Raw genomic sequence first — 101,810 nt, forward strand, 5'->3', positions numbered from 1 at the left:
TTGGACCCTTTTTGTTTTCAGACATATCGTAAGTCATCATAACAGAGATTCAATATTGGGGTTGCTGCTTACACGAAACTTTGACCCTACCATCTGGATGTTGCAGCAGTAGCTGAAGCTCATCAGGCCAAGCAATATTTTTCCACTCTTCTGTTGTCCAGTTTGGAAGCTTGTGTGAACTGTAGCCTCAGATCCCCAGTGTGGTCTTCCACTGCTGTAGCCCATCTGTTTCAAGGTTCAGTATGCTGTGCATCCAGAGATACTCTTCTACAGTATTCTAACCTACTGCATATTTTGTTTGTGCTTATTTGAAATCATCAAGGCATTTTCCCCCAGAGAACTGCCGGTCACTGAATAGTTCCTTGTTCAACCCTAGAGACGGTTGTGTTTTCATAAATACTCAACCTACCACACTCAAGTCACTTAAATCAGCTTCCTTCCTCATTTTGATGTTTGAGTTTCAGCAGGTTGTCATGACATGAGCACTCTCCAGTAGCTGCTTTTAAGCTTTTCCTAATATCACACAGTCCATTTCAGCTTATGGAGATTGGCCTGTTCACATAAAACATACAGACTAACATATAGCTTTGATTTATAAATGGAATTACAAGTATAAAAAAAATCTGCACTGCAGTACAGTACCTGAGTACATGTACTTTTTTTCTAGCTACATTCAACCACTCTGCACAGCTAGTAAGTTAGTAGTTATGTCACCACATATTAAAAGCATTTAACGTCATGCAAAAGCATAATGTAGGAGGAGAGATAAAAGGATGCAGCGTTTGAATCTGAAATCTTTGTTTTGTTTATTGTTTTCTGTGTGATCAAGCAACACTAAGTCGGTACAGAAACCAAATTTCACATGTTGGGCACTCAAATTCTTTTGTGTCTGTATGTACTGTACAGTGGGTGGGAAAAAACTGGCAGTAAGAAAATATGATGTGGGCGTTTGTTCCTAAAAGTAGACTTGCTGAGTGCAGGGTGTGAAGGCAACCATTTGATTCCTACAGCTGGCTGACAGTGAATGCATCACTGTACACAAACACACACACAGATATATAACCAAATATATCGAATCCTTATATGTAGACTTTGTGTTATGCACCGAATACATTAACAAGTAGACATGCCAAAACCTTAGCATCCAGTTTGGAAGACAGCAGAGGGTGGAAGCTCACACAGCAGACCGGCCATCATACACAGACCTGTCCATCACATACTTGGTCGTCATGGAAACAACCTAGTTCCAAAGTAGCGCAAGGCGGGTGCTGCAACATAACGGAAGACCATACAGAGCAGTGCCTGCCAGAGGATGTGTCTCTTTAAAAGCGACCACCCTCATCCTTGTCTTTTCCAGTTAGACAGAATGGAACTGGGGGAGCGAGAGAGAGAGAGTATGACACAGTATCTGCCTGTGTACCCAAAATATACACAACTAGAAAACAAGCTGATGGATGCTCAGCTGCAAAAACACTGTAGCTCTGTATGTGGCTGTTTGTTTTTTTCTTTTTTAATTACTGAAATTCATACTTAGGCCAAAGGCACCTGACCGTTTCTCTGGAGAAGGCTTAGAAAGGATTACACAATCATTTCATAAAGCTCAAGAAGACTTATCATATCAACAATATCTTAATAACAGCAGCAACAACAACAACATGTGATAATGACAATTACACCCAGCTTATGCGAGTCAAATAACAGATTGCAAGCAGAGCCAGGAGAATCAGATGTAGGACAGGAGAAAAAGTAAGAAAGTCAGAGACAGAAATAGCGGCTGTTAAAAATGTTTAGGATGTCATGGGATGATGGCGGAGCTTGTGAGGAATTGCAGGGATGTGACATCAAACTAAAATCTCATCAGCAAAGAGATGAGTGCGAGCTCTCCCCTGTAAGACGTGCAAAAAGACGACTAATTGCTATTTCCAAATGTGTGAAGCCTGTGCAGGAAATACTGTGAGGAAGAAATAAATAGCAGAACACGGTCCTGAAGCCCCGGAGACACAAAGAGTATTAAAAGTGACAAAAGGTGAAGTGAAGCAGTCTGCTATTGCCTTATGCTTAGGCTGTGGGAGCAGGGCTGACATCTCCAAGGAAGTGACAGGTACAGTGTGAAGAGATCTCAGAGAAGCCTCATGGGGACCAACAGTACTGTGAAAACAGCAGTGCAAATGAATATAGCAGCAAGTGAGAGGAAGTGGGAAGATCCAAATACTCTGTGGATCCACTGCAATAAAAACATAGGTTTACAGGCAGAGTTGTTGCCATCACACTGGCATGTTTAAATCTCTGTGGAAAAGTCAAGCAACTTTGAAAATGACATTTAAATGATGGGTGTCCATATTTTCAGGCACCACCTGTAAGGATCTATACCAGTATGGAAACATGTGAACAACAGAAAACATCTGCTTAACTGAAGCGATCAATTAGAAAACATAAATCTTGCTAATTGCTTAATGTTTCATGACACACGGGGGAAAAACTTTACTGGCATTAGATTCTTTCTTCTGCTTGTCTCTTTTGCACTATTTCTCAGCACCACAGCTTTAAAGACTGAAAATGAATTCTCGACGTGAGCAGTCTCTGGTAGCTGCTCCTAAGCTTTTTTTCATCACATGGTCCCTTTCAGCTGATGGAGTTTGGCCTGCTCACATGCAATTACAGATGGTTATACTGCTATTTTCAGACCACCTTAAGAACATCTTGGCCATGTGTGGTTAACAGCTGTCTGCCAGACTCAACAGGCGTGTCAGGTTGTTCTCTCCTGTTTTGTCCTGATAACCTGTGCTGTACGAGGAAAGTTTGCAATAATGCCTGCGTTGTGGGAAGTGCTGTCTTTTCACGCAAACATCCTTTTTCTCTGAAAGCTTCTTTTTTTTCTTGGAGTAAAAATACAGAACTTTACCAGGAAGTGCCAAAAAAAGTGCTTTGTTTTTTCAAATGTAGACCTGTTTGCATAAATGTGCTCTGAGGTGACAACCAAAAGTATTTTCACCCCTCCTGCTTTCTAAGGTTTTTGCATACCTATTACAATCCTTTTGTTACACTTACATGTTTCAGGTCATGAAACAAATTTTAATAATGGACAGAAGCAGGGGTGTAATATCCAGTGGGGTTAGGGGGGTTATGGACCCCCCACTCGCCCCGCTCCAACCCTACAAATACAACCCCTCATTTCAGGTATTACCAGCAAAATAGTGGCATGTTTAATCATCTGGGAATTTACCCATATTTATTTATTTATTAAGACAGAGATCTTTGCACGGTTTTCTCCTCGAACTCTCCCATGAATGCCATTTTTCCCCAGTCTGTTTCTTATTGTTGAATCATGAACTCTGACCTTAACTGAGTCAAGTGAGGCCTCCACGTCTTTAAATGTTGTTCTGGGTTTTTTTGTGACCTCCTGATGAGTCATTGATTCACTGTTGGAGTAATTTTGGTAGGCCGCCCAATCCTGGGAAGGTTCACCACTGACTAGATTGATTCACAATCATGTGATCAGCCATTTAGGAAGCTGTTCGCACTTTGTCCTCTCAGCCATGGGGTGCTGAAAATGTGAGTGTGAAGTGTGTTACTGGGGCAAATGTGATGAAGAGAGCAGACTTCAATTGATGTGTCATAAAGTACAAAAGCAACTGCCAAGCTGACTCTAAAGGCGCCTGGATATAAAGTATAATTATGAAAGCCTGTTGCGACTTATCATTACTTTGCAGCACTTTCTCAGGTGTGCAGTAAGACAGTGGCTTGAGGATATCATCATACTCCAGTCCAGCATTTTGGAAATGTTCCTTAGTTTTAACTTGAAAACTCAGAGTTTGTTTTAGTGTGGCTGGGCAGAGACTGAGCCTATTACTCACATGCTTCCTGACTGGGCTGAGTCAGTCTCTATTCAGCCTTCCCAGCATCTCCACGTCTTACATGACCCTTTTCCAGAAAAGCCCCACACTACAGCAACTCCCAGTCTATTTTCTACCAACACCTCATATGAACACCTCATCTCATATTTTATGATTAAAGTCCCAACTTGTGTTTGTCAGAGCAAATACATTACGTCTTCTATTTTTTGCCAGTGCTGTTTTGTTTTTTTGCAGCATGTGCATTCCCAGTGTACATGACCGGTTGCACGATATGCTCCAATCACCACCTTAAATGCCTCTCTTGGGCCAGTGGGATTAAGATAATGGTTTGCTGGAGTCCCAAAGCCCTAGAAATGGCTTTGTAAGCCTTTCCAGGCTGATACATGTTAGTGACTCTTTCTCATCTGTTCTTGAGTTTCTTTAGATCATGGCATGAGGTGCTGCTTTTTGAGATCTTTTCACTTTGTCAGAAAGGTTCTGTTTAAGTGATTTCTTGATTAAGTAGGTCTAGCAGTAATCAGGCCTGAGTGTGGCAAGTGAAATTGAGCTTTTGAAAATAAATGTGATTAATCACATCTAATTAATGTTTTAACCAGTGACATGGAGGTAAGTACTTTTTTTACATAACACCAAGTAGGTTTGGCTAGATATTTTTCTATCTAAAACACGGTTATACTTTAAGCATTGCATCCCAGCACCTCTCTGATTTGTTAAAATGTGTTATATTAGTGTTATTTCTGCTCATGCTTTCACACAATAAACTATTGTAAGGCGAAGTAAAAGTGTGAAAATAGCCATTACCACAACTTTTATTGTGATGTAGTCACATAACTGAGAGGAACTACATAGTCACAACAAGCCACAAACCAATTTACACACAATAAAAAGACAAGAAGTAAAAAGTATCAACTAATAAAATACAGCGTAAATGTAAACGTGAAGGTTACCTGAGAGACTTGTTGTTTTTCGTCAACTGATGATGAAAAAAATGTTTTTACTATTTCAGTATCATAGTGCTGGTGTAGAGGACTGTGTATACTGAAGGACACATTGGATGTCTGTCTTCCTCCACAGATGGAGGTCACGAAGACATCAACGGTTTCTGTTACGATGAGGTGCTGTTTCTACATTTCCCCGTCTTCGGTTGTTGAGTTCATGCTGTAGATGTTGAGCACTGGAGAAAATGTGGAAAAAAACAGGTGGAACTATTACCACACATCCATCATCTGCTAGTCTCCCTAATGCACATGTAATATTTAGGTGGAACAAAGTAGATGGGGGAATGAAGCAAGCTAAAGGAAGAAAAGAGGGGCAGAAAGCTACTTGCAAACCTCACCTTTGGTTTGAACTATTTCAAAAAAAAAATGCAGTTTGTCTTTGTTTGCTCCTGCATGTTTGTTAGTGGCAAGAGCTTTAGCACATAACTGTACTCCTACAGTGACATGTTAGGTTAATCTTCTGTGAAAAATTTCTGAAAATAGAAAATAAAAGGAGAATGCAATCATAAACTGCAGCAAATGACAGATTTTCTTTTGTTGGTTTTTCGACTTTTTGGGGGTAATTTAGTGCAGTGTCTTTCAGCTATGCTTGGCTCCTCATGGATTTTTCAGCCCTAGGATTTTGCTTACTTCATTTTCCAACACTGTTGAATGTCTTTGTGGAGTTTGGGGCACTTTAAGTGGTTCCTGTGGACTCGTTTGACCGTTATATCCCTCTGTTTTGTGATTCTTTGATTCACCATCTACAGTGCTTCTGCAGCTCAGCTTTCTTTTCTGTTTGTCTTGAGCAATAGTTTTGGAAAGAGATCAAAAAATCAAATCAAATCAAATCACTTTTATTGTCACATCACATGTGCAGGTACATTGGTACAGCACATGTGAGTGAAATTCTTGTGTGCGAGCTTCACAAGCAACAGAGTTGTGCAAAATACAATAATGTAAACAAGCAAAATACAAGAATGGCTACATCTGAAACTAATAAATATATGTACAATATATAATAGTATATGCATTTCTGGATGTGTATACTAAATATTTTTCTACGTGTGTGTGTGTGTGTGTGTGTGCGTGTGTGTGTGTGTGTGTGTGTGTGTGTGTGTGTGTGTGTGTGTGTGTGTGTGTGTGTGTGTACACATATTTTACAAATTAAATAGAGTCAACAATAAATAAAATATATAAAAATATACAGAGTTGAGACATGTGCAGAACAGTGGCATTACTGTACAGTATGGAGTGCATAATGTTAAAGTTCCAGTAGTGGAGGTGAGGTGTCTATGACGTGTTCAGCAGTCTGATGGCCTGATGGAAAAAGCTGTCTCTCAGTCTGCTGGTACGGGACCGGATGCTGCAGAACCTCCTTCCTGATGGAAGCAGTCTGAACAGTTTATGGCTGGGGTGACTGGAGTCCTTGATGATCCTCCCCGCTTTCCTCAGGCAGCGCTTCCTGTAGATGTCTTGGAGGGAGGGAAGCTCACATCCATATATCCGTTCAGAGCACCGCACTACTCGCTGGAGAGCTTTGCAGTTGTAGGCGGTGCTGTTGCCATACCAGGTGGTGATGCATCCAGTGAGGATGCTCTCAATGGCACAGTGATAGAAGGTCCTGAGGATGCGGGGGCTCATGCCGAATCTTTTCAGTCTCCTGAGAAAGAAGAGGCGCTGCTGCGCCTTCTTCACTGTTTTGTTTGTGTGTACTGACCACGTAAGATCCTCAGCCAGATGTACACCAAGGAACCGGAAGCTGCTCACTCTCTCCACAGCAGCGCCGTTGATGGTGATGGGGGTGTGTACTTCTCTGCACCTCCGGAAGTCCACTATCAACTCCTTTGTCTTTACGACGTTGAGGGTGAGATGGTTGTCTTGACACCAGTGGGTCAGGGCGCTGACCTCCTCCCTGTAAGCCGTCTCATCACCGTTGGTGATAAGACCCACCACTGTAGTGTCGTCCGCAAACTTCACAATGATGTTGGAGCTGTTAGTGGCTGTGCAGTCGTAGGTGTAGAGTGAGTACAGGAGAGGGCTCAGTACACACCCCTGTGGAGCACCAGTGTTCAGTGTGATGGGGGATGAGATGATGCTGCCCAGTCTGACCACTTGGCGTCTGTCAGACAGGAAGCTAAGGATCCAGCTGCAGAGGGAGCTGCTCAGTCCTAGATCCTGCAGTTTCCTGTCCAGCTTCGAGGGAACGATGGTATTGAATGCTGAGCTGTAATCTACAAACAGCATTCTCACATACGTGTCTCTCTTCTCCAGGTGTGACAGGGCAGTGTGTAGTGTCAGGGCTATGGCATCATCAGTGGACCTGTTGTGGCGGTATGCGAACTGTAGAGGGTCCAGTGAGTCGGGTAGTGCAGAGCAGATGAAGTCCCTGACCAGCTTCTCGAAGCATTTGCTTACGATGGGGGTCAGGGCTACAGGTCGCCAGTCGTTCAATGAGGAGATGGTGGAGGATTTGGGTACAGGGATGATGGTGGCCATTTTGAAGCAGGCTGGGACTACAGACAGAGAGAGGGAAAGGTTGAAGATGTGCGCGCATGACTTGAGGACGCGGCCGGGAATCCCGTCCGGACCAGTAAAAAGGAGCTACTGTAAAATATCACTTGTGTTATTTTGCACTTGCTCTAGAAAGGCGTGCCCTTGTTCACAAAGATCTTTCCAAGCTTTGTGTTCATGAAACTTAAATTTGTAAGCCCATTCCAGTAGCTTGTAATTATGACTCTTACACCAATATAATGTCATTTTACAAATTCAGATTAAAATAAATAAAAATTAAATAAAATAATTTTGCAATTTACAGTTGTTTTTAAAGTAGTAAAATTTCTGGTGATCTTATAATCCCTCTTTCTCAAATAGGGCTTGTACCAGTCATATGTTTGGTGGTGTTGGTGGTCTTCTGTAAAATGGATAGCCTTAATGGAGTTGGGCAGAAATAAAATAAAAAAATAAAAGCAAATAAATAAAAATGTGTGTGGGGAATGATCAAAGGGGGATAAAAAAATATCTCCCCTTTATGGCCCAAATTTGTTTCTAGTTTTCTAAGCTAATTACACAAGAAAACAGCAAAAAAAAGGTCTAAATTGATTCTCTGGGCAAATGCTGAACTATCAGCAAACTCGTCCCACTAACTAAATGCATTTTATGACTAGACTAATTACACAGAGTTCACTATTCCCCAAACGATGGAAGCAAATGAGAGAATTAATAATAAAAACCCATCACATTACTTGTTGTCACTACTGTCTGACAGTTTATTATTCAAAAGTTCTAAGAAGAAGTCTTTTGCTAAATAAATAATTCCATACTTGTGTTATGTAACACTGATAACTCTCCACTCCCGGTTTAACTTTTACAGCCTCATATGCTGGAGAAACATTTGCTATTCTGGCTGTGCGTCCACCTATAACTACACGACCTGTTAAATGAGAGCTTCTACACGTTTCTTTCTATCTTTCTTGTCACCATCAGATTAGAAATGGGAGTTATAAATTAGTTCCAGATTCCAGATTAGCTCTAATTGATTTTAAAATTGCCCCCTCCACCAGAAGCTGCAGTATTGTGCAAAAGTCTTGAGTCACCCCTCATGTATTGACTGTATGAATCAGTCATTAATTCATAATAATTTATTCATTCCAGTGTGGTACCATGATAGGATGCTACCTGTGCAACGAGTCCAGTAATGAAATTTCATCGTACCTAAATATTCCACTGTTAGTGGTATTATAACAAAGTGGGAAAAGAGAGCTTCACAGAATGCATTTCCAATGGTGAGCAGCTATATCCAAGTCTTGCATCAGCAAGCATGATGCAAAATGTTGGATGCTGTGGTGTATCCGTAGGATTATGGTGTGGGGTTGTTTGTCAGGAGTTGGGCTTAGCCCCTTAGCCACAGTAAAAGAGATTCTTACTAAGACAATATGACAAATTTCATGCTCCCAACTATAGGAACAACAAGAGCACTATACAGGAACAGTTTGGAGATGGCCCATTCCTGTTCATCTGCAAGGTCCATAAAGACATAGATGAGCAAAGTTAGTGTGGAAGAGTTCGACTGGCCTGCACAGAGTCATGACCTCAACCAGACAGACCATGTTTGGGATGAATTAGACTCAGGACTGTGAGCCAGGCCTTTTTGTTCAACATCAGTGTCTGAGCTCACAGATGGGCTTCGAATGATTAAAAATGTCCATAAACACCCCTAAACCTGTGGAGTGTGCCGCATTAGTTGCAGTAATGCAGTAGCTATTCTTTCTGTGGTCACAGGAAGTAAGGATTAAGAAAAGGATGTCACTCCAGTGCATTCTCTGTTAGGACTGATAGGTTCTCCTCTAACACTGCTGCCCTGACCTGTGGTGTCCCACAGGGCTCAGTTTTAGGTCCATTACTATTTTCTTTTTATATGCTTCCTTTAGCTGGTATCATTCAATCTTTTAGCAACCTGTCTTATCATTTTTATGCTGATGACATTCAGCTCCATATGTCCTTTAAGCCTCATCAGCTGGATAGGCTGTCCACCCTAGTCCAGTGCTTAACCCAGGTTTCTGATTGGCTTTCAAGCAACTACCTTGTTCTAAATACTAACAAGACCGAGACCATGATCATAGCTCCTCCTGAGCTACATTCTAAAATCAGTCAGGTTCTTGCCTCTTTCTGTCCGTCTGTCAAGTCAAATATTCAAAATCTTGGAGTAATATTTTACTCTTTCCTGGGCCTTGACTCTCATGTAAAATCTTTGTGTCGTTCCTGTTTCTATCATTTAAGAAACATATCTAAACTGCGACATATGGTTTCTTCAGCTGAACTGGAAAAACTCATTCATGCATTTGTGTCATCACGCTTAGATTACTGTAATTCCTTGTTTACTAGCTTGGATAAATCATCTCTCTCTCGCCTCCAGACAATACAAAACGCAGCAGCCAGACTACTAACTCGCCCTACCAAGCGTGTTCACATCACTCCCATCTTATATTCTTTACATTGGCTCCCAATAGAGTTTAGAATTCGCTTTAAAATTCTTGTTTTAACATACAGAGCACTAAATGGCCAGGCTCCAGATTACTTATCCAAGCTTCTTTTAAAATACACTGCTGCTCGTCATCTCCGCTCACAGACTCAGAGTCTCTTAGTTGTTCCCTGTACACGATTGAAGACAAAAGGGGACAGAGCCTTTCAGTCTGTTGCACCAAGGCTGTGGAACAGTTTACCACTACAATTACGTTTGCTTGACTCTGTGGATTCTTTTAAAAAACAGTTAAAAACTCTTCTGTTCAAACAAGCCTTTTGTTGATCTACATATTTTATATATTTTTTACATTATTTACATTTGATCTTTTACATTGTATATAATGTCTATTGATTTTATTGTTTATTTTAATATTTGTGTACAGCGCTTTGTGATTGCCTGTCTGTGAAAAGCGCTTAATAAATAAAGTTTACTTACTTACTTACTATATGCGTGTGAAGGCAGATGAGCAAATACATTTGGCAATATAGTTCACATGGAAACACAGAATATTAGGTAAAACAGAGTTTGCACAATTCTAACAACCCTTAAAGTTAATATTTGGTGAGGTCATACCAAATATTAACTTTAAGGGTGTGTTTAAGGGTGTTTGTTCTTCAACAAATCCTGAACTCTCAAGTAAGCCGTCTTGTAATTTATTCAAGGAGTGGAGTGTTCGGGAATAGTTCTCCAGGGATCTTCAAGGACATTCAAAGCTCTTCTTTGGATGTTGGCTGCTTTTTGTTCTGTTTCTGTCAAGATGATCCCACACGGCTTCAATAATTGCAATACCAGTTTTAATGTTGAAGTCCAATCACTATCAGTCCATTGTGTTTTTTTCTATCCATGTATGCTTTTACTGCATTGGCTGTGTGCTTGGGCTTGAAAAATGATGCCAATCAGAAATTTACCAGATGGTATTGCATGGTTAATCTGATGTTCATAATTCCATCAAATTTGACAAGATTCCTCACACCACAGGCTGAAATGCAGAACCTTTGCCATGTTTTACAGATGGCTGTAGGCACTGTTGTAATTCTCTCCTGCATGACCTGTTCCACATATATTGACGAGAATCCAAAAAGCTCACATTTGGATTCATCACTCCATAAGACCTGTTGCCATTGATTTGTAGTCCAGGTTTTGTGTAATTTGGCATATACGGCCATTTCTCCCAGTTTCCCTTCCTTAGGAATAGCTTCTTGACAGCCACACTCTCACTGAGACCATTTCTGACGAGGCTTCAGAGAACAGCAGATGGATCAACTGAGGCACAGATGCGCCTTTTAGGACCTGTGTCAGGTGTTTGCTTGACTCATTCCATGTTTCTTAAGTGGATGACTTTCAGATACCATCCATGGTCTGTACATACATACATTATGGGAATCATCTTTTTGGTTCAAAAATGTGATTTTCTGCATGTCAAATAGTGTTGTCTTTGGCATTTTTCATAGATTGAACAAAAGAAATGAGAACAAAGTGGCCATAGAAACCATTTAAAATTGGTTCTTTGATAAGATGTAGACACAACACTGGTTAATCTCTTAAGTTAAGCGTCTTTTTATGTATGAGTAATTCATAGGCCAGTGTTAGGTTGCTTCACAAACAAACAAAGAGAACATTTCTCTGAAAATGCTCAGGTACAAGGCCTATAGTGAAAACTGAACAAAAGAACACAAATGTCCAAAGCACGACTTTGATAGGTATCGAGAAAGTCTGGAACACTATTGCTCAAGTCTGCCTCTTTGGAAAGTGAAACTTTTCCACAGTATGCCTTGGGCTGATCAATTCATTTCATGAGTTCTGAAATGTTTTTCTAAAATTTCTGCAATACAGTGACATCAGACTCAGTGGAGCTCTTGAACACCGGAATAACAAACAACTTTTTTTCTGCTGAGTCTACATAGTGGTCAGACCACAGACTGCATATAAAATATGGATGTACCCATCTTGAGTTCACCCACCAGCTTGTGGACTCCTGCTTCAAAGCTTCAACTCTGGCAATTTTCCCCACTTCGCTATATTTGTAACACTGAGTAGCATGAGGACTTATCAGGTAAGCATAGCGTGGCAAGCTATTTTATTTGGAAAGGTGAAACTGTATTTTAGGAATTGCAGCTTTGGCATTTTGTTCTTATGGACAAAGATGATCAGAAATTAACAAGGGAATCAATACAGCCTTTCTCTACTGACTGTTAAGCAGCAAGACATCGACACGTTTGAACCTCTCATCAAACACTAACAGGCAGCAGTTCGTCGATTCAAGCGAGCCCATAAAGGCTTTCATGATTTTGTGACGCACATAATTTCCAAATCAGTTGAGATATTTCGATCAGGAGAAACAGATGGCATGAAATGACCAGGATATGGCAGGCTTGAAACACCCTAGCACATCAGTGTATCACCATGGAAACCGTCACGCTCTTGCAGGTTCCTAATGTCCATAATTAGTTGAAAGGGACCACAAAGTGCGTTAGATTAGAGAGATGGGCAGATGTTCAGATATGAATTTAGCAGTGGCAGGAAGCTTTGACTGCACTCTGATTCATCTTAATCACAGTTATGAGTCTCGGCGATGATTACGCAGGTAGCGAAGATAAGCCTGGTGCTGGTGGCAAATGCATGCACAGAGACGAAAGCTGAAGAGATGGCAGTGCTCACTCTACCCGACTTCATGCATGTATTTTAGTGTTTTAACCTGAAACATTAGATTGAAGAGATAATACCATGTCTTTGTTAGTCTGTTGATTGTCCTTTTAAACACAATCAACAGTATAATGAATTAAAGGACTGTTTATCTAGTATTAAAATAAGCTTCGATTAACTAGATTGCAACTTACAATACTAACCTTGAAGAATCTTAGTAGCTCTTTTCCTTAATTTGGCGGTTTAGTGGTTATGTCAAAAGATCATCAGTTGTAACTCATATGCTGCAAAGGTGATTATAACCAGCATCAATGGACTGCAAACATATTCAGTGCATCACATTAGCTTTAGATAAGCATCTTGGAAAGAAGCTTTTTAAGTTTCATGAAGACTTTTCATGCCTTTTCATGCGAGGGTGGAAAGTCCCAGGTATTTAAACCTTAGTGGGGGTTTTGGTAAATACCTCGGACTCTCCACCATTTGGTTTCAGACCTGAAGAACCCTCTTGGGTGAGAGGTGAAAAGTCTCCACAAACCTAAACATGTACAGCTTCTTTATTTCCAAGCTCCTTAGACTATAATGACCTGGATGACTATAGGAACCTATACAGACATTACATTTAAACTACTGCCCCGCTACTAACAATCTGTTAAACTTTATCAGAATTTTATATTTAGTCAAAGTTTGCTAACTAGCACTAGTATTGCATTGACAATCCAGAAGTACATCCAGTCTGTGGGCTACTTTTGCAATGATTCAGGGTGTTGATCATGGTGTAATGCTGTCGAGGAAATTTGTTTGAGATAATCTGATTTGTTTAAGATAATCTGATTTGTTTGAGATAATCTCAAATTATCTCAAACTGGTTTCTTGAACAGTGCACTCAAATGGTTTTCACTGTGAACAGATCTCAGTTTAGTAGAGCACCTTTCCAATGCGGTGGAATGGGAAATTTGCATCATGAATGTACAGCCAGTATTTTGCATCAGCTGTCAGATGTTATCATGTCAATATGGACTAAAGTTTATGAGGAGTGTTTCTAGCACCTTGGTGAAGACAAGTATTATGAACTTGGGAAGTTGCTGGTAAGTGTATAATAAAGTATTTCAGGTGTGAACCTCTACCAGGAATTTCAGTTTTCACCCCTGAGAAAATTAGCTATAGAGGCCACAACCATGTTTTGTAGTAGACTGCATAGAGAATTGTTTCTGATGCCATGTTAGCAGTTTTAACAGGAGGGAATCTGTGTTTTCAGCACTTCTGGGTTGGCTTTATTTATTTATCTATTTTTAGCCCCTGAGGCTGATGATTGGCTGTTAAGTAAGGTTCTCCTTTAAACTTATAATCTTAACTTTTTGTTTTCACACTGTGGCAGACTGGGTACTTTTTCTAGTCCCAGTTATTTACACAAATTCTACAGAACTTTTCAACTAGTGGTGATGCTGACTTTGCAGCTGTGCAGAAAATAAACTAAATAAACAGTCATGCTTCTTCGGTCATGACGCAAATACCATCCCAGCTGGTTACTCGCATCCCTCACTCATTCCTCTCTGGTTCGCCACTACAAAGACTGTGGTGTTATGAACTGTTGCTGACTGACACACACCTGGAGGAACATGATAAGCACCTGAGTCAGGTTTCCAACAAAGAGCTGCTTACTGGCTGCGGAACTGTTGAGATGACTGTAAGGCAAGGCAAGGCAATTTCAACACTATAAAAGTAAAATAAAAGAAAGCATTTACAATAAAACAAGAATCAAGACAATAATTTCTATGAAAAAATTAAAACAAACAGGTAGCCATAATAGGATCAGTTACACATAAGCAAGTCTAAATAAGTAAGTTTTAATTTTAGACTTAAAAGAGTTCAGTGTCTCTGCAGCTTTGCATTCTCCCGATAGTGTGTTCCAGATGTGAGGAGCATAGAAACTAAAAGCTGCTTCTCCATGTTTAGTTCTGGTTCTAGGGACGGTCAATAAACGAGAGCTGGAGGACCTGACTGATCTAGATGGTTTGTACCTTGATAGCAGATCCCTAATGTACTCTGGTGCTAACCCATTCAAAGATTTATAAACTAATAACAGCACTTTAAAGTCTATTCTCTGAGCTACAGGGAGCCAGTGTAATGACTTTAGAACTGGAGTAATGTGCTCTATTTTCTTGGTTCTAGTGAGAACACGAGCAGCAGCGCTCTGAATCAGCTGCAGTTGTCTAATTGATTTTTTGGGGTAAACCTGTGAAGATACTGTTACAGTAATCAAGAGATAAATGCATGGATGAGTTTTTCTAGGTCTCCTTGTGTCATCAGTCCTTTAATCCTAGAAATGTTCCTCAGGTGATAGAAGGCTGACTTTGTTATAACTTTTATGTGGCCCTGGAGGTTCAGGTCTGAGTCCATTAATACACCTAAATTTCTTTTTTTGGGTCCAAAGATAAGTACTTCAGTTTTGTTATTGTTCAGTTGAAGGAAATTATGAGACATCCAATTATTAATTTGCTCAATGCATTTATTAAGAGTTTGGATTGGTTCAACATCACCTGGTGACATTGAGATATAAAGTTGAGTATCGTCTGTATAATTGTGGTAGTTAATATTATTGGTGGTTATTGTCACGGCTGCAGGACCATGACAGTTATAATCTGGCTTAACGGGAGCATGTAAATGCTAAATAAGAGGGGCCCTAGGATGGAACCCTGGGGGACCCCGCATGTGATTTCTATATTTTGTGATGAAAATTGGCTAATTGACACATAGAAGTTCCTGTTCTTAAGGTAGGACTTGAACCAGTCGAGTGCTGTACCAGAGAGTCCGGCCCAGCTCTCTAGACGTTCCAGTAATATGATCAACGGTGTCAAACGTCCCGCTAAGGTCCAATAGTACCAATACTGTGAATTTCCCATGGTCAGTATTTATACGGATGTCATTAAACACTTTGACAAGGACTGTCTCGGTGCTGTGGTGCCTACGAAAACCAGACTGATAAATATCAAAGCGGTTGCTCATTGTGAGAAAGCTGTTTAACTGCTGGAAAACAGCTTTTTCAATAATTTTACCGATAAATGGAAGATTAGAGATTTTTCTTTTTCTTTAATATTGGTTTGATAACTGCTGTTTTTAAGGCTTTGGGAAAGACACCTGATAGGAGGAATGTGTTAACTATTTGGATCAGATCCTCCCTGATGGCTGGGAGGACCTTTTTAAGAAAACCTGTCGGTAATATATCCAAGCAGCAGGTGGCAGAGCTTAGATTCTCAATAATTTTATCGAGGCTTGATTGATTTATTGTTTGAAATTGAGTCATTTTCTCTGCATAAGTGCTAATTGGGCTTAACGTTCGTATTGGGGTTGAAACTAATGTGCCAATCGATCTTCTGATTTTCAAGATCTTTTCAATAAAGAAGCTGGCAAGTTCATTGCAGGCCCTGGTGGAGCTTAGTTCAGGGGCTATTGCCATTGGAGGAGTAGTTAATCTCTCCACTGTAGCAAATAATGTCCTAGCATTATTGTTGTTTCTATGAATAATCTCAGAAAAAAATGACTCCCTTGCATCCTTCAGGGCTAGTTGATACTTATTCAGCCTCTCTTTATATATCAGTGAACCTGCAGTCGAGTTTTCCGCCATTTTCTCTCAGCACGCCGGCACTCTCTTTTTTCATTACATACCAGTGGATCACTTCTCCACGGAGACTTCTTTTTACTAGAGACAGTTTTAACCTTGAATGGTGCAATCTTATCCATCATGTCTAAGATTTTGGATAGAAAATCATCTGTCAGTTTTTTTACTGAATGTGTGTTGGTGGATGTTGGTGATTTAAACAAGGTGGAAGTGTACATCAGTTTAAAATATTCAGCTGAGTTTTCTTTAAGGAATCGTTTTTTAACAGTGATCTTACTCTGATTAGGTATATTGGCTAAGATGTTGCTATCAAATGAAATGCAGAAATGATCAGGTAATGCAATATCTGTAACGGCAATGTTAGAGATATATAGATCTTTGCTAATACGTAGGTCCAGAGTGTGTCCTCGATTATGCGTTGGCTCACTAATGTGCTGGATTAGATCAAAGTTGTGGAGGACATCATTTAATGCTTTTGTTCCGCTATCTTGAGGCTTGTCAGTATGAATGTTAAAATCTCCCACAATTGCTATCTGGTCATAGTCTAGACCATAGGTGTCAAACTCTGGCCCTCGGGCCAAATTTGGCGAAGCCATACCAAATTATTATTAGAGCTGGCCTACTGGTATTACACAGCTAATATATATATTGTTTAGTATTAAGCTTTGCTTGTTCCATATTCAGTTTTTCAGCAAAACTCGTTTGAGTCCTTAAGAAAAGATTCATTCTTAAATCTGGAGGAAGATTTTTTTTTTCAATAAATATTAATGTTTGCCCGCGACCTTGTTCCAGCTTTGAATTTTGGCCCACTGTGTATTTGAGTTTGACACCCCTGGTCTAGACATATTGCAGAGCAAAGGTCATTGAAATCATTAAAAAAGTTTGTATTAGATTTTGGTGGTCTATATATGTTTAGAAATAAAACTTTGTTTGGTTCATTTATTTCAGTAGCTAAATATTCAAAGGTGCTGAACTCACCTAGCGATACCTTTTTAAAGTTTAGTGATTGGTCAAAGATTACAGCAAGACCACCACCTCTTTTGTTTTTTTCTGGTCTCACTAATGAAGTGATAATCAGTTGGGCAAGTCTCTATTAATACAGCTTGTTCTCAATTTCCATCTAACCAAGTTTCTGAAAGAAAGAGAACATGTATATCATGTGAAATGATGTAATCATTGATTAGGAGAGACTTCCCTGATAGACATCTAATATTTAGTGCAGCTGCTTTAATATTTCTTTCAGTGATTGAGAGATTATTTTTGCACAGTATTATATTCAGATTCTGTACTGTTCGATTATAAGTACTTTTAGTGTGTAAGGATCTGTTGCCTATAATAAGTGGTATTTTGCTTTCAGTATATGAATGAGAGTGACCGGACACATTTTGGTGGGAATGATGCAATCTGGTAACGGCGTCCGGTCGGTATCAGATATCAGACTCGGTTAGGTGGAGTGGAGAACCATATTGTTTATAATTAGTAGGTGGGTGTGGTCCCACTTTTGGTGTCAGATGAATCCCTCTGTTTATTTGGGTTTGAAGGGGTTTGGGAAACGACTGAAATGGTGATATGATCACTGATGAGGATGAGGATGATGAAGGTGTACAGGCATCAGCTGGTGAGTTTCTGCACAGAGTTGAACCTGCATATTTGGCTGGAGTCGCTGTAATCTCTGCTGGAAGTGAAGTTGTTGGGGGCTGGCATAGTAACTCAGCTGTTTGAGCTATGCCAACTGATGTGTTTCTGCACAGCGTTGCTGAAAGTCTGTGTTTCTTTTGAGAGTCGTCAGGTGCCGTTGTTTTTGGGTCGGCTGATACGTCTCTGGCAGGCTTATCACTGAAAGGTGCAAGTACGTCATGGTCTCTGTGTGATACAGCTGGTTGGCGTCCACTGTGTTCAGATTTTGGACAGAGAGGACAGATGGTTTGAAAGAGGAGTGAAAGAAGCCATCTATGTCCACTGTGAGCGACCATCTTTGAACAGAGGCGGGGGTTTACGACACCAACTCTCTGCCATCTATAATCCAGTTTTGAGATCCCTTCCCAGACGCCTTAACGCCCACTCACATCCTGGGCCATCTGACCTCAGGAATTCGCATGATAAGGTGGGGCCAGGTTTCACAATGAACACACCCGAAACTCTGGCTGATTGGGACCCACGCCCAGTTTCCCACCTTGGCTCAGGCGATTAGAGGATCCTCAGGGGGTCCTTTTGTCCCTCTGTGGGGGGGATACTCCCACTAGGTTTATATCTGGGACTCTCCACCATTTGACCTTAGAACTGAAGAAGCTTCTCGGATGAGAGGTGAAACGTCTTCAAGCAACTTAAAGAAGTCCAGACGCTTTTCTTTGCAAGCTCCTTTGACCCCTTTCTTATTAATGTTACGTTAATTTCTTGTAAACAGGCGCTTCCTTCCACAAAAAATCTTAAATTATTTAGATATCGAATTGACCTTTCAGCACAGACAGTTTTAACAAACCTGCTGGACGATTTCATCCTGCTATATTCTTCATCGTAGGGCGTTGCTGGAATCGGTCCAGATACGTGGAGTGGCACCTTGTGGTTGTCAAAGTTCTGAAGTAAATCCAAAAAGTCTTTCTTTAAAATTTCGGATTTTTTCAAAAGGATGTCAGCATCTCCAGCATGAACAACAACTGTCATTTGTGGACAATTAAAGACACTAGTATTGATGCATAGCTGTTCAATTCCTTTGATTGATCCGTCATGAATAATAGCAAGTGCTCTCGCTTGCTGTTCTCTGTTCTCTTTGCCCATTTCGTGCGGCTTGTTTTATCTTTATTTACATTCCGGTGACCTCGCTCTGCAGCTGACAGTCTTTGCGGGCTGGACGGTGATGAGCTGAGAGGCGCAAATCTAGTTTTTAGAGGAATAATCGAAGTTGTTTCTTGTTGGAGTGTCTTTCGATGTTCCTTTATCTTCTTGGGAGTCTCCCATCTAAGTGGGGGCAAAAGGTCTGATGAATGGGGAGTTCCTCCCGAAAAAAACGTCCTCCGCTTGGAGGGGTCTAACTCTGTGTTGATGTTATTGATCCACCCGGTTGTTGCTTGCCGTAAGCCACCGGCAGAGTTTTATTGCTTTTGCTTTTGGCGTTCTCCTCAAGGCGTCGGATTTTCATTTGCATGTCGTGGATTCTTTGTAATAGTTCCTGAAAAGCCTCGTCCGAGCAGAGGGCCATCCTCTGATCCTTGATTCCGTGCGCGGCCTCCTCGCTGTCTCCCACGCGCACCCATGAACGCCACAGCTATTCGTCAGTAGCGCCAGCAGCAGGGCCGGTGTTCTGGGAATCCATCCTACCTGACAAACCAGCCTACCTGTTGTTTCTGCGCATGCGCACAACACGAAATTAAGTGGCGAACCATCCTACCTTTGTGAATGTGACCTACAACCATACTTTAAAAGCTAAATTTAGTGGAAAATTGTCCTACCTTTGTTAATCTGAGCTAGAAGCATACTTCAACAGCTAAAATTCAATGGGGAACCATCCTACCTTTGTGAATATGAGCCAGAAGCATACTTTAACGGCTAAAATTAAGTGGCAAATCATCCTACCTTTGTTAATAATAAATTTGTGCTGGAATTACTCTGTGACTGCAGAAATGTCCATAAACTCCTACTACTAGGACGTTTTGCCAAAGTAGGATGGTTGGTCAGAACACCGGCTCCGCGGCCAAAAACGGAGACCGCAGGCAGCTGGACCGACCAGAACCGGGGGCCGTCCCGGTCCCGACAGGCGAAAGGACAAAGGGTCGTGGCACTCATAACCGGAGCGGCTAAACGACAGCGGTAAAATTGCTACCTTTTGTTGTTACCTCTTAGCCTCAGCCGGCCTCAGCAGATGACAGCCTGACAGCCTAAATCCTCCGTGGAGACTTATGGAAGCGTCACACAGTTCAGCCGATCTGTAGGAGCCATTTCAGCGCAGGGGTCTTAACATATTGCTCCGGGCCATAAACACACTTCCCACAACCCCCTCACATTCTCCGTGTTTTGCAGACTCTGAGTACACCAGTAAGTTCATGTGAGTCATCTGCCTCCAAATAGCCTGTTATTGAGCTTCACTTTGAACAGAACCGCACATGTGCAATGCGGCTATTACCTTTGGCTGAAAATTGTAAAGACATTTTGCATATCTGTGTTCATTCCCTGATGCATACGTAGGCATGTGTTTCTGATTCTTTGTGTACGTGTATTTGTCGTTGTTTGCAGGGAACATTTAACACCTTTTACACCACTTTATGTGTCCCTCCTCTATTTTACAAGAAGCCATCGCAGCACCCTTTCATTGTTAAGAGGATAGAGGAGCATAAACACCATCTACTACTGTGTTTACTTTCCAGTTAGTGTTACGGTTCACCGGCAGCTAGTTAGATTTCTTTGTGCTGTGATTTATTATTCATCGGCACATTTGGCCATGCAGCAATAATTGCAGCATGCAGCCGGAGCGCCTGCATCTGATGGGACACAAATGAATAAATAAATCTAGATGGTAGAGCCATTTGAACGTTTGACATTTACTGATGAGGCAATTAACAGAGCAGCACACAAAAGCACAACCTGCATTACACTAGCTCATCCCAGTGCTGCACAAGGGTGCCAAATACAAACTGTCTCTCTTTTTCTCACACACATACAACAGAAAATCATTCACACTTTGGCGAATATCTGTTAGACAGTTTCTCTGCTGAAGCCGAAGACCAATGAAGTGTTTAATCAAACAGTACAGAGTGGCAGCTCGTCAACAAAAGGCTACTCAAATGAGCTGCACTGTATCTAGCATATTTTGCCCTACCTTGTCTTACCGCTCAGTTGCACACACAAAGCTACAATTCACAAATATATTAAAGCCTCATCCATCTATTCACTTGCGCTTATCCTTTTCAGGGTCGCTGGATCCTATCCCAGCCCTCATAGGGTGAGAGGCAGGATCCACCCTGGACAGGTCACCAGTCTGTTGCAGGGCTAACATATAGACACAGACAACCATTCGCACTCACGGGCAATTTAGACTTTCCAATTGACTTAGCCACACTAACCTCATATCTTTGGACTGTGGGAAGAAAGTACTCACCCAAACACTGGGAGAACATGCAAACTCCACACAGAACGACTGATGGTGAAATTGAACTCAGGACCTTCTTGCTGTGAGGCAACAGTGCTAACCACCATGTTACCATAGTGCAATCTAAAAATATCAACAACAACAAGACTGCTCTCTCAAGAAGAGAGAGTCAGTGAGTGGCTTAAAACAATATATTGTGGAGGTAGGGGTGGATAGATGGGTGAAGAGAACGTCAGTATTTTGATCTCTTTTCTCTAAACTTTGTCATTTTGTCTTAAAGACCCACACCAATGATCTTTAGATGGGTTGATGCTAGTCCCCTTGAGTTCAGTTCAGTTCAGTTTAACTCAGTTTAGTTTTATTTATATAGCGCCAAATCACAACAACAGTCACCGCGAAGTGCTTTTTTATAAAGACCCTACAGTAATACAATATTGTAGGGTCAATACAATACCAAATAGTTAACAATATTAACACAGTCACACAAAGCTTTGCTAAACAAATGTTTCAGAGCTACTGAATTCACCTTGTTTAGTCAATTGTCATGAAATTTCTTGTGTTTCAATTTAAAATGTTCTGATCACAATAAAATAAATCCCTGACTTAAACACCTCAAAGTCAATTCACTCCTCTAATAAGCCTCTAAGACCAGTGTGAGAGGCCTTGTTTTGTCAGCTTCTATCTAGGGTATAAAAAAAGAGGTTGTAAAGGTTTGCTGCTGAAAATGTTTAGTTACGTTTTTCTAGGTTTGGTGTAAAATCACATTACTCAGTAGGATTAGTTATTAAAAACATAAGATGCTGTAGCTACAAAATAAGCTGCTCTTCAAAATAAATGCCCATTTGTAAATCATATTAGGGCATTTTTAGGAAATTGAGGCTATGCACACACATTATTCCATATGTCTAACTAATAAATGTTCTGGCTGATAAATAGTAGCTCAGCAGCGTAGTGGCTTACATGTTTGCCTAACAAGTGAAATGTTCACAGTTTGGTCCCAGGCCAAGATCCAATCTCTTTTGAGGTTGCATGAGGAACAATATGTAGTGTGAACGATCTGTAATCAAACATGTAGAGAACTGTACATGCTGAAGCAACCCTTTCTGAATAAGGGGGCAGGGGAAAGTATTTTTTTCTGGCAGATCATGTGGTTTAAAACAACATTTAACCACAGCACAGCCACCATATTACCTTGCTGTTCTCTCAGTTAGAGAGCCCACTATCAAAGAAATTTGCAGTTTTTCTGCTTTCATGTGACGCTGCAAGAGTCCTGAGATCCTCTGAAACTGGATCACTGTGTGGTGATGCATGGTTTGGTTTTAAACTAGATTCTGTGGAACTGTTATGCAATACACTCCATCTGTTTATTGTTCAGTGAAGTCATCTCACTGATGTCAGAAACAACACTAAAAACACATCTAGCACCAGATTTGTATTAATTTGGTTTAATTGCATTCATGTTGGGAGTGTGACAGTGGGTGTTTTGTGAGTAATGCTTCAGACTCTATTTTTGTTCATCAGTAGAGTCTGGGGAAGTAGTCATTGTTTAAAGCAAAAGCTCTTGCCAAAGAAGAAATAAAAGATTCCCTCAAAAGGATTACTGACTTTATTGTAAAACAACAGACTTTATATGCGTATTTATACACGTATAAACAAACATACAGGAAGAAATGTAATGATTTTGTCTTTGGTTCCTCCCCGGATACACCTAGCACTGAGTGAAATGGGAGAATCACTGTTTGAATTCAATTCAGTTCAATTCAGTTTCATCTATAAAGCGCAACAGTCAACTCAAGGTGGTTTATATCGTATCGTAGACCCTATGATAATTAGTGTTGGTCATGTTACTTGAAAAAAGTAATCAGTAACTAATTACTGATTACTTCCCCCCAAAAGTAATCCCATTACTTTACTGATGGCTTATTTTCAAAAGTAATTTGTTACTTACTTTTTAAAAAAAGGATTTACAACCTGAATAGGTTTTCAGCCCAATTCTATTTTTTCTGCCTAATCCATCATACAAAATGTAATCAAATGGAAAAGTCTCTTTTTGAAACTAGTTTTATTAGTTTTAATTTTTTAACTTTACGCATGAAACAAACATTAAATTATATGCAACATTCTCTGACTGGAAGAAATTTGTTTAACATTTAAACCTATTTTCTTCATATTCCAGCACATAAAATAAATTAGGTTTTTTGTGTTTACACTCACTCTTTCAAATAAATGCAAGTAAAACACAGCAGAAAATAAATAAAATCAAAGACTCAGCGGTCCTGTTGCTCTATTTTCACCTGTATAGCAGGAGTGGGGCAGGCAGAGGTTTGCCCTGGTGCAGGTGTGTCGTAGCGGTCAGTGGAAGGATTCCCGTGGCAGCGTACTGTCGGTGCTTGCTTAGAAGTTTATGGGTTTTTTCGCTGTAAAAAGAAGTTTTCTTCCCACGCAGTGAAAAGTGGACACTAATGTTTTTATCACTTTTTACGGAATCAAATTCAAAGTAAGGTCAGTACTTCCACTCTTTAAACGCTGCACGGTCATACTCTCTGCCGCACTCCTTATATTATCCATTGTTGATCTGCACACAGCTGTTCCCACGAAAGTCGCACTCGCTTACGTCATTGTCATGAGACACTCTCGCAAAAAAATCACCGTTTTAGTAACGCAGTAACGCAGCGTGCTTACGGGAAAGTAACGGTAATCTAATGACCTTTTTTGCAATACTAATCCCTTACTTTACTCGTTACTTGAAAAAAGGTAATTGGATTACAGTAACGCTCATCTCTGATGATAATACATACAGAGAAAATCCCAACAATCATATGACCCCCTATGAGGAAGCACTTTGGTGACAGTGGAAAGAAAAACTCCCTTTCAACAGGAAGAAACCTCCCCCTGAAGCAGCTGTGGTGAGAGGAGGAAGTTGGGACAAAGGACATGCTGTGTAAGAGAGCCAGAGATTAATAACAAGTGTGATTCAGTGCAGAGAGGTCTATTAACACATAGTGGTTGAGAAAGGTGACTGAAGAAGAAATACTCAATGCGTCACGGGTATCCCCCAGCAGCCCTACCTATTGCAGGGTGGATTCAGGGTCACATGATCCATTCCTAACTTAAAAAATCTTAAAAGTAGAGGGAGTGTCTAATCGAATCGAATTTGATGATCATATGGCCATAAACTCAATTATTGCTTTATTAGGTACATCTGTTCAATTTCTCTTTAACACAAATATCTAATTAGTCAATCATATGGCAGCCACATCCTACCCGAAGACAAAATCACACACTTCTTGGCCACATCAATAGGTATACCTGTTCATTTGCTGGTTACTGCAAATCACATGTGATCAGATCAATGCATTTAGGCATGTAGATATGGATTTTCTGAAATACAAGGTTCAAACATCAGAATTGGGGAAGAAAAATGTAATTTAGGTGACTTTGAATGTGGCATGGTTGTTGTGACAGATGGGCTGCTCTATGTATTTCAGAAACTACTGATCTGCTGGGATTTTCCCACACAACCAGCTTTCGGCTTTAACAGAGAATGGTGTGAAAAAGAGAAAATGTCCCGAAATGAGGAGGGCCAGAGATCAGAGGAGAATGGCCAGGTTGCTTCAAGGTGATAGGAAGACAAGTTGGCATGTTACAGCCAAGGTATACAGAAGAGCATCTCTGAGCACAAAGCCTGCTGATCCTTGAAAGAGAAAATCACACCTGGTGCCATTCCCATCAGGTGAAAACAGGAAACTCAGGCTACCATTCACACAGGATCACCAAAATCTTTACAACAATTCAGACTGGTGGGGGTGTATTGATGTGGGAGATATTTTCTTTGCATGTTGGGCCCCATAGTACTGTCTGTAGGATAGTTCCAGCTGAGCATTGTTTAAATGCCACAGCCTACATGAAGAAAAAACATACGCACTTGCCAGCCACATCATTAGGCATACCTCTTCAACTGCAGATTAATGCAAATCACAAGGCATCAAATCACATGGGAACAAATCAGTGCACTTAGGCACACGGATATGGCCAAGAAGGCCTGCTGAAGTTCAAACTGAGCATCAGACTGCAGCTGCAAACTAATGTGTGTGCCACTCCTGTGGGTTAAGAAACCAAGACTACAAGTTGTACTGGCTCACAAACGTTTGATAACAGAAGACTGGATAAATATTGCCTTGTCTCAAAAGTCTAGATTTCTGCTGTGACATTCTGATGATAAGGGTAGAATTTGGCATCATACGACCTCAAAGCATGGGCCCATCCTGCCTTTTATCAGTGGTTTAGGCTGGTGGTGGTGGTGGTAGGGGACAACTACTTCTTTTCTTGCCGCACTTTGGGCGCCATAGCACCAACTGACCCCACAGACACATTATTGCTGTTAACCATGCTCATCCTGTTGTGAGCACAGTCTACACATCTAATGATGTCAAACTGGTTTCTTGAACACGACATTGAGTTCTTTGTATTCATCTGGCTGACACAATCATTGGATCTCAATCCGGGGTTGAGAAAGTTGGGATATGGTGGAATGGGAGATTGGCATCATGGATGTGCAGCCGGTATTTTGTATCAACTCTGTGATGCTATCATGTCAATATGGACCAAAATCTCTGAGTAATATTTCCAGCACCACAAAGAATTAAGCCTTCTTCAGGCAATGAACTTGCAACATAACAATGAAAAGAACTTCATATTTTCCAGTAACAGTCTGTTGTTGAAATTTTGAAATTCCAAGTCTCAGTATGAAGGGCTAACCTGACTGCATAGGTTTGGAATCACTGTATCAATATTAGCCTTATTGCCTTATTGCCATTTTTGCACACCATGACCCCTCATCCAACTCACAGTCAAAATCAAACTTAATTTTAATATCAGTTTCCTTCCTTTATCCCTTCTTTCCTTCCTTCTGGCCAGCAAGCCTTATCCGTGGCGCACTAACAAAGGGAAGAAAAAAAAACCCAACTCGCTGGCCCCGCCCCCTTTAAAAACGCAAAAAAAAAAAGAAGGGGGAAAAAAAAGGGCCAGCAACAATGTGATAGACAACACAGCCGCTCTGCTCTCTCAGCGTAGTAGTGGATATCTTCACAGTGACCAGAGAGCAGAGGCGAGCCAAAGCGAGCCGCATGCTCGCTGTGCAACAAGGGGGACGGGAGCAAAATGAACCACCGGAAAGCCGCAGCAGCAGCAGCATCCATTGAGGACCCGTAACAGTATTTGGGTAAGGCTTTGTTTGCTCTCCCTAGGATTTCGATACAGTTCTGCATTTTCTGATTAAGAGCGCTTTGTGCACGAACGCGGAGCGGAACAAGGGGAGGATGTGTTCGCACGATGTTTGCTTAAAGCGCTGCAATACCGAGAATTTGAAATGGAAAAAAAAACCCCTAAATAAAAAGAAAAAACATGCGGATGAGAATGTAGCCGACAGCGCTTTGTCTTCGTTACTTCTCCGGAGCAGCATAACCATCACAGGAAGCTCATTTTAACAGCGGCTCATTTTTTCTAACCATTTTTATTGGTTAGATTGTTAAGTAAAAACAGAGGCATTGTTGACACAGGCAGCAGAGTTCACCGTTTCTGACGCGATCCTGTTACCCGGCGCTGTTTAGTGTTTTTCTTTTTTTTCTGCTTCGCCCCACAATGGATTGATTTCATTCACATCTCACTGTGAAGCCAGTGCCCCACTCCGCTCTACAACTTGGGAAGAACATGCGGAGGTTTCTCGCTGCCTTAGCGCTCAGTTATTGATGCACATGCTGGAGCAGCTCCATACAAAACAGCAAACCAAGGCCAACTAAGGAGCTCCAGGTTAAATTAAATTAAAAACAGTTGTATAGTATTACATTAATAGCGCTTTGACGCAAACAGAAATCAGTGCCACTTTAGTTAAGGTGGAAATAACCTGCTTTGTATACCAAAAGTTACATTTGCTGCTTCCCTTCAGACTCAACTCAGTTCACTTCAATTCAGTTTTATTTATGTAGCACCAAAACACAACAACAGTTGCCTCAAGGTTCGTTATTGTAAGGTAAAGAGCTTACAATAAAACAAAAAGAATTCCCATTAATCAGACAACCACCTATGAGGAAGCGCTTGGGGAAAGTGGGGAGGAAGAACTCCCTCGTAACAGGAAGAAACTGCAGAACAGGCTCAGAGAGGGGGGAGACATCTGCCAAGACCTACTGGGGGTGATGGGAGGAAAAGAGGACAGAATACACACTGTTGAAGAGAGCCAGAGATGAATAATGACTAATGATTAAATGCAAGTGGTGTTTAAACACATTGTGACACAGTTGTAGCCGTTTGTTTTTAAAATTAGAAGCTAACCTATTCTACTTTACATTCACTCCCAGACTAACACCAGGTGATTGAAAGCAGTGAAAACAACAACAACAGGACCAACAACACACAGACACACACTGGTGTCAAGAGCAATTAAGCCTTTTATTTTTTGTGCATGCGGAGGGTTTGGAACGTGATGCCTTTTGAAGTAGTGCGAGTTGTCTTGATATCAGCAACAGGAAGTCTTATCACTGAGCTGTCGCCACTTTTAGCTGAATGTCACCGTAACACATTAAACCTGCCAAAGAAACGCACACAGCCTTCAAGAACCGCGGTGGAGTTTGGGAGTCGACTGAAACTCATTACAGTGAGAACACGCGCACAACCGCACTGTTCTCCGTAGTCCACCGGAATCAAAGGCACCGGCCTGTTCTTTTGTATTTTCTTTCTCTGTGCATCATAAACAGCTCAGGGAAGGAAATTCAAAGCTCCTCTCCAGGTTATAGTGACATTGCATCAGAAAAGTGTTATTACGTGTGTGCGTGTGTAGAGCTGCTGAATATTTATGTGCGCTGTGGTTTTCAAGGCTTCACGGAGTTTACAAGGACAAGGACAAAAGTTGAATTTAATGGTCACTGTTTAAACTGTAGAGGTAAAGTTATTTTTGTTAAGTTATTCATTTATATGTGATAAAATAAACCAGAGCAAAAACGCAGGATCGCTTTGTGTTCTACTTCTCAAACCATAGATGTTCTTACCCCCTCTCACAGTGCATTATAAATGTGCAAATGAATGCTTGATACACACAGATTTACACCCGCGCTGTGTGAAAGCGTTGTGACTGTCACACAACTTCTGTATTACTGCTATTACACACAACTAGCTAATCGCATCCACACGTTGGCTGGCACCTCTTTGTGTCTGCAGCTGGATGTTTATTGTCTCCAATGGGGCTCCCTCCCTCTGTGTGTGCAGACAAGGCAAAGGTGTTAAGGAGAGCTCCTTTCTTTGCACACACTAACACTAACACACCACATTTATTTCACCACAGCAAATACATCAAGCCATTTTTACACACAGAGTCTTTATTTCTTTATCAAACTGATAGATATTGACCAGCATGTAGTTCTTTGACACGCTGAGTGCAGCTCAAAGTCGTCATTGGAAAAATGTGTGTAAATATAAATCAGCAAGTCGCTGAAACTGCAGCATAGTAAGCATGTGGGTCAGTATCGTGTGTTCACGATTCTCACGATCTCTTTCCTTTTCAACCTTTCTGGTCATGTGACCCAAAGTTGCATTCTGCCATGAAGGTAGTAAACATGTAAAATGATAAGGGTGTAGAGGTTCTGTAAAACTAGTGAGAATTTACACTGCAAAGAAACACATTAGGTTGAAAGGAAGGTTTGGGAGGTTAATTACACACACACGCGCACACACACACACGCACACATGTAAAAGAGAGGGAGTGTTGTGTGTGTGTGCATTCATGAATATGACTCTAAAAATACTAGGAGGTGAAAAAAATGCTAACAGATGAAATGCATAATTGAAGTCGGCTATGACCCAGTAACAGTGTTGGAGTCAAAGACTGACTGTTCTTATTAGCATCAGATGAGAGGACGTCTGAGAGGGGAAGTGATTCATACCAGCTTTAGTCTGGATTAGGCTGTAAAGAGATAGATGTGCAGGAGTCGATCTGTTCACGAGCAGGGCCGTGAAGTGGATATTGCACCGCTGCAGCCTCGAAGGTGCTCGGAATAGTTGCATTGATTAAAGTATAAGATGGTACTGCTGATATTGAGGTTTTCAGAATGCTTTTTTTTTCCAAAACCAGTTCATATTGATTTCATTTTTTTATTGCATTAAACCTGCAGTAGCATGTTTTTCATCACCTGAGGGCTGTGCTATGAACAAAGTTCAACAGAGCCAGGCTTTCTTTGCGTTAGCCTGAGTTGGAGGTAATGGGCATCATGACAGTGTTTATCAGTTTTTTCTGTCAAGTTGGGCTTTCTGCCTCAAGCTCTGCACACTCACATAAAAATGGGCATTTTTGTAGGTAATGTGACACTTCCTCCACCAAAAAATGATCCCTGTGAGTGCCACCTAGTCTAGCCAGAGACGTTATCAGATGGTGATAATAAATAGTGATTAAAATTCTCCAAAGAACAGAAAAAGTATCTGAGTAAAATGCAACACAGTTGCAAATAAGACAAAATTAATGCTGCAGAAAATTAATAATCTGGTGATTTAATGCGCCGAGCGGTAAAATAAATATATTAATTCAAGTTATGCTGAGTGTACTTTCTGTGCTCAGGTTTTTTTCTAAGGTAACAACTGCAGATTAGAAGCCCTGAAACTTTAAACCGGATTTATTGAACATTAAAGGTTTATTGGCAGATTAACTCAAATTAATGTTACTGAGTAAACAGGTGTTTCACATATAAAACATATTTTCCCAGCAGAGATTTTAAAAGATTAGCACTTTAAACGTGCTGTAAATGATAGATTTAAATCAGATTTTAGATTTTAAACCAAAACTTTAAATCTGTCCTCAGGTTATATGCTTAACATATAACCTGTTACCATGGGGATTTAGGGTACTTTAAGCTCAAAGAAGCTCACTAAGCCATTAATCTCGCTGAGCAGCACATGCCCCAAGTGAAAACAAGTAACCCAAACTTTTTAACTTGACATGCCAGCCTTTGTATGTATCTTTAATTTGCACTTGTGTTTCTATCTAGCTGTTAGATTTATCACAGTTTGTCAACAATGAAAGGAAGAAGTTAAGACTGTGCAACTAGTTGCACAGTCTTAAGTGTGTGAATGGGTGGATGACTGGATATGTAAAGCACTTTGGGGTCCTTAGGGACTAGTAAAGCGCTATATAAATACAGACCATTTACCATTACAACATGTAACTGTCAGAAAAGTTGATTTCGAAACTTGTTTGCTTTCACAGAATCTTTTAACGTGGACTCAAAAATTGCAGCACGTAAGAAATGTTAGGCTAATTTGTTTGTTTCATGTCTATGATAGAAAAAAACTATATGTCAGTGGAGTTTTAAAAAACCAAATATCAGTATCCGTCCTAAAAACAAAATCCGGCATTGATCAAGCTCTACTAGTGAATCTCTTGATGCATGCTTAATCATCCAGGTAAGTAAATGCTAAAAATTCTACATCCAGATGAACAGAATCAACCTGGTGAATGTTTCGATGCTTTCATCTGTGTGTGTACTAGATAGGGCTGCCACAAACGATTATTTTGATAGTCGACTAGTCACCGATTATTTTTGCGATTAGTCGACTAATCACATCATCATCCATTGGACATACAGCGTACAGCTTATTGCACCAGCAGCATCTGCTCTTATATAACTATCATTAGCTTACAGCTTTAAGTGTTTAAGTTAAGTGCTAATTAAAAATAAAGACAAGATGATAGTTTATTAAAGTTTAATGAAGTTTGCAGATTGTTTCGGTGAAGTTTAATAAACTCCTTGCTATCTAAAATATAACAGTACACCGGAGTAAATTCTCGAGCATCTCACACTTCTGATAATCAGCTGTCTGCTTGATGTTTATTCAGCTGTGTAAAAACTATAACTTTAATCTCAGCCAAACCGATTTACTCAGGAACAAATAAAATACTAAAAAAAAGCCAAACAATAACATTTTAAGCTAAGTGACGGCAGTGGGTTTGAAAACGATTTGCCGGGAGTCCGGTGTTCTCACGGCTCTAGTTAGCCTAGCCCCTGGCTAGCTATCGAGCTAGTGGGTAACAGACGTCTCCGAAAACGTCGGAGCGCTTTTGAAAATATGTGGTGTCCTGATAAACTGAGCAGATATTTGAGGTTTACACAGCTACATTCTCGCCTGAAAATATGTTAAACGTTTATTTTGTGACCCGGAAAGAATAATAAGAGTAATATAAAAACTAACTAGCTGCCGCCATTGTTGACAACAGAGCTGGGCTGCGCTATGAATTCTGGGACGGAGCTACTTCTTCTTCTTCGGGGTTTAACGGCAGCTGGCATCCTTGTACATGCAGTGCTGCCATCTTCTGTTTCAGTCCGTTATTACACTCTTAAATCCTGCTACTTATTCCTGCGTCTTTTGTGATCTTACAAAGCTTCAAACGACGCGTCGACTATTAAATCAGTCGTCGACGATTTTGATAGTCAACGTAATCGTGACTAGTCGACTAATCGTGGCAGCCCTAGTACTAGACTGTAAAAACAACTTTTGTAAGACTCATGTCACACAACGTGAGACAGGTCTCGGCTTCAGATTGTGTGATTAAAGAACATCATAAAGCTGATGAATATGAGGGCAGAGATAAATCATCTGCTTGCGTCATCTGGTTTGTGCTGCTCTTATCTGTGGAAATTACATAAAAGTACGCAAAACTTGTTTTGAAATATATATTTTTTCTTTTATGTTGCTTTCTGTTGCTTTTGCATGTGATGGTCCACTTATGGAGTCACCTCGAAGGGGAATCGGCATCATTTTTTGTTTTTTGTTTGGTTTTTTTGGATGTTGGTGGGAGCGTGAGTCACACAGTCAGAACCTGGTTATAAATTAGTGAAGGTGTGAATTTTGCCACAGGGCAGCTGTCTTTGATTGGTGCATTTGAGAGACGGCCACAGATTTTTGCCCTTTCCCAAAGGTGTCCAAAATGAAACAGTGTAAAGAGGCCTTTAGTCTCTGATTGTGTCCATCTGCTGTGCGGTGTTCAATAGGTTTTCGAAGGTGACTTTTGAAAGCTTTTTTTTCTTCTTTTTTGTGAGTAAAAGCAACCACAACAGTAATGTCACTGGCCGAAAAGCCCTGCAAAGCTGAGGGGAGCTGCAGAGTCAGGTAATAATTCTCCAAGCTTTGCTTTGAGTCGATACCCGAGCTCCTTTGTAATTATTCCTAACATGCTTGCAATTTTACTGTCGGCGATGGCTAGAGGTAGGGTTTCAATTTTATCCGCACCAGACTGTAAATGTTGAGATACAGTGCAAAGGAGTGGAGGGACTTGACGGGCAGGCCACTCCGGGAAGGTGGAGGTGTAATTTCAGATGCCCACTAACCGACCAGACCAGCAGTTATCTGAGCTCAGGCTTCAAAAGCAAGAGAGCTGGAGTCATCAAGCCCAGCTGTGTCCCTCACTCCTGGCTGTAGTGCGTGAGGACTCGGAGGATGACCCCTCTGAACACAGCGGCATCTTTGGTAATTAGCTGTCTTCACAGGATTGTAAAATTCCTGAGGAGGCGTTATTCAAACTTAGCTCGTGTGCATCTCAATGTGCGATGCTGTAGTCCTTATGGTGTGTCTTCTTAAAAAGGGACACAGGATATTCAAGCAGCTTATTATGGCGTCACATTCTTATTTTTACTCTTAAGTCTCTAATCTCAGTTCGTGAGGGGAGGCAAGTGTCCGGAGTTCAGACAGATTATAAAAAGGTTAGCTTTCTGTAAATGGTTCTTGAGCTGTAGTTTAGTGGGGTTGGTCTCTGCACAGTTAAGTAAATAATATTTATTTAGAACTTTTTAAGCAAAGAATCTATTACAAAGTACTTTACAGGGAATTTAAAAATATATCGCACAAAAACAACATAATACGAAAGAACATCATCCAAATATCTGTCTAAAAAAAGTAGTTTTCAGCTGGTTTTTAAAAGAAAAACAGTGATCGTGGAGGCGCGGTGACGTGGAGAATGCTTACGGCCTTGCTCAGCATTCCTCTTCTCCGATTCTAAAATGCAGTGTTTCACGCTACCTGTCAACATTGATTGACAGATTGATTGACAGGCAGAAAGTCAACCAACAATACCACCTTTCAGTCCCAAAACACAGTTGCACACTGCGTGCACTGTGCGTAAGCATTCTCCGTGACACAGCGCGTCCACACGTCGCCCTTAAAACTGTCGCTCTCTTTGGTTGGAACTTCATCTCCCAACCACCCTATAGTTTGAACTTTACACCCAGTGAGATAATCCATCCACAATACGAGGTTAGTCATTAATATACTGATGCATGGGCTGGGCTGTAGTTACATCGTACGGTTTTAAAAACTGATCCTTAAAATGATTAGCGGTAATAAAAACCGAAAGAGGCCGACAGTGATCAATGACTGTTTTTAGGGGCTTTTTGAGATTAAATAGAACAAGATACAAGGTTCAAGGTTCTTAGAGGAAGAACATATATATATATATATATATATATATATGTATATTAGGGGTGCAACGATACACAAAATTCACGGTTCGGTTCGATACTTTGGTGTCACAGTTCGATATTTTTTCGATACAAAAAAAATGTTCATGCCTTTTTAATTTGTCATTTATTAAAATTATAAATATATATTTTAACTCAAAAGTACAGTTTTTAAATTTAACCCTAACCCTTGTGCGTGTTTTTTATTTTGACAGCGAATGCGCACCTGCGGACCACTTATGTGCAGCCCTGGTTATTTAGCTCGTCATATTGCAGCCACAGAAATTCTTTTGTCCATGAAACCATAAAGCTGCACTTTCTTTTTGCCTTAGTCTGATTTGTCATAACTTCTCCGTTTTGTGGTAAGCTTTTCTTTGGCTGTCACTTCTTCACCCTGACCTGTCTTATTTGGCTCAGCAGAACTAAAATATATATCCTGCTGCTTTTACACACGCACTCACATAAGCTCAGGGATTCTCTGCGCGATCAGCCTCTCACATGTTTAAGCTGCGGGAGATTTCACTTGTCATGTTTGCATAGTAAGCTAACGATTAATAAGACGATGTCAGAGGAATTGGTGCACAAATTATCATCACTCACAGATCAGTGCTGTCGCTCTCTATACACAGTTCGCACGATTGCAAAGTGAAAGCAAAAAAACAAGCGCAAATTCAAACGCGATTTCAATATGTCACATATTGACAGTGGCTCACCGATGCCAATGACATAATTACCCAGCTACATTTCTGAAAGAATGCAAAAGCATTGACATATATTTTTCCTTCCTACAATAGCCCTACGGGCAGGGAAGAGATAGATTTTGGTAGCCCGACTGAAAAAATCGCTATCCCCAGGACGTCGGGCTAGCGATATTGCGAGCCCTGTATCTGATTGAGGAATCACTCATCTTTGGAAAAGAGAGTTTATTACAGAGAAATGTCTCTTTCCAAAATAAAAGCTATACTATCCGCTTCTTCTGGGCTATATTCTCAGCAGCATAAGGAGAATCATGTGCTAACAGCTGTCTAAATGACTCGGCTAAAGTTAGTAGCATGCTTGTTGTTTTTGTCTTTGCACTAGGATGATGTCGGAGTAAATGTGCAGTCATATTCGTTGTGTTCCCACTAGTGCTTTCAGGTTAATCTCGTTGAAATGACCTTAACGCCACAACACGGCAAATCTCCGTTAACGAGCTACCGCCGATCGCCCCGTGCATGGGGCTAGACGGCCAACACGTTAACGAGCTAACTGCGCTAACACACTAGTTCCCACCCATGTAATTGAGCATTGCATGGCACATCCAACATACTGTTTTACTTTAGTCCATGACTCGCTTACCTTCAGGGTCATACGTCACATGAAAACCAAAATAATTCCAAACGCCAGATCTGAATGAGGGTGGGGGAGGTCCATGTTGCAAGGAGAGCTTAACTTCTGTCTTGCTAGCTTGCCCTGCTCTCTTCCTTCTGACTATGCTGTCTGTGTTGAGCGCTCAGTGGATCTGCGCTCGACAGTGCAGCCTAGGCGGAGTAGTCGAACGCAGATTCACTGAGCGCTCAACACAGACAGCATCGTCAGAAGGAAAGTTGATAAAATAAATTACAAATGTTGTATTGTTCGATACATATGCGTACCGAACCGAAAGCACTGTATCGAACGGTTCAATATCGATACAAATATCGTTGCACCCCTAATATATATATACATTGTGCATGTGCAGTAGTAGCAGCAAGCAGCTGAATTCTGTACATTAATATGAATAGACATCTGACTATTTTACAGGATAGACAATATAAACATATTTAAAATTAAAGGAATTGAAATGTACATTGTGCCTTGGTTTAGTGTCTGGAAGAGTCCTGTCTCAGTCAATTATAGATGACGTGAGAGGACGTGTGTGTGTTTAGGGCCCGGATGGCTTGGGGATAGAAGCTCCTCTTGAGTCTCTCTGTCCTTGCCTGGATGATGCAGAACCTTCTACCAGATTGCAGAAGTTGGAACAGTTTGTTGCCAGGATGGGACGGGTCCTTCAGTATCTGCGCTGCTCTAGTCCGGCATCTCCTGGTGTAGGTGTCCTGAAGCGGGGGGAGAGCAATCCTGCAGCAGCGTTCTGCTGTACGGATCACTCTCTGGAGAGCTTTTTAGTCCTTCACACAGCTGTTCCCAAACCACGATGTCATGTTCTGTGTGAGGATGCTCTCCACAGCGCCTGTATAGAAAATCCTGAGGATCTTTGGAGAGACCCTGAACTTCCTCAGTTGTCATAGGTGATACAGGCGCTGCCTAGCCTTTTTGGTCTGGACCTGAATGTGGGCAGCCCATGTCAGGTCTGAGGAGATGTGGACACCAAGATACTTGAAGGACTGCACCCTCTCCACTGGAGCTCCATTGATGATAATGGGCTTGTAGTCTCTGTGCTGACCCCTTCTGAAGTCCACCACCAGCTCCTTGGTCTTGCTGACGTTCAGCTGGAGGTGATTGTCCTGGCACCATGATGCCAGATTCTTCACTTCATCCATGTAGGCCGTCTCATCGTTGTTGGAGATGGCACCCAACACCACTGTGTCGTCAGCAAACTTCACAATGGTGTTGGAGCCATGGGTGGCCACACAGTCTGAAGTATAGAGGGAGTAGAGCAGTGGCGAGAGGACACATCCCTGAGGTGCTCCTGTGTTGATGGTGATGCTGTTGGAGAAGCACCTGCCCACCCTCACCACCTGAGTTCTGCCAGTGAGGAAGTCCAACACCCATGCACACAGATGGCTGTTAAGTCCCAGATCCCTCAGCTTTGTGAACAGTCTGCAGGGCACTATTGTGTTAAACGCTGAACTGTAATCAACAAACAGCATTCGCACATAGTTACCCTGTTTCTTGTCCACATGGCTGAGAGTGGTGTGTAGGACGTGGGCGATGGCATCCTCTGTGGATCTGTTGGATCTGTAGGCGAACTGCAGCGGATCTGTGGTGTCTGGGATGGAGAAGGAGATGATGTTCTTCAGCAGCCTCTCAAACACCTTCATTACTACCGAGGTCAGTGCAACTGGCCGGTAATCGTTCAGGGATGAGGGTTTGCTGTTCTTGGGCACAGGGATGATGGTGGATCTTTTGAAGCATGTGGGGACAACAGACTTCGCCAGGGACTCGTTGAAGATGTAAGTGAACACACCTGCTAGCTGGTCAGCACAGCAGCGCAGCAGACGGCCGGTGATGCCGTCTGGCCCCGCCGCTTTCCTTGTGTTCACTCTCCTCAGTGCCGCTCGGACGTCATGCTCCGCGATGCTGGTCACCGGTCTCTCGCAAAGCATGTTAAAAACATAAAAGCCTTATTAAACGCAGGGTAGTTTGGGCCCGGAAGCAAGATTTGTCATGTCATCACTTAAAGACTGGATCCCTTTTCTGTGTGTGGACCAGAGAAATATCGATACTGGCAGCAGTTTTCTAAGCCTGTTTGTCTCGTTTCCTACTCACCGTCATCAGTAAGTGTGCGAGGTGACACGGTCTGGTACTACAAACATCGCCATGTACTTTCAGCCTACACAAGAAGGGCAACAGACAGCGAAAGAGGCTTTAAGTGGACTTTCTCTACTTTTTTTCCCCACGTCAAACGGCCGCCCGCTGTGGTCGTCAACACTCCCGGCTGTATTTATGGGCCATAATGTGAGGTGTGGAACTGCATTTCCTTCATAGGACCTTGCCGCTGGCAGACTGTATTCAAGCGAGCGCTATGCACCGTGAAAGCCTGTCATCAAGAAGCACTGCTCTGTGTGATTTATCAGAAGGGGATGTGGTTGGAAGGTCACAATGAGTCAACCCTTTCCAGCCATATAATTTCATCAGATTTGCCATTTTCTTCTGGTGAAGAGAACTTTGTAAACTAAGCACTAGTTTCATTTCCACTTTTTTGGAACCATGAATTGCCAAGTCCTCTAAGTATAGTGTCATTTTAGACTTTTTAAGTCTTCCACCTATTTAGACTCTAAACAGCCAGTGGGGTGGGTGATGAATAATAATTTTCTCTTGACCGATGTCTGCTTTGAATAAGTCACAGGTTTGTTTTTTCCCATTGGCTGTGTCAGTAGCACTAGTCTCAAATAAAACACGTCCTCTCCTCTGGTAATTACAAGGTGCACAAACAGCTCTCCCAGAGTTCTGATAGAAAGGGGCTAATTGGCAGTGCAGTGACCTTGTCCACATATGTGTGTGTCCAGGTGTTGTCTCACTATTATGGTTTTTTCTCTCCTTTCTGCAGAGTGAAGACTCTGTTGTTTCCTCTGTGCTAAAAATCAGTTGTGGGTTTTCTGTAACAGATGGACTGTGACAGGTGTGCTTGTGTCTGTGTGTGTGTTTTGTGTGTGAGAGACTTCCGCTCCCCTGCACCTCTTAGCCATTATTAGGTGTAGCTGCTTCTTCGAAGCAAGATTAATGAGTTTCTGAGCATGCCTTTGCAAAAATAGACATTTTTGCTCAAGTGATGTAATCAGCGCTGTAGTTGAAGGAGGATAGAAGGGGACAGGACAGACCTAATCTCCCTCAGTGGGATCGGTCTTTAATGGAGTTGGTGCTTTTTGCTCTGACCTTGCTGGACCTGATATTACAGCAGCATGAAGCCATCTCTCATGAGTCTGATCCTGTTACCACCAAGTGGGAATCCAGATGAACGACGTCTCTTTCTCGGTATTTCCTATAATTGATGAGCCTGTCTGTAACTTCTTTGTTCTGTGGGTTGTGTCATTGTATCAACACAAAAACGGACGCGTTTTTACACGTAACTCATGATTACGTTTTCTTTTTACAGGAAAGTGGTGGTGCCAGGCATCACAGGAAAACAAAACTAGACACACTGTTGTTCTGGTTAAACCAATAAGTCTATTAACTAGTCACATGGTGCTAACATTCACCCATAATTTAGATCTTGTCAGTGTTGTTTAGTAGGTGTGTGTTGCATCGTTCACTTTGCTGTTTTGTTTTTATGGAAATTAATTGTAGTGTTTTGGTTCATCCCTAAGCCACAGTTTAGTTTGAAGGCCTAGATGTTACAGACAGATATTTGTTTGCGTTGAGACAGATGTGTACTTCAGGAGGTGAATGGAAATGTTGAACAGTCTGTGAACTAATGATACAAAAGTCTGGTGGGACATTATCGTGAGAGGCCCTTTTATGATCCAGTAGTTTTTGGAACTTGCCTCAACTGACCAATTATTTGAAGATTTGCATGTTTTTAGGAAATTAAGTCTAAAAGTATTTAGAAACTGTCTTTTTTTTTTTTTTTTTTAACATGTGTTGACCAGTTTTGGGTCATAGTTTTTGAAAAGTTATTTGAGTTTTTTTAAATTAATTGTGTGCATTTAAAAAATAAAGACTACTAGGCGGGGGGCTGTCTGTGCTGTTTCACTATCGTTGTTCTTGCATAAACTAGCCCTCTGTATACATAAAGGGCTGAGCAATGCAATTCAAGTAGTGCACCATAACTAATAAGTAAGGATTAATGACTCTGGTGTTTACTTTCTTAATGAATGGCTGACATTAAAGCAGTGATTCTCAATTGGGGTCTCTTGATTTTTGTCAGTCCAAAATCCAAAGCTGTTCACTTTTTAATTACTAGGAAGAAAAAGAAGACCAAAAACCAATCAGCATTTGAGAATCTGAATTTCATTTGCTGTTTTATTATCGGTTATTGTGCTGACTAAAAAATACCAAGAAGAAATGGACACAACTCGGAGTGAAAACAAAGAGGACTTGGACTCTAGTGTCAAAACAATACTCTTGCTGATACTCTTGCAGTTACTCTTGTAGTTACTCTTGTAGTTAGCCTTCTGTGTATCTGTTTACATATTTTTTCCACCCTTTTTGTTGTAGAGTCCTTATTTAGCTTCTGAGATTTAAATAATTTCATTGTTTGTGTAGCTGTTGGAAATGTTTTTTTAAAACCGTGCTTAGCTGCAGTCATGTGATTATTAGCGTATGTGACTGGCAGGCAGTTGATTGGCTGGAACTAGCTGTATTGTGCATGTGAAAGGTGTCATTTGTGCGGAGCCGGTTTCTCTAATGCCAGTACAAATTCACATTTCCACAAAAAGACTGACAGTCAAAACAAGATTACAATAACTACAAGCAAGCAACGAGGAATATTCAGTCAGTTCTCTGTATGTGTACAGTACAATATTAAAATGACCGACGTCAGAGCAAAGCCACGCAGATGTGATCACAGCCAGCCAAGCGGTGTCTGCGCTTACATCTGCATGCACAGCACCACAACTGAATGTAGGTCACAGATGAAGGCAGTGGTAGTGGTGGTGGGGGTGGGCATTGGAAGTGGAAGTGAAGGGAAGAGGAAGCCCTTCATTATGTCATTGTGTTGGAGTTTCAGTGACAGGACTAGAATAGGATGTACAGGGAGGTTTTAAGAATTAAAGTAATAATTCTTCTACATGTCCGCAAAAACAAAGATGCAATATGTCAGCAGGCCCGTCTTGTTCCTCTCTGACAGGGTCAGAAAACAACTACCTGCATTAGATAAATGACTTCTGCTCACTTGTTTTGCTCTTTTTTTGGAGGTTTTTTTCCCAGCACAAGAAAACATTTCAGCTTTGACATTATCCTGTCTCCACTTTCTCATTTATGTGGGCTTCAGTCTATTTGCTATTCTTATCAGCTGCTCTTTGAAGTTGGAAGATGTGATGAACTGTAGCAGGCCCTTTGGAGAGCTCAGATACTGCCAGTGTAATTACACAGGATGAAGTGTTCTGTACCACATGGTAATAACTCCATCGCCTCCTGAGGCTAAAAGTACGCTGGACTTTGCAGCAGGGCACTTATGAAGCGAGGAAGGAGAGACTCTCCTCATTTAATCTTTGCATGCGCTTCGTCTTTATGTTCAATTTCTCACTTCAGCTCACGTATATCAAGTGACCTCTGATGTCTTGCTTCTCATTTTCGGTGTCTCATTTGTTCCTTGTCAGATCCAGAACCACCCAAGTTTCCCCAGATTAGATGAGAAAGTGCAGCATGTACAGTACAGTGAAATGTTATGCACTGGACGGGCTAAGTTTGAATGATATCCATTAACTTTGGACGATTGGACAAATGCACCGCCCAACCCTGTTATTTAAAAAAAAGAAAAAGAAAAAAGAAGCCGTTCCAGTGATGGCCCCGGCTCTGGAAGTGTGTCTGTCTCAATGACACTTACAGCTTGAATCATGTCTGCAGACCAAAAACGTTGGACGCATTGATTCTGATTTCCAGAGTCTGTATTTGGTATGTTGCTAACATGGGTAATTTCCATCTCTGTCTCATATAGAGCAGTTTAATTGGTGAGATCAAAGGCTGTGTAGTTGTTTCATCACTTTTACACTTTATTCTTTTGCCTTTTGGAGTAATTTATTTAATCTCTTCTTCTGGAAAAGTTCTGCTCATGTGAAGGGGAGTGAAGCGTGAAATCTGAAATGCAGATTAGTTGGTGGAATTGCACCAAAACAACATTCTCCTTGACTTTGAACTAGGTGATGTGAATAAGCAATGAATAGGAAAGGGCTCTGTTCCAACAAGCTCTGACTTTAGCCATAAACATATCAGAGCAGATTAACTCAGAGATGTTCAACTCGTAGCTTTTAGTTCCGTGAAGGCTGATCAGAATAAGTTCAGTCTGCTCTGAGTGCGTTCACCCCGAGTTAAGTGTGTGCATGAGTAGAGGGGGAAAAAGCGATCATCAGCAGAGCTTCGGGATGCACCATGGCAACCGGTAAATAAAGAGCAAAGTTTCCATTTGAGTCCAGTTGACCGAGGAATATGAATGTGTGTCACCGTGGACCATGAGGTTGATCTCAAAGAACAGAACAGAGTCAGTTTAGTTAGCTTGAACCACGCTATCGGCATAATAAACACTGTTACATTTTTAAAAAGAGGATATCATTTTTTTGTAGTGTCTTTTTTATCTTTTGCTATGTGCTAACATGGCTAATTTCTTTTACCTAGTTTGAATTTTCAACAGGTAGAATCCACATCCTCTGTCATGTGACTGATTCAGGTGGTTTACATACATACATACATACATATTGCTGTCAAGCTTAAAGGTTAATATTTATTCCAAAGTGAAGAGATAAGTTGGGTTGAAATATTTCTTTTCTGTCAGAAGCTTATAAAAATGTGTTTTAAATAAATAACAAAGGTGTAGAAAATCCTAAATCTAATCAGTCAAAAGCTACTAGTCCTACAGAATAACACAAACAAAATGGAAAAGTTAATTCATTAGTCAGTTCCAAATAAATAATGTCCACAATAATACAAAATATAATCTCAAATTATATCAGTTCTTCTGTATAGACTTAAAGTGTTAAACAACAAAAACATGTACAGTGGCGCAAAAAAGTATTTAGTCAGCCACCGATTGTGCAAGTTCCCCCACCGAAAATGATGACAGAGGTCAGTAATTTGCACAAGAGGTACACTTCAACTGTGAGAGACAGAATGTGAAAAAAAAAATCCATGAATCCACATGGTAGGATTTGTAAAGATCCTTTGTTGGCAATAACAGAGGTCAAACGTTTACTATAGGTCTTTACCAGGTTTGCACACACAGTAGCTGGTATTTTGGCCCATTCCTCCATGCAGATCTTCTCGAGAGCAGTGATGTTTTGGGGCTGTCGCCGAGCAACACGGACTTTCAACTCCCGCCACAGATTTTCTATGGGGTTGAGGTCTGGAGACTGGCTAGGCCACTCCAGGACTTTCAAATGCTTCTTACGGAGCCACTCCTTTGTTGCCCGGGCAGTGTGTTTTGGATCATTGTCATGTTGGAAGACAGGTGTTGTGTGTCTAAAGCTTTATGCAGATCAATTATATTTAAAAAGCAATTGCAATCATGTCAAAGCAGTCATGTTACTAAAAAAATGAACTAATGTCTAACTGTAATTTCAGTGTTTGTAGAAACATAAACTCCTGGAACCTAATTCGCTCCACTTTGTATGATTGAAGAAGTTAAATTGAGTGAAAGAAGAACTGATTTAGATGCTGTCAGAAGAAACGAGTTGGAGAGAAACTCAGAGTTTGCAGCATGAATTAAAACCTGGCTTCTGAAACGGGGTCTGGGGCACCGGCAGGGTCTTCACCAGTCTCTGTTTCGCCTCACGCTGCTGCACATTACGCAGCTATTAAGGCTTTATTGTGGTTGAGCGTCGTAGTAGCTGGATGTGTCTAAAGATGTTTGTACCCGTTAGAATAGTCTGAGCTGAAGGCAGATTAAAACACCCTCCGTTCTTGCACGCCACTTCATGCAGCTCTCATCTGCCTCCAGAAAGACATTCGGTCACATCCCAATAGACACAAATTCCTGGGATAAGACAAGCTGCCATTTATTATGAATAAACTCTATTTATTTATAATAAATGGCAGTTCCAAATGCACAGTTTTTGAACTCTGGAAAATGAGTATATGGGGCAGACTTTGGAAGCTCCCATGCACGCTGACAGGCACTTCAGTGTTAGGGGCCAGTGCGTAGTTTCTCTGAACTAGCTCTTCAGATATGCTGTCCAACCAAGTCAGACATCAAATGCGTTCATAGCCATCCCCATCGGCCACACTCGGATTGGAATGCATCCCATCATCTTACACAAGCTTGTGAATGTGAAACGGTCCACAGGAGAGGAGTACAATACCTCTCTGCTCGCTCACCTGCGGAGGGCCGGCCATTCACATGGTCAAGTGGGTGTGAATGTCAGATCTATTTTAAAAGATTATGGTTGGTGTTGGCATCAGATGTGGGGTGAGCAGCCTTGGGGCCAGCTAAAATAAATTTTGGATGGAGCATAAATCCAAAGCATGCTTGAGATCAAAATACAATTTGGGTGTGAAAACTTCTCCAAAAAACCCAAAATACACTCTTTAAGTTCAAGTTCATAAATAACTCTGGGTCCCAGCAGTGAGGGTGCATTCACCCATCCAGCAGCCCCTCCTGCTTCAGCCTATTTCTAACAGTCTCCCTCATGTAATACATCACTGGAAAATCTATTTCCCACACTATGTGGAGCACATACTGCATTTGCATTTTTACTACACTATGCTCTCTTCCCATAATCCTGGGAGACTTGGCTTGGAAAATTCTAACCTGTTCATAAATGAATTCGAGTATCTACAATAGCTGACCACACGGTTCACTCTTCGATTTGTTGGTCCACAAATTCTTAGTGAACCTCATCTTGTTGCCTTTTCCTTTTGTGATGTATTAGTTTACAGCTACTAGAGGCAGTTCGAACCATTGCGAGGCAAATATTAAAGAAATTCAGCGTTATTTATTTTTTAAAAACTCTTTCACATGGAAAAGAACTCCGCTCTTGAGTGCTCAATATTTTATTAGGAACAAGTCCTTTGGTTCGTGTAGTAGTTCAGAAAATGTGCAGCCGTCTATTGTAATGCCGTGCGGAAAAATTGGGACCGAAAGAAAGCACTGCTTCAGAGCAAGCCTGCGATAATTACTCTGTGTGCTTTCGGTTCAACCGTATCTTTTATAGGACTCTTTTATTGCTTGTCTTTTGTTTTCTGATGATGTGTTAAACATCGAATATTAATCTTTGTCGGCCCACTCACTGAATAACTCTTCTTAAATTCAGCGAGCCTCACAAACATGTTCCTATGATCCATCTTCAGAATTTCCATTTTTATTTTCTGTAAATGTTATGTGGCTCTTGCTTCATAAGCCAAAGCCAGAACCTCTTCAGAGACTTATGTTAACTTGCAGGAGAAATTTTTCAAGGCGTCCATGATAAAAGTATTCGTATCGTGGCTGCCCCTCACCAGTTCCTCAGCAGGGTGCTGTAAAGTGGATTCTCTGAGATGGTGTGCAGCTGGATCCCCCGAGGGCTCTTCTTACCTGGCAGCCAGATACTGGCTGGAGTTCAGCGTGCTGAGAATATTACAGCAGGGAGCTGCAAGGCATGCTCAAGGAATGTGGTTATGTAAAAGAAATGGAAAAGAAATGTAACTATAAATATATTCTCTATATTGTACTCTGTCTTGCCTCTCTTGTGGAGTCACATTGCAGTTTTATGGCTCGACTGTGGTTCAGTGTTGGTGCTATGCAGAGCTTTGCAGAGCTGTCTTTAACTACCCAGGTGACAGTTTTAATAATATGTATAACAACTGGACATGTCTGCTACTGTTGTTCATGCTTTGCCCCTGCCTTGGAAAAAATATGGTGCATGTGTAAGCAATGTGCTCCTGGCTTGCTGGAGGTATACATGCTACTATAGTCTCCCTGTAGGCAGAATTTCCATAATCATATCTAATTTGGCGAAGAGCTACACAAATCGACACCATCATCGGACCATATACAGACATTTAAACTGCTGTAGAGTCCCAGAGCAACTACATCATATTGATCTCAGCAGGTTTAAATGCAATTCATGCAGGAGGAAATGACGTCGGCCCCGCTGTTTGAAAAGTCATCCTGATTTTGTTTTTTTTTAACTAAGTGAAGATAAAAGATTGGTGTATGAAAAGCAGCCCAGTGATTCTTATCAGAGTTTCCACCTACGTGCACGAGACCACAAACCAGGAACTCTTTGTCAAGGGAGACGTTAGGGGGCCTAACAGTGCTGCATTATGCTAATCACACAGTTGTAGCATAGTCGTTTTTTTTAAGGCAATCAGTGTGAATTTAAAAAAAATAATTGTAAAACATAACCATGGGTGTGCGCAGCTTTTATAACACTATCAGCAAATTTCTGTCTCTTCAGGAACAATTACACCTATAACGCTTTGTCTGAACCACAACGTTAGTCATACAAGTGCCTTCTTGAACACTAATTTTCTCACAGTTCAGCTAATTTTAGGAGGGACCTCTTAAAAGTCTGTTAGTTTATGCAGGATTTGTGCACTTTGTTGCTTTTCAGTGTCATAGAGCATGTCATAAACTTTATAAACGTTATATAATAACGTGTAGTACAAATGAAACGTTAACCTTTTACATAATATCTTGAAGACAGCTGATATTAATGTTAAATGCCCAACTAAACACTATCACAACATAAGTGAATACTAAAAAAAATAACCTTCTTATCCTGATGTTATTATTTTATGGTATTTTGCCTCAAAAAACAAAACAAGGAAAGATGGCCCAAAGGTAACTATCTGGACACCCTGCTAAACGTCAGTTGCCATCTTCTTTTCCTTATCATAGATGATATACAGTTTATTTTGGTTTTGCAGTTTTTATATTGGTTGTTGAACCACTGTGTGCAGAGTAGTAGTTTTAATAAAAATGCTATATATATTTTTGTGATATTCTCTGTCAAGAAGACTAGAATGATAGACGTGGATGCTGGGCGTCTGAACGTGTACGGCATTCAGGAAAGCAGGTTCAGAATAAGTGACCTTTTGGAAAATAAAGCCTCACCTGGCATGCAAAGTAAAGAAGACTCTAGTGGAATACAGAATATTTAGAAAACGCCACATAAAATTTCAGAATAAGATCCAGGTCCTGGTCCTCATGTGTCCCCTATACCAGGATGCTCAGATGTACAAAAATGTGAGTTTGGATGGCAACGAAAAAGGCATTAAAAAAAAATCTATAACTAAGATTATAGAGCCAAGGTAGGTACAGCGACTTACTTCCATCATATTATTTTGATTTTAAAATGTTAAACAAAACATTGAAAAGATAAGAGAAGAAGATCGCACTGGTAATAAAGTGAAATATTCAGTTGTGATTTTTGTGAATAGTTGTCCATAGTTAGGTTATGAGTAAGAGAAGATGGAGTGTTTACTCTTGGTTGTTGTGGAAGTGTTGGGACTTGATACCAAAGTGTTGACATATGCATGTAATATCCTGTTGTTAGATGTCACAAATGTGAATGTTTCACGTGAATATGGCACTTACTTGTTCTTGTTCGGTCATTGTTTTTCACTCAAACTCTCTAACACAGGTAAATAATATTTTACTATAGCTATCAAGTCAACAGGCCAGTTTGACTGCAGTTATGTGATGGTGGTTACCTGCATTTACACTCACTGTTGCACATCTTAATCTGATAAGTAACTGAAGTTCAAGCTAATGGAAGATAAAGAGAGAAAGGATAAATGATTTTGTGAACTAAGGAGGAAGCAACACAAGGGCGTTCTCTGACTGCTTTAGGACAATCAATCACTCCTCCCAGAAAATTTAAACACGAACGCCTGGCAGAGGACCGGCAGACAAGCTACAAAAATACTTTTTTACTCCCTTATGAGGTACCTGCAAAAGCTGAGCACATCAGCTTTTGAGCTCATCTTTCATCCAGCCGTGCTTCAGAAAATCTCGGGGGGTACATGGGTAGAACAAAATAAAGTAAAAAAAATAAAAATAAGAAATGGTTGATTCGTTTTTGCGTTATTGCATTTAGAACTGTTTATAACTACAGGCGATATCTCTAACTGGGAAGCTATGTATAACACTGAAACTGAAAATAGGATGTGATGATTTGCAAATGTCATAAACTCATTTTGTATTCGCAGTAGAGCAAAGCACACAAATCAAATATTTAAATCAAGAAAACGTAACATTTTAAGAAGGGCAAAAATGTCATTCTGAGAGTGATGGCAGCAACACATTTTTAAAAAGTCAGGACAGGGTCATGCTTACCTCTGTGTGTCATCCCCTCTTCTTTAAATAAGAGTCTGTAAATATCTGGGAAATAAGGAGACCAGCTTTTGACAGCTACCTATAGGGTGGTGTGGACACGCAAGTTTTAAGAATGAGACAAAGTGGGATTTTAAAATTGGTACAACAGGTTGTCCACTAAATATCTTGGCACACGTTCAAATCTCAGTGACCTTGACTTCGAGCTTAAGGTCAGAATAAGTTAGAACAAAGCATTGTAAGACTTTTAGACTGATGCTATGTGGTTCTCAGGCCAAATGTCCAGTAATTCTGAAGGTTCAGTGGCCTTTCAGAGGAAATTAAAAACACATTGAGGAAAAGGCCATGGCTAAACAGAAACATCGCACATATCTGCAATAATATATAAACCACAGAATGCTAAATAAGTAAAAACATATTTTAGCTCATTCAATGGCTGTTTGACAGCAACGTGACTCGGTTAACTTAAGTCAAACTGTAGCAACAGTGACAAGCCCTTTTCAGCATCCCTTGGGAGAACTCTTATCTGCTGTTGTCTGTGTTGCTTGTTTGTTTGTTATTTTCATATTTGACTGTGTTAGATCTCTTAGAGACGTGCAGGTGTTTTCCCGTTTCTGAACATGTTTGCTTTGTTATTTGCATTCCATAACATTCAAGCAGCTAACCACTCTCCTCTTTCCTGCTGCACAAGCTTCAGCTGCTTCACTTTCATACACCCACTTTCGATTTCGGTCTTATTCTTTACAAGATCCGCGCTTTATATTCTGTTTGCCTCCTTTGTCCATCACAGCCTCCTGCCAAGTCATTTTGTCTTCTTTTGCTGTCTGGCAACGTCTCTCTTACATGTTTCCCGTTTTGTTGTTTCTTTGTGTATCCCTCAGAAGATAGCTCTCTACTCCGCCCCCGCCTCTCCATCTGTGCCACACACTTGTGTTGTTTCACAGTTACTGAAGCACACATCCTGATTGCTACCAGGTGAGGCAAACTACAAATGCACACACATGCTTGCATGACATGCATTGGAGCACACACATACAGTCTGCAGTGGTTCAGTGGTGCATTTAGATGACATTTGCTTGGTGATAACATTGCCACTGGCTAGGTTTGTGTTTTGCACTTTGTCTTTGCTTTTTGTGTGTCGGGCATACTGCAGCTGTTGTTTTCAGGTGTTAAATGGCGCATTTTCCATTTAGGAACATTTGACCTCCAGTGTGGTAGACATGTCAAAACTCCTAGAAGGAAAATCCCACCTGACTGTGGTTTTAAATGTTCTCAGAGGAATCAGATGTGTGTTTCCACAGTGTATTTTCTTTCTCTCATGCCGTTTCTGCTCCCTCTAGCCTAGTTTCTCCCTGCTGCTTTCCTCCTGCTTGACTGGGGTCAGCAGATGAGCTTTGACCTCCTGTGTGGCCCCTGAGCGAACAGCTTGGAAGCTGCGTGAACGCATAGGGGCGGAAGGCCACAGGGGCACCCGAGATCAGTTGTGCTGTACTCTGCAGGACCCAGCAGCTGCAGAGACAGGAAGCTGTAATTAGGACTAGAAGAGGCTTAATACTCAGAGCCATTTTTTTCCCTTCCTGCCAGTCTTCCATTCTTGCTCTCTTTCTCTCTCTAGAGAGAGAAATGCTTCCACATTAGGAGACCAAAACTCGCAATTACATGTGATTGTAATCCTCTGATGTGAGGCAATTTAATGCTTCATTTATTCACCTTCATTGCTGTATATTTCATGCCTTAATCCATCAGTGAGCCCAACGTTTTGTACACCAGAGTATTATCAAAGCTGTAGGGGGGGGCGTGCAAAAAAGTGAAGTAAACAAAGGTGTTATGTTGTCAGATTTGCAAAGTAATGTAACAACGAATGCTTTTGAATATTATTGTTGAATATTATCACACAGGAAAAACCCCCCAAAAAAACCAACTACAAGTAAAAGAATTACACCGTGATGCCTTTGCCTTTGTAAATGGAGGAACAGTAACTGCGTGTAATACCTGCCAGTCAGATTAACAGTATTTCGTCTCTATCTGCCATTCTGCAATTCATCTCATGTAAACAACGTGGCGCACAGCGTGACGTGAAAAAGGCACATCCCTTTGACATTGCGTGAGGAACTCTGTATTCCTCGTCCACAGGAAAATCCAAAAAAGGAGGTTTAAAAAAAATCACAGTTTTCGGTGATTCGAAACACCGTTTACGTGTAGAGGAAACAGCTGCGTTTTCAAAAATACCCGTGTAGGTGCAGACATAGCGTAAAAGAGTTGGTAGTTTATTTTCTTACTATCTGTAATTTATTGCAGATTACTTGTATTTGCTTAATTGTTTACTAAATGTTTGAGGTGTGAAATAAACCACAACAGAGCAAAGTATGGGTGTGTGTGGTTGGAGGATGTGTTTGTGCGTGTGCCTGTGCGCGTGCACGCACGGGGGGCGAACATTTTTCTTGTAAAACAAAGGGGGCCCAGCAAAAAAGTTTTGAACCACTGACTTAAGGTGTGTGTGTGTGTGTGTGTGTGTGGACAGACAATTTGCACGCCACTATAGTTGTGAGGACCAACAGTCACTTATAGGGGCAAATTGCCCGACCCCACGAGTTTGAAGGCATTTTTGCGGCTCAAAATGTGATTGTAGTATCAGGGTTAGGATGAGGTTATGGTTACGTTTTAGGCTGAGAGTTAGATATTCATTTGTGATTGTTGGGGTAAGTGGCTAGGGAAAGCATTATATCAATTAGATGTCCTCACTAAGAAAAAAAAAAAGTGTGTGGGTGTGTCATAAAAAAACAAGACTATACCGCAATTTTTCTTTTTTTGAAAAGTAAAAAAGAAGGAAATTAATCAAAATTTAACTATCATTTTGAGTAAATAGTAGGATAATGGCAGATTCTTGATTATAGGAACCATTGTTTCATCAATGTTCAGGTACAAGAACTGGACTTAATAAGGAATGAAAAAATAGCCAATGCACAAAGACAAATTTCAAAGAAATTCAAAAACCCTGCTCAAGACCACTTTAGAAAAAATGCAAAAGTCACTCAGGACTTGTGCACAATAAGGTATTAATCTATTCCACTTCTAAAAATGTGTCAGTAAGTTGCTACATGTTTCTTTATGAATACACATAAAGAGTAAAAGCCATCATAATATGAAACAGATGCAAACTTCTTTAGAGGCAGAGTCATAAACTTTTAATGTCCTCATGCCTCTTTATGGGTTATATCATCTCATGAATCAATTAAATGTTCATTTAGCAGCAGGTAGCAGTGATGTAAAGCATTACTAATTGATCAGCCATTTGGTTCATCACTGTGTACATCTTGGGGAAAGTACTTTAAAGACAAAATCACGATATTCAACTGCCGTTCTGTGACACAGCAACAGAAACCCCCCACAACATTGCGGTTGCCGTTAAAGTCATTTTGAAAGCTACTATTTAAACAAAGCTTCCACGTGAAAGGCTTCCTTTGAAGCTTTTGTGTGGAGGCTTAAAGTTTCCTTCAAAACCTTCAAACCTCACGTTAACAAGCTTCCATGGGAAAACTTGGGTTGTTTTTGTTTATTAAATTGGGGAATTCATCCAATGATCCAAATTGTATTTCATCTTTGTCTGATGTTGCGTTTAAACAGCCGGAGCAGCTTTAGTTTTAAAGTTGCGTCTGGAGCTTTCAGTCTTACATGAGGGAAGTTTGATTACAACTAATAAATGGGGCCAGTCTTTAAAAATTCTCTTTAGTTGCAAATGGAAAGCGGCCAAGTTCTTGTGCGCAGACAGTGGTTTCCTGTGTGAGCCGTATGGTTTCACGCTCACATCCCCTCATGCATGCATGTGCACGCTGCCTCAACTAATTAGTACCTCTCTTTTTCGCAGGGTCCTGTTATATCCTGGCAGACACATGGACAGGGAGAAATAAAACCGTCAGTTCAGGTGAGTATTTCAAACCTCTCACTGCCTCTTTTGGGCTTCCTATCGGTTTTTAACTGTACTTCCTTTACAGGCCCTCCACCTGACCTCTGGGGTAAGTCCTAGCTGTGGGACTTGATGTTGGTGGGCCCACAGAGCTGGCGTGCATGTGAGAAAGAGGCAATGAAGTCCAGTATGAGGCACTGGCGGAGGCTGATGCTGGTGGGAATACTGGCCTGGGCTCTCTTCTTTCTCGCCCTCCTGTCATATTTCCTGGATGCTCGTGTGGATGAGCCCCTTACTTCTGCTGGTGCTTTACTCTCCCAGCACCCAGACACACGCCGTCTGGCCTCCATACAGGCCTCCCATCAACAGCATGCCGTGGTAAAGCTGACTTTACCATTAACTACAACGTATCCCAGAGATAAACCGGAGCTGGAGCCTCTTGTCAAGTCCGGGACCCCAGAGACCAGCCTGGAGATGAGCCAGAACCCAAACAATCTTCCTTACGCTGTTTATGGCAGCCAGGAAGTAAGTCGCCAGGACTATCTTGACCCACAGAGCCTGGCAGCCTGGTCTTCCTTTGGTACAGAAAATGTGGGTTCTCACTCAGATCCTGTAGTCCAGAGTCGTGAGCGACAGTCACAGACTGCAGACTATCAGAACCACTTCAGCAACACTCAATACCAAGGTGGCAGGGAGGAAGGTGATGAAAAAGAAAATGAAGATCTGGGAAACAGAAGGAAGAACAGAGTACACAGTATGGCCGGCGATGACTTCTCTGATCTGGAGGAATTCTATTTCTCCAAATCCATCTCGCTAATAAAGCGGCTCTGGAAGGGTCGAGTGTCGGCAGGCATGCTGAGTCTTCGACTGCAGCGTGCCATGAAGGAATACGTCAACTCCAACAAACACCATGTTTCCTACAAGGGGAATCGCAAGCCCGCTCAGAGTGCCAAGGAGCTGCTTTGTGAATTGAAGAATCAGGCCCGGCTGAGGACAGTAGACGGGTTGGAGCAACCCTTCTCTTCACTTGGCTGGGCTCGTCTGGTGCCATCCCTTCCCCTGGAGCAGCTGTACAAAAAGGAGAACAGGAGAAGCTTCAAGACCTGTGCTGTGGTCACCTCTGCTGGGGCCATCCTTCGCTCACGATTAGGCAAAGAGATTGGTAAGCACCAAATAAGTCACTTTCTGGCATTTTCCAGAAAAAGTCTACTGCAAACGTGTATTCTGTTGAAACTTGTGCAATTACAGATACTTTTCCCCGAATGTCTTAAATACAGCACTATAATAATTATGTAATCTAAATAATTTCCATGAAATTCTTTATAACAAATTATGAGACAAAGTGGGGCCGGTGCTGCAATTAGAAGGCTTTGTGTGTCTCTGACAGTAAAGGCTAAAGTGGAATTCAATCCTATTCAACAGTAGTAAATTTCACAGAAATTAGTCTGTGAAGAAGTCTTAGTCTTAGTCTCAGTCTTGGTCTCAGTTGACTGCAGGTGAGTGCAGCTGACTGAAACTAGCATCAAGTCACAGGATGTAGAATTTCACTGAAGTGTTTTATGGAGAAACAGCAATACTCGGAATTAAGTAGGAACAATAACAGGTTGGACATGTTACTGCTGCCAAATAAAGGTGTCCCCTGTACCTAATAATAAATTACCATTAAATGATTCATTAGATTGTTTGATTGCTGCACAAAAGACTCGCCTGTTCTCTAAGTGTCCCACTCAGGAGTGGTAGTCTGAAGGTCAGCACATTTCCACTTTGTGCCTGCAGAGATTAGCATTTGCTCAGGTTTTTGTGTGGCTTTTGCTGATTAACTTGTCAAGCTGATTGTGCGCAGCGTTGAGTGCGTGCCTAGTAAGCTAGATATCTTTGCATTTGAATGTGTGCGTTCTTGGTTTAGAGACTTTTGGCAGCTCTCCGGTAAGTGGGGAGAGTGTGAATTCAGTGACAGATGGCTCCGCAGAAAAAACAGAACCCCCTCTGGTAACCAATCAGGCCTCTTCACATCACATATAGCTTCCTTGCATTTCTCTCTGAATTCAGCTGTTCAGGGCAAGCGCTAGAATTAATAAGAAGGTCTTCAGCTTTGTGGCTTGAATTTTTTTTTTTACATCTCTATAGACTGATACGGGTATACAGATGTCACTGCCACAGAACACGTTTTACAAGAAAGACAAGAAAGTACACCACACTAGGGCTGAACGATTATGGAAAATAATCTAATTGCGATTTTTTGCCCCAATATTGCGATTGCGATGCGATATGCGATTATTTTTTAAGGTCTTTGTCTTCTGTATTATTAAACAAAGACAAGCAATACATCATATAGTATGGCCAATACTATATTACATTAATTTTAAACTGTTCTTTCCTGGAAGACAGACCTCTGTTATGATGACATGAGGTGATGCATGAATTGATGACTGACATTTTTATTTAACTTCTTCAATCACAACAGTATATTTGAACATACACAATAGTTTATTTTTAGCTTACAAACATCTGAGCATAAAGTGCTGACAAGGAACCCTGGTGTAAACATTAAAATGAAAGTCAGTACAATGTGCAGATTGCAGAAATATACATAAAAAAAATCAGTGGCTTTACCACACTCAGTTTTTCGACATCTGTGAACTACTAGACAGTCATTCAATTAAAAAATAATATTAAATAAATAAAACTAATAAATAAAAAATACACACATCTTACTGATCTCTGCAGTCAGTAACATTACACATAAAGTGCAAACATAATAGCAATTGTATAAACACACACACAAACACGCCTTTAAAATTTAAAGGCGTGAAATTGGACGGTCTAGTTCTGATTAGCGTCACCGCTGTCTCGGTGGAGTTTAATAAACTCGGCCGTCTGCTTCTTGCTATCTAAAATATAACCAGACACTGGTGTAAATTCTCGACTGTCTCATACTTCTGTTTAATAAGTTTTCTGTTTGACGTTTAGTCAGCTGTGTGAAAACCAAGGAGGAACCCACCCGGGGGATTAATAAAGTTTTATTTTATCTAATCTAATAACTTTAATCTCAGCCAAACCGATTTACTCACGAACAAACAAAACACTGAAAAAAGCCCAACAATAACATTTTTAGGTTGTCTAAGTGACTTATATATTACGTTTAACCCGAGCAGCGAAACTCCGCGGTGATCTGAAAATGATGTGCCAGGAGTTGTGCCGTTCTCGGCCGCATCAGTAACCCTCGAGCTCCCGGCTAGCTGTCGAGCTGGTGGGTAGCAGACGCCTCTGAAAACGTCGAAGCACTTTTGCAAATATGGGATATCTTGATAAACCGAGCAGATATTTGATGTTTACACAACTACTTTCTCGCCTGAAAATATGTTAAAAGTTTATTTTGTGACCCAGAAAGATTAGTATGAGTAATTTTAAAACTTAGTAGCGGCCGCCATTGCTGGAAACTGGAGTTTGGCTGGGCCGCGCTATGAATTCTGGGATATGGTAGTAATTTGGACAGCCTTCGGCGCGTCGCTGTGACGTAATCGGTCTACAAATGCGGCCTCAGGAGGATGCAGCCCATGAATTGTATAATATAATCGCAGTATAATCGCAGCCTTTGCGGTTAGAAAATTGCACTTGATCATGTCGCGATATTATCGCAAATGCGATATATCGTTCAGCCCTACACCACACAGAGAAATGGGTACATGCGGGCAATGGAAACAGACTTCTGCAGGTGACCCTTTGGTTATCAGTGAAAACATCGATGCCACAAGCCTTCAGTCTTTAGCGCGCTACTCTGTTGTGTGCTACTTGGAAATCAGCAGCAACATCTTTTCCTACAATTTGAAAAACATACAAGCCACCTCCCATTGTTAGTGCATGAACACGTGACTTGGTATATGAGAAACAGGTGACTGAGATGGGAATGAGTTTTCAGTTTCAGGCACCAAATCTAAATCTTTCTGTATCATCATCTCCCGTGTTTGATTTTGATGCCTGGCCAGTCATGTGTCCCATATGCATGTGCTCGCATACAAAAAATAATAATAATAAATTCTACCAGTGTTATACGGTACTTTAGTCACGAATTAAATAAAGAGCTGTTCTAAACAGTATCCTGAGTTGGTATGATTACACACAAACCTTCTTATAGAAAGCTGCTGTTGATGATTTCTGAGGTCACCCACATCTCAGTGTAAAAACAGCTGCAGGATACCCATTCAGTGTGTAATCATCTACGTATTCAGTTAAGAGATGTTTAACTGATGTGCTGTAGTGTCTTGATAAATGGGACCGTTGTTATGAAGCTGATTATTTATTGAACAGCGTCACAGTGCTTTAAAAGAAACAGCATGTATTTGCTACATTAATTCTCAGGCTTAGCTTCAGCAGGAAATCAGATGGCATTGATCTCACTCTGTCTACTCATTCTCACCCTGTTGTACCCCCTGAAAGGCTTCTCTGTGCCAGAACCTGTATTTTGCAGGTATGAACAGTGAGTCATTCATTCATTCAGTTAACCTGTCCGGACTTGAATATGACGATCGCTCTAAATTTTGAGAATACCAGAGGCAGGTTGACTGACTTTTGGATTGTAATGTTCCTAAGTGTCTATACACCACTGAGGCCATGCTGTGAGAGTTTGTTGGTCAGGACTTGGTTCATAGTAAGTGTGGTGATGTGTGCCTGCCATCATGTGGTGAACACGGCAAACTGCATCCTCATTCCAAACACGGTATGGAGAAGATTCGTCTTTGGCAGGGTTATTCAGTTTGATGCTGCAGTAAAACACTCAATTCAGAGGTTTGTTTTATTTATCAGTGTTTAGACACAACTCTAGTGTTATTTATGTTTCAAATTTATCATGCGAGATAAGTAAATATGCTTGAATATCGGTGCTCTCTAGAAACTGTCTCATTTTCCTTGCAACTCTTAAGTATGGATTGTCTTGATGCATGCTCTATTATCCAGGTGAATTATGAGAGAGAAATAAGAGTTATGAGAATTTGCATATTAAGGATCAAGGAACTGACTCCAGCCCGTTGTTCTTTCAGTGGGGCTGGAGTCAGTCATTATGCAAATGGACTTTTTAAAAGATTGGGGAAACCTGCAGTCAGCTGCAACAGAAGAAGTCACTCCCACTGAAAACGCTACGTCCAGATGAACAGAATCAACTTTTGGGGAAGTCTGGATTGGTACCGTCCAATGGCAGTATTAAATATGTTACTGAAATGCAAGGCGTTTTTCCTGAACTTGTTTTTCCAGAATAATACAGACAGTTTTTTAAACTTGAACCAAGTCATATATACCTGTCCCTGTTTGTGTAAGGGGGATATTGGCCATGATAGTAACAAGAGACAAAATAATAAGCAGTTATTCATGTAACTCCATTTTACTTTAGTGAATAGTTATGGCAAAAAACTTCTTTTTCTTCTACTACTACAGTACTACTAGTACTTTAATCTCAGAATTCTGACTTTTTTCTCAGAAGAAGAAGATTTTTTCTAAGAATTCTGAGTGAGTCAGGAGTGAGCAATGAATTTTTTCCAGGAACCCCATGAGAAACTGGGCCGCACCACTCAGTTAGACTCAGTTCTGCTCTCATTAATTTTATTATTATGTGCTACGCCTTTACTAAATAATCCTTTTTTTTTATCCTTTCTTTCTTCTGAAGGTGTTAAATAGGCGTTTGGCCTCCATCAAGACAGAGGCTGATCGCTGCTTGAAGGACTCTTCTTTAAAGCCATCCTTCAGCTTGAGCTCTGTAGAGAATGGACATGTTTACTGTGTTTTATTAGAGCCTTGTTTGCTGTTGTGAAGCTGCTCTGAGTTGTAAACCTGCTGGTGGCAGTGATGAAGGGGTATCAGATCACAAGCTGAGGGATCATCCATTTTGGTGTTAGTTCAATGCAGGAGGAGGACGCCTGAAACTGACAGATCGATCAGCAGACAGGCAGGAATTAATTTGTAATTGTTACAGCAGCCATCCATCAAGGTGAGGATTTCAAGTTGTTGAGGACCGTGAAGGACATGTGAACAAAAAAAACCAGTAAACTCCTTATGTGAGCCATGGCTCTTTGTTTACCTGAGCCAACCACCGGTTACATCCCCGAGCCTGTCGGATATTGTTGTCAACAATTAGTGCAAGTGTGATTTTCATCCCTGTAGTCAGTGTGTCGTCACTGACTTTGGTTGAGGTGCTTGGTTATTGAGATGTTTGCCTGTGTTTTCTCCTCTAAATAAATTTGGACTAAGTAGAAATTCTGAAAGATGATGGTAATTGCTTTAAGACCTTGAAAACATGAGCTGGTAACATTTGGAAGAGACATCTGATATTTGTTTGTACATCTTCAAAGCCTGGCTTCACCCTTTAAGTTTTTTTTTATATCGCTATGAAGAAGACTTTTTATGGAGGGAAATTGTCTGTATATTTCCATGATAACAGATGCAACTCAAGGCCAGTTTGTTACCTTGCTTTGAAAGACTCCATGGTTTCCCTTTCAGACGCTCATGATGCAGTTTTACGTTTCAATGCTGCACCTACAGAAGGCTACGAGAGAGACGTGGGAAACAAAACCACTATCCGCATCATCAACTCGCAGGTGAGTTAGGATGAGGCCTTAAATGACAGTGAATCCTTAAAAGAAACAGATTTAAAAAAAATACAGTCATTTATATTTTCAACTCACTATTTATGTAGCAAAGTAATGCCTTTAGAAGTGTATAAATGGTCAAGTGTTTCATCCAAATGACGATGAGTTCATTGTACTTAAATAATCTGAACTCAATGGTATGAACTGTCATTAGCAGATAGATTAGTTCTTTGGAAAAAAACACCAACAGCTTCTTTAGTCTTTGTTTTGTGTAGTCTGTCTGGAGATGTTTAAACGTTTGCTTTGCCTGGCCAAAAAAACATATTTGTGTAATCATATTTACTGGACAGGCTTTATGTTGGTATCTGCCTCCTAGTCAAATTTATAGTAGGCACATAAAGAGGTTCTCTCTGTGTTTTTATTTGTATTTTGGCAAAATAGTGACCATGCATCTGAATGATTGTGCTTTACATTTGAAAGTAAGACTTACATTTCATGTGCTGTGTTACAGATTTTGGCAAATCCTAGGCATCGGTTCAATACGAGCTCTATCTACAAGAATATAACTCTGGTGGCCTGGGACCCCGCACCTTATGCTGTCAACTTACACAAGGTATATGTGTTTTCACTTTAGCAGTTTCAGCAGATCATTTTCAGGAGTATAGGAATATTAAAGCGGGTCGTCTTAGGAAAGTAAACACAGTTATTGTTGTGTATGTAGCCACAAACACATGTAGGAAAAGAAGCTTGTTGCCATGATGTCATCTCGTCTATCTCTGACTTCCACCTGCCCTTTAAAAGGTTTGGTTCATGTTAGCAAATGTGTCCAAAACAAGATTTTATTCCGAGGCTCCTTTCCCCTTATCCTCCTCTCCGTGCTTCCCGTTAATTGTTATTCGGTGAATGGCCTGATTGTTTGAGGTTAAATTATATTTGCATGCAGCCTCTGCTTTCAGTGATTTCATTTATCTGGTGAATTACATGAAATTTCTTTTTTTCATCATCATTATTATTATTATTATTATTTTTTTTTTTAACGCTTTAATTAATTTTCTGAAGGACATCACCAAAACAAACAAGATCATTTATATTCCTGCATTAACCTTTAATCCTTTTAATCAGTGTTGTGCTGCTAGATTAGGTCCTTACGTCAGAATATATCAGATTAAGTAAAGATTTAAAAAATGGCTGATTTGTTAGTTTATTACTATCCATGCAAATAGAGTTCAAGCGTGCGTGCAGTGCATTGTTATATAGCTACAGTATTTGTCATACTGCTCACCCAACTGCTCACATAGCCAGTAGACAGCACGGTAAAGAACAGGATTACTGGATGTGGACTGATGGGGTTTTAATAAAGAACACGATGCTCCACTGACACTTGACCTTTGTCTCTACATCCGTGTTTTCAATTCTATCCTCGCTCATTGTCAGTAGTTAACCTTTGGAAATACTGGAAGGTGTTGTTGCTGTTGTCCAGTTTCTTGTAGCTTTTAGCACCTCGCAGTGTGTCTGTCATGTAGCTTTCCTTCTCGTATATAAGTTTGTTCAGTTTATTTTTACTTTGTATCCCATGACACTCGCCAAATGATTAAATGTGTTACATTTCTTAACTTTATTTAACTTAGATATAAGTAAACTGCTTGTTAATGCAAATATCTAACCAGCCAATCACATGGCAGCAGGTCAGTGCATTTATGCATGTAGACATGATCAACACGACCTACTTGAAGTTCAAACATAGTGTAAAAATGAAGAAGAAAGCTGGGGTTTTGAATATGTGGTTGTTGGTGGCAGATGGTCTGGTCTGACTATTTCAGAAATTGCTGAGCTACTGGGATTTCCGACACAACCAACAACCATCTCTAGGGTTTGCAGAGAATGGTCAGGAAAAGAGCAAATATCCAGTTTGGCAGTTCTCTGGGTGAAAATGCCTTCAAATAGAGACTGTTTATAATCAAGGTATGCAGAAGAACACACAACATGTCAAGCCTTGCCCAGATGGATTACATCTGGTTTTGTGAATGTTACAGTGAGTTCATTAGGGGTGCTAGTGGTGATATATATTTTCAGTGATATAGCAGGAAATTAACTAGGCATATAATTATTTTCTTTCTCCTTTCCCCCTTATTTTTCAACTAACCTGCAGTTCACAAGAGCATAATAAACCTGGACATTCTGTTTTTGGTGTGCCACCCCGATATTTTAGTGGCCCCCATATGGCCACCCCTATGAAAAAAATCTGGAGGCTCCCCTGATAGTATACCAAAAAACAGCATGCATATATATATATATATATATATATATATATATATATATATATATATATATATATACACACACACATACATATTATAAGTGCAGTTACTAATTATTATCCAATGCATGGATGCAGTAACTTGCATTGTGTGTTATATAGTTTCTCAAAATATACATTCCCAGTAGTCGGGTCTTTATTTCAAAGCCCTTACACAGATTTACATTAAAAGCCATTAATTCATAATATTCAGCTCTCATGAATTAGTGGAACAACTGTTATTTAATTTGGCTTTTAATGATAAACTACAAATTATGAACAATGATTTCATGCTCTCCTTTATTTCTGCGGTCAAACTGGAGATGGTACAACTGATGAAAATGGACATGCACACTCCCACGAATCCATTATGAGTACTTGGCACACCGATTACATCAGTTTTCTTATGATTTCATTTGTCCAACTGTGATGTATCCCTACAGTGCACTTGCTGTCTTCAATCACAGTATTGTTCTCTACACAGCTGTGCTGCACCGTTCGTCTAAGACACTTAACATTTTCTGGGATGTTTTGACAGCTTAAAATTTCAGTCAAACCACCTGATTGACTCCAGAGCCCTTCAATTTCCTGACCGGAAATAGTCTCTTACATAGTTTCAATGACTCTAAAGTTTTTAGCATAACAGCCACGCTACTATAAGACAGCAGCTCACTGACTTTTCTGTTGAGAGGCTGACTTGTTGGTGGGAAATTATCAGTATGCACTAGGCTTATATCTGCAAAAGGTCCTCACCTAAACCAGGATTTGTTCTGCACATGCACACACTTCCTGTCTGAGCATTTAGTGCAGCTACATCGATTTGTTCCTCCGCTATGATGTTATTTCAGGAAATTACATTTAATATGCTTTAGTTCTATTTTGTTAAATGCATACCCTGTAAGCCATACATTATTTATGTCCCTGGGTAACAACACAAACCTCACATGAATAAAACATAATCATCTAAACTGTGAAAGAAAGCATAAATACAATTCAAATGTATTCCAGAGCCACTCAACATGATACAGCATAAAACAGCAGTGACGGACGTTTATCTGTATGGGCGTTTTGTGTTTTTTTTGCAATGTTCGCAGTCTGAAGATACATTTGACTAAACTTCAGCATCCATTCAGAGGAGTTTTTGTCCAAACGTTAGAGACTGACAGATGTTTGCAAAGGGCTGCACTCTATCTTTAAACATCTTTTCCTTCTTATCTTTTGCTTAAGGGGGGCTTTTTTAGCCTTTGAGATAGGGTGGTGGAAAGAAGACAGGAAACACACAGCCATGAGTCGATTCAAACTCAGGCCTCTGCAATAGCCTTATGGCATTTGGGCCACCTGCTCAACCCAGTGAGCGATACTACTGTTGCTATTTTTGTATTGACTGCAGTCTTCATTGTTTTGAATAGTAGAAAATCCTCTAAATATCAGAAACATTTTTAATTATTGGAAAAAAAAAATCACGTTGTCTTATTCTTATCTGACTCATGATTTGAGATTAAATCTGTCTGCTGTGTTATCTCTCGTCAGTGGTACACTAGTCCGGACTACAACCTGTTCGGTCCATACATGGAGCACCGCAAGCTGCATCCTGACCAGCCCTTCTACATCCTTCACCCTAGCTATGTGTGGCAGCTCTGGGACGTGATTCAGGGCAACACAGAGGAGGACATCCAACCCAACCCCCCATCATCTGGCTTCATAGGTGAGTGCACACTCACGCATGTCTTGCATGCGTGCAGTGGTTGCACATGTGATGCACGTCTGTCCCTTCAGCTGCTTCTTTGTTGTTATCTTTGCAGATTGTTGCCCGCTCCTATAGCAGATATATATGCACACAAACACACGCACGCTTGTTTGCTGATGGTGTCACTGAATGCACAGTGACACCATCAGCAAGTGGCAGGATTATGCAAAATACCAACACACTCGAAACCAATATATTTAAACAGACAGGAATGAAGATATGCACTTCACCTTCCTGTCCTGTTGCACTGTGCATTCTTATACATGATGCTAGGAAAACGGGAAATTGGTTCGGTTGTCTTATTCTTGAAAAGCTGCACACATCCTGAACTTGCTAGGGAAAACTTTCCTGAAATTTCTTTAAGTAGTCTTCATTGAATTGTTGTCCAGGCTTCTTGAAAGATTTTCAAAGCTCTTTTTTGGATGTTGTATTTTTTTAGGCCTGCCAATTCTTGTTTTGTCCTCCACCTATCAAGTTTCCTCAAATATCTCAAGGAAACACCGCACACCATGCTGAGATATGGCTATTTTTCAGCTAAAAGCTCTTTGAGAATCACCTTAGTGGGAAACATACTATATTATGCTTGTCAAACTGGCATTTTCCAGATTCGTCTGAAAAGATTCTGCTAGAGAAAAAAAACCCACATTTTTTGAAACAGGAAAGCAACAAAGACTCCACAAGAACACGAAATCTAAGTAGCATTCACGCTAGTGAGCAGATATTTGGTGTACAAAGGGAAAAACTTGCAAAAGCATAAATAAAGCATCAGCTATAAAATATCTAAACAGCATATTAAAAAAAATAAGTCAATTCAAATTCAGCGGACTGCAGAGGGTTGCACATGAGCGCAGAGGAGAAACTGGTCACTCTTTAATCTAATTACACTTTTCTTTTAGCTTAATCCAGCAGCTCTGCTGCATCACAACCCAGGAATCTGCGCTTTGGTTTGCCGTGCATCGGGCGACCCACGTTACAGCTGGTTTTCATTGTGACTGCACTTGATAATCTGTGAATCAGTCGCTGATTACACAGCTTAAATGGAAGGCAAAAGAGCTTTACACTGGAGAAACAAAACCCTGCTGAAGTGTTAGGCATGACTGCCTGTATTTAAAATGTCACAATGTTCCTTGGAGGACTCTGTTGTTTATATTTGTCATGTTACTTTAAATTAGACTGTTTTCCACTCAGCTGAGATTTTGACCTTCAGGGGAAAATGAAAAGCCGTCACCCATCTGTTGCTGTTACAGGATGTGTTTCCATTCTTTTTGGTTTTAGACATTGGCGTTTTGTCAAAAGTGATTAAGAAAAACGTATTATTTTCTGTTTTGTCCTCATTTGCACCTCTTTCATTTAGGAAATACAAGAAAAGGTTCCTTTTGCTTTTTATAATATTCACAATGTCACACCATCCTCCAACCTAATTTACGATGCATGATACGTTCCTTTTTCAGCAGCAGACATTTTTATTAAATCATTTGAATCCAGCAATAAAATACAATTAAACTGGTGACGATAATGTTATTTGTAATACCCAGCATTTCTGAACAGACTACTCTTAAAATTAATTTCATCCGAGTCACAATTACAAACACAATTTGACTTAACTAATAACACAGTGCTTTTCTTGTTTTTATTGAATACACTGAGCAGTCAGCTGCATCGCAGACTGGAAAGAGTAAGCAAAGCTTTTGTTGTGGCTTATTTTTTTGCTTGCAGCCTCTTGAAGAAGCACCAACCTCAATCACACATTTTCTGAAGGTCCTGAATGGCACCGCACAAAAGTGAGGAGGAAAATGACTCATCAATATTTTCTGCAACTCTATGTCAGTGGGTTGAGGTCTGAGCACTCTGACCTCACTTATAACTCCCTTAATCTTGAGCAGGTCCTGGTCCATTATAGTTCTAGATCTACAAAAGCAGTAAAATACTGATATCTGCTTTATGTCTTGCAGTTGTCATTTAAGTAAGGCCAGCTAAATGTAATCAGTTTCCCTAAATTTGTGCATTGTATTTCCCAGATATGCCCGTAATGTCCATCAGTCATCAGACTGGAATCCTTTTTCTGTGGCTGGCCGTACTGGATAATCATTTTGAAACACTGGCCCTTTTATTCCGGAAAGAAGATGAAATCATACCTGCAAAAACTCCTGCAAAGAAACAACTTTGTAAGACCAACTAAATCATAACCAAAGAAAGCACAGCACAAACACAAAAACGAACACAATTCAAATAAACGCCTTCATGCAGAACAAAACTGAAGTACACGCATGATAAAGGTTCTGGGGGCTTAACCTTTCGAATTCTTCAACATTTAAAGCCAAAGCAGCAGGAGGGAAAGAGGAAAAGCAGAGTTAAATGATGCTTTAAATGATCCTTGCTGATCAAATCACAAGTCTGCGCAGTGACCTCCCCATTTACAGTGACACAGCGACTGAAAAGCAGCAAGGAACAGGCGCTGTTTTACTGGGTTTTTTTTAAACTCTTTGTTTAAAATGTAAATTTAAAAAAAGATCCTGTAGTTCAAAAAATAAATTTGGCCTTTTTAAACTGTGGATGAAAACTAAGAATATGTAATATACTGAAATATATATAATATATACTGAAATGAATGTAATGCATACACATCAGTTCGGAAACAGACTAAAACCTTGAACCCACCACAGTGACGGTGCCCTTTATTAAAAAATACATATTTTTAATAGACGCAAAAACGTAGAAATAAGTTTGAATGAAGTTCTTACCTTGTTTTTTTTGCATGTACTGAACAGGAGAAGGTGCGTGGTGGATGATAAAACTGATTGATACCAACATGTCTGGTTGCATCACACATGGGTGTACATGTATGTGTGCATTTGCATACTTTACATGCATTTCTGTGGTCGTTTAGCACTTTTGTGTTATGTATAGTAAAAGAAAAAAAGGTTTAAAAGGGCACATTTATGGTCTACAAATACAAGTTTACACATAACACGAAAAAGCACATCTACTTTCTGAAAGCTCTTGTCCACAGTCCACCGGAGTTCACATTCTGGGTTATTCGTGCTTCATTGTGATGGCGGTGATTCCTGTCTGATTAATGCTCATGTTCAGGGGGTGACCTCTGGAGGGTTTGCGTGCTTGGTGTCTGCGGTGCTGTAGCACTGGTTGAGAGCTTCGGTGGAGATCTGGGCGGTGCAGGCCACCGTGTTGCTGTAGACGCGCCGGTTAAGGTGGATTACCGTAGTCTTGGACGGCATCGAGGTGTCGCCTTTCTCCGATGACCAGCGATCGCAGTGAAACAGAATCAGGAAACACCTGTAAAACTGAGAGGGAGAGGAAAATAGTGGAATCACTGCACACTCACAAGCAGGTGAAGGTGTTTTACAAACAGTAAACTGAACTGAAGCATTTCTCACATATAGTAAAGAAAAAATTATTTGCATAGGGAAATGGTGCTGTCTGGATAAGTATGCAGGGTAGTGTATACAAAAGTTCACTTGGTGGCTGTAAATTTATTGGCCACAGTATTCTGTCAGGGGTGAAATCGAACATCGGACTTTTTTCTGCTTTGCACTCTGGGTCAGTTTCAGGTTAAAGAGCATTCAGCGTTTGCTCTCAGTCTGTTAGATATCTGTGTTCTCCATTGTTTTAAGGTCTTGAACAGTTCAAGACTGGAGTGCATATGCAAATGAAAATGGCCTAATGGTGTGTTCAGACTCACCGAAACTGCTGGTTTGCTTTTTGGAAACCGCAAATATTTTTTAGCCAACACCAGAAGCAAAACTGCAAATAGAAGAAGGCACTTTTAGCTGCTCTCTTATTTCCCAAAGAATCTCCATGGCGACTGGATCTGCATATTTTGATTTGGCAAAGATTTTATATCCTTTCATACTCTTCCTGACAACAACCGCCTTATTTATCCAGGCTGGGGACTGACAGCAGGAGTACACTAGTTGTAACCCCCTTTGGACTTTTTCTAAAACACTATACCAGAGAGCCACTAGAAGGAGAACTTCAGTATGATTGAGAACTCATTTATGATGTTGCCAAATTTTCTCCAAGCATTCTCCTTCTTTTTTTGCTGCACAAATATGCCTTTACATAAACTCTATGTGTAATCTAACTGTAAATAATTCCTTTAATGTTCCCAAATTGAAAACGAAGTGATGCTTGGGAAAAGAAAAGGATCTGTTGTCGTGGTAAAGCAGGTTACCTCCAGCACTTGGCGCTTCATTTCTTTGGAGGTCTATAGCACAGAACTTGTTAGGGTCTTATGACATCCTTAGGATCTTGTGGAAGTGACTCATCCATCCAAATTACAAATCTGTCATCAGTAACTCGTGTTTTTCAGCTTTGCCTTCATATTAGTGGAATACAGTTGTTAGGGGGAATATAGAATTCTAATAATGCCACAGACCACGGAGTCAAACTTAGCCCTCAGTCATGGTGGCAGCTCATCTGTTGGTACCTTACTGTTGGAGGTCTTGCTGCAGCTCTCCCCACTTCAGGTTTTGCACAATGGGGGAGTGGAGAGGTCTCAGAACATATCATCAGCCATACCAACAAATATAATTACTGTGGAAGGGATAATTATTCTCTCTGACTGAAGAGTCCTTGTTAAAATATATGTGTGAGGTCACTGTTTTTTGTTTTAGTTGCATTTCACAGAAAAATCCAGAACTTGCTGAAGCAGGCAAAGTCGAAGTCTTCATATATTATTTACAGTGTTATAGTTTTCTCCTCCCCTCTTTCAGCACAGTTGAGCTTCACATTTAGTCTCTTTGCACATTTTCAGATCTAATAGAAATTTGTCAAGTTTGTGCTAAATTCCTTTTCCGAAGACGTATCGAATGCCCGAAAGGCTCGCACACCTTTGATAATCAGATGTTTCCCACCAGGCCGTGTATTTATTATCGGCCCACGCTGATAGCGACCTTTACGAAAACTGAAAGGATTTACCTTATCTCCCGGCTTTAAGAGTTCCCGTTTTGTGAATGTCACGACGGGTTTGTAACGTCTCTACTTTGATCCCCGGAACAGATAAAATAAAATGGATGTCATTAACTTCTCTTTGGCCATAAGTTTAGATTTTGGTTTTACCAGATTGCTTCCAGGTGTGAATGTGTGTTTTGACAGTGGTCCTGGGGGACTATTGCCTTGAAAAAAAAGAGAGAATAAAAGACAGGAACAGAAGGTTTTAGCGTTGTATTTTATAAGTATATGTGTTGTTTTTATGTTCTAATAATTTTGTAATGTTTGGACCTCAAATGTTTGGCTAAAAAGTTGAACTCTAATTTAGTTGGCAAGTGTTGTGTGAAAATATTTATTTTCTCCTGTATGCTGACATTGCAGGTATCCTCCTGATGATGGCGCTGTGCGAGCAGGTGCACGTGTACGAGTACATTCCCTCCATGAGGCAGACGGACCTGTGCCACTACCACGAGACCTACTATGACGCTGCGTGCACACTGGGTGCCTACCATCCTCTCCTCTATGAGAAAAGCCTGATCCAGCGAATCAACATGGGCCCCGTGAGTGACCTCGAGAGGAAAGGACGCGTCACTCTTCCAGGCTTCAGCACCGTGAACTGTGACATCTGATATATGAAGCCTGGCCTCATGAGCCCGGACGTCACACACACACTTCTGGCCTTTTCAGGCTGACCATGGGAGAGGTGCAATAATGCCCCTATGGACAAGGAGGTTGAAGCTTGCAAGTTTCAAATAAAACCCGTGAAGAGCATAAGCCATAGCCCTCCAGGGACGGATAAACATAGAGGTTTCTGAAAGACCTTGTCTTTATTACGATGGTATACTTGACCAGAGGCTGGAAATTAGAGTCTCCAGGGTGGAGCTGAAAAAAATAAAATATAATATCAAATTTCTCTCTGCTTTAGCTGAGCCACGTTAGCTGTGGAGCTGACTAGGGTAGCAACTGATCTTGTTTTAGGTAGGCAAGTGAGTTTTTAATAACTGGGTGTGTTTCCAGTGATGTAAAATCTGTGTTTCTCAGTACTATGGATGGTTTTCCACTTTAAGGAACTGTCACTCTTTATAACGGCGAATTGTATAATTATTTTTTTTATATATATATATATATATATATACTGGTCCAAAGGGTTGTGAATAAACAAATCATCCATGTTGAATGTCATAGGTACACAAACTCGACACAAAAGTACATGCAGAAGAATGCAAACTAAAAGAAAGATGAGAGGAGCTGTCAAAGCTATCACGTTACTGTACATATTCCTGCAAAATCATCATAATGAGGGGTTGATTTCATACTACTGAGCTTATTACTGAATTATTGTTCTGTGCACGCTGACTGATAACCACCAGTTTGTCACGTTTTGTTTGGGGGGGGCATTTGTGTACTTAAATCAGAGTAAACGGGGCCAAAACAGAACAAACAGGTACTCAGAACAGCCGTGACCCTGTGCCTAGCAGTCAGCTGAACACTTTCCTCGGGTTGCCTTGTGACTGTTCAGACACATGCAGTACACACTCTAGCAGGACTGCAGTACCAATCAGTTCGATGTGTGGAGCAGTAGACTTTCCGAAGTGATGAACATCAGGGGATCCTCCGCTCTGCCTCAGCAATCACCAGCCCCTGTTTGTGACGGTCAGTTCACTCTCTATTGAATGTAATTTTAACACTGCGTGTTGTGGCCAAACCCTTGCTGGAGCTCATCTCTGTGGGGTTATTTCTTTATTGCGTAACAGCATGAAGTGCATTCCCTACAACTATAAATGTCTCATATTTTCTGAATCCTCTGGTATTAGTCTGTGCCTACCCGCAGCTCAGAGTAGAGACAATTATGAAAAAGGAATTTGGACCTGTACTAACCTCGGATTTACTTTGTCTCCAAGGTAGGGAGGATTTTATGTTTACAGAGTGCCGTGTCTTCAGCGAGCTCGAGGTATTCGGTCTGTGGGAATGAGAGCATCTTTTTTTCTTTGTAACAGATTGATCTTGTGCCATTCGTTGTGGTTTGTTGAAAGATATGAAAACACAATAGAAATGTTGCTTTAAATAGAATGATGTCGCTCTTCAGTAGAAACACTAGAGCATAGTATCATTTAGATAATAGCTGGTGTTAACAGGAGCTGGATAATATCTGGAATTTGTCAGTATTTACCAAAGGACATAAGCTTTTTTTAACCCCCTCCTGAAAAAAACATTTACGACTTAGACAGCTAAAGACATGAACATGGATCCTTATTTTAACCATGTTTAAGACCAGTTACTACCACTGGTGTTTTTTTTTTAATTAAAGTATTTATGTACTGTAAATTTTGATATTATGCATTTATGTTTACCAGATTTAATAATCAGATGGCAATTCAGTAAATTACATGGATGACAAACGTACTGCTTCACATAAAGGGAAATCAGAAAATCAAGAATTTGCTCATTCTCACAAGAGCTTTTTCTTGCACTCGTGTAGCTGACTCAGTTGAAGTTTTATAAAAATATTTTGAAGTTTTGCTGTGGACACATTTCTTTTCCAAACCCCCATAAGTACTTGCTTTTTGTCCAGACAAGTCATTTGACTTTTCAATTAATTAAATTAGTAGCTGTAGCAGGTGTATGACAAATATTTGGATCATTTTGCAAAAATGTTATGTATTTTATTTTTTTCAAATCTCCCACTTTAATTTTGAGTTGATGCACAATATCCCCCTAATTTCTAGTTAACAATGTAACATAAAATCTTACGCCCACATACCTAACAACTACACGTGATTACTATATGGAGGACGTGATCTTTCTCTTAGAGCTCCGAAGCTGACAGAGTTGGTGAATATCAACCGAGCACAAATAAATGAGGCGCCAGTGATTGTTCTGTAGAAACAAGCAACATTTCTTTGTGCGATGCTACGAGTGTGTTCATCTGTGCCTGCTAGAAATCGAGTCTTAGTTGCTCCGTCCAGGTCGCCGTTTACACTCCGGAAGCACCGTTCACTGTTATCTTTGTGTTAGCATGTTTGCCTTTGCAGGTGCTTGTTGGGGTTTGATTCCGTGTTTGCAGCAGTGGATATCGGTCTCTAGCCTGGCCACAGTTTGCCCTTCACCATCACATCCATGTCCCTTTGTGCAATAATTTGGGAAATCTGCCCACACCTCTACACTCTGCCGTTTTTGTTCCCACACATGAGCACACGTGAAAAGGCATTTTTGTCGTTTTTGTTGGGTTTTTCCCCCTATTTGCTCAAAAAAATGAAGAACGTTTGTAATGTGATTAACAACTTGTTGTTTTATTTGTAATGTTATTACTGAATTAGCTCAGTAATGCCAAACATTACAGCAATAGTGACAAATGTAATGCGATTGCAGTAACGCATAACTTTGTACTCTGCAGTACACCCAATCTTGACTGTAACAGAGATTTTAATGTATAGAGGAGGTAGTTTAGATGCTTAATAAAGGACTTATGATTCATTTTAAACAATGCAGGTTTTTTCGCTCTGCTGTACGTCTTATAATTGCGATAAACGATAAAATGTGCTTGTGATTGTAGCACACTGAAGGTGTGAAAGCCCTGAACGTATTGTACGTGTGCATTGTAGTAACAGGTTACTTTCCAATGCACAGAGCATGCAATTCAGGAGCAGGGCTAGGTCTTAAACTGTCTGTGCTGTACTGTGATGCAAGTAGGCACCATTGTCTTTAATGTTGTGAAAGGCATTCGTGCTTGCAAGGTTTTCTTTTACTGAAGTGATGTTTTGCAGATTTTATTGCATGCTTGTGGATCACATTCATCTGCAGTGCGGCTATCAGCCGCTCCATGGAAGTGCTTGATCAGGTGCAATGCCTTCTGGCTACTTCATCTTTGCATCTTTAATATTGTGCCAAATCCCATCTTTAATTGTGTTCCAGTTTGGGTGGGTTATTCATGGGATGAGGACTCAGAGTAACAGTAGGACTTCTTAGGTGCTTCTTTCTGCAAAAGTCGAGCTTAACTGAATTTTGTATTATTTTTAAGATGGGACATTGTAGTCAAACTTGACATTAACGTTCTTTGGTTGTGAAGTAGTGAGTTGAAAAATATGTTTGAAGACATGCGTGTAACATTTACCACTTCGAGCCTCTTTCTGTCTGCTCTTTACTCTCGAGGCCTATTTTTCATGTCGAGTTTTTAACAAGTGTTGTGGGGATTTCTGTACCACACTGCCTCTGAAGAATTGTTTAACATTTGTTCTTTCTATAACTACCTTTTTGCAGTATTCTTTAGATGAGGAAGAGGAAAGGAGTGAGTAATGAGAGTGATTGTTCTGTTTCCCTTTTAAGAGCCTTAGGGCATTGTTCTTGATTTTTTTTTTATTTCTCTTTGGTCAGTGAAATCTCTTGATATTACACTTGAATTGATATTTAAATCAAGCAGTTCTATGATTTCAGCTGTTGTTTGTCTTTTTCTACTGTGTAAATAAAGCTGTTGTACATGTTCAAATCTGTTTTTCAGAATTATAACTCTTGATTTTAGGTAAGACACGCACATGCACATAATAGCGACTTACCTGTTTGTTCATAAGTATATAGATGAGGGGGTTGATGACGGTACTGCTCTTGGCGAGCAGTGAGGGAACTACACTGGCCACGGGGCTAATGATGTTGGGTGGGCCAAATGTTGCCATCATTGCCACGACACCATAAGGCATCCAGCACAGCAGGTAGCAGGCTGCAGTGGTCAGCACCATGAACAGAATGTGGTACTCTCTCCTCCGGGCTGCAGTCTTTCGGATCTTACCCACCTGCGAATAACGGAACAGGAGAGAGAGGAAAAAAAATATTTCTGGAAAATTTTGATTTGAATTTCCTGAAGTGTGTCTTATATCTAAGAAACGTTAAAATTACTTCTTTTTCACTGCTCTCATGTAGTAATCACAAACAAAATGCAGCAGTAGCTCACCTGGCTCATGAGTCATCACAAATCTTACACTGAAAAAAAGTGACTGGCCATCTCTTGGGTTTATGTAAACATCTTGCGTGTATTTAACACAATTGCCTCATGCTCGGTATACCGAAAAAAGTAAATTGGGTGGTTGTTACATTAATAAAGTCTACCTTGTAATTTGAACACAAAAATTTCATGTTTCTATCTTGAACGTAATTAAATCGTGGATCTGTATGAAATTCAACAACTTAATTTGTTCTTGTTGAGATGACATGATACAATCTAGTAAGAGTGGTTAGTTGCTGGACTCATGAAATTCACAAGATCGCAGGAGATTTCAAACTGCAGGAAAATCACTGGAGTTATAAGAGGCAGACAACTACACACACACCCACGTGTATGCTTTTGCTATTTATTGTGGTTTAACCTGTCATGGACAAAAACATACAAAAAATTCTGCATCAAGCCTTAGAAATCATAGCTTTCCTAGTTTTGTTAGCCTTGGATTGGTGGCATGGTGATTAGTGCTGTTACCTCACAGCAAGAAGGTCCTGGGTTCAAATCCACAATCTGGGTATTCTCCCTCCCACAGTTAAAAGTCATGCAGTCATTAGAGTTTAGTTAGGTTAATTGGTGATTCTAAATTACCTGTGAATGTGAGTGCAAATGGTTGTTTGTCTCTATGTGATAGACTGGTGAATTATCCTGACATATTTTTAGATATATTGGCAAGTATTTGAAAATGTCTCTTTTATAATTATAGTTTTCTGGGTGCAACCATTTAATTTTCAATCCCATGAGAGCCCACTGATTAAAATTAATAGCAAGGGTGAGTACTCATATACCTCTTTTCCACCAACACAATGTCAGTACTGGTGTGGACCTAGTTCCTCCTTATTGAGTGGTGAGAACCATGCAAACTTTGACAGGTTTGACAACTGAGGATTATTTAGCTGTCTGCCAGTCGTTTTTTAGTGGAAATGCACGGAAGTCTAGATTGGGCACTGGCACAAGCACTGTGTAAGTGAAAAAGCCATATATCTCCTTATCACTCCAACGCTGCTGGTCGATTGTTAAAGGTGTAATGAAACATATTCTAATTTGAATTCGTGATTATGTGACTAGATTTATATGTGCTGAAATGTAGCTTCTCTTTGCAGGAAGTTAGCTAGAGCAAAGGGAGTGATGCACATGGTGTTTTTTTAACACTTGTGACTTGGACACATATTTCAGTAAGTAGTTCATTTATTATTTCTGTCTAGTTTTGAGTGTATTTTATAGTGTTTGGCAGTTTTCTGATGTTTTTATTTTTGTCTAATTTAACAAAGCTAATTTGAAGGTGCTATCCTTGGTAAGCTAGCCTGTTAACTGTTACTGAAAAAGTAGAGCACTCACAAGTTTTTATTAGTATCATTAACATTCTATTACAGTGTACATATAGTAATATGTGTTTTTTTTTCTGTATTCAGTTTTAGTTTTGTGGTAATTCTTCATTAAACATTGTAAAGTTTCAAAGTAATCAAGGACTTATAGTTTTATTGAAATATCAAAGTGTTAGCTAGCTTTCTACCTCTGCCAGAAACCTGCTGTGAGGATTGCATACCAAACAGTTAACACAGTGAGGAAATTGTGTACTACTGAGCAGCAACTTTAGAAGAAACTATAGTTGGTATTGCCAAACTGCTTGGCCACCCCACTGTACACCATATGATGACTACTAGTTAGGAACATTTAGTATATGTTTGTGATTTTTTTCCTCTTATATAGTGAAACAGCTCTGGGGTCTGTCTAGTTTTACTGATCCAATGTTAACATCTGTCTTCTGGATGCGATTAGGAAATTATATCAACAAGGAGCTAGAGTGTCTTGTGCTTCCGCCTGATGCCCACCTGCTTTCCCCTCAGTATGTTTCAGCTTTTAACTGATTCCTTTGTCCAATATGTGTCATTTTAGCCTTGTGTTTTTTGCATGAAATCTTTAATATGCACAACAACACAAAAAAACAACATAGACTTTTCAACATCTTGAAACTTTGGCAGGACATAAGGACAATAAAAGCCTGGAGGAGTAAGTTTCATGACAGTACCCGACCTCCTTTTTTGATAACACTATTGATGAGTATTGATGTTTTTCCATAAAAAAAAATCACATTTTAATTCATCTGACTACAGCTTCACTAAATGGGCTTTGTTTTTTGTTTGTTTGTTTTTTTCTTTGCATGGCAAAGCTTTCATTTGTGTTGAACTATGTTCAGTGACGATAGATTTCTGAAGTCTTCGTGAGCCTTCAAAAGAATTTAGAGATTCCAATTCCATTATCAATATCACTTATGGATTAGATTCCTTGTCAATTCTCAGTGAGTTCTCATTGGCTCCACTTTAAAACATTACTTTTGTGCAAATGAACTGCATGCTCTGTAGTCAAATATTTGTGCATGTTGGAGGTTTTTCAACATGCACTGATCACATCTTTGTTGTGATCAGTGTTGGGTCATTACTCCAAAAAAGTAATTTGTTACACATGTTACACAGAATATTTTTCATAAAGTAATGATGTATGTTTTACTTTTTAATGCAGTTAGTTACTGCTAGGAGAAAGTAATATGCTATAGTTAATAGTTATACTACTCATTGCATTACTTTTGTCTGTAAAATGACCTGAAAAAGAGTGTCTCATAATTACCATTTAACAATATAATCCTGAGATGGAGGCTGCAGCCTAACTGCTCCTCAGTTTGTTACCTGTTGAAGTTCACAGTCTGGTCACTGGACTGACACAGCTCACACAACTTTAATGTCACTCTGCGCTATTGGCTAGCTTAGCGTGCTGTCTGTGCTTGCCTGTCTTCAATGCGGTTTCCACTTTACCTTTGCGCTTTCATGCTTTGTTCAATAAAATATAAATAAAATGTCCATACCCACACTGCAGACTGCGGCACTGTTTCTACTCTGGCATACAAACTGAAATCAGCTGATCATACTACTGCTAGGGAGGAGAGTATGTCCAGTCATCAAACCTCACTCCAAGAGGAGCATTGGAGATTTGTCTCGAACACATAAACACTGGCTAACTGTGTTTTCTGAACTTGGGGAACTCATTTGATCAAGTCTCGTGGGAGTGCTTTGTGAGTATGGGGTATCAGACAATGCTGTGGGCCATCCAATCCCTGTTCATCTGTACTCTGAGCTTGGCTTGCACAGGTGGTTAGAAGTCAAAATTGCTGTCTGTGGGTGTTTGACTTTTTCATAGATTTTATCTGTATTTATGTACAGAATTTCCAGGTGCAGTCAAGGGACTTGGGGTGTCAGGTTGGTTTCAGGATCTCGTCTCTGCTTTTTGCAAATGATGTAGTTCTATTAGCTTTACTGAGTGGGGACCTACAGCTTGCGCTGGGCTACTTTGCTGTGTGAAGTGGCTGGAATGAGATCACTATTGATTTACCTGTAAATCTACATCCCTACCTTCACCTATTACCACAAGCTGTAAGACAGAAACAAGTTTACATCTCTTAGCTTAGATGGATAGACAGAGGGGAGGTCTGGGCATCTCTTCTTAGACTGCTGTTCTCTTTACACAAACTCAGATAAGTGGCAGAAAATTAATGGATGGATATGTTACATGTCACAACTTTTTATGAGTATGTATTGTAAAACTAGATAATTTTCTTTTTAAACTGTATGCATGGAGATCCCAGTGCATCACCTTATCAGCACCAACACAGAGTTGCCTGGTTTAGTTCAGCAATAAAGCATCAGCCAAACTGTATAAAGTTAGATGCACTCTTTGATTTAATGCAACCTGAACTTATTAGGCTGGAAACTGGTGTCCTGACAAAGGAAGGTCAGTGTGTAAAATGTTATGAACTTAACAGCTTATTTAAAGTTAAACAAAAGTAATGCAACTGAAATAAAACCAGTTTATCTCATATGATCCAAACATAGATAATTATACTTGGAGGGGATTTGAAAAAAAGCTGCTTATTGATACCAGGGGGTCAGTCTGAGTTCCTGAAGTGCTTTAAATCCACTATATTAAAGCAACCTAAAACAAACCCAAGAAGATGGTTGAGTAGCTTAGGCTTTGTCTGAGTCATAATGCTGTGATAATCCTCTGCTACCCTCCTGTTGCTCTCAGGAATAAATCTAAAGCAACGGGAGTGGAACATCTTTTATTTATTTACCCAAGACAAGTGAAGTCACTCACTTAAAAATAGAAAAAAAAATACCCATGAACCAATCACCAAAGAAACTGTGATTGGTTGACTGATTCCCCGCAAACCGTGTTACGTTTCTTTGCTTTTATTTTTATGTAAATGAGCAGAAGGCATGAATATATTGCAATTCATCAGTAAACTCATCATAAACATCTGTGTTCTATGAATATGACTGTGGTGGGAACGTATCTTCTAGCAGCACTGCTCTGTTCCATTAGCTGAGTGGAGTACGTAGCTTTAACTTTGATGGGATAGATATCGCCTTGATTTATAGACTGTCAACCAAATCTGACATGTACTGTTGATGTATTTAGCCAGAAACTTCTTCAATCAAACTTCATTGTAGCTTTGCAGAAAATCTCATTGATGTCAGATTATGTCATCTGTCAGATTTTATAACTTCTGTCTGAGAGATATCTCGGATGGATGTGGAACATGTCAGGATTTTAAATAGGACTGACAGAAAAACGTTTACCTTTCCAATGTGATACCACATGAACAGAACAAATGGGAAAGGCTAAATGTTTTCAGGTGTATTCTAGATTTTCAGCAAGTTTCATGCAAATAGATCAGTGTGCAGTAAAAATCAGAAGACTTTTGTTTGCAGTGCTGCTCTATTTTAAATTTACTAGAAATTTATACTGTTCAGAAAAACTAAACAGTTTTGTTGACGGGTAAATACATCAGCTAGCTTTTATTTTTCTTTCTTTAAGTCAGCAAAAATAAAAGAATGGGCAGATCTGAATATTTGATGGTTGATTACAACAACTTTATTGACCTTACATGCATTTCACGCTGGGGACATTTATTTCTGAAAATAGCCCTGCTGGGACACGACAGATTAGATGACCCAGTGGGTCCTCGGAGAAAAGTTGATAACCCTACAAAGACTTATGATAATACAGTCAAAAGCTAAAAGTTCAAAATCTATCCAGTTGTCCAGTGCACAAAACCTACCCCTTCCTCTGTCTTACATGTTAGTTTTATCTTAGCAGAGATCTGTTCATATGAAGCTCTGAAGCTTTGTCACCTTTGTCAGTTATTAAAAAGCAAAAAAGCTCTTTTCGGCCATGTTTGACATCTGCAGTGTTTGGTGTTCAAAGGTGCAAAATCACTCTAAGCAACTTGTAGCTTTATTTTTGACACCTTATTCCTAAAAGAAAATACAGCATAGACATTCACATGTATGCAGTTAATGTGTGACTAAGTGTCAGTGTCTGACAGCTAGTGTGTGTACCTGTTTGACTGCCCAAAACAATCTGCTGTAGCAGTAGATCATCACTATGACAGGCAGACCCAAGCAGAAAATGAAGAGGCAGATGATGTAGGCGTGCGATTGGGCACTGTTAGCAGTCCAGGACACAGAACAGCTTGTTCCTGCCCCCTCTATGCCATAGCTGCTCCAGCCCAGTAGGGGGGGCACTGTCCAGAACAAGGAGTACAGCCAAGAGCCCCCAACGGCTATTAGGGGCTTACGGTAGTCTGGCCCACGCTTGTTGTAAACAGTAAGGGTGCTGTAGCGGTCGTAGGAGAGGATCACCAGAGAGATCAGCGAAACTATACCTGAGAAAGACAGAGATGTGGAGGCGTGAGGCAGTGGGGGTAGGATGTAACTGGCTCAAGAGGGCAATAAACATTTATACAGTTTATAATACAATAAATTGCAACAACGGGCAGTCATAAAAGTACAGAAAACAATATTATATGATCTTAGTCTTTAATGCTGATTGTTCTTGAAAAAACACTCACTTAAAAGTGAGGAAATCTTAAAGGTGATTGCAAGGTACATGAAGTTTTGAGCCAATAAACTTCCACCAGAATCACAAAAGCCAACAGCATGGTACTCGTGGGAAATTCACGAGAGTACCAAATCAATAGCTTTAATCGATTTTGGGTCAGGTCTTTACAAAATATTGAGCTGCTGTATAAAAGAAATAAAGATTGGAAGATTTAATTAAAAACAAACAAAATGTTCACTACAATCAGTGAGAAACACTTGTTCACCTTAGCTTCAAAATGCACCTCAGTCAAACTGAAATATCTGTGAGAATGAATCTCAATCACAATGACTCATTGTGTCTGATCTTACCTGCAGTCAGTTAGGATTTAGACACTGTGCTAATGGATTGTCACAACAAGTGATTCAACAAACAGCCACCTTCATTGTGCTAATTAATTAAAAACATTTCTTTGAGGTGTACCAAAGACTGTGCACATCTTCATTTAATATCATTCACGAAGAAATTAATTACATTTGGATAATCACTGTCAAATATAAAGCTTTGTGTTCTTATAAACCTTGCCATTTTATAATAATCTTAATAATTATAATATTTTTTGTGACGACACAGACTTGTCTGTAGAGACAACGGAATTTTAAGAAGTGACTGCTTGGCCATTGAGTCTTCATCTGTCCGTGTGTACAGCACAGTATAATCAATGCTTAATTACTAAATAACTTTTGTTTCCTATGTATTATCTGCTTAGAATGGTTGTACCAGAAGGAGAGAGTAGCCTGAGGCTATGACTATACTGTGTACAAGTCCTATCTCTGCCCTACGCATGACCAGCACCCAGTGCTTCCAAGACACAAGAAAGAAAAACCCTCAAGAATCCATCGGAAATGCTACCAGGTCATTTAATTTGACCTTTATGAGAAAAACGCATAACCGAGAACACAAGAGGATCCAAAGCTGTCTGCAGCCACAGAGGAAAAAATATTTCATGTAGAGCTTGGTGGTAAAATTGGTGTCTTTCCCAAAAAGCCAAGCATTACACTGTATACAGAGAGATCACCCTCTGTATACAGTGTAATGCTTTCCAGCATCATGATGTTTTTTTTCTGTCTAGCAAAGTCACCATCCCATAACTATTCATTTCAGCTCAATCTGTCAGTGCTTTTTGTGGTGCAGCATTTTTCCTCTAAACTAATGCATCTACCTCCTTGAACTATGGCTGATTGGATTTACCCTGGTAAATGGCCTGTGTTTGTATAGCGCTTTACCAGTGCCTAAGGACCCCAAAGTGCACATCCAGTCATTCACCCATTCACACACACATTCACACACTGGTGATGGCAAGCTACATTGTAGCCACAGCCACCCTGGGGCGCACTGACAGAGGCGAGGCTGCTGGACACTGGCGCCACCGCGCCCTCTGACCACCACCAGTAGGCAACGGGTGAAGTGTCTTGCCCAAGGACGCAACGACCAAGACTGTCGGAGCCGGGGCTCTTTCCAATTACAAGACGAACTGCTAACTCTTGAGCCACAATCGCCCTGATCGCCCTACCATCCCACATACTGCACTTCACTGCTTTACACACAGTGCACACATGAAGCATCAGACATGAAAGAAATAGATATTTGCATGGGATGTTTGATGTGTTTGTAAATTACAAAGTAGTTAGATTAAGTGAATGTTACTGCATTTTGCAGAGCATCTATTTGCTTCAAACTGCTCTGACCATCAAATTGTCTCATTTTTTTCTCTGCAGTTTATTACCTTTCTCATTTACACAGTTTGCACAGTGTTACTATGTTATTAACACATGCCAAATTAAAGATACATCACGTGGCAGCAGTCAGAAGTGTATCATTGATGAGATTTCCCATGTTATTTCTCTAAACATACTGGTGAACCTAGATAGCTGATGGCAAAAACACAACAATAGAAGAAACCAAGTGTACTCAAAGCACACAGCTAATACATCTAATCTAATAACTCCTATTATATGCCAGCCACAGACTGTGTTAGGTAATGCTTCTACTAAACTAAATTTAGCTTTATTAAAGGTCCAGTCTGGCTGGCAAGCTCATCCTGTTTAATGATTTTATTTCCAAAAATTATCTTGATTTTATGTTCCTAAATAAAACCTCGTAAAACAAAAACAATGGTTATTATTGAAACAGCCCCTCCAAATTTCAGTTTTATAGACCCTCAAAATAAAGTGCAAAGGATTGACTAGATTGCCATTAGGCATGACTTTAACATTGTTAAGTTGGTGTTTTTAATATGCATATTGATCAACACAGCAATAGCATTACCAAAGAACTTTTGTGTATTCTGGATCATTTCAGACTCGTATCATATCCTACACCTAGTTATTTCCAAAGGCCTGTGGCCGATACTGCTCTCTTTGACAATAGGGTGTCTTTTTTGACCATCTCTGCGGACAGTAGAATCAGAAGGTGCTTTCTTAATAAAAAATTACATTACATTGTCTACCCATTTTTGTCTACCCATTTTTTAATGGGTAACACTCTTTTTAATACCTTTCCCAATAAACACTGGGCATCTGATAGACATGCAGCTCATGTCTATATTGGGTCTGTCGGTCCAGGAGCTATTCTGGACATCTATTCGACATTCATGGTTGGGCATCCAAATTGTGGACCTAGTTTGAATGTCGACATGTAGACGTCTATGACAGCTACAGGAAATTTATATGATTAATATATGTAATATTATAAATTTTGGAATTCATACTACAACGTGTTTAATAAGATTCAAAGAGCATTTGCATTATATATGGTTCATTTTGTAAGTATCCTGTTTTATTATGAAGAGCTGATTGTAAGAGCAAATAAATGTGGTTGTGATCGGTAGCTGGACTGAGAGAGAAGTTGCAACAGAAAGTACGAATAGTTTGTACAAGTATGCATGTATGAACTGGACTACCTGCTTGACAGTCTTTGTTGATGCACACATTTTGCAAATTAGCTGTGAGAAGCTGGGGACATCCACTGATCACTCAGCATACTGATGGACATTATGGACAATGCCAGGCATCCTCTGCACACGGCCATAAACAATCAGAAGAGTCTGTTCAGTGACAGGTTGCTTCTCCCAAAGACAAGAACTAACAGACTTAAAAACTCCTTTGTCCCACACGCCATCAAACTGTTTAACTCCTCTCTGGTGGGGAGAGGGAGGGGAAACAGGAGGACAAAGGAGGGAACAACTAAGCTGTAGTGCCTCTTCACCTCACTGTGCAATACCTTTTGTGCAATACTTTTGTAAATAGTCAACGGTGCAATAGACTCAATACTTGAAATGTGCAATTCACTTGTATTTTTATTTTTATTCCTATTTATTCTATTTATCCCCTTCGTATATTTTATTTATATTGTCTCTGTATTTATATATATGTGTGTGTGTATAACTCTGTAACTTCTGTCGGTGCTGTGCTTTTTTGGAAATCGAATTTCCCAGAGGAACCCACCCGAGGGATTAATAAAGTTCTTATCTTATCTCTCTTATCTTATTCCCTCGTGCATTACTGTTACTGTACAGAAAACATGCCCTCCAGCCTCTTAAAAAATGGGACTACAGAGCCTCCAGAAGCAGTATTAAATTGATGTCAAAAATTAGTAGGTTTGACATTGAAAAGACATCGACAACGACTGCATTTGGACTATAAATAGCCTGTACACAGAGGGACGGATATCAACACTAGATGTTAAGCAGACGTCAGAAAAAGACGTAACCTGGCGTTACAAAACAACCTCTTCATTGGACCAAAATTGTACACCAGAAAAACGACACCCCAACAACAACACATCATTCCGATGTCACTTTGTGCAGTATGTTCAGTTTAGATGTCTTTAAAGTAATAAACAATATTCATCTAAATAGTGACAGGTCAAAAAGTCCTAACACCCAATGACACACAACTATCGGTGCTACCTCAGGACTATGGTCCCCTACACTTTCACAAAAGTTGCAGTAAACAAATTATTGAGTAGATATGCCAAAAATTCCTGAAAATGAACTCAGAAAAGACTGAAATTGTTTTTATTGAAAAAGAAAAAAAAAAGAACGAAAGTCTATAAAAGCCTGTCTATAAAAGATGCTTAAGTCTTAAATCCAGACCAGAAATCTTAGCATAATTCTGGACTATGGCCTAGATTTTCACAGCTAGATAAAAAAAATTAAAAAATATTTTTTAAAAATGGATGCATGTTTGAAGTAGATACAGATGAGAATATTATAAGAGTATCTTTATTGATCTTGAGCACATTACTCTATTTTCAAATCTCTGCACTGGTTTTTTTGTGTGTCAAAGGACAGATCCTAAAAATACTGGTACAAGTTTACGAAGCATTTAATCTACTCGTGCCTCACAAAACACCCAGAACGCTCAGGTTAAAGGGAACGTACCATTTATGTACATTCCCATATTTAGAACGAAACAAAAGTGAAGCAGTTTTTATGGTACTCACCTGTGGAACAAGCTTCCTGGACAGCTGTGCCAAGATGAGACACATCTGTTATTTCCTTTAAATTACAGTGCCTAAAACTTTTTATTATCAACAAACAATGTCTGCAGGATCCTCTTAACCTTTTGTTTATTTATATTTCAAGTGGGTTGTTCCCTGGTTTAACATATTGTCTAAAGATTAGTCATTGCAGAACAGAATAAAAGAGTTCACTCCCACAGTTTTACCTCTGTTTTGACAAAGTCTGGTCCATGAATCAATTTTATTGGAATTTCACGTGAAAGACCAACACAAAGTGGTGTACACGTGAGAAGTGGAACGAAAATCATACATGTTTCCAAACATTTTTTACAAATAAATAACTAAAAAGTGGGGTGTGCGTAATTATTCAGCCCCCTGAGTCAATACTTTGCTGCAATTAAAGCTTGCCAGTTCAAGGGGGTCGAATACTTTTGCAAGCCACTGTATGTAACAACACAGCTGTGAACATGGGAAACAACTCTTCTCTTGTTTGTTTTTTGCTTCTAATTGTTGTTTGTTCCATTTCCATAATAATTATGTGTAAATGCCATACACAATGATATGTATTCATATGTTTTACATGTTCTATCTCTCTCCATCTTTCTATCCCTCTGCATAGCTTCGGCTTATGTATTTGTATAGTGCTCTACAAATACATAAACACATTTTGGTTGAATTTTAAAAGCAAGCAACATCAGGGAAGTAACGCAACTACATCCACTTAATAAAGTTTATGTAGCTAGCTGAATAAAGCTACCATGCAAGACCTCATTGCTCAAACAAACCTGGCATTTAAGAAATGAACTGTTAGGAGACATTTTCTCTTGAAATTCCAGAGATGCAAAATATGCAGCACTGAAACCAGAAAGACATACCAGCTGATAAATCAAATATTTGAAACCTTTTTTTCAGTCAAACCATTCCATTTTTGAATAAATGGTGCAGATGCTTATCAATCTACCATTACAGATTTAAACGTGGTCAACAAAGCTTCAGTCTGGCAGATTTGGTTATCACATATAATGATTTTCTTGAGTTTCTCAACTGCCACTTTATCTCAGTACCTTCTACTATTGTGTGTGCCAAAAATTATAGAGTGGCACGTTTGTGGAAATTCCTTTTACAATATGTTAAATTTATGTACAATATGTTAATATCTTCTATTCATATCAGTCCTTTAATGCTTAAACCATTATGAAGCTGCAAGTTACAGGACTGCTACTGAAGTCTCCAACATTCACCCCAAGGCTGTGTTTATGTCATGTCAGAGATAATGTAATTATAAGTGTCTGGTGTAATTAGAATTCATGTCAGCCTCTTACTTGTATATTGAACATGACACTTAATATTAACACTTAATCGAGCCCCCAAAAACTGAACAAATTAGGAGATGTCATCTCATCCTCTGCCTGGGCAAACTATTTTCTGTAATTACACTTATAAACCCATATTAAATGCATGTGTTATATTTTCAGTACACTGTATTTTAATCCTAACACATCCAAATTTATACTTATGCAATTGCAACACTTGCAAGTCGGTGACATGGGAAATGCTTTTCTGACTGTTTTTTTTTTCACCAGTTTTTGCAATTGTGAAAGAGCACATGTGAAAGATGTCAAAGGGTCTAGAACAGGGGTGTCAAACTCAAATACACAGTGGGCCAAAATTCAAAACTGGAACAAAGTCGCGGTCTAACGCTAATATTTATTGAAAAAATTTTTTTTCCTCTATATATAAGAATGAATCTTTTCTTATGGACTCAAACAAGTTTTGCTGAAAAACTGAATATGGAACAAGCAAAGCTTAATACTAAACAATATATATATTAGCTGTATAATACCAGTAGGCCAGCGCTAATAGTAATTTGGTATGGCTTCGCGGGCCAAATGTAATTAGGCTGCGGGCCAAATTTGGCCCGCGGGCCAGAGTTTGACACCTATGGTCTAGAACAGGGGTGCCCAATCCCGGTCCTCGAGAGCTACCGTCCTGCAGCTTTTAGATGCATCCTTGTTCCCACACACCCGAATCAAATGAATGGCTTGTTATCAGCCCTTTGCCAAACATGATGGCATGCTGAAGAGGTAATCAAACCATTTGATTCAGCTGTGTTGGATAGGGATGCATCTAAAAGCTGCAGGATAGTAGCTCTTGAGGACTGGGATTGGGCAGCCCTGGTCTAGAAGAACCGTGGAGAACATTATGCTGCCTCTAACAGCATTCAACATGTTTAGTGGCAAACCATGGAGGCATATCCATGGATGGTCCTCTACAGGCTAGGCAACGACACCCTTACTGCCATTAGGTAAGGGGATAAGATCCTTGCCAGACCTTATGCTTAAAAACCAATGAAGTCCTGCTCCACTTATTAGTACCAGACTGACAAAATGAGCTTCTGTAATCTCATATTAAAGAAATGGGATAGGACTTTACATTGCTTGCACAGAAACACAATTAGTTCCACTTTCTTTACCTGAATATATGAAAAAATGCCAAAGATAACACGGCTTGAAAGGCATAAAATAGCATTTCTGCAACAACAAGGCGATTCCCAAGGAGTATAGCTCAGCATTTTGTGCAGCGTATCGTTCAAAAACTGGCAAAAGTGAACAAGTGGAGGACAAAAGAAGTGTAAGGACTATGAATCTATAGCTGTTGAACAATATCTGAAAGTCCTGTCCTTAAACAGGAAAACAACTAGCAAAGACCTGACATAGGACCTGGGGGATGCATATGGCTTTTCAATTATCCACTGAAGCCTCAACAGATATGTTCTGGTAGAAAGATGGATGTCAAGATGCCATTATTAAGGAAGGGAAACAGCCTGATTTATGGCAAATTACACAAGAATTGCACTGAAATTCAGTGGCAAGGGGTCTTGTGGAATGATGAATCCAAACCATTAGTGTGTTTGGAGGAACAGTGAACATGTATAGACATCAGTAAAAAACGGTGGAGGCTCTTCATGATTTGGGACGTCATTTCAGCCAGTGACGTTTGGGATCTTGTCAAAATTAAGGGAATTGTAAACACAGAAAAGTACTGTAAGATTTTGATTATTATCCTTTATTCATCTATTGAGATTTAAATCTCATTTCCCAGAGAGACCTGCAATTATCTGTCATAGACTCACCTCCCCACACCTCAGTGAAGTCAGATCATCTTGGCAGAAAACAGAACAAAAGGCAGTCAAAATCTAAAGAACAGCTTTGAAATTTGTCCTTGGATAAAGTCTCTCTGAAGGCTAAGAAGAAGAAGACGAAATCAGTCAGCTTGCCTAAGAGGTTTCAGGCTGTGTTGAAGAATAAGTGTCATATCAAATATTGACATCCAAGCTTGTACAATTGAATTCAATTTGATTAACATAGTGCCAAATCACAATTAGAGTTGCCTCAAGGCGCATAAGGTACTGACCCTACAATAATACAGTTGCACTCTTTCTGCCTTATATACTGTATTCCATGTATATTTGGATGTCTCATTTTCCTGGGAAAATACAAATATTTTCAATTGCCAGTGCAATTAAAACAACGTTAAGACATCCATTAAGCAACCCCTCATTCTATCGTGTTGTTTTTAGCTTTTTTTGTGGCTGAACCATCACCTTCAGATGAAAAACCCAAATATAACAGATGCACTGCCACCCTCCAACTGTGGCTTTTTTCCCTGCCTTTTTGTGTCACTCTTGCTAAGGCTAAGTAAAAAAGAAATACAACAGACATGCAATCAATCTGTTGTTCTGACCTCATCCTCACTGATATCTTCTGTTATTAAGGTTCTGCAGCTTACAGGCTTTAGCTACTATAAAGTATAAGACAGCCATAGCCCCTTCTGTTATGAGGACATCAAATAATGTTTGGGTCAGTGTCAGTCCCTGTAAAACTTGCTAACATCCACAAAAGTAACACAGAAAGACAGCGCTGCGGTGGTTAAGTGTCTCCTTTAGGCATAGTAGATGGTTGCAAAAAATAAATACCATATTTAATGATTAATATTTCAGGTTTATTTGATTCTTTTTGGAATAAAAATCATGTGTGGTGGCAGATTTCTTTTCTCATGTATTAATCACATATTTTAATCATATCACATAGTAATAGTAATATCACTTTCTCTCTTTAGTATAGTAAGAGTACTGTCGACAGTTTGCATGCATGTAGAATGTTATCACAAGGCCCCAAGTTTTATTGCACCTTCACAGAGGACCCATTGTAGACTGGAAGATCTCCAGACATCTTGCTTTAAGGGAGGTGATGGGTGGTCGTAACTTTTCATAGGGTGGGAAAGGGTCCAGGTTGAGCTGGACTGAAGCTATAGGGAGACGTGATGTGCTGTGGAATGTTCTTTGGTTGAGAGTGTCTGTGATGGTGTATATAAGACGTCAAATTTCAGAGATGATGCTAGTGTTTTGGCTGGGAGGTTTCTCTCCATATTGCAATATGTTATTAAACCGTTTCAAAACGCTCACTGGCTGTGTTGCAGGTTACTGTTAAAATTTCCGTAACATATGTCAACTTAGTTCCTGCCAGTCACTGTTTTCAATGTGAATGTTAACCAAACATATACAGAAAAACTAATAGAATCCAATCAGTGGTACAGTGTTTGCACATTTTAGCATTTTAGAGTTTCAACAGTTTGCAGGATAATTAATCGAATCTGATATTCAGATATTCAAAAGTACATATTGCCCTTAGGTATTAACATTTATTTTAAAATGAATTCTTTTTAGTATTTCATGAATATTAACAGTGCAATGTGTTATTGCTGGAATCCAAGAAAACACTTTTAAACTGAAAAAATGTACTTAAGCTGTTAAATATTTCATTAGAGAATGCAAGTGAGGCATAACTTTCTCAAGTATGGAATTTCATAAATTCCAGTTGTTGGCTTTTGTTTAATTAAAAAGGATTACAAAGGTGAACGATAAATTGTGAGTTTTGCTAAACTGAAAATGTGATTTTGTTGTAAGTTATATCAGTTTATTCCCAAGAAAGACATAATTGGAAAGTAACAGAGAATGTTTTTATTTAAGTATCAGACATGTTGGTTTTTATTGTAGGAAAAAGTTAAATGTCAAATATAATCAGAATATTAAAGTTCTAATGAACTTTTAAGTTCAGCTAACTTTTATGTGTTTACCGTGATTAGTACGGTGGCCCTGAGAAGCCAAACAGACTGCAACTTAAGAAAACACCAGCAATAAGAAAAACGCTGCAAAAGCACACAAAACACAACGGAAATAGGAAAAACAAAAACAGAAATGGGAAAAAACAGATTTCCAAAAGCACAAGGGAAGTGTTTCTGAGGAGACAATAACCCGACGGACCAGTTGCAGAAACCAAAATATGCTAAGAATTGCACTGGGAGACACTTAAAAGTGGAGGATTTATCGGTTTTGTGAGGAAAGAAAAGATGAGAAGTGTGTTAGTCTAACTATTAGCCTTAAAATCCGTCATCAGTAATATATGAATCATGATAAAAACACACCTACCATGTTTTGGGTTCCTGCAACTGGTCCGTCAGGTTATTGTCTCCCCAGAAACACTTTCCTTGTGCTTTAGGAAATCTGTTTCTTCCTATTTCCGTTGTTGTTTTTCCCATTTCTGTTTTTTCCTATTTCTGTTCCCTCCCTGGCATCTACAAGGATATCTACCACCAGGTTTTTGAGATAATAGTCTTGTTTAAAAAAAAGAATCTTCCTTTCATTAGTCATGAAAGAAAGGTCATGAAATTAATAGAGCTACTTTCAGCTGCTCTCTTATTGACGGCAGGTCACCACATGTTTAATTTGGCAGATTTGTACACTGGATGCTCTTCCCGAAAGGGATTTGTGTCTCCTCTTTATATCAGAGCAGAGATCTTTCACTTGATAAACCAATATGTAAATCCCAGTTAATAATTCATTAATGATCCTCCCAAACATGCTGTTTTCTGTCATAAATGTATTTATTTTTCCGGAAAATTCTGTTCACATGTGATTAAAATCAAAGAAAATGCAGTAGTTTTGAGGTAAAACTGTTAGTAAGTTATATGACTTTGTTAGCTACTTTACAATGTGTAGAGAGAAGGAAACATCAATCCCCACTTACTGCTTTTAAGCTAAAAAGAAAACAATGATTACGAAAAGCAAAACTCCTTTAACTCTTGATTTAACTCTAAAACTCAGAATAAAACTTTTATTCTCTGGCTTTTAAATCCAAATTAGTTTTGACTATTTTTCTTAGTGCTACTTCTTCTTCGGGTTTTCTCTTTTTTTTTTCCTTCATTAAATTCTGTCATTTTGTTCTACATTTTTGTGTCATTTGATTATTTTATATATAGAGCTTGTCTTTAAATGTGCCATAGAAATAAATTTGACTTTGACTATCAAAATCTTTATGTTTGGGTGTCTCTTGACACAAGTTGCTTTATCTTCATTCTGGGATGTAGATCGTTGATCTTCATTACAGCCATTGTTTTCTTAAACACACTGCCTCATTTACTCCCATGTGATGCATTTGCACACACACACACACACACACACATGCAGCATATACCTAATCATGATATACAGCACTTACAGCTTGCAACAAAAGCATCAGTAACATCATTATTCTTACAAGGTTCTTACTCAAGTGGTGTAAGCCAGTGATTTGTAGGGTCGCTTAAAAGCTTTAAGAAGTCAGGTTAAGTGAATGTCAGGCCCTTGAACAATAAACAGACTACACCCTGTGTATTGTCCTTTCTTCTTATCAGCTGTTTACTTGAGTGTGTGCAGATCACCGGACTTTTAAAAGTAAAACATTCTTCCTGCTCTTTGTTGTCACCCACCTTCCCACTCGTGTAGCGTAAGTACAAGACAGGAGTCAGAACACCGAAACAACTATACTTCAAAAGTCTTTAGGAATACTGTAAGTTCTTGTAATGTGGTCATAATGATGCTTTGGAAAAAATAATAAAATGTATTATTTCAACATTTCTGTTTTCTTTATACTTTCTGTACAAAAAGACAGCATGACTGTCTATGTCTTGATTGCTTTCTCTATCTGTATATGATGGTTTGCCTAGCCCTGTTTTTAATTTTACCCGTGTTTGAAACTAGCCTCGGGCCAAGAAAAACTGTGATCTGTTATGTTGTGCGACTCTCTGGCAGTTATATATATTGAATCAGCCCTTATGCTGCCTCATATGATGAAGGAATAACAGGGAGTTGATAATGGCAACGATATATATAGAAAGAGAGAAATGAACAATCAGTGTATTATGGTTGCTGACACTCAAAGCGTTCTGCCATCTTCAAGCGCACACTATGTGACACTGACGGTAATGGTCTTTTGACAAAACAGCGACTTGGGAGAACAGGATGTACTGGACGAGGTAAGAGTGTTTGATCATTGGTACAAACATATTAACATCCGGCACACATGTCATATAAGTATAGGAACAATGTATGGTGTGAAAGAGCATACAGGTTGCTTGTGAATACGATTTCTTACAACAACATATTAAGAAATGTTTAACAAAGAAGCATAAGACCCACATCAGAGACTTTATTAGGTACAACTTGTACCAGGTTGGACCTAATTTTGCCTTCACAACTACCCTATTTATTTGTGGCATAGATTTTAACAAGGTGTTGCAAACATTCCTGAGATGTTGGTTCATTGTGACATGACTGCATCACACAGTTGCTGCAGATTTGCTAGCTGCACCTTCATGATATGAATCTTCTGTTACACCTCATCCCAGAGGGGCTCTATTGGATTGGGATCTGATGACTGTGGAGGCCATTTGAGTATAGTGAACTCGCTGTTATGTTCAAGAAACCTGTTGGAGATAACTTGAACTTTGTGACATGGTGCATTAACCTGCTGGAAGCAGCCATCAGAAGATGGATACACTTTAGTCATAAAGGGATGACCACGGTCAGCAACAATGCTCAGGCAGACTGTGGGGTTTAAACCATCAGTTGGTATTAAGGGACCCAAGTGTGCTAAGAAAATAGCATTACCCTACCAGGCTGAACCACTGATAGAAGTCAGGATGGATCCATGCTTTGATATTGTTTATACAAATTTTTGGCCCCACTATCCGAACGCTGCAGCAGAAATGCTTAGAACAGGCAGTGTTTTTCAATCATCTATTGCCCCCTTTTGCTGAATCCATGTGAACTGTAGCCTCAGTTTCCTGTTCTTAGCTGACAGGAGTGAGACGCGTGTTTTCACTGGACATCTTCTTTGTCTCAGTTCATCTCTGCATAGAAATGGTTTTGTGGGAAACTCCCAGTAGATCAGAAATACTCCGAGTCATCTCGAACAAACAACCACGCCATGTTTAAAGTCATTTAAACCAACTTTCTCTATGCTCCCCGTGTTAAAATGTGTTTACAAAATTGTAATTCCTCTATCTGTGCGTGCTTGCATGCATGCATGTGTCTGTGTAGAGGTGAGTGGGTGGGTAGGTGGGGTGGGGGGTGCTGGGAGTTTGACTAACGGTATGGCTGCTCTTTGCATTCATATTGGCAAACTTTATGTGGCAAATATTTTGTATCTACCGACTTCTGTCAGCTTTCCAGCATCTTCTCTCTTGACACCAGTAAAATAAGCAGTGAGCTGTTACCATGCTGGTTCAAGTTTTAAAAATGCAGAAGCCCAGGGGAGAATAAAGTCAAAGCACGCTGCTGACTTTAAAACATAGCGTGAAGACAAATGAAAATTCACCGCCTCAACATATCCTGCTGACATATCCGGTTTTACAATACACAGAAGGTAAATGAACAGATGTAAACCAGCACACAAGCACCGGCAGAAGGAAAACACCACCGTCAGAGGATATGGAAACAGAGATAAGTTAAAATAATACATATTTCTGTATTCATGATAAGAGTCTAAATATCATTTGTGAGGTCAGATGAAAATCTGTAAAAGTATAATAAAAAAAATGCAACTGAAATGAAAAGTAATTTTACTAGCATGAGAACAACTCGGTGTATATAATTTTATTAATTCAACTGTGAATGTGTAATGAAATCACAAAGCAGGAAGTCAACACTTGAGGGAAGATGAACAACTTTAATAATTGATCAACGCGTTTCAGCTTGTGGCCTTCATCAGGGTCAAGAATGTGTAATGACAAAAGTTTGAATATCAACAAGCATAAAGTAAACGCATAAAAGCACTAGATCATCTAAAAAGCCACAACAAGAATGAAAATGAGACCTACACTGTACAAGGTCTCGGCAGCTACTGAGTGTGTACTGAAGTCTGATCATTTATGAGACTCCTATAACTCAACCTGAGTTATAGGAGTCTCATAAATGATCATTTCCTTTTTCCTACACACAGCTATAGTAGCATGAGAGTCCAGTGACATTTATAGGCTTTGTGTTTCCATTGTGATAAACAGGAAACGAATCACATACAATGGATCATGCTTATTAGCATAGCACAAGCAGTTTGCACTTTGATTTGAGTTTATTAACCACACTGTAAAAGACTAAAGTGGGTGAGTTACGTTCCAGCAATTGTGTCAGAATTAACTTTCCTTACCAAACTGTGGCAAAGACATGAGCCTGACCCCAAAAAGCAATCAACACTGGGCAAGCCAAATGTAGGAAAAACGTTTCCCCTCCTAACATGAAAACACGAGATTGCCCTAAATCTGTCAGACAGAAATAAATACAAATGGCTACAGTTCCAGAGTTCATATCCTCTGATAAATGCGATGAGGGTCAGTGCATCCAGGTTGTGACACTACCACCTCCTGGTGGATGAACTACACAGTAAAAGTGCAAAAAATAAAAAATACGTCCGTGTGGGGGCACGGACTTAAACGTCATTAAATAAATCAGTATGCAATGCATTGTGTGACAAACTGTAAAATACAAACTCGTTTTTTCACTCTTCCTTGAGCTCAATCCAGCCAGATGTTAAGAAACGCTGGAAAGCTCATGATGTTTTAGTTTAATACGAGAGGGGATGGAGGGCTCATGAACAATGTAGTACAATAATACTCAAATCTGACTGCAATCCCCGTTCCCTCTGGAGACAGAGGAAGAGAAGGTCAGAGTGCAGCGCTGGACCAACTGGCCAGTGTGATTGGAGATACGGAGCGGGCAGTGTCTGTCGATAAGCAGACTTAAAAAGAAACGCGATGGGCTGTACAGACATGAAACCCGCAGGTCTGAGGTCAGAACCAGTGTCACCGTTACATAATTTGTTTACCGAAAGACATCAACCGTCAAATGTACTTCTCTTTGTTCAGTGGACAGACTTTGGGTCACAATTCTTTGATAAAAAAAAAGAAAAAAAGAAGAAGAATCTGGATCCATCCAAAGAGCGCTTGTTTGATTATCTATCAGGCTCAGCTATCATTATATGTACAGATTCTTATTATTATGCATTATTATTGTGAAAGCTGCTACTTGGAATAATGACAGAAACTAACCATTGTGCAAACAATCCAAGTTAATGAATACCAATGGCTTTATTAAAGCGCAGTAATTTAAAGAGGGAGTATCATGGTCTACTGAAAATATTATTAATCCATCCCCATCAGCCCCGATGACTCTTACGCAGACAAACACAACAGAGCGAACTAATAACTAATTAAATTTGACGATGTGAAATAAAGCATATTTGCCACAACTTTGACTTCAGTGTCTCAGTGACTTATTATAATACATTTTGCAAAAACAGCAGATATTTCGCACAGTTTTATTTCCAGAAATGTAAAACGGTGCATGAGTTGACAAATACCACAACATCCCAAACTTTGAGCTGTTCAAAAAAGCAGAACTTACCAAAGCAAGAGTTGATGAAGCCGTACCAGCTGCAGCCGCTGCGCCCCAGCAGCCACTTTCCGCGGATGCTGGAGGCGAAGCTGAGAGTGGTGCCGAACAAACACACCAGCATGTCGCTCACGCTGATGTTCAGCAGCAGCATGTTCACCGGTGTCCGCAGCTTTTTGAATTTGCAAAACAGCAGCAACACAATGAAGTTGTTCAGGAAGCCGAAAGTCATGATGAAGCCCAGCACCACGGACAGCACCACAAAGCCCGCCGGGGAGAGCTTCGCCGAGCCCGCCGGCGCGTCCAGCAAATCTCGGTCATCGCTCAGGTTGAAGCTGTAATTCAGACCAACCTGACCAGAAAACATGCCGCCGCCCATTCAGTCAATCAGTTTCTCTTCACTCTGGAGCTTGCTTCACTCGGCAGCGCTGGTCACATCGCGCATCTGTAAAGTTTGCGCGTGTAGCTTCCATCTTACTCCATGCTCATGTGCAACAAACGCGTATTCCTCCGCTGATCCTGAGAGCGATCACCTGGCTGCCGACTCTTAGAGAACTGGCAGGAATGTTAAAAAATACATTGTAACCAAAAAGTGTCACCTTAACGTGACTTTAACACAACGCCTCCTCCGCTTTCACCGCGTCTCTCCGCGAACCAGCTTGACAGTACGCGCTATTACATATAATTTGGGCAATCTAACAAAATTCATCCCAGTTATCAAGTTACTTTCCACAGCAGTTTATTTCTCTCGTCTTCAAGTTACCACTTTTAGACTGGCTGTAATCCGCGCTCGTAGCGGAGACTCTTGTGCCACCAGTGGTGTTATGCGATTTGGGCTCTGCGCCAGGACTTTTAAAGGCAGGGCGAGTCTTACATCACAGGGTAGTGGGATGCTTGGATCCACGGGTGGTGGTGGGGGGTGAGGGGGGCTTTATATGCGTGTCTGTTTGTACATATATCTTTCTGAGGACCTATTTAAGTTTAAATAGGGTGTGCGGAAATTTAACGCAGCTGCTGCTTTTCCGCTGTGGGGCTTAATGTTGAAATTAGGTCTGGGGGTAGTATAAGGCTTTTATTTATGTCTGTGATGGTCACGTTGAGGGCAAGGGTCTTGGGCAGGGATGTCAAACTCATTTTACATCGTGGGCCACATACAGCCCCCTATCTTAAGTGGCCCTGGCTTGTGGAAGACCCCTAGCTGCACATTTTACCCCTGAGATATCTCAATATAAGAAGAGCAATTTCAACATTACATCTCAGTTTTCCTACATCATAAAGATTTTGCTGTAGTAAATGAGCTACAGCTGTCGGTGTGATTCTTTGGGTTTAAATGATAAGAAATGTGTAAACTTACAGAAAAAGATTTAGTGGTTCATTGCTTACACTGTAGTTATAAAGTGGAAAGTTTGTGTTAATTCATGAAAAATCCCCCTTTTTATTTATTACGTTTTTAATTTATTTTTATCCTGGACATTTTATAAACAGAAAAACACACATTTATATAGTAGATAGTGGGGGGGGGGGGGGGGGGGGGGGGGGAGGGGACAGGAACCACTCTGCCATTTAATTGTTTATCTTTGACTTTATTACTATACTATGAACAACTGTGGGGGAAGGGTTAATCAGTAGGACCTGTTTGAGACCCCTGATCTAGGGAATTTTTTTACATTTTATTTTATTTTACAATTAAATCTCATCTTTGGATGGACAACAACTAAGATGTTGCCCTTCATAATTAGGGCAGCAGGCTATTTAAGGGAGGACATAGTTTAGGGATCCAGTTTTTGTAGCTAAGCCTGAGACCACTGCCAAGGGAAGTGCTCTAAATGTTTGCGTTTGATTTTATGAGGGGCATTTGAAGGTTGTGCTGACAAAGAAAAGAAAAAATGAAGCAAAATTTTCTGTTTGGTTCTCACAGTATCTCACAGAATGAAATGCACAGAGTCAGGCAGCAGTTCGGGTGATGAACATCTGTATTTTGGAACTTGAATACATGTATTTAAAGGGGACAGAGCTATGTCTCAATGTAAATATGCTAGATTTAGCCAGAAGGCTACTTTTCATCTGAAGCCCGTGACAGGTCAGACAAAAATGATAAATAAGCAATTTAGCACACAATGTACAACAATGTAGTCCAAACAACAAATACATACAATTACAACACATAATAATACAATAACAAACAACAACATTAAACATTAATAATAATATTCCTGTAAGCCTATGTACAGTGTTTAATCCCAGGATAATGTGCTGATGATCAATATGAGAGCTAGAAGCTAAATGCTGTAACTCACTTTCTACAGAATCCTTTGCATAGATCGAAGATTTGCTGATTTGGACCCAGAATAAGGTTTTAAAAAAGCTGTTCCCCCCCACTGAAAGTTAGACTTCCATCTCCATCTTTGCTCATGTGGAACTCTCAGAATTATTAATTCATGGCTGTCTGAAACAACAACGACAACAACAAAAAGGGGGAAAAAAACATCAAAGGTAGAAAGAAAAGCATCTTTGTTGTTGTTTTTTGTGTGTGCTTAGAATGTAAAAGGGACACACACTCGAAAAGGCCAACAGGAAAATTTTATTTTTCATCCAGTGTTTTCCCCATAAGACTTTCAAGTGGGTTGGTAGACAATGGTCAATGAGGTGTTCACTTCAGGACCTGGGCAAACAGATTATCCTAAGCTGAGGGCTCATATTCTACCCAGTATTCAAGCACGACCAGGATATGAACTGTCTCAGTCTATATTTATCATAGCTTCCTCCTCCAGCAAGCCCTACACCCAGCCTTCATAAGTGGATCTAGATTGCCCATGAGTTAATATATAGTTAAATCAGCCATCAAGCGGGATGAAGTGTGTTATTTTGATGTCACTGTTGAAAATTTGCCTGCAAATCAAATGAATAAGAGTAAAGTAAATCCTCTAAAGTTTTAAGGACATGATAAAAAAAAAGAAAAGAAAAAAGATCTGGTCATTTATTTGACAAAACTTCAGCCAAAATGCATGTAAGAAATTGAGGTATTACCCTTGCTGTTTCCATATGAATTAAGAGGTTAAGTAGCAGCAAGATATTGCTAACAAAATGCACTTGATTTACCTGTATGAAAGCATAAGTTTTGACAGTTTGCAGGTCTGGAGCATTCAGGTGTTTGTGAACACAATGCCAAGGAAGGAGCAGTAATCTTAGAGTAATCCTTCTCGCAACTGTTTTTTTCCTCATCAGTATGGGAAAGGTTATAAGGTTGCTTCCAAACAATTTGAAGACAATTTTTAAGAGAATTAACAAGAGGAAAATGTTCAAGACAATGTCACAATCACGCTATGATTGGACCTTTCAGCAAATTTACCCTAAGGTCAGACCATGCAATATTCAGAGAAACTGCAAAAAACTCAAAAGCTATAGGTCTGAGACTCATGAAAGCACAATCAAGACAAGAGCAAACCACAAGATTTTTGGAACAATGTCTGTTGGATAAACAAGGCCAAAGTGAAGCTGGACACAAAGCACAGCACCACATTTGGAGAAAACCATATACAGCATATCATCACAAACATCTTATGTGAAGCACAGTGGTAGAGGGGGGTTGATTTGGGTTTGTGTGCAGCCACAGGACCTGGGCACCTTGTACTCTTTGAGTCGACCATAAACTCCTCTCCATACCAGTATCCGGTTGTTCAGTGATGACGCGACGAATCCTACTTCCGGGTCTAAAGTAGTCTGCGTTTAATATGGCTTTTGTGTTGTTAACATGTTTAATGTTATGTATTTTCTTCTATTTGATCTCAAAAAGCTCCTAAAACAGTCAGTGATCCCTGTTGACCTCCCTCGGCTTTTATTACCACTAATCATTTATTTAAGCTCAGTCTTTAAAACCTTAGGATGTAACTACAGCCCAGCCCATGCAGCAGTATATGAATGACTAACCTCGTATTGTGGATGGATTATCTCAGTTGTTCTCCTGGCTGAAGTTTGGTCCTTTTACAGCATCCTGCCATGCGATTACATTTGTTCCTGACCACCGAGAACACTCACGGTAACTTTTATCGAGTGGAAAAAAAGTTAGCTTGTTTATATTATGCTAACATAGCTGTGTCGCTAGCGGTCACCTAGCACATCATTATATACCAGCTAGCCCAACTTAAGTAACCCTACAAACGTCACTGCTGTTTAGTTTTCTGTCTTCATTTATGCTGGAAGTGATAACAGAGCTGTATGTTTTAATTTGTTTCCAAAACCCCACAGTCAGGACATGCTATATTGTATTTAGATAGAAGCTAGCGAGCTAACTCCCTGCTAACTTCTAACTCCGTTAAATGTCATAAATTCCGTTTTCATGGATGCCTGGATGTTAAACTCAATTCTTACACCTGGTAGAGCAGAACGCTGATCATTTTATTAAAGATGAAAGACTTTAGACAGTTTTTCAACTCTCAGTAATGCCATAGTGATCGTTTGATATATGGACCTGCAGCGGAGTTTAGACCCAGACACGGCTAGTGACGTCAGACTGAACAACCGGATACATAGTATTCTAGAGTCAAATGTGAAGCCATCTGTCTGACAGCTAAAGTTTTGTTGAAACTTCTTCATGCATCAGGACAATGAACCCAAGAACAGCAGCAATGTTACAATGTTGCCATAACCCAGCCAAAGTCCAGACTTCCACTTGACTGAAATGCTGTGCTGGGAGAGCTGTAGATAAACGAAATCCCACAAACCACAAAGAATTGAGGGAACACTGGAAAGAAGAGTGAGACAAAATTCATCATGTGAGAGACCGATGAAACCACACCGAAAAAGCTGCACGGGGAGCATTTTGGCTTAATTTTCATTAAATAAGTAATGACAGTGTTTTGTTGTTCATAATGAGACATTTAATCTGAAACAGCAAATGTCAGCTTCTTTGTAGTGGTAATGGGAATCAAAATAATAACTGTTGGGATATGAAGATATATCACAGACTAGACAATTTATGCTATATATATATATATATATATATATATATTAAAAAAAAAACACCCAGCACGCCCCTGCGGGCGGTTTATCCTTCAAGCTCGGGTCCTCTACCAGAGGCCTGGGAGCTTGAGGGTCCTGCGCAGTATCTTAGCTGTTCCCAGGACTGCGCTCTTCTGGACAGAGATCTCCGATGTTATTCCCGGGATCTGCTGGAGCCACTCGCCTAGCTTGGGAGTCACCGCACCTAGTGCTCCGATTACCACGGGGACCACCGTTACCTTCACCCTCCACATCCTCTCGAGCTCTTCTCTGAGCCCTTGGTATTTCTCCAGCTTCTCGTGTTCCTTCTTCCTGATATTGCTGTCATTCGGAACCGCTACATCGATCACTACGGCCGCTTTCTTCTGTTTGTCTACCACCACTATGTCCGGTTGGTTAGCCACCACCATTTTGTCCGTCTGTATCTGGAAGTCCCACAGGATCTTAGCTCGGTCATTCTCCACCACCCTTGGGGGCATCTCCCATTTTGACCTCGGGACTTCCAGGCTGTACTCAGCACAGATGTTCCTGTACACTATGCCGGCTACTTGGTTATGGCGTTCCATGTATGCCTTGCCTGCTAGCATCTTGCACCCTGCTGTTATGTGCTGGATTGTCTCTGGGGCATCTTTACACAGCCTGCACCTGGGGTCTTGCCTGGTGTGATAGACCCCAGCCTCTATGGATCTTGTGCTCAGAGCTTGTTCTTGTGCTGCCATGATTAGTGCCTCTGTGCTGTCTTTCAGTCCAGCTTTGTCCAGCCACTGGTAGGATTTCTGGATATCAGCCACCTCCTCTATCTGCCGGTGGTACATACCGTGCAGGGGCCTGTCCTTCCATGATGGTTCCTCGTCTCCATCCTCTTTCTTGGGTTTCTGCTGCCTGAGGTATTCACTGAGCACTCGGTCAGTTGGGGCCATCTTCCCAATGTATTCTTGGATGTTCCTTGTCTCATCCTGGACTGTGGTGCTGACACTCACCAGTCCCCGGCCCCCTTCCTTCCGCTTAGCGTACAGCCTCAGGGTGCTGGACTTGGGGTGAAACCCTCCATGCATGGTAAGGAGCTTTCTTGTCTTTATGTCAGTGGCTTCTATCTCCTCCTTTGGCCAGCTTATTACCCCAGCAGGGTACCTGATCACGGGCAGGGCGTATGTGTTGATGGCCCGGATCTTGTTCTTACCATTCAGCTGACTCCTCAGGACTTGCCTGACTCTCTGCAGGTACTTGGTGGTTGCAGCCTTTCTAGCGGCCTCTTCATGGTTCCCATTTGCCTGCGGGATCCCCAGGTACTTGTAACTGTCCTCTATGTCTGCAATGTTGCCTTCTGGTAGTTCAATCCCCTCAGTTCTGACTACCTTCCCTCTCTTTGTTACCATCCGACTACACTTCTCCAGTCCGAACGACATTCCAATGTCATTGCTGTATAGCCTGGTAGTGTGGATCAGTGAATCGATGTCTCGTTCACTCTTGGCATACAGCTTGATGTCATCCATGTCATCCATATATATATATATATATATATATATATATATATATATATATAGATATATATATATATATATATATACATATATATATATATATATATATATATATATATATATATATATATATATATATATATATAGATATATATATATATCGGAACACTAGGTGCGGTGACTCCCAAGCTAGGCGAGTGGCTCCAGCAGATCCCGGGAACAACATCGGAGAGCTCTGTCCAGAAGAGCGCAGTCCTGGGAACAGCTAAGATACTGCGCAGGACCCTCAAGCTCCCAGGCCTCTGGTAGAGGACCCGAGCTTGAAGGATAAACCGCCCGCAGGGGCGTGCTGGGTGTTTTTATATATATACAACACCCAGCACGCCCCTGCGGGCGGTTTATACATATACATATTATGGAATGCCCTTTAGGAAAATATTATATATATATTCCAACCAAAGTCTGAATATATAGAATGATCTTTTGAATATATAGAATGAAGCTTGAATATATAGAATGAAACTTGAATATATAGAATGAAGCTTGAATATATAGAATGATCTTTTGAAAATATAGAATGAAACTTGAATATATAGAATGATCTTTTGAAAATATAGAATGAAACTTGAATATATAGAATGATCTTTTGAATATATAGAATGAAACTTGAATACATAGAATGATCTTTTGAATATATAGAATGAAACTTGAATATATAGAATGAAACTTGAATATATAGAATGATCTTCTGAATATATAGAATGAAACTTGAATATATAGAATGAAACTTGAATATATAGAATGAAACTTGAATATATAGAATGATCTTTTGAATATATAGAATGAAACTTGAATATATAGAATGATCTTTTGAATATATAGAATGAAGCTTGAATATATAGAATGAAACTTGAATATATAGAATGATCTTTTGAATATATAGAATGAAACTTGAATATATAGAATGATCTTTTGAATATATAGAATGAAACTTGAATATATAGAATGAAACTTGAATATATAGAATGATCTTCTGAATATATAGAATGAAACTTGAATATATAGAATGAAACTTGAATATATAGAATGAAACTTGAATATATAGAATGAAGCTTGAATATATAGAATGAAACTTGAATATATAGAATGAAACTTGAATATATAGAATGATCTTTTGAATATATAGAATGAAACTTGAATATATAGAATGAAACTTGAATATATAGAATGATCTTTTGAATATATAGAATGAAACTTGAATATATAGAATGAAACTTGAATATATAGAATGATCTTTTGAATATATAGAATGAAACTTGAATATATAGAATGAAACTTGAATATATAGAATGATCTTTTGAATATATAGAATGAAGCTTGAATATATAGAATGAAACTTGAATATATAGAATGTATGAACCTCTTTTTTAGAGATGATGTGTTTCTGAATTCTCTGCCTTTACAAAATGGCATCAGCTGAACTATTTCAGTACTTTTTAGAGCTTGACAACTGTTTTGCGACAGCTGTTCAAACTGCAAATGGTAGAAATAATTTGAATTTATACTACGTCACCTTGAAGAACACGTTTTCATTATTGCAACATTTCTAGTGCTCATGAATAATGTTCAACAAAATGTTTCTGGGAGAAGATTATGCACACTTCTTGAGGGAATTTATCAATCACTGATGGAGATGTCAACTGAGCTAACACTTCGAGCAGAAGCTGAAGCACATGTTATGGGCTCATTATATCATTCTACATCTCAAAGAGGAAGGTCAAGGTAAGTGATAAAAATGGAAACAAATTCATTCATAATGTGTATGGCACTTGAAAGAGTCAAGAGATGGCAAACAAGATAATGAATGCAAGAAATAAGAAAGAAGTTAACATATTTCTTCTTTTGTTTCTAACTCTTTTAGGTACAACATACCAGCTACTCAGCTGACTGACATGCGAGACTTGGGGTTTAGTTGGATGGCCATATCTCAAATGTTGTCAGTAAATGTTGGAACACTGTACAACCACAGGATACAACTAGTGGACTATGGAAATTTGCAATTTGAACAGCTGTCGCAAAACAGTTGTCAAGCTCTAAAAAGTACTGAAATAGTTCAGCTGATGCCATTTTGTAAAGGCAGAGAATTCAGAAACACATCATCTCTAAAAAAGAGGTTCATACATTCTATATATTCAAGTTTCATTCTATATATTCAAGCTTCATTCTATATATTCAAAAGATCATTCTATATATTCAAGTTTCATTCTATATATTCAAGTTTCATTCTATATATTCAAAAGATCATTCTATATATTCAGAAGATCATTCTATATATTCAAGTTTCATTCTATATATTCAAGTTTCATTCTATATATTCAAGCTTCATTCTATATATTCAAAAGATCATTCTATATATTCAAGTTTC

At 40.0% G+C, this 101,810-nt stretch overlaps 2 protein-coding genes across 3 annotated transcripts; one reads left to right on the top strand and one right to left on the bottom strand.

Moving 5' to 3' along the window:
- Nucleotides 1-26,208: 26,208 nt before the first annotated feature.
- On the top strand, nt 26,209-71,246 carry st6gal2a (ST6 beta-galactosamide alpha-2,6-sialyltranferase 2a). Of its 2 annotated transcripts, XM_085433629.1 has the most exons (8): nt 26,209-26,414; nt 48,169-48,262; nt 51,153-51,209; nt 51,280-52,353; nt 57,678-57,775; nt 58,278-58,379; nt 61,593-61,767; nt 67,141-71,246. In XM_085433629.1, the coding sequence occupies exons 4-8, from the start codon at nt 51,324-51,326 to the stop codon at nt 67,386-67,388; spliced, it is 1,653 nt and encodes a 550-aa protein (XP_085289755.1). In that variant the 5' UTR covers nt 26,209-26,414; nt 48,169-48,262; nt 51,153-51,209; nt 51,280-51,323; the 3' UTR covers nt 67,389-71,246. The 2 variants fall into 2 exon arrangements, with proteins under 2 accessions (XP_085289755.1, XP_085289754.1); XM_085433628.1 differs by lacking the exon at nt 48,169-48,262.
- On the bottom strand, nt 64,468-93,708 carry tmtops2b (teleost multiple tissue opsin 2b). Its single transcript, XM_085433631.1, has 4 exons — nt 92,919-93,708; nt 77,137-77,462; nt 71,310-71,543; nt 64,468-65,111 (listed from the first exon to the last, which is right to left on the bottom strand). Exons 1-4 carry the CDS (start codon nt 93,283-93,285, stop codon nt 64,896-64,898), a joined length of 1,143 nt encoding a protein of 380 aa, XP_085289757.1. The 5' UTR covers nt 93,286-93,708; the 3' UTR covers nt 64,468-64,895.
- Nucleotides 93,709-101,810: the final 8,102 nt, after the last annotated feature.

The sequence above is a fragment of the Copadichromis virginalis genome, linkage group LG16 (assembly GCF_057382275.1).
Source record: "Copadichromis virginalis isolate Kocher_CV1m ecotype Utaka linkage group LG16, C_Virginalis_male_GT1.1, whole genome shotgun sequence".
NCBI lineage: Eukaryota > Metazoa > Chordata > Actinopteri > Cichliformes > Cichlidae > Copadichromis > Copadichromis virginalis.

Coding starts and splice junctions, on each gene's coding strand:
- tmtops2b (XM_085433631.1), bottom strand. CDS start 93,285: ATGGGCGGCGGCATGTTTTCTGGTCAGGTTGGTCTGAATTACAGCTTC. Junction 77,463..92,918: donor CTTCATCAACTCTTGCTTTG/GTAAGTTCTGCT, acceptor TGTCTTTCTCAG/GTATAGTTTCGCTGATCTCT. Junction 71,544..77,136: donor TGTTTTGGGCAGTCAAACAG/GTACACACACTA, acceptor CGTTATTCGCAG/GTGGGTAAGATCCGAAAGAC.
- st6gal2a (XM_085433629.1), top strand. CDS start 51,324: ATGTTGGTGGGCCCACAGAGCTGGCGTGCATGTGAGAAAGAGGCAATG. Junction 57,776..58,277: donor TCCGCATCATCAACTCGCAG/GTGAGTTAGGAT, acceptor GCTGTGTTACAG/ATTTTGGCAAATCCTAGGCA. Junction 58,380..61,592: donor ATGCTGTCAACTTACACAAG/GTATATGTGTTT, acceptor ATCTCTCGTCAG/TGGTACACTAGTCCGGACTA.